This window comes from Dunckerocampus dactyliophorus, chromosome 11 (genome assembly GCF_027744805.1).
Source record: "Dunckerocampus dactyliophorus isolate RoL2022-P2 chromosome 11, RoL_Ddac_1.1, whole genome shotgun sequence".
In the NCBI taxonomy this organism is placed as follows: Eukaryota; Metazoa; Chordata; class Actinopteri; order Syngnathiformes; family Syngnathidae; genus Dunckerocampus; species Dunckerocampus dactyliophorus.
Window position 1 is genome coordinate 2,284,841 of NC_072829.1, and position 144,179 is coordinate 2,429,019.

Sequence of the window (144,179 nt, forward strand, 5' to 3'; positions counted from 1 at the left end):
GAGGATCTTTGACTAGTGTTTTTGCAGGAGGTCTGTCATATAAAGGATCTTTGCCTACTTTTATTGCAGCAGGTGTGTAGAGTGTTGGATGAACATAGAGTGGTGGAGGTGTTGATGTATGTGAGTGTTTGTAAAACTCTAGCACATCACACTGAGAGATGTTCCGAACATTTTGACTTGCTTAATCCTTCATCTTCGACGAGTGGAAGGCGAGTAATGGACGTTTCCGCCAGCATCCGTCCTGCCAGGACCAATAACGGTGCGCCAGTGTGACGTTGATGACAAACGGCGCCTTGATGGCGTTTGGGGTAATTGTCATGTCGCAGTCTTGACAGATGGCCGCCTCGTGGTCACGCTGACTTGACAAGAAATCCAAGGATGACATGTTGGACTGTTCTGATGGACGCTAGCAAGAGCGCGTTGGACAGCGCGTGCGTGTGTGACGTGTCATGTGATTATTTCCAGACAAGCTTGCAGTCAGTGAAGGTGTCCTCGTTCTTCTCCAACATGTTCTCATCTCTCGGCTGAGGAAACTTTTCATTCCCTTTCTTCTCTCACCGTACCGCAGCAATACATCACCAGCGTACGTGTCCTCCTGCACGTTTGGGATTTATGTCCCTGCGGCGTTCCAACGACGTCATAACATCACGTTTCACTCTCCTGCCTAGAAACTTGAAGACGGGGACGACAAGACAGGAGGACAGTGTTGATGATGCGGTTGCCGTGGTGACACAGCCCTGGATACACACCGCAACATCACTTCTCCTTTCCAAAGTCATCATGACGTCATGCAACATCAGTGCAAAACTTGGGAGCCACTACCGCTTTGCAGGAGATTTATATGACGAGCAGAGTGCTCCTGTCATATACACGATCTTTGACGCGTGTCTTTTGTGGGTCTTTACAAACAGCAGAGTGCTCCTATCATGTAGAAGATCTTTGACTGTTTTTACAGTAAGTTTGTCATATAGAGGATCTTTGACTGGCGTTTTTGCAGTACGTCTGTCATATAGAGGATCTTTGACTACCATGATTACAGTAGGTCCTTAAAAACAGCAGAGCTCACCTTTCAGATACAGAGGCTCTTTGACTAGCGCTTTTGCAGTGGGTCTGTCACATAGAGGATCTTTGACTAGCTTTTTTGCAGTGGGTATGTAATATAGAGGATCTTTGACAAGCATTTTTGCAGTATGTCTGTAAGATAGAGGATCTTTGACTAGCGCCTTTGCAGTACATCCGTAAGAACAGCAGAGCGGGGATCTCTTTGACTAACCTTTTTCCAGTCGGTATATCATATAGAGAATCTTTGTCTAGCCTTTTTGCAGTAGGCCTGTCATGCAGAGGATCTTTGACTAGTGTTTTTGCAGTTTGTCGTTGAAAACAGCAAAGCGCTCCTGTCGTATAGAGGATCTTTGACTAGCAGTAGGTCTCTGAGGTCGATCACATAGAGGATCTTTGATTGGCAAGTTGGCCTTGGCTAGTGTCTTTGAAGTCGGCCCTTAAAAACAGCAGGGCAAGAGTAGCATTTTTGCAGTCGGTCTGTCACGTAGAGGATCTTTAACAAGCGTTTTTGCAGTAGGTCCTTCAAAACAGCAGAACACCTGTCACATAAAGGATCTTTGACAAGTGTTTTTGCCTTAGGTGTCATAGATCCTTAAAAAGAGCACTTTGGTCTCAAATAGAGGATCTATTATTAACTTAAGTTTACTGATTATGCTTTACTTTCATAAACTGATGTCTTGCTGTGAAAGTTGAACCTGTGATCACTTAATGGCCGTGGAGATGCTGGAACTTGAACCCAGGACCTCGTACATGCAAAGCACACGCTCTACCACTGAGCTACATCCCCATGTCCACGCTTGCCGTTAATCAAATTTATTTTTCATTCGTAAAAAGAGACTGAGCCGCTAATAATTAATGAATTGAGGTGCATGCATTCCTTCCCATGCCGTAATGTTTTAGTGTGTTGATGTACTGCTGGCGCCGAAAGGGAGCTCTGGGAGTAAGTGGCATTGACATTGACAGCAGATGGCTTCCCTCATCATCCACTGCACATAAACAAGTGGATTGTGCTCGCTGTCAGCCACAAGCACACAAATAAATGCACACTGCTTGTTGCTCCGCGCAGGAGTGCATGGTGGTGATCAAGTGCAAAGTGAATCAGCCTCTTGACAACATGAATGGAAGCTGCCGTCGCTTCTCGTCCCCTTCGCGCACGTTTGTTGCCGCTGTTCTTTGCACAAGCACATAATGTACATACTGCTGTCAGTGTTGTTATTGTGGCTGGCACATTCGATGTACACTACATTCACAGAAGTATTGGAACAACTTCCATCTAAAGGAAGTGAAAAGTGATTAGAATGCGGAATCGGTACACATTTTCACTACTCGACTGTCCTCCATGAATGTATTATTTAATTTAATTTAAGTGTTAAATACTGAAAACACCATTTATTGTCACAAGGACTGATTTGATGTTCTCTTACAAGACAATGCTGCCCTCTGTTGGTGGACATAACATTAATTAGTCATGTTTTAACTAACTTCAACATTTATCAGTTGTACGACAATTTTCAACCTCAATCGGTCGATATTATTCGTTTATTATGTTTATTGTGAGGCTTTTCCTTGAACCAAAGGCAGGGAAACATTTTCACTGGGGGACTGTGTTCACGTCTAAGTCGTCCGACTCACTTCGCTGTGCTTCGTTGGTTTATTGGGAGAGCGGGCTTTTTAAAACTTGTAAAAACTGTCAAAGTTAAAGCAACCTCTTAATGTGTGTAATTAGAAAAGTTAATGTGCCAATGTTTCCGCCTCAAGTGGTTTATTGTGAGGATTTAACGCTGAAACAAGACGGAAGCCAACTGTGGAAACATTTCTAAGGGGGAACTTTTACAGAGGTGCACTGTGCTCACGTCTCAGAGGTCTGATTCACTCGGTTGCGTTTCATTGGTTGATTGGAAGAACGAGCTTTTCGAACCTCTCAGTGTGAGTAAATATTATTTTTTTCATTATAAACGTTATTCTTACCAGGAAATGTCGATTAAGTTATTTACTTTACAAAGAATGCAATCAGTATAATGTGTCAGTGATGACAGGGTTTTTCCTGAGGCCTGAAATACAAAGCAAATATGTCTTTTTTTGTTATCCGGCTGAACCAAGCCAACAAACATGAAAGATGTGGGGTAAGTAATACTACAAAGCTGGATAACAGCGTGATTTGTGCGTCCAACTGTGTGTACGTTTCATGAAATCACTGAAACAAACAAAAAATAGATACTGTACAATACATGACTAGTTTATTTGAATGGTGTAGGTGGCAATTACTTGTTTTATTCTTTCAGTTTCAGTTCATAATCTAAACCTTCGTCTTCTGGAAAATAAAACAAACTAACAGTATCACTCGGACACTGTGAACAGCCAGTGGCAACACAATGTTTGACATCACTACTATTTTGATGAAAAATAAACCAAACAAAGTCAACCAGCTATGTCTAGAACCTTTGTTTACACTGCTTTCGCTGAGGGGTCGACTGCGCTGATGCCACTTGGGAAATGCCCCTTTTCTGCGGCTGGAGTTCGTCATGGCTCCCGCCATGAACAATAAATGTTATTTTTGGCTTTCATAGAAGGAACAATGTAGAACGTAATTACAAACAATATAGAACACATTTAAGCAAAGTTGATCAATCATGTCAGTGGCCCTTTAATCTCTTATCTGTCGAGCATCAGCTAACTTCTTGTTTCTGTTTTGCTTACTACATAGATGTTTAGGATTAGTTGACTGGCGTTTTTTGTTTTTTTTATTCAGAAAGTGATGAAAATGTCCTGGTTTGGAAATGGTTGTTTTTCATGACTTTGACCGGCACTAGCGAAGTCTGCTGCATGGGACGTCATCCCTGAGAGAAGTAGTTTTGCCAGAGAGCAAAGGTATAACATACGCAAGGAGTTAATCCTCTGATGCTACAATTGGGGACGTCAAATGGTTCAAATTCCCATGTTCTTGTGACCTTAGAAGGCACATTTTTCCCCAAAATACTGGTTACATTCCAAAACTCAAGCATTTGACCTCAGGTTCTTGTGTCGTTCTTCCTTTGGAATGTGTGTCGTCTTTGAGTAAACTTGGAGTATAAGTTAAGTATCTCATTGCCAAGGTATGCCAAACAAATGTGTACACACCTCTACCGGTTGAGTATATATCTTTTTTTTTTTAAATGAATGCCGGCTGCTGGGTGCTGCTGCACAGTTTTACCAGCATAATAGAATGCTTTACTTGTTTGACTTTCTCCAGATATCAGCCAAGGTAAGCAGGAAGAACCTGTGCAGCAACTTTACCTAACTCCTGCTGTGATGTCCACTCTACGGCGGAGTACTCATAGTAAGTACAACACTCTCACTTGGAGTGGGACTACCCTGATGAAACATCTTTGCACCCCCCCTCTAATTGCTCTCAACCAGGGCTGTCCAAACATTGTTCCAGCGAGCGGCACAAAGTGAAAAATGAAAGGATGCAACTTTGCCACTTGGAGATATGTTAAGAAGTTATATATAGTTCAAGAAAAAAACTTTCTTCTTAAATAATCTTTGTAAATTTTATTTTCATCATATTACCACAATATTATCGACATTATAACTTTTTTCCCAACATTATTTTACAAAAATTAAAATTTTTAGTTTGGTTTGTTACTCAAATTATGGATTAAAAAAAATAACATATTTTCTTTAATAGTTCAACACTAATGTGACTATTTTTCCTCATAATATTATGAGTTTATTCTTGGAAAATTCTCTGGATATTTTGACAGCTGTTGTTTTCCATTCCTGCTGTTGTTTTTGTCCTCAACTATTTCATCTTTCTTCCTGTAAATGTTCTTTTCTTTGTTCCCATAATATTTAGACTTTGTTCTCGTCACATTATAATTTAAACGTAATTTCCCCAAAATGACAACTTTATCCATTGTTTTGTTTGTCTCTCATATTACGACTTTAAAAAAGAACGTCTTTTTTCTTTAATATTTCGTCTCTACGATACTAAAATGACATAATTTTTCAAGTTCATTCTTGTAAAATTGTGACTTTTTCTCATTAGAATACCCATTTTTTCTTTTATTTTTGCACTTTATTCTTGTAAAATTACAGCGTTTTTTTTTCCCCATTTCTGCTGTTGATTTGTTTTCTCCACCTGTTTCACCTTTCTTGTTAATTTTCTTCATGTTGTGACTTTATTCCCATATTTTGACTTTATTCTGGAAACGTTATCATTTTCACGCAACCTGATTTTCCAAAAATTTCAACTTTATTCAGTGTTTTTGGTAATATTATGACTTATACAAAAAATCATGTTTTTTTCTTTAGTATTTCAACTCTACGCAACGAAAATGACACTGCTTTTTTCTCCTAATATTACGAGTTTATTCTTGGAAAATTCGGACTATTTTTCTCCTTCAGACTATGACTTTGTCTTCCTAATGTTTTGACTTTATTCTTGTAAAATTGCAGCTGTTTTTTTTTCCATTTCTGCTGTTGATTTGTTTTTCTCAACTGTCTCATCTTTCTTCTTGTTAATTTGCTTCTCGTTATTATGACTTTATTCCCATATTTTGACTTTATTCTGGTAACGTTATCATTTTCATGCAACTTTATTCATTGTTTTGTTTTTCGTAATTTTACAACTTATAAAAAAATCATGTTTTTTTTTTCTTTCATATTTCAACTCTACGCAACTAAAATGACACCGTTTATTCTTGGAAAATTCTGCCTTTTTTTTCTCCTTTTGTATTACGTACTATTCTCCTAAATTTACAGCAGTTTTTTCCATTTCTGCTGCTGTTTTTTTTCCCAGCTATTTTGACATTCTGGCTTGATTATTATTATTTATTATACGTGCATACACATTAAAATGGAATACGTCACATATTACAGTTCACAATTCCACATGCCCAAAAAGGAGTAGGAAGAAGCAAGGCTTATTTAATCCAACCCCCCCGTCCGTTTCAATTGCTAATACATTTGTTCACTTCCTGTGTTCAACATACACCCTTTACCAACTCTGAACGCCACAAGAGAATGATCAGGCATTATACTGATGTATTACAATAGGAGTTGAGCTTGTAAGTCAATGTACAGTGTTCGCTCGGTTTTCGCAGGTGATAGGTTCCCAAAACAGCCCGCAATAAGTGAAATCCGCAAAGTACCCAACTTTATTTTTTAACAATGATTATATATGTTTTAAGGCTGTGAAAGCCCTCACCATACACTTGATACACTTTTCTCAGACAGGCATTAACATTTTCTCACATTTCTCTCTTGTTCAAACACCCTCAAAGTTCAAATTTTGTTGGAATTTGAATGATCGACCTACGAGGTTGGACACAAGGAATGATTCAGTGACTTGCGTGTGTTTCACTCATCTGACCGTGCCTGTTCGTCCCGGAGCGTTGGGCTCCAGCGTTTTTGTATCCTTGTTAAAACATATCGCTGCTGTCGTCGTATTTTGCTCATCCTGCGTTCAGTACAGAATTTAATGAAAGAATAAATGTGGAATAGTAGTATGGGCTGCTGCGCTTTGCTGCAGGCCCATAATATATCTCTGCATTAATATTGAATGAATTTTAGGGTTAGGGTTGGGACAAAGACTTCTTGCTTTTTGAGCTCTTGTTCACTTCTTTGAGCAGGGCGGAGCTGGCTTCATACTTCAACACACAAAATGAACAGAAGCTGCATGTACACACACACACACACACACACACGCACCTGACGCAGTGCAAACATTCCAATGAAGCGTGTGCTCTGTGCATTCACACTCGTGCCTGAACGCACACATCATAAGTTAATAAGTACACATTAGTAAACATCACCACAAAAAGGAACTAGAGCACGAAGTAACGCACACGTCATGGTGTGTTTTATTAAGGCATTTGGTTGCTATGACATTAAAGCTCAGTCTCTCTGCAAAGCACATTCAAGAGAAGAAGCCGTGGGCTGTGTGTCGCTTGGTGCACTTGCACGCTTACAACTTACACTTAGTATTTTGAGTGCATAAGTGCGTTCACACTAAGAAGTATGGCAAATGCAATGCACTATCCGATAGTACACCAGGAGTGTCCCAAGTGCGGCATGGGGGCCATTTGCGGCCCGCGGCACATTGTAAAAATGTAATTTGACAAGAAAACGCACAAAAAATTATGAAAATGGCAAAAAAAAAAACCCAGCAGTAATTTTACGAAAATAAAGTCAAAATATTAGGACAAAAAAAGGTGTAGTCCAACGAGAAAAAGTCGTAACTTTATGAGAATAACATTGTAATATTATGAGAAAAAATAATGTCATTTTAGTAGAATACAATTTAAATATTGAAGAAAAATGTATTTTTTTTTGGAAGTTGTAATAATGTGAAAAAAAACACAATTACAAAATTAGACTGCAGAAAAAGTTACGAGAATAAAGACAAAATATGAAGGGAATAAAGTCATAATTGTGTGTCAAGAAAATTTACAAGAGAAAAATTTAATTAGTTGGGAAATGTAAAAAAATACAACAGCAGAAATGGAAAAACAGCTGCAATTTTCCATGTATAAAGTCAAAATATATAGAGCAAAAAAATTGTATTGTAACGAGAATTTTTTTTTACAAGAATAAACTCACGGTATTGTGAGGAAAAGTCATTTTAGTAGCATAGAGTGGAAATGCTGAAGAAAAAACATTTATGGTTCAAATATATTTTTTACAAACAAACAAAATATTTTTTCCTGCAAATTAAGCTGGGGGAAAAAAGTCATAATATTCTGGGAATAAAGTCAAAACATGATGGAGAAAAAGTCACAAAAGGGGGAAAAAAAAACCCCACAACAGCAAAAAAGCGAAAATAAAAAAGGAAAGAGCGAAGCTGATATTAATAATAGTTTTTTTCACCTATGTGACAAAGCTGAGATGCAGTTTTGTCTTGACATATATTTAAATTCTTAGCATATCTACTAGAGCAGTGACCAGTGTAGAATACTACATACCATCGCCACGTCTTTGAATGCATCTTCTCAATGCATTAGTTTTACTTCGTTGAGCCCATTTTTATGCTGGAAAATTCTTCATTTGGGCAAAAAAGGGCAAACTTTGCTTATATATGCATATTTTTTGACTAATACGTACTTTGTATTCAACCAGGAAACAGCATAATATTAATTTACAGTCATCCCTCGTTTATAGCGGTTAACCGGTTTATGACTTTCTAAATACGCTTTTTAACATTATTAGAGCCCTGTAGACATGAAATTAGACCCCTATAGTCACCTTTACAGTCCTATTATTTATTCTTTACAACACATTGCAGCTCTTATGCTGCATGGCATCAAGACAGCCACTAGCTAGAGAGCTAACCAGTTTTTAGTTTTTTTCACCTTTGTGACAAAGCTGAGATGCAGTTTTGTCTTGACATATATTTAAATTCTTAGCATATCTACTAGAGCAGGGCGATATGGACCAAAACACAGATCCCGATATATTTATGCTGAATGTCGATATACGATATATACCCCGATATTTTTTCCACAAAGTGAGTTAAGATAAAGTCAAAGTCAACTATGTGTGCAAAGTTGTTTCATTAAAATTGAAAAAACCTGAAAGAAAAATAGCTGCTAAAATCAAATAGTGCACTCTCTTTTTGAAATAAATATAGAAAAAGTCAAATATAATCTTCTTCCTTCCTCAGCTACTGTCATACCAAAAGCACAACATATGAAGTACAGTGCCTCGTTTAAGAGGAATTTTGTAAATGTCAGCATCTTTTTAGAAAGCAGAACCTCGTAGGAGAGACAAAAGCGAGTAAAAACACCTTAATTATGTTTAGAACTACAAATAAACTTTTTAGTTTAATTTAAAATTGGCCATTACGGCATCAAAATAAAACAATGTTAATATTTTACCTTGGCTAGCGCCCAGACTCACCTCCAGCCTCCACCTTTTATCTTGTAGTTGGGACTACTTGTTTATTTGTCACACGTCGTTCCTCCATCACGCGTTCTGACACACTGACTGGTTAGTGACCGAGTCCCAATGAGGGACAAGTCATTTCATGAAGATTAAGAAACATTTACATTTTAGATCCCGGTGCGGATGCGTGGATCTCCACTATGCAGTGTGCAGCGGTAGCTGACGGCTGCACGGACGGCTTGTGACTGCTTCAGGGGCGGGGTGGACGTCTCAGGAGCAACACAATACGTACGACGCCAGAAAAAGTAGCTAGATTTGTCGCTAGTCGCTTTTGAGAAAATATGTCGCAAAGAGGGTTTGGTATGTCACCAGATTTAGCGATAGATTCGGCAAGTTGGCAACACGGGAACATGTCGCTTCTTTCGTGCTTTCGGGGGCTTCTGCTCCTCCCCTCCACTATCCTCCTTTATGCACACCCAGCATATATACCCAGCCCTCACATCTACATGTTGTTATATGTGAAGCTACATGTAAATATCAAAGTGGCAATGTTGCATCCTTTCATTTTTCACTATGTGGCCCATACTGGAAAAACCCCTAGTATACACTTAAGTATACTTATTGAAGGAAGTATTCCATTTGAGACACAGCCCAACTGCGTGACCAACATTTGCCCCAATGTGCAAAAACCCGCAATAACCCCCAACGACCCCTTGGACTCGACTGGAAAATCAATAGGGTTCTTGCCCTGTCCAGGTAGAGGACGGCACGCACAGCTTTTTACCTTTGAAACATCCAGCATCACGTATGGCTTCAAAATATCAAAAACAACAGGGTTCTTGCTCTGACATACACTGCAGAAACGGCTATACTTGAAAGAAACCCAAATTATATTAAAACGAGACAACTTTTCTCATTTCAAGCAAAAAAATCTGCCAAAGGGGTAAGCAGAATTTGCTTGGCTAGAATTCGTATATCTAAAACATTTTTCTAGTGACTTTTAAGAATGTAATGAGTGGTAAAATAAGCAAGTTGTTCTTAATCATATAGCTAGATTTACCTAAAATGTTCTTATTACAAGGTAAGAAGTAAGCCAAATTTAGCTACAATTAGCTTTTATGAGGCTAGATTGAAGCAAAATGTTTTTACAAATTGTAGATGTAGGCGTATTATTCTTAGATTTTCCTATAGGCAAACAAGCATTCATAGGTATGGACAATATTTGAAGTCTCCAATTACCCTATCATGCATATATTTAAACCCCGGTTGCCTGATTGTGGGGCCAACATGCTATCTCTTCTTGTCGGCATGTTGGTTACTTCTTCACCGCTCTGAGCTTTTCTACAAACCTGAAGCAAATTATATGGACGGAACTTTTTTATTTCAAAAGAAAAAAAGTGTGATTGTATCTCAAATTCACTTAATTTATTGTCATAATCACTATCAGAATTCTTTTTTGGCATGATTAGCATGTAAATTAGCTAGTTTTTACATTTATAAACTACACAAAAAGTTTGATATTTTCTTGAATCAAGTTTAATCATTTACACAGATTTTATGACTAGATTTAATATAATAAATCTTGGTACGCTCTATAAAGTTTGCTGTGCAGCCTTCACATTGGACAGAAATCAGCAAATCTTTCAGAAATGGTTGCTTAAAATGTTTTTTTTTACTTTCTTGAAATGTAGTTTTTGCAGTGTAGGCCAGTAATTTTAGTGACAGGTGGTGAGGAGCATGTGCTAAAGACACTTTCACCTCAGCCATCTTGACGGACATGAATAAAATCTGCAGTAGGCGTGTTGCATAGACGAAGCACACACAGAATCCCAGCATGTTGGAGGACAGTGAGGTAGTTTCACACACTCCTAGAACCATGTCATGAAATAAACAGCTACTTTTCATGATATTTCCACGATTAATGACTGACATGGAAGCTTCCTGTTGGACATTCTCCCCATAAAGTCAACATTGACATTCAATAAAACCAACAGATTGGCGGATGCTTTAAAAAAAAAAAAAAGAACCTCTGCTTTTACTGGACGTGTGACCTTTGTGTGCTTCCTTCTGTGTTTGCCGAGGGCGATGCACCGATGCGGTTTCAGCTCGGCAAACACAGCAAAGGAGCGTTACAAATCCTCTGCTTCTAAGCACGTAACAGCATTTTTTTTTTTGGAACTACTGCATGAAACGTGATAACATATTGAAGTAAACAAAACACTAACCCCAGTAACACGCCTGTCACAAAACCTGCAATCTCGCTTTCTTCCAGTAGGTGGCAGCAGCCCTTGGAATACTACCACCGTAACATGTCCTAATGTCAGTAACTACCCAATACGCTACACGGAGTCATAATCGGTAAATCAGTAAGGACGATTCAAACACAGTGCAATCCAGTCTTTGGCTAACGACTGTGCCAAGGAGCTTGAAAAGCACCTCTTCCATTGTTTGGGAACGCTTGGCCTTCCCGATGAAATACAGTAATCCCTCGTTTATGGCGGTTAACTGGTTCCAGACTCGAGCGTGATAAGTGAATTCCTTATTTTTAAATGGCATATTTTCGTAGTTCGAGCCTAGAAAATCAGTGTAAGACCTTCCAAAATAATTTTTTTAACATTAGAGCCCTCTAGACACGAAATAACACCCCTATAGTCACTTTTACACTCCTGTTACCCACTATAGTAGACATACAAAAATAAGAGAAAATAAGATAAATAGGAATCGTGCTGTTGCTGAGAATGTGGACAGGAAGTGACGTCGGGGTGTTCATCGTTGACTTTTAGCTTGTCGTGTGTCACAGCTGCAACAGTAGCCTGTGCCTGTCGCGAGATCATGCAAACCTGCAATAAAAGCCTATTGCTCCGCCCATCAAGTGTGTCCCACTCATCACAGTAACATTTACTGACACCTAGTGACCAGTGTAGAATACTACATACCATCGCCACGTCTTTGAATGCATCTTCTCAATGCATTAGTTTTACTTCGTTGAGCCCATTTTTATGCTGGAAAATTCTTCATTTGGGCAAAAAAGGGCAAACTTTGCTTATATATGCATATTTTTTGACTAATACGTACTTTGTATTCAACCAGGAAACAGCATAATATTAATTTACAGTCATCCCTTGTTTATAGCGGTTAACCGGTTTATGACTTTCTAAATACGCTTTTTAACATTATTAGAGCCCTGTAGACATGAAATTAGACCCCTATAGTCACCTTTACAGTCCTATTATTTATTCTTTACAACACATTGCAGCTCTTATGCTGCATGGCATCGAGACAGCCACTAGCTAGAGAGCTAACCAGTTAGCCTCAAATTGATTTCTTCTAACCTTAAGAAGCCAAAAATGTACTACTTCCACTTTTCACTCTGTGATGTGGGACATGCCGTGGCTGACTTCACGCAGTGTTAAGGTAATGTCATGTAAGCTAATATCTCAATGTTTTGTGTCATTACTGCCGCCTAGTGAGCAAAATAATACAAGTACATATCACTTGTATTTCCATATGTTTGGACTAATAATAGAACATAGTCTTCAGTCTACCACCTAACATCTATCATTCATTCATTCATTCATTCATTTCTGGAAAACCACGACATTGCAAGGGATGACTGTATTTTTGAACAAACGTGCTGGAGTGAAGCCGCGAAATTCAAAGCGCAAAGTGGCGAGGGATTACTGTATTACTAATGTCAAATGTAACTTTTCATCAAAAGTATTTTTTACTTTGGCCAAGAAATATTTTTGATTGTCTTAAAATAAGTGTTAAACATGGTGACGAGTTCACCAAGGAGGCACTTTCAGTAACTTTTTTTTTTTTTTTACACTGCATGTAAACGTATGGTCAGTGAATCTCAGCATCCACCATCGTAGACGCCATTGGGCTTGGACGTGTGCTCAACGTGATGGACGGCGTCGGCGATGGTGAAGAATATCAATCCGTCGTCCCCGCCCTGTTTTTCCGGGATGTACCCCCCTCGTTGAAGAGCATCCAGGACGGCGGTGTTGCACTGAGCCAGGACCACCGTGACCCCTAGCTCGCCGTAATCTTTGCGGACTTCTTTCAGGGCGTTGACGCCGGTGGTGTCGAGGAACAAGACGGCGCTGCAGTCTAGCACTAAGCCGCGTAAAATGCTTTGCGATTTCTTGTCCAGCATCAAAGTTATGTTGGCAGCGGCTTCGCCGTCTTCTTTGCGTGACGCTTCCTTCGTGGAGTTCTGGACTCCTTCCTTCTCACACTTGACACGGCGGGTCTTCTCCTTCACGGGGTCGAGCCCCGTGCGGCGGTACAAAGATTTCTTGAACAAAGTCTGGTTGGCGTAGTAGATGGGGGCGGGGTATCTAATGACGGCCACTCCCGGGTGAGTGTGGAGGCCGTGGTACGAGGCCAGGACCTCGTAGTGGTCCCGGCTGGGGGTCCGGCCCAGCTCCAGCACCTGCGCCTGCTGGGTTCGGCCCAAGACGCTAAAGGCGGACACGAGAACCCCCACCAGGAGACCCAGCTCCGTGTTGACCAGCGCTGAAGTCGCCATGGTGATGAGCCAGATGGAGGCGTCCACGCGGTTGGCGCGCCACATGCGCGGGACTTCGGCAAACTTTCGTAGAGCGCCACGGAGGTTGACCACAATGATGACGGCTAGCACACATCTAAAGAAGAAGAAAGTAGAGGAAAACATTCAAATGAGAGGTTTATGAATGAATGTTATGTAGCTATACCTAATTCAAGCTGCTGTATGTCACCTAGAGGGCGCTAACTTTCAACCGTACTGCTAGCATGAATGGAAATTGTTCATCGCCTTTCTGAGACCACTTTGGTGTGTGTGGAAGCACTACAGACATGTACGTGAATACCAACCAGCTGTGAGTGACCAGTCATCTTGTTTGGTTTGCCGATCCGCTGTATTTTAAAGATCGGATAACATCGGGCCGATTCGGTTGCCGCATAACATTCGTAACTCTGGGCCACACTCCAAAGCGGTAGGTGCGCCTCAAAGCCGGTTGCCACTCAACTCCCGCCACCCGCAAGAAGAAGAAAAGGCAACACCGTCGTACAGACATGTCCGCGGTGTATCGTGGTGAAGTTAGTTTCACGTTTCACGTTGGACATTGGCTATTCGGCTCCGTAGCTACAGCTGTAGTTCCCCCTCACTGTGCCTGGACTTCTGTGTCATTTTGCAGGGCGCTTGCATGGGAAGTGCTGCTCTAACCGCTGGTTGTTTATAGTAGGGACTGTCAATAAATGACCATTGCATTGAAGAGTTATATATTCTAACTCACACAACAAATTGATCTATAATCATGTCAAATGATTAGTTCTAGCCTAAAAGTATTTTGCATGCCTATTTTTTCCAATATTGGATGGACTTTTATTGGATCTTTTATTGGATTAGGGACCTGACTCACAGAGGTTTGTTACAAAAACCAAACAATATTGTTGGTCATGCCATGTAACAAAAAAGTAAATTCAGAAATACTTGGTTTGCATTATTTTTAATGCTTTGAAGAGCTATTTTCATAACCATATTCAATTCCACAAATTCATGTTTGGAATAAAAGCTTATTATAAAAAAAAAAAAAAATCGGATTGGCAAGACTATAAAAAAAATCGGATTGGATCGGAAGCCAAAAAATGTGGATCGGGACGTCCCTAGAGCGAGTGACACAGCTACACGACTGTCGCAAAATGTCTTTTTTTCAGGTTTTTGTGGCGCCTTTCCCCTCATTGGGGGTCCCAGCAAGACCCCAAAATGGCAGAAACGGCACTTTTCCTTTCAAGTCGCTAACTCAGCCGTTTCTTCAGGTTCGGACCTGTCTCAAAATCAAATTTTTTTCTGGGAGGTCCGGAAGCTGGGGGAACCTCCCACACCCTCACTGGGGGTCCTGGTGGAACCCAAAAATGGCAGAAGAAAAAAAAAATCACTTTTCCAAGGGATCGATTTCCGACCCTTTTTTTTTTTTTAGGCCCGGACCTGTTGCGAAATTGTATATATTTCGGGGCCCATAATGAGGCTCCCATAAAATGCCACTTTTCCAAGTGATCAATATTCTGCCGTTTTTTTAGGTAGGGACTTTCCGTGCTGCATCTATGGCACTTCTCTTCTCCAGGAGCCAGGAGGTTGGGGGGAAGCCTCCCACATTCTCATCAGGGGTCCTAATTATGGCGGCAAAACTGCACTTTTCTGGAATTCTGTAATTGTAATCTCATGTCTTGGATGTAGAAGAACAGGAGTCCAATAAAGTGACTCACTTCTGGAGGGAAAAGAAGAGCGGTGCGATGACCAGCAGCACCAGCAGCAGGACCACGGCGCTGACCAGCCCCGACACCTGCGTCTGGCAACCCGTGGACTCCTTGACCAGCGTTTTGGTCAGGGCGGCGCTGGTGGTGAAGCAGCGGAAGAACGACGGCAGGATGTTGCAGAAGCCGATGGCGTACATCTCCTGGTTGGCATCCACTCGGTAGCCGTGCTTCTTGGCGAACATCTCGGACAGCGACACCGTGATGGCGAATCCCACCAGCGCGACGGAGAAGGCGTCCACCGCCACGTTGGGGATGAGGGACCATGAGGGGAGCTGCGGCGGGAGGAAGCCCGTGGGGATCTCCCCGGCCACGTCGGAACCGTAGTCGGTGTTGAAGTGGCCAAAATGAGACGCCAGCGTCGCGATGATGACAACAAAGAGCTCGAAGGGAATTGGAGCCTGGGAAACACAAAAGAAACAGTAAGTTAAGATCTTTACTGTTTGTGTGTTGGGTACTTGTACTTCCCGGTTGATGGAAAAAGACGCTCACAATGGATGGGCTGTGCCATCATATTCATACCAAACGGTTAAAAGTCACCATAACCCCCAAAATGTATTCCTCAGCCTTCTAGCAGTTGCTTCCAGATCCAAATGTTCCCGGTTTGAGATCAGTTGTGGAGTGACAAACCTGTACAAGGACTTGTTTTTACCTTCAACTTGGCCTTGAAGCGGTAGTTGAGCTCCTTGGCGGGTACCAGCACGAGTAGACACACCAGGCTGGTCAGCAGGTCACACAGGTTGGTCTGGCCCAGGCTGGCAAGCACACTGAACCAGGTCTTGAACAGCGTGAACCAGCCCTGCGCCCTGCGGATCTTCAGTCCTAGGAGGTACTTGACCTGCGAGGTGAGGATGGTCAGGGAGGCTCCGGTGGCAAAGCCGCTCAGGAGGGAGTCGGAGAGGTAGACAGATACGAAGCCCACCTGGAAAATACCCATCAGCACCTGAGAGAGAGAGAGAGAGAGAGAGAGAGAATAAGAGGTAAACAGGAAGTGATGGTTGACAAAGATGTAAAGTGGACTCAGCAGGTGTAGAAGCGCTCGTACCTGATAGACACCTGCGGTGAACGTGACCGTCGCCCCCACAGCTATTGCGTAGCAGCTCTTGTCACACTCCACCACCGCGCTGTTGTTCCCTTGGGCTGCCAGGAGGGCGGCGCTGTTGTTACTGCTCAGGCCCTCGCTGAGGTATCCCGCCACTGCCAGCTCCCTGTCCACCACCTGACCCACAAGCAGGCAAAGCACCCCAAAAATGCCCACGGAGATGTGTCTGGAGGTGCCTAGCAGGGTGTAGATGATGGAGGAGAAGAAGGACGTGTAGAGCCCGTAGATGGGGTCCTGACCAGCCAATAGGGAGTAGGCGATGGACTGGGGGACCAATAAGATTCCCACAATGAGTCCAGACATGACGTCGCCCAGGATCCAGTCTCTCAGCTGGTACTGTGGCAGCCATTTTAAGATGGGAACAAAGCCCAGGATCTTGGCCTTGACCTTCTGCGGAGAGCACGAGCAGTGCTTCTTCAGTCGGCGTGACACCACGGTCTGACAGCTTTGAGGCGCTCCTTTCTCCACTCTTTCCAGGACGAGCGGCTGGTGCTGCCCGCCCTCGGCGTTGCTCTCTGGTGCTGTGGTGCAGCAGTCATCTCTATGAGGCATCATCCAGCTCGTCTCTGCGGTCCACAAAGGTGGTTAACTACTCTTTACACGTGTGTCTGTTAAGAATACAACTTATAACATTCCCTGTACACTTAATAAGCGTTTTATGATACCCACAGTTTGACCCTGGAACAGATGGTTTCTATTTACATGATTTCCTGTGGGATTGTAAATATGTTTACCCTATATAAGACTTACCTAGATAAGAATGCTGTGTAGCTATTTTAACTCACATACTACACAGGTAATGAACACAACTACCGAGGACTTCTGTTTTCAATGTAAATTAATCATCAAAGTAAATAAACAAATGTGTAATAATATCATGAGACAGTTATACACTAATATATCTTCACTGTTACAGGCGGCGAGGGCAACCAGAACTGCGATGTGAAAACGGCTTTGACGCCCATGAACAACACCTTTGCGTAGTTTGTTACAGAGTTACACTGACAACTTGTGGCCTGGCATGCACACTGCTACAACGTGCACGGCGCACAGAAAGGATGGCTTCACAAAATGCACACTGCATAATAAAATCGTGTCTGAAACCTGCCCCGACCTGGTTAGCGCTTGAAGCAACTTGGCACCCAACTGGCTGCTTGTGCAAACTGTACTCGAAGCTTGTAGCGTGAAAGAAAGCCTTGCTTTCATCGGCCGCAGACCCTGAACGGCAGCATGGGGTTTCAAGTCATCATATTACAGGTCAGGTCAGTGGGGGGTGTGGACTTCTTACTGAAGTTTATTCATTCATTCATCTGCTGCTCAAGCATGGGGAATGATAGTCAGGAAAAATAGAATTAGCTTTCAAAAAGATGTTTAATGTGAAAACTTGCTGTGCCTTCTGACATGTTACACAAATACAGCACGTGTTAAATATGTAAAAAGACTGTAATGTAAGAAAAAGCATACAAGTTAGCGATTCTTTTCAGAAAGACATCCGCTGAGAAGCATATGTCACGTGGAGAGTTCTTCCTTTTTATGTAATTTTAAACAAAACCGATTGAATGAAAAAGACACTAACATTCATTACAGGTTTGTTACGTGTGTAGTAATGTTAATGAGATTACTCTTCCGGGCTATATTTAACAGTAAATGCCGTGAAGCGGAGATTCAAAAAAGAACTTTATGTGTACATTGACAGATGAAGTCAGGACGCCGACGTCACAACGAGCCAGCTAACAGCATGAATGAGCGCCTTTGTCAACAACAAGTAGTCAACGTGTCAAACTCTTCAACGTGGAAGCGAACCTTGATTGTCACCGATTGGAACAAAAGTCGGGTTTCTTTTTTCAGTAATTTAGCTTGAAGTCACTGACCTGAGCTCGACTCGTTGGCGACTGCTCACACACGGAGAGAGAACTTACTTTCATTCTGCCTCAACTTCTCGGTACGCGAGCTCACTGCGTGATGACGTAATAGGCGGTGTCACATGAGATGAGTCAAAGATGGACGGCTTGAGGCGAACTGTCACTCTGAGGAAAATACCACTGCCTCGGAACACAAACGTCATCTTGATTCCTTTTACTGGCTCGAGTGTTTATGTGTCTCTCGGTAAAGTGAATTGGGTACTTGTGTCACTCGAGTCACCCGTCACAGAGCGCAGGCGCGAAAACTCGCACAAGCGGAACAAGTTGTGACTCGGGTACTTGATTCACTCGACTCACTTGTCACAGAGCATATGCACGGAAACCTGCGTGAATCAGGTCCTCAATTCATGCTAATCACCCATCACACCCACCCATAAAGTTCCGTCGCCTCCCCCGACTTGTCCCACATTTAATCACTCCCTGACATGTTGCCAGATTTCCTCTTTTAATTTATTTAATTTAGTAAGTGAACGAGTTGGCAGAGACGAGTACGCGTGACCCCCGATTCAGTGTAACATTCGCGAGTGATGAACGACTCTTTCAATACTAGCACACAATCTATGTACTAATGCTCATCTGTCGCTGACACTATTAGAAGAAGGGTAACAATCGAACAGTGTGTTTAGAGAAATACATCTAATATCCTTTTTAATGGCATGTTTCAAACACAAGACGACCAGATTAATGGTTTAGTTTATTTGGAACATTCTTAACATAGTACAACATGTCATATTTGCACAGTTCAACATGTCCGAAAAGGAGTAGGAAGAAGCAGATCTTATTTAATCCCACATCTTCTCCACTTCACAGCAGTTACTGACAGTTTGCTCACTTCCTGTTTTGAACGTGCACCAGGTTGCCCATTTTTAACGGAGGAAGAAAAGGATGTGTAACAATAAAGGTGACAGCAACATTGTGCGTTAATAAATAAGTACATTAGAAAACAAAGCGTATGTTCCATTGAGAGTGACAGTCGTGTCAGTAAAAGACAGGAAGGTATCATAATCCCAGGATTGTATTTGGGCTCAGGCTTATGTGCACATGTGACGCTTTAAAGGCACCTTTGTAATCCTTTATTCTCATCCACCTGCGGACACTGTGAGGAGGACAGAGGGATTACACACGTTGCTGGAGACAATACCGCATCTTTATCAGGTACCCGTGCGGCTTTTTCTTTGGATATTCATTGTAGTTGGTTTATTCTGCGTCAAGAGTCTAACTTTTGTGAGCAAATATGGTTTCTTAGCATAAAATGCCGAATGGCATTGATTGTTTGTCTGTGACTGCTTTGCAGCCATGGTGGACGCAGCCACAGCTGAGCAGTTCCTGGACGCCAACCCGCAGTTCGCCAAGCACTACTACGACGTCAACTTCAGGCCCAAGGTGGTCTCGGACCTGCTAGACAACAACCGCAGGACGGCGGTGGACGTCAGCAAGTATCATGAGCTGAGCATGGTGGAGGAGAGCGAGGTGCTCTTCGACCTGGTGCGGGACATCCAGGACAACCTGCAGATGGAGAAGTCCGTCTTCAACCTGATGAGGCACCTCAGCTTCATGATGAGGGCCGACCGCATGAGCCTCTTCATGTACCGCCAGAGGAACGGCGTGGCCGAGCTGGCCACCAGGTTGCTAATCCCGCTATCTCCACACGGACATTCATCTCTGCTTTGGAAAAACAAACAGAAATAGAAATAATGTTGTTATGACTGCGCCCTCCAGGTTGTTTAACGTGCATAAAGATTCCGTGTTCGACGACTGCTTGGTGCAGCCTGACAGTGAAATCGTCTACCCGCTGGATTTGGGCATCGTTGGTCACGTGGCCTCCAGCAAGAAGATGGTCAACGTGCCCGATGTGTCCCAGGTACGCTAGAACCACAGTAATTATGTTGGAGATATACCTCTTTGACATGTCTCATTTATTTCATACAGTAATCTCTCATTTACCACGGTTAATTGGTTCCAGACCCGACCGTGAATTTCAGCAAAATCGGATTCCTGATTTATAAATGGAATACAGTCAAACTTGTCTATAGCGGCCACTAGAGGGAGTCTGCAAAAGTGGCTGCTATAGACAGGTGGCCTCAATAGACAGGTTCCAGTTTGAATGTTGACCAGTAGAGGAAAAAAAAGAAAAAAAAGGGAAAAAATAATAATAATAATGTTGACCAGTAGAGGGCACTGCGGACTGCTGTTAAAAGTTGTACAGCACTACTAGGCTTGTTATTATCATGGTTCATGGTTTTAATCCTGAACATGCATGAGTCAAACAGTAGCACATCACATAGTACATTTCACAATTTTGCATGTCCAAAAAGGAGTAGGAAGAAGCAAAGCTTATTTAATCCTACCCCTCATCAGTTACACATCAGTTGCAATACATTTATTCACCTCTTGTTCTTCCAAGTGTACTTTGTAGGTCTACATGACAATGTAGTGCAATCATAGCCAAGGTTTTTACTTACTAAAAGGAAGCTAGAGGCTTAATAATAACTGATAACTGATAAAATACTTCAGTTAAGTACAACCGAACTCAGTTTTGCTCCCGCTGCCGCATGCATGCTAGCATATGTTTTTTTTTTATTGTAGCGTCGCTGGGAGCACGTCCTGTTCCCAGCCTACTTTGCGGTAATGTTTTGGTGCAAATGCTCTTAAAGTTACATGTTTGACCAGGAAATAGCAAGCTCAAAAGAAGACGGCTTTTTTATGTGGAACAACTGACAGTTTGTGTGGATCTTGTGAATGATTGTGACTGAGCTAGGACTCAGTAATTAAAGTCTACACACGACGCCTTCATTGATTGAAAAACAAAACTTTTTTGTGCATGAAGCTTCTACTTGAGTTGGTAATTTGGCCGCTATATGCAGGTCAGATATTGACCAAGGGAGACAAAATGGGTGGCTGCTGGCTGCGTTGGACAGGTGACTGCTATACACAGGGTCTATAACATGTACATTTGCTGGGGGGGATTTTTCAGTGGCTGCTATAGGCAGGTGGCCCTTCTATAAAGGTGGCCGCTAAGACAGGTTTGACTGTATTTTGGTAGTTGTAGCTGTTTACGACCTTGTAAATACGCGTTTTAACATTGTTAGAGCCCTCTAGACATGAAATAACACCCCTATATTCACCTTTACACTCCTATTACCCAATAGAGTAGACATAAGATGTAATATAGACTCACACATGTTAGCAGTGGGAGAGTTCCTTGTTTCCTTTTTACTTCCTGTTCTGTACAGTACTTCCTGCAGTGGCTATTGTCTCATCAATGTATTAATCATAATAATAAGTATTATTATTATAAAATAGCGATAGACTATAAATACAACAATCAACAAAAAGTTACTAACCACACAGTTTGCACACATTCACTCTTGTTTGCGTATTTTGCCGAATGGGCCAACCGGCTCTGAGGAACAGAAAAGGTTAAGAAAATAAAATGTAAAATAAAACTAATAATAAAAGTATTCATGCGCTTAACAGAAATTGTAAATTCAACAACTTCAAAAAAGAATACAGGAGAATAATTTCATCTCGGATAATAACTGCCAAACAAAAACTGCAATCTTTGTCCACAGTGTTTAACTTAACAAAAATAGAGCACAAATGACAGAGAAAAAATGTTTTATGTGGTATTTGAAAAGTGTTGGGATAATCAAGAATAATTCATTAAAGAACTGAAATTTTAGATAACTTTAAAAAAGAAATCCAACCGCCAAGCACGCTATTTTTTAGTGTGAGAACTGCCCCTAAAAATTACATAAATCAGGGAAATCAGGTTTGTCAATGCGATTAATTAAAATTGTAAATTATTTGACTCTTGAAGAAAGAGAAGGCTAACAATGTGTCTGCGTGGCATATCTTGACCGACACTGAATTGGTTCGATCTTACATGAATCAACATTTTTTTCTGCATGCAAGCCTCGCCCATAATAATCCATAATAATCCTCTTATCTTGCATGGGTGTCACATTTGAGCTTTCCACTGAATGAATGTAAATGATCTCAATTCAATTCCATCCACGCTCATCGAATGTGAGCCTTCGTGGCCGCCAGAGGGCGACATGACGCTTCCTGCCAGGCCAATCTTCTTATCGCTAATACCGTTTGACATTTGTAAGTGTTTGCTCAGTTTGTTTGGGTTTGGAGTGCATGAAGTAAGCAGGGAGCAGCAGGCCAATCAAGTACAAAGCATTAATGTTCTCATCTTCATCATACATAAAACAAAAAAAAAAAACATGATATGGGAAAAAAAACTTGAGCAATTCCAGTGATGCTTGCTTGTGATTGGTCGGCTTTATGATGCGAAAGCGCCGAGGACGGCCTTCCCGGGGGGGACGAGGCGCCCTATTTCCATCAGTGAGGGCGAGCTGAAGGTGGAGATTATGTTCCAGAGGGATTATGTTTGGATGATTCCCTTCCAGACCTGTTTGCCCCCTCCCCTGCTGTCCTTTCTAAACTTAGCTAGTAACCACATCATTTATACCTCTGGCTGGAGTGGGAATATTTAGGTGTGTGAGTAGTCTGTCCTGAATTGGAGCGATCCCAGATTACAGCCAGAGGTCCCGCTGGAGGCCCTGTTGGCTGACTCGTTTCTCTGGCTGACTCAGCACGAGAAACGCTTGGAAGTGGAAAAGAGTGACAGCGTTTGATGTGATGGGTGAAGTTGGAAGGCTGATTGGTCCATTCTTTCTCCCCCAAACCCCCTTTCCCGCCCCTTCAGAGTCCTCACTTCAGCAAGTTTGTGGACGAGCTGACCGAGTACACCACAAAGAACGTGCTGGCCGTGCCCATCATGAACGGCAAAGACATGGTGGCCGTCATGATGGCCGTCAACAAGATGGACGCACCACACTTCACCGCCAAGGATGAAGAGGTACGCCGCCTTCGGGCCTGCATCAGTCTGTTGTGGTGAAGAGGGAGCTCAGCCGAAAGGTAAAACCTCTCAAAATGAGTTTTTTCCGTAGGGTGGCTGGGCTGTCCAGGAAAATATTGCAGTGTTCTTAGAACAAAGTCGGAATATGAGAAGAAAACGAGAAGAAAAAAGTCACAAATTAAGACAAAAAGCCTTAATGTGAGGGGAAAGAACATTTACAAGCAATAAGTCCCAAAGTTCTAAGAGAAAAAGTAATTTTATGCCGATGGTTTTTTGTCTCGGGCATCTGGTCAGGATGCCTCCCGTACGCCTCCCCGGGGAGGTGTTCAGGGTACATCAGACTGGTAGGAGGCCTCGGGGAAGACCCAGGACACGTTGGAGAGACTATGTCTCTCGACTGGTCAATGGACATTCAGGACTCATAATTCAACAATTTTCCTCCAGACCTTGAACAAGTACCTCAACTTTGCCAACCTGGTCCTGAGAGTTTTTCACCTGAGCTACCTGCACAACTGTGAGACCAGGAGGGGACAGGTGGGCGTGTCTTTTTCCTCCAACCTCCACCTCTCTGTTGGTCCCCTCACACCATGCATGTGTGTGTGTGTGCGTGTGTGTGTGTGTGTGTATCCAGGTGCTGCTGTGGTCGGCCAGCAAGGTGTTTGAGGAGCTGACGGACATCGAGAGGCAGTTCCACAAGGCCCTGTACACCGTGAGAGCCTTCCTCAACTGTGACCGCTACTCCGTGGGCCTGCTTGACATGACCAAAACAAAGGTGATTAGCATTAGCATTAGCATGAGATGCACGCCGCAATTTTGCAATCCTCTTCTTTTTAAATACATAAATGATATTGTGGCATATCAGCACACCAAGTGTACGTGCAGAACAGGTTGCATTCGTTAAGTCTAATTGTACGGGAAAAAAAGAGAAAAAAGGGAAAAAAAGGAAGAAAAAAGTATAATTGTACGGTGTATATTTGAATTGTGTGTCTGTGGGTGCTGCCGTTGTTGCGTGAGGTCAGGCTACTGGATCTCACTAAAGTCGGCGTACATCAATTAGCCTCCAGATTAAGCCTGTCACGATAATCGAACACAAAAAAAAGGATACTGGTGGATAATTATGACGCCCTGCATAAATTGACATGTGTGTTCCATCTGCTCGTCTCTCTGTGCCACACCGCCTGGATGACAAGAGGGTTCACTCTGCATCTGTCTGTGCGCATCGCTTCTGTAGTGGAATGAACGGAGAGAGTGAGCCCTCATCTCATTCGGCCTCTTTGTGGAGGCGGTGCTGCTGGTGAGTGGATACAGAGTGCTAGCAGTCAGCCTCGTGAGGCAGCATACTCTAACATGAATGAAGGCACAGAAGCGATGGATTCTGAGGCGAGTGCCACAGCCGACATTCTGACGACCGACACGGACAGTTTAAAAAAAACACCGATGGGGGCATCGGAGCCTTCGACCTGACAATCAGCGCTTACTGAGGCGTTTGGTCGGCAAATACCGTATAAACAAAATGATGCAAAATGGTGTCGCTTGCTACATTGCAAAAGAAATGCAACCATTCAGTGCGGTTATGTGGCATATATGGAATACAGTGGCGATTGCTCTAAGACTGCAAGGGAAGCTCAGCTCAATCGGAGACGTTACCGATCCCCAGCGACTTTGTCTTTGTTAAAAACGACTAGCGTTGCGTTTGTCCCCCCGTCACGACCACTCACACTCACAGCCGGCCACACAGTAGCCTCGCGCGACAGCTCCAGCTGCTAGCAAGCGGCACGTCATGGCACATAATATGAATGTTGTCGAACGGATTTTCACGAAACCATTTGATAGTTTACCAGATCAAAGGGCTCAAGTCTTACACCCACAACACAATGGGCCAAGGCCATTTGAGCAGTCTAGCTCTGCTGGCCATTAAGGAGGACACTGGTCAAGTCCCTGGAAAAGACGGCTAGTTGGTACGACAAGGTCACAGATCATTTTCTTGAAAAGGAACGGAGGATAGGATTTACATGTAAATAAATAAACACATTTATGATGTAGGCCAGAAAAAAATTAGCTTCCCCTCCTTGAATGACCAGCAGCCTCCACTGATTGATAAAAAAATAAATTAGACATTTTACATACAGGCAATGTCTGTGAGCTTGAGTGCCACCTGGTGGTTCAAATGTGAATTACACCTCATGACAATAATTAATTAAAAAATGGTTAAAAAAAATTTGGCGATAACGTCGATTATCGACGATAATTTTGTAGCACAATTATCGACCAGCAAAATCAGGCCTACTCCAGATTATCGAAACAGCATCCAGTGCATGTTTCCAAGTTAGATGTTGGAACTTCACAGCTGCACTGCTGAGTGACAGCAGGGGGCATCAGCCCCTCAGTTTTGACATTTGTTAGTTCATGGGTGCAATAATGCAAACTGTGTGTGTGTGTGTGTGTGTGTGTGTGTGTGTGTGTAGGAGTTCTTTGACCTCTGGCCCGTCTTGATGGGGGAAGTTCCTCCATACGACGGACCCAAAACCCCTGATGGCAGGGTGAGTCAGAACCTGTAGATCAGGGGTGTCCAAAGTGTGTCCCAGGGGCCATTTGTGGCCTGCAACTTGTTTTTTATTGCCCCATTGCATATATAGGTATTTTTAATGGATTATTAATGAGATATATTGTGTGATATTACACTAACTAGTGTAATATCACTAAATAGTTTAGCATACATTGACCTGCATTGGATTGGTTTTAGCATCTTTAATGCAGAAGATGTCTTAATTTCCATTCAGTATTTTGCATGTATATCAATACATATCAGTTTAAATACCATCCTGCCCTGTTCGTGTGCCAGTGTGTCTATGTCCCCTTTTTGTGTCTTAGTTCCTGTTTTGAGTCTCTTATTTTATATTTAGTTCCTCCTTGCTTTGCCCTGTTCTGTGTTTTCCTGCTTTGCGTTTATCACTCACACCTGTTTCTAATTTCAGTTACACCTCAGTTTAGTTCAGGTGCGTGCTTTGTCCTTTGCTGGCTCACTGTGCTTCGTGCCAGCTAGTTTTGTTTCCCTGCTGCTGCATTGCGACAGTTGTTAAAAACATACTTTTACCTGCACTCGGGTCTCTGTGCCGTTGCCACGCAATGCCAAAGCCAAAATGTAACACTGTCCGGTGCAACTGGCGTTTTCGTCAGTGGTGACTTCCAGCATATGTATGACCCTAGACATGCAGTCATGTGACTCTCTGTGTTGGTCTGTGATTGGCTCTCATATCTTTGTGCGTTTCCAGGAAATTATCTTCTACAAAATCATTGACTACATTCTCCACGGCAAAGAGGACATCAAAGTCATCCCGTGAGACCCACTTGCTCTCTCACACGCACACACACACACTAGACGTCTTGGGATGTAGGAAGAAAGATGACGTAACGGACGAGACAAAAACAAAACATGTTTAGAAGCACACATGATCTTTCTTTTACGGGCCGCCACAAATAAATGAACGTATGGCAAACATTTTGTTGTTGTTTGCGTGCAGGAATCCTCCGGCAGATCATTGGGCTCTGGTCAGCGGCTTGCCAACATACGTAGCAGAAAACGGACTGGTCAGAACATGTTTCCATTCTTTTTTTATTCTTCCTTCTTTCAGTTCCTCCCTCATACTCTTAAAGTCTGTTGCTTATAATATTTCACCTTAATACACATTTTTCACACTAGCATTTAAATACAAATAACATCCATCCATAAAAATATTCAACTGCATTTAAATAATGCATTTTTTTACATTTCCATGTGCAGCGTGTCAAATCTGTTTTTAAAAAACATACAAATATTTATTACTAAAAACATAAATACATTATTAATAATAATCACACGCAATAGAACCACTAGACACTTGTTTGTGTATAATAATATATGGATATACTTGTTTAAAACACTTGACCTTTATTCCTATTTTATTCTTATTTGTACTCTTTATGAACGTGGCTGCTGTGATGACGTTATTATTATTATTATTTTTTTTATGTTTTCCTTTTTTCCAACAGATTTGCAACATAATGAACGCCGCCGAGGATGAATTTTTCGACTTTCAGGTGAGGCCGCTTTCACCTGAACATGCACGTGATCATCGTGCACCGCCTGCGACATCCGCACACTCGCACGACCCCAACCGCTTTTACCATGTCAGTATGTGTGGTGGAACGACGGAACGGGTGGGGAACAGGAGTCAAACAACGTGCTAATATCAGACACTTTGAGAAACGTATGGCGTCTGATAATAAATGATTTACAATTATTTCTTAAAAGTATATATATTTATCCTGAATTTATCATGACTCAAGTCAAGTCTACATCCTGCATTTATTTATAATAAATACATAATAAATAACTCTATTACTTATCATATAAGACATATTTATAACAAATACATCAATAATTATAATAGACGGGTATATTAAATATATTAATATAATATATATAATGAATATACCATATATAAATAATAAATAATACATATGTCTACATTTTTGTCAGTATTTTACTTCTTACTACTTTATTAATTAATTTATCTTTGCTTCCTTTTTTATCTTAATGTAATTTCTTTTTATTTTTGTAATTCTTTTGTTATTATTACATTTATTTTGCTTATGTATGCATGTATGTATTTATTTTAACGCCTTTCCCCAACTATCTATTATTCTTTTTTTCTCCCAATTAAGTTTAAGTAAGTTGTTTAATGGCTGGACAGGACAAAAAAAACAAACACTAAACAACACAGGAAGTGAACAAACTACCAGTATTTGTTGAAGCATTGACAAGGGCTAGGATGAAACAACAACAAAAAGTCATTTTTACTCATTCTTTGAAGACCTCTCTTCTCCTCGTACCAAAGAATCCAATTACCAACACATGTATTGTTACAACCCTACTTAACACACAAATACGTGTGTTTTTATTTGCGTGTGTGCGTGTGTGTACACAGAAAGAACCTCTGGATGAGTCTGGCTGGACCGTGCGGAACGTTCTGTCCATGCCCATCGTCAACAAGAAGGAGGAGATTGTGGGCGTGGCCACATTCTACAACAGGAAAGACGGGAAGCCTTTTGATGAAATGGATGAAACACTGATGGAGGTGCAGTGTGTGTGTGTGTGTGCGTGTGTGCGTGCATGTGCAGAAGGCCACATAAAGAGAATGGAAGAATGCTGGGGACTACTTTGATATTCTTTGCCTTTTACCCATTTATTCCAAACCACCCAGAATAGTTTATGGATTAAAAAATGTACTTTTTTTTATTACTTTGATCAATGTTTGCGTCTACAAAGAAGACTACAGTAGAAGTGTCAGCAAACGGTCAACAGATTTGAACAGTACTTTGAAAATATTGATAATGACAATAAGAACGTGATATCCTTGACAGTGTTTCCCATAGGACTGCAATCTATCTGTGGCAGGGAGGAGACGGCATCGTCATCATCTAATTTGCATGCCATTTTATGAACATTCGGAGAGACAAAGTGAGCAAAAAAACAAAATGAGCAGAAAACCAAATATATTTAGAAATACACTTGAGCTTTCTGACCCCCCCGTGAATGCGTTTAACCCGCTGCTCGCTGAGAAGAGCAATACGTGCGTTCATGTTAGCTTCTCCAAAAGTGTCCAAAAGTGTCCAAAAAGACCAGCATACGTTTTTTTTTAAAAAGGGTCAATAAAAAGCAGTCCACACTTTGGACAGCCTTGATTTCAAGTATGCACAGAGGTTTTTTGGTGTTTCTTCACAGGAACGTCAGCATCTCGTCAAAACAAAATGCTCCCTTTCACCTTTTGAGCTTTAATTTAGGATACCTGATATCGTCATTGCTCAGTCTCGGTGCAAGAATCCTATTTCTCAGTTGCTCGTCATCTTTCCAGCACAAACGTTCCTTTAAGTCCATCTTGTCATCTTCTGACCCCTCCTCCAGTCTCTGACTCAGTTCCTGGGCTGGTCGGTGCTGAACACGGACACCTACGACAAGATGAACAAGCTGGAGAACAGGAAGGACATCTTCCAGGACATGGTGCTCTACCACGTCAAGTGTCGCAAGGATGAAATCCAGAACGTGCTGGTTAGTCAGCACGACATCCCCACCACATGGTCTCATGATGAAGATCAGCTACAGTTTTTGTCTCCATCGAAGCTCCGCCAAGGCTGCACCGCACCAAACGTGCCACGCATCCACTGACCTCAGATCAGATCATCAAGTCAGCTGATTGATGTTTCCCTCCTCAGAACACCCGCGAGAGATGGGGGAAGGAACCGGACGAGTGTGAAGAGGAGGAGCTGGAGGAGATCCTGGTGAGCAACAACACAAACATTTGTAACGCATGTACAAAAAATATGTGATGCATTTATGTACACTTAAATATACACAAACATTTGTACGTGAGGATTTGTTTGTCCTTTCAGTCGGAAGTTCTTCCCAAGACCAAGAAAGTGGAGATCCTGGAGTTTCACTTCTGTGACTTTGAGCACAGCGAGTTGGACCTGGTCAAGTGCGGCATCAAGATGTACTACGAGCTCAAAGTGGTTGACAAGTTTCACATCCCCAGAGAGGTTGCATCATCATTTGTTTACATTTTATTCATCACAAAACTTACAAAAAGATGGCTGCAGGGACAGGGTGTCCACTGCAGAACATGTTTATTTTTTTATTCTTGTAAAAATAAAATAAGCGTGCGTGTGCGTGCGCGTGTGCGTGTGCGTGTGCGTGTGTAGGTCCTGGTGAGGTTCATGTACTCCCTCAGTAAAGGCTACAGGCAGATCACCTACCATAACTGGAGACATGGATTCAACGTTGGACAGACAATGTTTACTCTGCTCATGGTATCTGTTGACTTTCAAATAATAAATTCCTCATTTCATTTTCCTATAGGAAGCGATGCAAATAGAAGTAGTCTGTTCCAGGGTCAAACTGTGGCCATCATTGAAGCGTTATTGGAAGTACAGACAATGTTTTTGGCTACATTTCATTCTTTGCTGTCCTACAAGTGTAAAGAGAGGTTCACCGCTGTGTAACACAACTGTAAATTCCCGTCATTAAGTTCACGAGGTCACCGGGTGTCTTGCGCTCAGACAGGCGACCTGAAGCGTTACTACACGGACCTGGAGTGCATGGCCATGGTGACCGCCGGCTTCTGTCACGACATCGACCACCGAGGCACCAACAACCTCTACCAGATGAAGTGAGTGTCTGCCCTCACGACTGCAAATCTTCACGTGTCCATCATGACCATCACGTGCATGGTCCGGCATGCACACTCCAAAAGCGTTCAGTGGGGCCAGATAAAATGGCTAAGTTGGCAACACTGAAAAATAGCCGCTGAAATAAAAGAGTCCATTCTCTTTTTGAAATAAACATAGAACGAGTAAAATGTGGTCTTCAATCTTAATCAGGCTGCACTCAAGGTAGTCCCTCTGCAGCCGGGTTAGCGCCGATAGCTCGTCCATCTTGTCGGGGAGAGATCTCACGTTCCCCATGATGACAGAATATCCGTAGCTGCGCACTTGCTTAAGCGGTCGGTATGGTACAAAAAACAATAAGAAAGTACAAATAAAGCGCTATTAAACGCGGACCTTTTGAGCTTTAATTTAGGATACCTAATATCCTAAATATCCTAATCCTATTATGATGCCATCTACTGTACAGAGTTGGAATGACAAGCTACAGCCAACGACAGTCCCACTATAATGTCTTTATTTATAAGCGAGGGCCAACAGGTAGCACCAACTCTGTGTGTGGTCGTCCCAAAATCTTCATGTGTGTCTGCGTGTGCGTGTGTGTGTGTGTGTGTTTGCATGTGCACGTGCAGGTCTGGAAATCCTCTGGCAAAACTTCACGGCTCGTCCATCTTGGAAAGGCACCATCTTGAATTTGGCAAGACACTGCTGAGAGATGAGGCATGTTGTAGCACACACACACACACACACACACACACACACACACACACACACACACACACATTCATGTAAAAGTGTTTTTATTACGTACGCGTCCCGCTTTTCAGTCGTTGAACATCTACCAGAATCTGAACCGCCGCCAACACGACATCGTCATCCACCTCATGGACATCGCCATCATCGCCACGGACCTGGCGCTCTACTTCAAGTCAGTAGATGCAACAACTTTCAATGTTCCTTTGTAACGCCGTGTGATTGGTTATGACAGGGGGGGTCCAAAGTGGGGTCCGGGGGCCATTTCCAGACTGCGGCACTTTCTAAAAATAGAATTTAATAAAAAAAAAAAACTAAAAGAAAGAAACTGCAAAAATGGAAACATCTGCATTAATTTTGCAAGAATAAAGTCAAAACATGAAGAGAGAAAAGTAACTGTAAATTTTCAGAGGAAAAATAACTTCATTTTAGTAGCATTAAGTTAAAATATTTTAAAAAAAGGAATTGTTTTTTAAAGTCGTAACAGTATGAGAAACAAAATAATAAAGTTGTAATTTTTAGAAATGTAGGTTGTGGAAAAAGTTAGAATGTTACTAGAATAAGGTCTAAATATTATGGGAATAAATTACGAGAAGAAAACTTACAAGAAGGAAGTTGAGATAGTTGGGGGGGGAAAAAAACAGCAATGGGAAATAAAAACAGCTGTAATTTTACGAGAATAAAGCCAAAATATTATGAGATATATTATATGCAAATATTCTAATGAGAAAAGAAGTTGCAATTTACCACGAACAAACTTGTAATATTATGAGGAAATATAATGTCATAAAGTTGGAAATATTATTATTTAATATTATTATTTAAGTCATAATATTATGAGAAACACATTTTGGGAAAATTACTGTAGGTTGGGCAAAAGGTTATAATATTATCAGAATAAAGTCATAATGTTATGTGGGAAAAATATTGCAAAGACTATTTAAGAAGAAAGTTGAAATATTTGGGGGGCAAAAAACAGCAAAAATGGGGAAAAAACAGCAGAAGAGTGAAGTTGATATTAATAATAGGCTTTTTTCACCTGTGGCCCTCACTGGAAAAACCTTTGGCCCCCCCGGGTTATGATTTATCATTGGCATGAATAGCATTACATAGCATTCGCCACCTTTGGAAATGTTATTTGTGCGGCTCGTAGCACAGCACTATCGCACTTCTTTCCTCTTAAAGGGCCGCACACGCACACCGTTATCACCGCATGATGAATGAATATCATCCTGAGACCGCGCACACGTACACTTGACGTTGCTGTGTGTGTTTGTCGGCAGGAAGAGGACCATGTTCCAGAAGATCGTGGACCAGTCCAAGACCTACGAGAACTGGAACGACTGGACCAAGTACATGATGCTGGAGACCACGCGCAAGGAGATCGTCATGTAAGCAAGCGCGAAACGCACACATCCTGCGTCTTACACGAGTAAGCCGCGTCTTCCTCGCAGGGCGATGATGATGACGGCCTGCGACCTGTCGGCCATCGCCAAGCCCTGGGAGATCCAGAGCAAGGTGTGTGAGATGAACAGCGGGTCGACAGAAGGGGATTCTGATGAGTTGCGAAATGCGGCTGGTTATTTATTTCCCTCCCCGCCTGCAGGTGGCGCTGTCTGTCGCTGCTGAGTTTTGGGAGCAAGGAGACCTGGAGAGGACCGTCCTGGAACAACAACCCATTGTAAGCCTCACATGCATCCTGTTTGCTTTACACCGGGGGTGTCCAAATTGCAGGCAGGGGGGACTTGTTTTGTTTTTTTGGCAACACAATCTAAAAATATAATTTACCAAGAAAAGCTTAAGTGGAGGACTTCAAGTATCTCTGAGGTGGCTCGAGCATCTAGTCTGGATGCCTCCCGGACGCCTCCCTGGTGAGGTGTTCCAGGCATGCCCAGCCGGGACAAGGCCCCGGGGCAGACCTAGGACACGCTGGAGGGATTATGTCTCACAGCTGGCCTGGGAACGCCTTGGTGTCCTCCCGGTGGAGCTGGAGGAGGTGGCCGGGGACCGGTAGGTCTGGACTTCCCTACTGAGACTGCTGCCCCCACGACCTGGACCCGGATAAGCAGAAGACAATTCATTGTAATTGTAAGAATAAAGTCAAGATATTAAGTGAAAAAAGTTGAGAAAAAGTAAGAATAACGTCGTAACATTAAGAGGAAAAATAACGTCATTTATCAGCATAAACCGGAAATATTAAAGAAATGTTAGGAGAAACAAACAAAACGGATGAAGTTGCAATTTTTGGAAAATTTGGTTTCGGAAAAAGTTTCTTTAATCTTACAAGAATACAGTCAATATTACAAGAAAAAGAATGTTGAAATAATAAAGGAAAAAAACATCAGAAATGGAAAAAACTGCTGTAATTTCACAAGAATAAAGTCAAAATATCCAAAGAAAAAGTCCTATTCTAATGAGAAAAAAAGTATTTATTACGTATATATTATATATAACCTATATATTATCAGGAAAAATAACGTTATTTTTGTCGTAATATTATGAGAAACAAACAAAACAAAATAAAGTTGCAATGTTTGGAAAATTAGCTTGTTGGGAAAAAGGTTGTAATATTTTGGGAATAAAGTCATAAAATTCCCAAAAGAAAATTGACCAACATTATTTGTGAAGAAAGTAGTAAAGAAGAATGCAGTAAAAATGGGGAAAAATGGAGCAAAGAGTGAAGTTGATATTCCATTTTTTTTCTTGTTTTTTTCTGTCCTCCAGCCGATGATGGACAGAAACAAAGCAGACGAGCTTCCAAAGCTCCAGTGTGGCTTCATCGACTTTGTCTGCTCGTTCGTTTACAAGGTAAGATCAACGGTTCACTTTGAACCGACTCAAACGCCACTCACTCGGGACGCAAGCGAGCGGCGTAGTCCAATGGCGGGTTCGTGGCGCAGGAGTTCAGCCGTTTCCACGTGGAGATCACGCCCATGCTGGACCGCCTGATGAACAACAGGAAGGAGTGGAACGCTCTGAAGGAGGAGCACGACGCCAAGATGGCCGTCATCGAGGCGGCCAGGAAGGCCAAGGAGGAGGCGGCGGGGAAGGCCGCTGCCGCCAGACAAGGTGGGAGAGGACGTTTCAGCCAAACGGTGTAACTCCTCTGACAACTAAACGTACACTGTGTCTCAATTTGTGCACTTCTGTACTTAAAACTCCTTGGTGAGTGCGCAGTGATGGACACTTACCACAGTATGCTTACTGAAGCGCACTGACGGAAGTATTCCATTTGAGACACAGTGAGGGAGATCTTTCCAGAAGAGAGGACGTCTAATTTGTTTTTTTCTTTCTTCCTGCAGCGAGTGCGGCCCAGTCAAAGACATGTGCTCTCAGCTAGCGTGGCGCCATCTACTGTACCATAAAGATTAGTCTGCCTGTAACTTTACTGTATCGTCAGGATACCACAACTATTCCATATGATTACACTCACTGTATCAATAATACATCCTAAAATAAGGACTAGTGTACCTCTAGTATGCACTAAACATTAGGCTGTGTTCAAAGGATTGGGTCACGTTGTATAGTTGCAGCTTTGTGCACTTTATTTAGTTATTGAAATATACTGTATTTATACCTGCTTACCAAAGAGTAGTAAATGATGCTATTTTCATAATGAAACATCTTTGTTGTATTCTGGCATATTTAAGACTTTAAAGACTACATTCTACGACATGCTACATTCAACAAGCTACATTTAACTAGTTGCTACATTCATCTAGATGCTACATTTAACTAGTTGCTACATTCAACAAGGTGCTACATTTAACTAGATGCTACATTTAACTAGGTGCTACATTTAACTAGATGCTACATTTAGGTGCTACATTTAACTAGGTGCTACATTTAACTAGATGCTACATTTAAGTAGATGCTACATTTAGGTGCTACATTTCACCAGGTGCTACATTTAACTAGATGCGACATTCAACTAGGTGCTAAATTCAACTAGATGCTACATTTCACATCGATGATACATTTAACTAGATGCTACATTCAACAAGGTGCTACATTTAACTTGATGCTACATTCATTTTGATACTACATTCAACTAGATGCTACATTAAACTATGTGCTACAATTGCCAAGGTGCTACATTCAACCATGTGGTACATTCATCTAGGTGCTATGTTCAACTAGATGCTACATTCACCAAGGTGCTACATTCAACTAGATGCTACATTCAACAAGGTGCTGCATTCAGCTAGGTGCTATATTCAACTAGATGCTACATTCAACAAGGTGCTGCATTCAGCTAGGTGCTATATTCAACTAGATGCTACATTAAACTATGTGCTACATTCACAAAGATGCTACATTAAACTAGATGCTACATTAAACTATGTGCTACATTCACAAAGATGCTACATTAAACTAGGTGCTACATTTAACTAGATGCTACATTTAAGTAGATGCTACATTTAGGTGCTACATTTCACCAGGTGCTACATTTAACTAGATGCGACATTCAACTAGGTGCTAAATTCAACTAGATGCTACATTTCACATCGATGATACATTTAACTAGATGCTACATTCAACAAGGTGCTACATTTAACTTGATGCTACATTCATTTTGATACTACATTCAACTAGATGCTACATTAAACTATGTGCTACAATTGCCAAGGTGCTACATTCAACCATGTGGTACATTCATCTAGGTGCTATGTTCAACTAGATGCTACATTCACCAAGGTGCTACATTCAACTAGATGCTACATTCAACAAGGTGCTGCATTCAGCTAGGTGCTATATTCAACTAGATGCTACATTCAACAAGGTGCTGCATTCAGCTAGGTGCTATATTCAACTAGATGCTACATTAAACTATGTGCTACATTCACAAAGATGCTACATTAAACTAGATGCTACATTAAACTATGTGCTACATTCACAAAGATGCTACATTAAACTAGGTGCTACATTCAACTATGTGGTACATTCAACAAGGTGCTATGTTCAACTAGCTGCTACATTCACCAAGGTGCTACATTAAACTAGGTGCTACATGACACAAGATGGTTTTTATGGGTGTGGCCATTATTCACGGTTGGCCCTTCCCCCCGGGGTGTCTTGGAAGCCCCACGAATAGCGAGGATCACTTGACCCAAAAACACACATTAGTGAAAATAAATTTAGGAGAGAGCTGAAAAACGTCAATCACGCCACGCGAGTATCAGTCTGACACGGATCCAACCCTTGATGCTTTGGACCTTACTTCATTGGCTTTAGAGGCGTCTCAACACTGGTCTTACTTCTTCTTTTGCAAGGCGTAGGTGAGAACATAGCTCAACTTGACAGGCTTATTGCCATGAAAGCAGATGTTTGCATCAACAGTTGTTGTTTTGCAGCGTAAAGACACAGTGAAGTAGTATACAGGTGTGGTGTTGCACGTGTGACTCACTAAAATGTGTTCTTACCTGCCGCTGGTATTTTCCTCGGGCGTGTAGTTTACTTTTATTAAAGTGGTTTTGTTGCTGTAAATCCACCATGCAGCCCGCATGCTCAACACAACATGCCCCATTTGCAAAAGTCACTAAGATCTTAACCAATCGTATTTAAAGAAGGAAGAAACGTGGCGTCTCTGGGCTGAGACGCGGCTTGTGTTTTGACAACAACCATAGGGATTAACGCTGCAACTGTCTGCATGTGCATTTGTTTGACCACTCTTGGAACACCACACCCTTCTTACTAAGACTCACGGGAAGGCGCTGGAAGGTTTAGAGTAAAAAGAGGGCACCATGAGGAGGTTTTTCCGAGCGCAGAGGGACGAGGACTACAGCCAGATCCAGTATCTGACTGCCAAGTGCACCCGTTTGGCTCGTGACAAAGGTAAGTGGAACACCTACAATTCCATGCATGCGGCCTATTTTCACACCCTTCATCCAGAAGTGTTGACTTTCATGCCGTCAAAGTGCTGCTGTGCTTGCAGCCCTGTCGGACAGAGAGGTTCTGGTGTCCAGAGAGCGGGAGAAGAAGCTGCAGAATGACTTCCAAACTGCGGCGGCTCAACTTTTCCACCTGGAGAAGACAAACTCAGAGCTCAGGCGGACACAGGAGCACCTGGTCGCCACCATCCATCGGCAGCAGGTGAGGACGGGACATTTATTTGCATAACAAAACCCCGTGCACGTGCACGTTCATGTGCACGTTCATTTTTGCTACATTTTTTCTTTTTTCTACAAAAATAGGGGACTTAGGACAGAACCTTGGGGTACTCCGCATGAAATGTGCATGTAAAGCAGGGGTGTCCAAACTTTTCCCAGTGAGGGCCACGTAGTGAAAAATGAAAGGATGCAACTTTGGATATTTTGTAAAGCAACACATGTAGATATGCTAACAAAAAAAACGCGTCTCAGCTTTGTCACGGAGGTGAGAAAGCTTATTATGAACTCATTCAATACTAAAGACGTTTTTTTAAACCCGAACGCTCGCTCCGTTTTTTTGCGCGAGAGGCAAAAAGAGGTGAAGACGCCAGAGCACAATAGGTGACTATTCAAGCAGTTTTAAGCCATAAAAACGGCCACAAGGTGGCAGCAGTGCATTTAATAAGAGCTCGGCATGGATCTTTTGCATGTGTTAACACGCTCGACAGCAAGGAGGACGTGAGAGAGCGTGGAGGAGCGTAGTGTGCAGACGCTACACCTTACGCATTGTAGGGAAATTTTTACACATTCACACAATTTAGTTAGTATCAAATTTGCTCTTTTTTTCCTCATTTTGCTGGGGGGGGGTTTCCAAATATTTCAACTTCCTTCTTAAATAATCTTTTTGTCAATTTTCTACTCGCAAAATTATGATTTTATTCCCATAACGTTAGAACATTTCCCCCCAACCTCATTTTCCAAAAATGACAACTTAATTTTGTTTTGGTTATCTCTCACAATATTACAACTTTTAAAAAAAAACAAACAAACAAACCAAAAAAAACATGTCTTTTTTTCTTGTAATATTTCAGCTCCTTGCAGTTAAAATTACATTATTTTTCCTCATAATATTCCGAGTTTATTCTCAGAAAATTGCAACTTTTTTCTCATTAAAATCTGAGATTTTAACTCTAAAATTACAGCTGTTTTTTCCATTTTTGCTGTTGTTTTTTTTCTAATTTCTCAAACATTTGCACTTGTTTCTTGTGAATTTCATTTTCATAATTTTGCCTTTATTCCCATAATATTTTTGACTTTATTCTTGTAACATGACAGCTTTTTCCGCAACATAATTTTCCAAAAATTACAACTTTATTTTGTGGTTTGTTTTTCATTTTTTGTCATTTTTAATTTAATATGTAAAGTTTATGTTCCTAAAATACCATTATTTTTTCCTTGTGTTATTAAAATTTTACAAAAGTATATAAAATTATGACTTTTTCTTGTTAAATTACAATTTTTTTCTCTTAATTTTTTGACTTTATTCTTGTAAAATGAGTGCTGATTTTTCAATTTTGTTGTTTTCTTTTCTCTTTCTTGTTAAATTCTATTTTTAGAATGTGCCGTGGGCCAATAAAAAAAAAATGTAAAAAAAACGCCGCACGGCCCAAATTGCCCCCGGGCCGCACGTTGGACACCCCTGGTGTAGAATAACTATGTATTTCAATTATTTACTTACAATTGTGATATTTTATTGATATTTTTAATTCAATTATTCAGATGAATAATAACATAATGGGTTATAATTACATTTTAATAATATAGAAAATTGTAATATTAAAACAATAACAATAATATATTAAAAAAAGAAAAATGATATGGCATTTTTATTATTCTCTTTTTCATACTTGCGATAACAAACACAAAACAAACAAAAAGCAAACACAACAATGTACAGGTACCTACTGTGTGTGTGCTAATCACAGCGGGTGCGTGTGCCAGGAAGTGCAGTGTTCATGCTGAGCTCTTGACAGCAAATATTCACAACATTTTCAGGATAACGTTTGCATTAGCAGAAGAAGCAGCAGCCAGATTAAATAAACATGTCTTTGACACAAACCCAAGTTAGAATTCTTTTATTTTATGATTGGTTCATGATGTATTGTACTCTTCACTTGTTTTCATTGCGGGGGTGCTCTTATAAACATTTGACAGGAATTTGCTTGGCTGACTCAGTCCTTCCTGGCATCAACAAACTTCACGTGTCACGTTGAGGCTTGCCATGAGCTCATTAGGCTGATGTTTGGATCTACCTGACATATATCTGTGCCTTCATAGGAGCTGGTGGAGAGCTTGCAGCGTCGTGCGCTTCTTCTGGTGGAGGAAAGCGAGCGGGACGCGGAGCTGCTGCGTCAGGTGGCTTCGGAGCTCCTGTGCCTTCAGAGCACCGAGGTGCAGCTGCAGGGCCTGGTGGAGGAGCTGCATGTGGAGGCCCGGCGCGCAGGCAAAGCGGATGACGGCCTCGGGGCGGAGCTGGACGCCGAGGCCCACTGCAGAGATGCGCTGACAGAGAGCCTCCTGGCAGAGCTGCAAAGGTGAAAAGGGATGATCCCTGCATGTGATCACGTTCCTCCACGTTCCGTGCAGATGCTCCAACTGGAGGAAAACACAGAAAAATCAACATTAATGCAGCACTCACTGCAAGATGAGAGCAATTAGCACTGGCAGGAAAATAACCCTGAAACGTAACGCTTATTTGAGGCTCAAAACCCAAAGTGTCCTTTTCAAAAATGGAATTATTGTCCTCTGACAGGAAGACGGTGGAGTTAGAAGAGCTTCGGGTCGCCAACAAGATGCTCGTGGAGGAACTGAAGGCTTCACGCGTTGCACATGAAGAGCAGGCGAGTCAGCCACCACAAAAATATAAAAATAACAATCGATGAAAGGCAGGGTTGTTTATTTTGGGCCCATAAAGCCTAAAATGAGCATTGTTTTCACTATTATCGATATTAAGACAGTATTTCTGTATTTTATTAAATGATGCAGGTGTACCTAATGATGTGGCCCTTAGGTTTCTACCATATAATGTAAATACACATACTGTATTACTATACAGTAAGAACTATGGAATGTATCATGTAGGCCAATAATACCTTAAAAAAGCCTATTGTTTCATTAGTACTTTCTATGTAAAGTCAAATAGAAGCAGAATAGTTGTCGCCCGTGTGCTGTATTTCTGGACTAGACAGACAAATGGAACCATAAAATATATTCAGCGTTTCATCTAAAAGATTATTTTTGCCCTATAAAACTTCAAAAGTTCTCATTATCATTCATATAATTGTGGAATTTTGGGATTGTGGGGGCTTGTGCAGGTGTACATACTACTGTCGCTGTTAGATTCTTATCGTATCGATACAAATATTACTATAATATATCATGCATTTAATCTTACACATGATGTGGGCCCAGAATGCCTACAAAAGTGAGCATCATTTTTCATATAAAAGCAGAATCTTTGTAGGGGGGGGGGGGGGGGGGGGGGGGTTGTGCAGGTGTTGCCCGTACATTTCTGGAATATAACCATAAAATATATCCTGCATTTCATGAATACATTATTTTAGACTAATACAACCGAAAATGCTCATTATTATTCATGTATTGGTCAACTTTGGGGATTTGGCGGGAGTGGTGCAGGTGTACCTGAAGTTGAGGCCCTTGGATTTCCATGATATGAATACAAATGTTACTATAAGAAATATGAAATGCATTTAATCCTACAAATTAAGCAAGCCCATAACACCAAAAAAAAAGGAAGCATTATTTTTCATGACTTTCTATATAAAAGTAGAATCTTTGTATTTTTGGGATTGTGCAAGTGTTGCCCATACATTTCTGGGATATACAGACAAATATAACCATAAAATACATCATGCATTTCATCTAAGATATTATTTTTGGCCTTCAACGCCTCAAGGATCTCATTATTATTCATGTAATTGTGGAATTTTGGTATTTTGGAGGGGTTGTGCAGGTGTACTTAATGTTATGGCCCGTAGGTTCTTATCATATAAATGCAAATTCTGTACTACAGTACGGAATATGAAACGTATCACGCATTTAATCATTATGTGGGTCTATAATGCCTAATTACTTACCACAATATTTGTATTTTCCGGGATTGTGCATGTGTTACCCGTGCTTTTCTTACATATACATGCAAATATAATATTGAAAATATCAGACACGTCATGTAAGACATTATTTTTGGTCTACAAAACCTTAAAAAAACGCGATTATTATCTATATAAAGGGATCATTTGGAGTGTACCTAATGTGGCCCTTGGGTTTGTATCATATAGACACAAATATGACTGTAAGAACTTTGATATTTAATGGAACACGTTATTATAGCCTTAAAGGATATACGGACGGTGTAATGCCCCGCAGTGCCGCCTTTGTCCAGCAGAGGTCAGCATTGTCCACACAGTCATCTTGCAGCTGGCAGCGTCTTACGTTGCGTGAGGTTATTTGTCTTTGTCAACATCGAAGCCAATTTCCTCCACAAATGATGAACATTAGGAATCAGGGAAATCGTGAAATTCTTCTCTGTCACGAGTTTTTTCTATTTTGTTGTTGTTTTTTTCAACTAAATTTACACTCGAGTTGGAGGAATCCACCAAAGCAGTTCATCAAAGCGTGACGGCTCCAAAGTCTACACAATCTTTCTTTGTACGCACACACATCCAAGTGCATTAAAAGCCTAATGAGAACACATCGTTCTATTTGATACATGTCACGGCCGGTGCAGGTATTCATGCTAAGTGATGTCTGTGAAGGTGAAGGCTCTGCAGGGGCAGAACGAGAGCGGCGTGAAGAAGCTCCAGGAAACGTTGGAGCAATTGGAGCGGCTGTGTCAGCAACAACGCTACTGGATGGCACACATCAGGAGGTGAGCCGCAAAACACTCGGTTCAAAGTTCATCACCCGCACACGTTCAATGGGGCGATACTGCAAGTTTTGGTATCCATCCGATTCCAAGCGAATACAGGACCAGTTTCTCAGATACCGATACTTTTGACTGAATATTGTTCAAGATCATTCAATGATTTTGTGATTATTATTATTTTTTTTTAGAATGAAACACAGGACAAAGACTTTAGGCATACTATATAATACGATGCTAATGCTTGTTGCATTGACACAATCTTAATTAAAGCTGCAAGCAGCGTTGAACGGGCCTTCGACGCACCGATTATGATCAAGATCACCTGACGTTAACGTTAAAATTCTTGTGGCAAACAAAGTTTGCCCCCTGCCCAAAAGGCATAGGCTGTCATCGTCCGTCTGTCTAGTATTCGTGATTTGATTTGGGATTATTCGGCCACAGCCCCGAGGAGGAGTTTGTCAAAATATGAACCCTGATTATGGCTCATAATGGCCAAGTTTCCTGATTGTTTGTGAACATGGGTTCTTGTGGCTTTTTTGTGGGTCCTGTCATGGCTGATGTCTCCACCAAATCCGGATGGCGCTACTGCCGGAGTTTTGGGGTTGACATACTTCCAAGTTTTGGTCAGTTTTCATGCAAGAAAGAAGCAGTTGGCAATGCTAGCTCTTGTTAGTCACAGTCTTAATTAAAGCTGCAAGCAGCATCGAACGGGTTCTCGACCCCCTCATGCAATTTCGGGTTCAGGTGTTAGCTAGGTGAGTTTTCATGCATGTTAAGGCCCCCCAAAATGTGAGGAAACACACAAAACAATAATGCTCAATGCTCATGCGCTCGCTTCTCGGGCCTGATTAAAAGTGTACTCGCCAGGTTCAAAGACCGCCTGATGGAGGAGAGAGAAGCTCTGCTGCAGCAAGTCCGCACGCTGGAGAGAGAGGCAGGAGACCGGAAGAAGTCACGTGATCGCTGTCGGCAAAAGACCCAACGTCGCCCCCTGCAGGATGCTGGCTCTCATAGGTTAGACAATGGCATGAGTCCATTCATGGAAGCAGGCATCAGCAAACTATGGCCAGTGAAGACTTGTAATCCGGACCAAATGATTTTTTCAAGCCGTTAAAGCGGCACCTCAGATGAGGCGAGGCGTTGATGCAAAGCAGAGTGGGGTTCTTGAACTTGGGTGGCAAAGAGGAACGAAGAAGCAAACTTTAAATGACAAAACTCTGCGGAAAAGTCATATTTTGCCGTTTCTTGTCATGTTTCACCGTGATTTTTTTTTAGTGTTCAGAAACGCAAAACCACAAAGTTTCCAAAGTGCAAACAACTGATTGAATGACAATTTTACAGCTTAAAAATATCGACCTGCTAGTCAGTTTGCCCACCCCTTTGGTAAAGACAGTGAGGGGGCGGCATGGCGCAGTGGCCGTCTCCCAACCTGAAGGTTGCGGGTTTGAACCTCCACGTCGAAGTGCCCTTGGGCAAGACAGTTGCTGCATCATCAGTGGGTAAATGTGCTACACAAGTGAAAGACCATTTTTTCACCAAAGACCGTTGAAATCTGTGCGTCGTCTGTAGAGGCGTGTCCTCGTGGGACGCCGATGAAGAGGCGGAGCTGGACCCTGAGGAGATGACGCCACAGATCACGGACGACGAGGCGCACCGTGTGAAGGAGGTAGGATGCTATGCTATCTCGATGCTAGGTGCCAGATAAAAAACAATACTACAGTCAAACCTCGGTTTTTCAACATGCTGGTTTTCGAATGATTTAGTTTTTGGCGAAAATCTTGCCTCAGTTCTCGAACAAAAATGTGCGTAACAAACTCGTGTTTTACCTCTTGACATGTCCAATCTTGTGGTATTAATGAAGATGTGGACAGATTATTTACATTTTTGGGTGTCTGGAATGGATTCCAGCAATCCAGGGGTTTCCAAAGTGTGGCCCCAGGGGCTGTTTGCAGCCCCAGCTTGTTTTTTATTGGCCCGCAGCACATTGGAGAAATAAAATGAAACCAAAAAAAACCTAGAAAACCACGAGCAAAAAGAAATATGTAAGCTGAAATGTTGATACCAATAACGAATAATAAAACAAAAGGTTTTTTTTTTTTAGACTTTTTACAAAATTCAAAAATACATAAAAATATCAAAGTGCCCCCCCTGCATCTTTTGATTTTCAGTGTGCAGCCCTTGGTGGAAACTGTTTCATGATTGCATGTGGCCTATTATTAGTCAAAATTAATTTAAGAACATTTTACATATCTTTTGCCAAAATGAAGCATTTTCAAGCATAAAAATGGATAAGCAAAGTGAAATACAGCATTCAGAAGACGCATTCAAAGACGTTGTGATGATCTGTAGTATTCTACGCTGGTCACTAGGTGTCAGTAATGTTACATTGATGAGACAATGGCCACCACAAGAAGTACTGTACAGAACAGGAAGTAAAAAAGGAACAACAACAAGGATGCTAACATAACATGTGAGCCTTTTTATATCTTATTTTCTTTTATTATGTCTACTATATTGGGTAATAGGAGTGTGAAAGTGACTGTAGGGGTGTTATTTCATGTCAAGAGGGCTCTGATACTATTAAAATCTGTATTTAGAAGTTCATAAAGAACTATTTTGTGTCTTATATGTCTTATTTTCCCTTATTATGTCTACTATGTTGGGTAATAGGAGTGTAAAGGTGACTATAGGGGTGTTGTTTCATGTCTAGACAGCTCAGATAATGTTAAAACCTGTATTTAGAAGGCCATAAACAGTTTTTTTCTGTCTTACCTGTCTTATTTTGTTTACTATATTAGGTAGTAGAAGATAAAGGTGACTATAAGGGTGTTATTTCATGTCTAGAGGGCTCAGATAATGTTAAAACCCGTATTTAGAAGGCCATAAACAGGTTTTTTGTGTCCTATATTTCTTATTTCCGCTTATTATGTCTACTATATTGGGCAATAGGGGACTATAGGAGTGTTATTTCATGTTTAGAGGGCACTAATAAAGTTAAGAAACTGCATTTAGAAGGTGGTAAACAGATTTTTAATGCTCTACCAAAATATTCCATTTATAAATCAGGAATGTTTTGCGGAAATTGACTTATCATGGCGGGTTTAGAACCGACTTCCAATGGGAAAAATTGCTTTGAATTCTGTATGTTTCGGTTTTGGAACTATTTAGTACCAAAAACTCTCCTCTTTCCTCTTGGAAATTGTCAACTTTTGTCCTTGACGGTCTTCAGCTGGTCTATTTTTGGACAGTGAGGACCCTCGTTCCCGTGTAAGAACCCCAAAAGCCGAGCTGTGTTTTCCTCATTAGGAGAAGATGGCCACCTGGAAGACTTGTAACAATAAGAGAAGGACATTTGACTTGGAAAAACCTTCAAGAAATCATATGAAAACATGGTGGATGGCCTAAAGAGAGGGAAAAGTTTCAAAGACAACAGAGCAATGTCTGGGTTTTTGGTCGTGGGGCTGAAATAGATTTAAAAAAACCAGAGGTAATATTCCACAAGTTGCAGGAACTAGAAGCCTTCTGAGATGCTGCTGTGGGCACTGGAATCGGTCAAATACCTGGCTTGTAAAGTTTTAGTGGATTAGCAGTGATGGTGTGATGCACACGTGGACGTGCTCTGCTGTTTTGTACAGTTGGCGTGGTCAGTGACACAGGTGCGTGGAGGCCGTCTATCATCCGCAGCGGACGCTTGCGCTTTTGGCAGCACGCGGTGATGTAAATCTTTCACAAGGTAAGCCGAAGCGGCCGCCGTCTCTTCCTCCAGGCTCTCCTCACTCGCCAGGATCATCCCCCCCCCCTCGCTAATCTACCGCCTCAGGTCCTGTTGGACCTCATCTTCTGAGCTTTTGCAATGTCCGACCTTATGGTGGAAAGCAGGTTGAAAATATGGGATTGGGGGGGGAATCCAGCTGTTGCTTCACAGCGTTGCCAGATAACTCCAAAGTGTTTTTTTTGTTTTTTGTCTGTCTGCGGCGTATTTTAACAAAGACACAACTCTGACAATCTGTCTCCAACAGGCAGGAGACGCCGCCGTGATGCAAGCAACGCTACTTTTCATGCTTTCACGTTGCCAGTTGCCTTCCAAAACTCCTGAAAGACATTGAGTTCAAACGAAATAAATGAGAACACTGATGCATCACAGCCTATCATAGCAGTCTCCAGTTCAGAGTGACTGTGAGCCACATGACTGATGGGATGCTCAGTAAGTGCTATGATCTTCCGTGAGAAACACCAAAACAGACAGACAATAAATAAATAAATAAATAAATAACATGTTTTTAAAAAATATTTATTTGACACAGTTTCTCATCGAAATTTTGTTATATTATTTGTAATTATTTAATTTTATGGAAAAAATTTAAAAACATTGATTTTAGAATGAAACATTAAAATTTGGAAAAATACACTGCAGATATTGTTTCCTTTTCTTAAAACTAATTTTACTCATTGTATTATTTTTATACATTTTTTAAATTTAATGTAATTTTAATTCATTTATAAATTATTTTTTTCTCCCCCAGTAATTCATATTCTTTGCATAAAGTGTCCCTGGTTGTTTTGAAAAGCACTAATCATTAAAATGTATCATTACTATAATTAATAGGAAGTATCTCCTTGTCCTGAACACATGTTCCTTCATTGTTTTTGTTTAGATAAAATAGTAAAAATTATTTCTATTTGCATGTATCTAATTAGCATTTGGCCAGCATTGTTATAAATCCACACATTTTGTTCCTGATTCAGTTAATTTAGCATTTTTTGGCTATTACTCATAATAATAATCGACATGATCCTCTTTGGTGCCATTTTTGGACATTTTTGTCATGACTGACATCAGATTCACGTAGCGATGAGCAACACTCCCATCTGGTGTTGAATGGCGGTATTGCCGTTAAGTACGAAACTACGATCACCGTGTTTCTTGCTCCGGGTCGCCCCCAATCGACTGTGATGGTAAATGCAACCACTAATACCGAGACAGTCAAGCCAAACACGAACACAGCTCGTCTGTGTGATGACACCATGTTATGAAACATTTATTTGATTTATTTTATTGGTTTATTTGACAGGGACAGTGTACATTAATTAGCATTGCTGGACATGTACCAGAATTAGCCAAAAGGCTATTTTTCATCTGTTGTCCCTGGACAGATTTTAAAATCTGTCTCCCTTAAAAACAGCAGTAAAGGAATTATAAAATGAACAATGCAATTATAAAAAAAAATAAACACAAATTATTTTCATTCGTGGCAAACAACTCTGACTTCAATGTTAGCACCAAAGCTAACGCTAACGCGAGGTGATCTGGGGTCGCGGTGACTTATTAGCATCAACGTAATTTTTAACGCTGTTATTTTAAGGTCAAATGATGTTTCTTTAAGCGTTGAAGAGGAACGTAAATAAAGTTGTGGGCTACTAAATGAGTCTAGGAGGACCTTTCTTGATTATTTTCTTTTAAGGCGAGCTCCTTCCTGGACAAAGAGGAGTCTGGGACGTGACGACACACGGTTCTCAGGGGGTGAAGTACAAATGTAAAACATGGAGATATTCATCAGAGGACGGCTGCCAGTTCCCCTGTGGATTTGTAGTGCAGCCAATGTGGAATTTTTAGTTTACTTTCAGTTTTGGTCTGCAAAGCTCTTGCAAGGAGCTTTCACACACACTGACAGCGACGCCAGAACACCTTCTTTGTTAAGCATGACGTTTGATGGACAACATAACGTCTGCTCTGGAGTGTGCCAATGCCTGCCACTTATTAGCATTTGCTGCTTTTCGGGGCAATGGAGGCTTTTTTTTTGTCCCTCGTGGCCCCGATCCCAAACCATCCTGGTCTGCTTCCAAAGCAGCAGAGATGAGTAATAACAAGGAGCGCAGGCTGGCGATTGCCAACAGCCTCTGTGCTTCATTCCCCTGCACCTCGTACACTGGCTCTGCTCTTTCATGGGATAATTATTCCCACTGAGTGCACATGATTTGTTTTTGTTTTTTGTTTTTTTATGAGAGAGAATCCTGCTGGAGGATCAGGAACTGCTGGAGGGGAAAAACATTAGGATATAAGAGACTTCCAGCCTTGCGTACACATCCTAGGATTTAGAAAACAGACCTTCCATCTACGGCACATGTATTCGGATTCGGATTTTTGGGTACGGAGCCTTTGGTGCGTACCGATTTCACGTTAGGGACAGGAAGTGTACATTCGGCACCGCCGCCTCCACAAGCCCGGGTAGTGCGGCTAAAAGTGGACAAAAAGGCGAGGCATTCGGCGTGGAAGCAGAGATCTAGGTGGACGAAAACAGTGCAGTCCAGTCTTTGAGTCACAGCTAGCAAGAGTCCCACGGAGAATCCAGATCCGAGAGAAGCCCTTCCGTGGTTAAAGTCTCCTGTTTGGGAGCACTTGACCTTATAAGACAAAAGCAGTGTGCCTCCATTGCTGCTCAGTAGAGATGAGGAACGGGCCTACAAGCTTCTTCTTCTTAAGTTTCATGCCAGCATGGTGTTGAGTGACCATGTCACTAGAGTGACCAAACGGGTCCTCCTCCATCGACAGGTCGATCTGCGGGAGGTCTTGGTTGACAACGTCGGACCAACCGGCACTCAGTCGGCCTGGAGAAGGTCTCCAGTCGGATGTTGACGGGTCAAACTCCCTAATGACTCTGGTGTGGTGGTCAGTTGGGCAGCGGAGAAGGTGTCTTGAGCATGGCCACGGAGGATGCTGAGCTGGTTTGTTCTCCTACGGAGCTCCTCACTGTAGATGTGGTCATACCACCGCAACGCCCTCAATGGTTCTGAGGGCACAGGACTGGAAGCCATGGATATAGGAGGCCGTGGTCCTGCAGAGTGGCCAGGACTCTTCTCCATAAAAGAGCACCTGGACATCGGTGCGACAGGCCGTCTCCAGAGTGGTCTCCTGCAGCCAGTCCTCGCCGCACTGTGACACCCCAACTTGTTATCATAAGAAATCATGAAAATAGAAGTCATTTGTTCCAGCAGTAATCATCAAAGTATCCTTCCAACACAACGGCTGGTCTTATCAAGCAAAAGTTTCCAACATGTCAGGCAGCCATAAAATGCAAAGTAATTACTTACATACTGTCTTCAGTAAACATCACTGAGATTTATGTCGGTGATGTCAGCTGTCTCTAGTCGGGGAATAAAAGTACCTTTCATGTGGCTCAAACGATTTCATAACATCCAAACGATGAACCGAGCATAAATTTAAGAGTTCGCGACGGGGTCGAGGTTGCGCACAGTTGCAGGCTGCAGCTCTTTGGCACCTGAACGTCACACCGTATTTGTGTCAAAGTCAACTTCCCTAGCGGACACGCGCTGGAAAACACGAGCAAACGTGTCCTGCAACCATCAATATGTCAGCGGCGGGAGATTGTTTCACATTACGGAACACACTCAGACATGGAAGAACATCACCAAGGTGGCTCGTTAACAAAGTCCAGGAATACACCGCAGTCCGTTTGGTCACCAGTAGCATTTTTTTGCTAAGTACTCTGAAGTTGAATGGTTGAGCAACTCAAAATCGAATCGATATTTTTATGTCAAGTATAGAACAAAAGTCAACCACAAATCCAGAAGCCAAACAGGACAGGACAAGGTTTTTGTATGATTTGGTTTTCAGCAGACTTTTTGGAATCAGCACCAATGGGTGGAGCACCATCTCCGGGTCGGGGATGAGATCCTGCCCCAAGTGGAGGAGTTTAAGTACCTCAGGGAGGGAAGGATCGAAGGGGAGATCGACAGGCGGATGGTTGCGGGCTCTGCATCGGTCTGTTGTGGCGAAGACGGAGCTCAGCCGAAAGGCAAAGCTCTCAGTTTACCGGTCCATCTACGTTCCTACCCTCCCCTGTGGTCATGAGCTTTGGGTAGTGACCGAAAGGACAAGAGCGTGGGTACTAGCAGCCGATATGAGTTTTCTCTGTAGGTTCCTGGGCTCTCACTTAGAGATAAGGTGAGAAGCATCCAGGAGAAACTGAGTAGAACGCATTGAGAGGAGCCAGATGAGGGGGCTGGTCAGAATGCATCCCGGGCGCCTCCCTGGGTGGTGTTCAGGGCACGTCTGATGGGTAGGAAGTCTTGGACTTTGGCAGACCTAGGCCACGTTGGAGAGACTATGTCTCTCAACTGGCCTGGGAACGCCTCGGGATCCACTGGGAGGAGCTGGACGAAGTAGGCAGGGAGAGGGAAGTCAGGGTTTCCCTGCTTAGGCTGCTGCCCCCACGACCCGACCTCGGATAAGCGGAAGAAGATGGATGGATGGATGGATGGATGGAAGGATGGATGGATGGATGGATGGATGGATACTAACAAAAACCCAGGTTTCACTGCATTCTAAAGACTTTATGATGGCCACAGGCTTTAAGACTGACAGATTGTGATGGTTGTTGTGACTCTTGCGACTGGAAAGTGGATGAGCTGTTAGAAACTCTTACAAACTTTTCCTGCTATAAACTTGACTTTTTCCTTTTGGAAGCAGTGATTATTCCAGGCTGTAAAAACGCAGAATGTTTGCTAACCCGGTCACCTGCTGCACTTTTTCTCCCTTTATTCAAAATGTTGCACGCTTGAAAATGTTGCTTCGCTGGAATCCTCAATGAGGAAGCAGTTGTGTTTTATTACAACGTAAATTTAGTGCAAATTGGCACATTTGACTCCAAGTTCCCGTCACGGGCGTATTTTCTGTTTATTGTTTTTGATCGTCCTCACTCTGCGTTTTTTATTCTGCCCTCAGGCGGGGAGTCCTGTCAACAGATATCAAAAACCTCCTTGAGGATTCAAACCTGCAGCCTGGACAAGGTCACCTTCTTCTTCTCTTCTGCTTCTGCAAACCTCACTGCGTAACAAATGACTTTAATGTCAAAATAAAGGCATTCATTCGTCATCTGGAACCTTCCACGAGTCTTCACCATTCCTCTATTAAGTAACAAACCTGCTCACGTAAATCTAGTCAAGTAAAGAATGCGCAGTGAGCGAACTAGCTTGGCTAGCCAACAATGACAGATGTTGCGACAGTAGATGTTTCTGTATTTTTAATTTCACCGGTCAAGCTTCTTAACGAGCGAGTGAGATAAGAACATGTTGGCTAGCTAGTAATATTTTCTGGATATTTATATATATCTCCTGAGCCAGTCCGCTGGCTAGCCAACAAGAAATGCAACTGTAACCTTTACATACATTTGCCTGTCTCAGAGCTAGTTGGCCAGCTAGCTCAAGGCTTGATGTAAATTGTACATTTGTTTGTTTTTCAAAATCGACAACATTTTTTCTGTATTTATTGAGCAAGTGAGCTAGCTAGCGCTAGATTTATCTGTCAAGCGCAACGCTCGAAATAACAATTTATCTAGAACAGCTAGCTAACAAGAAATGTGCTCAATGTAACTTTTTTCCCCCTACAATCAAACAGTTTTTCTATCTATTTTTTGAGCAAGTGAGCTATGGCTAGCTAACAAAAAAATGGAGCTAAATGTAGTACAATAGTCCTGTAAATGCACAAGGCTAGAAACAGCTTTTCTATTTGTCTGACAACAGCTTTATCCATCTATCTATCTACAATATCCAGCAAGTGAGCTAGAGTGCTAGTTAGCTAACAACAATTGTTTTAGTGATTTGTCTATCAAGTAACTAGCTAGCTAGCAAAAGGCTAGAAATAACTTTTTTTGTTATTTGTCTCGATAGCTATATCTATCTAGCCATCGTTCTATCTAGCAAGTGAGCTAGCTGGCTAACAAAAAATGTAAATAAATGTAACGTTTTTACAGATTTATGTATCAACTAACTAGCTAGCTAGCAAAAGGCTTGGAGTAACCTTTTAAATGTGATTAAAATGGCTAGCTAGCGACATAGTTTTCCTATCTAGTACAGTTTGCGAGTATTGAACGAGTCATGATTCACTGAATTGGGACTCATGGGTACTTGTCGCTGTTAACTCGTTCATATACTCACCCCTACTACCGCCTAGCTAAATTAAAAACGGAAATCTGTGCGAGTCAGTAAAAGGAATGGAGTTTCCCCATCACTACTATCTACCGAGATGAAACAGTTCGTGTATTTTTAATTGGATATAGCTATCGAGGAAGCTAGCTCGCTAACGATGAGAGATGCTGTGTTCACTGTAGTGGAAATATGGTCAGTAAATAATACTATTGTGCTGCTAGCATGCTAAACTAGAACGGTTAGTTTTTGTAAGGTATTAAAGGTATTTAGAAGGTTTTCTTTGGGTCACTTTGGGTCCCAGACGTAAACGGGTTGTCCAGATGGAAAGCAGACTCGTCGTCATGTGTGATCCACATGCTGAAAAAAACACAAAAAGGGCCCAGAAGCAACTCACAGATGATGCAAATATTTTGGATGAAACGTCTTCCATGTCGCAATGGGACTCTTGGGAGCTGAAAAGCTTCTGTCCAACAAGCAGAGGTGGAATAGCTTCTATTTTTTATGGATGCAAATTCCATCATATAGGCTGGACAGCGATGTGACAGGAAAATATGAACAAATACTTCACTACTTTTGCTTCTCGCTGCTCTTCTGTAAACACCAGGATTCTTTTTATTCTGTCTGAGCAAAAATACGATGTAAATAATGCCAGGAATGCACCATAATAACAAATATACCAGCTAATGTACACACTAAATACATCAAGTATGCTTTTTAAAAATGAGTACTTTTAAGTTTAAGACCCAATGAAACTATTCTTCTTGCCCCAGAAACAAAAACACTACAGTCCTGACGTCTTATGTCATCTACCGTGAACCAGGAAGTAGCCTGCTAGCATACGCACAAACTAAACTCAATTTAGAATTCCCCCCCTTATGTTGAGGAATTTATTTCCTTTTTTTTCCTATTTGTGTTGTTTAAAGTCCAGATGAAACCATTTCTTTCACTCCAGAAACAAAAATGCTACAGTCCCATCATCTTGGGTCATCTATCGTGAACCAGGAAGTAGCCTGTTAGCATACGTATGAACCGACAAACCCAAATTTAGCATCTTCTCCCTTTTGTTGAGGAATTTATTTCCTATTTTCGCTGTTTAAGTCCCAATGAAACCAATTCTCTTGGTCCAGAAAAAGAAATGGTCCTGTCCCGTCATCTTGGGTCATCGACTACGAACCAGGAAGTAGCCTGCTAGCAAACACAAATGTAGCATTTCCCTCTTTTTGTTGAGGAATTTATTTCCTATTTTTGATAGAAACTCGCCCCAGAAACAACAATGGTACCGTCCCGTCATCGACCATGAACCAGGAAGTTGCCTGCCAGCCTACGTACGAACTAACAAACCCAAATTTAGCATTTTCTCCTTTTGTTGAGGAATTTCATTCCTATTTTCGCTGTTTAAGTACCAATGAAACCATAACACCGCCCCCCCCCCATGCCCCGTCATCTTGGGTCATCGGCCGTGAACCAGGAAGTAGCCTGCTAGCATACTTACAAACTAACAAACACAAATGTAGCATTTCCCTCCTTTTGTTGAGGAATTTATTTCCCCTTTTTTTTTTTGTTTAAGATCAAACAATTTCTCTCGCCCCAGAAAAGGAAAAGGTACCGTCCAGTCGTCTTGGGTTAGCTACCGTGAACCAGCAAGTAGCCTGCTAGCGTACGAAAAAACCAGAAATGCCGCGATTTGATCACTTTTGCGAGAGGAATCTAAATTGACTTTTTGATGTTGACCTCGTGAAGGAAATGTTCTCAATAAAATTGCACGGTCTGGTCGTCTTACGTCGTCCCCCTTGAACCAGGAAGTAGCCTGTTAGCATACGGATGAACAAACACAAATTTTACACTTTTCCTTTTGTTGCGAATTTTTTCCCCCTATTTTTGCCATTTCCGTCACACTGGACCACTTCCTCTCACCCCAGAAGCAAAAATGGTGCCGTCTGGTCATTTTACATCAGCTACCGTGAACCAGGAAGTAGCCTGCTAACAGACAAACGACCGAATAAACACAAAGTTAGCATTTCCCCCTTTTTTTGAGTAAGTCGTTTTACATTTTTGCTGTTCGAGTCACAATGTAACAATTTTTCACACCCCAGAATAAAAATGTTACCATTGTCGTAAATCGGGGGTGTCCAAAGTGCCGCCTGGGGGTCATTTGCGGCTCGCGGCTAATTATTTTCATTTTTTTGTTCAATAGAATTTAGCAAGAAAATCCAGCAGAAAAATAGAAAAATCAGCAGCAATAAAGCCAAAATATGATGAGAAAAGTTGTTAATTTGAGCAGAATAGCATTGAAATATTGTTGAAATATTGTTAAATAACAATGTTGAACTTCTAAAGACAAAAAGACGTTATTTAAAAGTTGTAATGCTATGAGAAACAAACAAAACAAGTAAAGTTGGAATTTTAGGAAAAGTAGGTTGGGGAAAACGTTCGAATATTTCAAAAATAAAGCCAAAATATTGCATGAATAACGTCCTAATTATGAGAGTCAAATATTCAAGAAGAAAGTTGAAATAGCTGGAAAATAAAAATTAAAAAACGCTGGAAAAAACAGCTGTAATTTGATGAGAATGACGTCAAACTATTCCGGGAAAAAGACGTGTTCTAACCAGAAAAAGCTGTGATATTAAGAGAATAAAAGAAAAAAATAACATCATTTTAGTAGGATAAAAGTGGTCGTTGTTGTAAAATGAGGTAACAATATTACGGGAATAAAGTCGTAATTAGGACAAAATGTAAAGAGGAAGTTGCCAGGTGTCCATCATGGTGCCAACGTTGTCGTGCGAGTCCACCCTGAACATGCTGCTGACCCGCGGCGGCGTGCTGTCGGAGCGTGACGCCAGGGGCCCGGACGGCCGCTTGGACGGTGGGGTGCACAGGTGAAATGCGGCGGCGGCAAAGGCGGTTCCAGTCGCTGGGCTAGCAAAAGTCTTGCTATTGTCGTACGAGGGCCAACATCAGCGGCCTGGAGGACAGATGTGTTCCATCCGGACTTGGCGTTCCCGTCTGCCGACTGTTTACACTGGCGCACCCGCGTTCCCCTCGCAAACCGTGACGAGCGTTCACGCCGGCCGTGGACTTGAAAAGATTCATCAGAAGCTTCGTTCAGACCAGCGAGCGTTGGTCTACTTTGTGTCAAACCTGAAATACTCGAGCAGCTTTTCTCCTCTTTGTCTGCTTCCTTTTCACACGCGTCTCAAAGACAGCAAAGGACTCGTCAGGCAGGAATCCTCGGAGCCGTCAAATGTTTTCATGCACTTTTACATTTCTTTCACACCACTTTCTTCTCTTCTTACACCCAAGGAAGCCAATAAGTAAGAGGCCGACGCCCTGCAGGCGCCATCGTGGCCCTAAAAGAACGTCTGCACGTCCTGCACTCCTCGATTCCTCTCACTGGCTTGGCTGTACAACCATGTGATTTCTCACAGCCAATCACAACTTAGACCTTATTATTATTAAATACTCAAATTAAAAATGTTAACTATAAATGATAAGTAACTAATGTGTAGAAAGTTTAAAGTACTTTAACGAGTCAGCAAAATTTGTAAAATATATATAATTGGCAAATAATAAAGTTGAAAAAAATTCAAAAATGAAAATATTATTGAAATTACTTTGACAAGCCACAGCAAAATTAGTTAAAAAAATATATATATATGTATATATATATATATATATATATATATATATATATATATATATATATATATATAGAAATGGCAAAGTATTCTAACTAGTCACAATAAAATAAAAAAATATTTTAAAAATATATAAATGGCAAATTAATTTTTTTATTTGTAATTTCAAATATTTTAACTTGTCACAGCAAAACGTATAAATATATAACTTATAAAATATACTTATACAACTATAAATATATAAATATAAATGGAAAATGAATAAAAAAATGAAAACTGAATATATCCTTTCAATTATTTTAACAAGTCACTGCTAAATTTGTAAAAATAAAAAATAGATGACAAATAATTTATACAAATGTGTCTATAAGTGTTTTAACTAGTAACTGGAAAATAAAAATATATGTGGCAAATAAAAACAATGAATATATATATTTGTATATGTGGGTGTGAATATTAAATTGGAAGTATTTTAACAAGTCACAGCAAAATTTGAAAAAAAAATTACAAATATGCCAACGGTAAAAATGTATATAATTTAGTTTAACAAGTCAAAAAAAAAATGTGATTAAAACATATAGAAATGGCAAATACTTTTGAAAAGTGTATATATAATTTGAAGTATTTGAACAAGTCACAGCAAAATTTGAAAAATTAAAAATAAATGCCAAATAAATGAAAAACATTTTCATATGTACTGTATATATAATTTTACGGATTTTAACAAGTCGCAGCAAAATACGTATAAAACAAGGATAAATGGCTTTAATTCTGAATTTTTTTTCCCTTTCCCTAAAAAGCTTAGTGCTTTTCAAACAGATCAATTACTGTTATATGAATGATGCTTGTTAATGCGTAATGATTATATCAATCTTTTCATTTGTAATCATTTCAAATAAGCTACATTATTGCTGCAATGTATATTAACATTTATTGATATTAATTCAAATTATTTCATTCATATTTTCCTGTTTTATTTTAAAACATGGAATTGTAGACGTGAATGTTTGTTACATTGTACAAAGTCATGATGTCTCTTGATATTGAAATTATTTACTAACATTTATCATTGAAATCATAGCAATTACCATCATTTTCTATCTGTTATTTACTCCCTGTTTTTATTCAAAACATATAAAAAAAATTAAAAGGCAATAGCAGCATTCATTATTAACACATTTTACTCCCGGCGTCACTGAGGTCATCTTGCAGTGTTATACCTAAAGCGACCACTGGAGGCCGCCATTGCACCACAATTAGCCAATCGGAGGAGTCTCACGTCTTCAATGTGTCTTCAATTAGCAGCCCAGTCAACACCTTCCCCTCAATCGGAATGTCAGGGCAGTCTTTGCTTTCTTTCCGCTTTCTCTCCCCTCTAATCACCAAACAGTCAAAAAATTAACTACTTGTTGCATGCACGGAACACATTTTTACTCTTCACTGTCAGTGCCTTGGAGCGTTGTCATGGATCCAATGTGCTGATATTCCAAGTCCATAAGTGATGATCCTAATGCGCAAAAACGGCAGGAATTCGGTGTTTCCAACCGCAATTAGATTTGGATCACAGTGGGAAAGCCCTCAAAGCTGTTAGAATTAAGTTCTACGCTAAAATCGTGACTCGTGCCATTATTTTAAGGGTTATCGCTGTCTTTTTTTTATACAGTATATCTGTAGTGAAAACCACAGCTGCGAGGAGGCAGCACTTAGTTATTTGCCAAAAGAAGCATTTTTCAGCAAGTAAAAGGCCAATTTAGAATAAAAACGCTAACAATAGTGGGCAATATTACCGTTAGCACACACACAACCAAGGCTAACACATCACTAACAGCGGCTAATACATGAAAAAGCACGTGTTGTTGACGGTGATTAATGCGCCGTTGACACAGCTAACACAGGCTGACGGCTAGCAAACACCCAACAAGCAAACGCTAACACTCTGTAAACATTCAGATAACAAGGGAACAACGCGACGCAAGGCTAACAGATGCCGAGACAAAGCAATCGCGGCGCTAACAACAATAAATAGTGATGTGTCGGTCGCGAACGAATTGGCTGGAAGAGACGGCTCTTTGAAATGAACAACAGAGCCCCCTCATGCCGTTGGGAGTCACTTAGCTTTTTCATTCTTTTAGTGAGACGAGTCAAAAGAACTGGCTTTCCAAAAAGAGACGAAATTGCCATCACTATTGAGCTAACTAGTGATGTGTCGGTCGCAACTGAATCGGTTGTAAGAGCCGGCTCTTTGAAATGAACAACAGGAGCCGGTTTGCATCATTGGGAGCCGTTTAGTTTGTTTATTGTCTTTTTTTCTGTTAAAGGCGAATGTCATTGGTCAAGATGTGTGGCGACGTCTCTGTGTCCACACTAAAGGGGGAGGGGCGGGGTTAAGCACACGCTGTGCCGCTCTTAGATCCAATTGTTTTGTGAGAAATTTGCATGAAGAGATTTGACCTATTTTGACTTAATTTGTCTATTGAGGTGGGTCTTTGTTTTTGTAATATTATATTATAATATATTTTGTCGCTGCTCATTGAAGTGTAAATAAACCATTTAAATAATAAACATTTGATATTATGTGGTTTTTACATTAGTAATTCATTTTACGCAATACACATCGTTTGCTAATAAATTCATATAAGACAACAACAACAAAAAAATCTGAGGAGCCACTTGGGAGCTGAGTGAACCGGTTCTCTAAAAAGAGCCGAAATGTCCATCACCACCGCTGACACAGGCTGACGGCTAGCAAACACGCAACAAGCAAAGGCTAACACTCTGTAAACATTCAGATAACGGAGGAACAACGCGACACAAAGCTAACACACGCCGCGACAAAGCAATCGCGGCACTAACAGCCTTCTGAAATGAGCTAACAGATCTTTAGCATCTTGTTCTGGACCGGACGGCTTCAACTTATCAGCTTTTCTTCTAAAACAATAAAAAGTGGAATCCCTCAAGCAAAAAAAACCCAAGAGCAAACAAACTCTGCAGTCATTTCTTTCTTTGCCCATCCTTCATCCAAAGATTCTGCTTTCAATAAAAAGTGAAAAAAAGGGTGTGTGGCACACGCGCTACCGCCGCCACGGCGAGGAATATGTTAGCAATTAAAAGGAATATTAATGCGCGGGTGACTCAGTGTTTGTGAGTCAGTGTTGTCGTGCGCTTGGTGCGCGTTGCCTGGCAGCGCCGCTGCGGGCTTCTGATAATGACTTGATCACATCTAAATCAACTTCTTCATGCAGCCCTTCGAAACACTTTAAGATATACGCTAAGCCAACCTTCTTTTGCCCTTTCTTTGGGGTTTTTGGGGCACTGAAAGCGTTCTACGTATTTATACCAAGTATAGAATAGAATTTATGTTACGATATCTCACGTAACGTTAGCATAAAGAGTCAATCTATGTTATAGAAGCCGTGCTATCTTGTGACACGGCAATATCTATATTTTTATTACTGTATAATAAATGATCACACTGTACATTATATGTACATATATTTTTATTTTTGAAACATTTCAGTGACAATAAGGACTAAAATGGTAAATGACATTACAAAGAAATGATCATACTTTTATATTATTAAATAACACATTCTTTTAGTGATTCATATTTTGATATTTATATTTAGTTTGTTATATGTTATAATCATTTCTATATTTACATTAAATATGTTATATTTTTAACATCTATCTAAAAATTAATTATATAAAATAAAAATAAAATATTAAATATTAGAAATAATCATACTTATTTATAAGTTTGTTTATTTATTGAATATTTTTTAAATATATTTCATTTTTTTTCATTTTTTTTTGTTTTTTCAAAATGAAAGTCGTGTTCGTGATGGGACATAACGTGTTATTATTATGGAATTATTTCATGTATGAATATTTTACAGTACATTACTTTATTGATTTATATTTATTTTTACATTTGTATATTTTATAATAAATCATATATATTTTATGTGTTATATCTACATTTATTTTAGATTTCTCTCAAATAGTTATCTATTTTTTACATGCATCTTCTATGCTAGGGTCACGGGTATGCTAGAGCCTATCCCAGCTGGCTTTGGGTGAGAGGCGGGGCACACCCTGGACTGGTCGCCAGCCAATCACAGGGCACATATAGACAAACAGCCAACAACTTCGTGTATGGACTTGTGTGCAGGACTGAATGCTTGTGCACTGATGGCTGATGCGTGGTTGCCAAGAAGAAGAAGAAGAAGAGAGAAGGGTGACATGGGAACTGAACCATCTGCATCTCCCCTGCTGGTCCTGCAGTAACGTGGTCCGGCTGTCTGGGAATGAAAAAGACGGGTCCAGAGCTGATCCAAAGGCACGGTACCGCTCTTATACAAGCTTGAAGGACAGGCTGGAAAATGAAGGCGGTGTGAGCCAATGCAGATGTAAATGTTCTCTTTTGCTCGTCAATCCCTCCGAAAGCTCACGTTTCCACCTCCTGTTTCCTGCTCGCACCGCATAACAAACCTCAGCCGGCGTTGGCTTCAGAGCTTCACCCCGCAACCGTCACAAACGCTTATTTTGCTTTTTCTGTTTTTTGACAGCTTAGTCCAACCTGGTTGTACAATTTGGAATTCCATTGGAATATTGGCAAAAAACACTCGCCTCTGAAGTGTCGCAAAACTTTGTGAGACGTCAGCAAATCGCCTGAGATGTCAGCTCAGTTAGCATGGAAGGAGTCATTCGGCGTGAGGTTTTTGCTTTTTCTTTGGCTTCTTTGCGACACGGATCCGAAAAAGTGCTAGCCTTACCCGTAGATTTACATGAACTCATTCCCTTCAGTAGACGATGTTGTCTGATCTTTCAAAGCACACAGAATATTGTGTTCTATGGCTGCATAAACATGGAACCTACCAAAAGAAACATTAGACTCTCGTCTTTCATCAGACCTTTTTCCGTTTTTAGTAACCAGCAGTAGAACGTAGGTAAGTTTCAGGAAAATATCGGTTCCCAACTAGAAAAGGGAGAAAAACAGCTTGTTGTGAAACGATACATTTCAAGCATAACTTTCACTTTGCCACAAATATTTTTTGCCTTTGTGACAACTCAAATATCTACACAACTGTACCACAACATAAAAACACAAAAAGGGTTGTTTTACATGAAAACAGCAATTTATTTCCAAATATAACACCATCAGCTATTTACAATTTTCACATTTGGAAGTCAACTGTTTGCGTGCGCGCGTGCGTGCTTTTGTGTGTGCGTGTGCATGTGTTAAAATTTCCCTACTGTGGTGACTTTGTGCACGCTACACTCCTCCATGCTCTCCAACTTCCTCCTTCCTGTCTTCCGTGTTTCCTGCGTCGTCATGAGTTCCCACATGCACTTCTGCCACCTCGTGGCCGCTTTTGTGGCTTAAAATTGCGCTGCGGTGGTGCTGAGTTGCATCATCATCATATTTATTGTTTAATTTATGAAACTGTACTTTTGAAATATCAGAACCACTCAATTAAAACCGTGTTTGCTAATATTAATATTAACTGAATTAATGAAACAAGTATACATTTTTAGATTTATTGTTTAACGTCTAAGATGTTGTTTCTTGATATAAACACTGACTAACACATTCTTACACTTCATGACAAATGAAATTCAAATCTCTCTGCTTCTATCTTAAATAATGTTTAAAAAAACATCCCTAAAAGTTTGAAGAAGATGATTTTAATGTAGTTATTATGGCGGAGCGCTAACCGTAAGCCATAAACCTCTACAGAGCTCTACCCAGCCAAATTCTACATTTAATGTTTGTGTGTTTAACAATAGTGTACTTATTGGGTTTTTGGGGTAAAACATGCAGTAGTCAGCATGTGGATTCAGGTCCAGCGTCATGAATCTGCTCCAACGTTTCCTGGCTGCCTCACCTCCTTCATTTGCAGAAAATTGCCGGGGCAAGTGCTTGGTCCCGGCTGGGAGCGGGCGTCTACGCCAAGCACGTCGCCCCGTGTGTCGCGGCGTTGAGCGCGGCTGACATCCAAACATACTTTCTGCGTCGTATTGCGTACAAGTGGAGATGCTAAGCACTTCCCTGAAAGGAAACAATATTCAGGTGTGTGAGAGAGCATGTGTTCACGTCAAGGTGCTTGGCTGCATGGCTGCGTGTCAAGAGTTGGCGGTTGAGTCCTACACCTCAGACAGGGTTTTTTTTTGGGGGGGGACAGGGTCTGGCTGTGAAAGACGGGGCAAGGTATGCGGGTTTTTGGAGTGTGGGGGCGTAAAGTGTGCTATTATCCACTTTGCAGGTTTTTCCAAGGCATGTTGTAAGAGATCCTTCCATGGGCGTACTGTACTGGATGCACCATTAGGGACCACTTGGTAGCTGCTTTTCTAACAACCAGTTGGTAGCTGCTTTTCTAACACCCTCTTCTAACATGAAAACTTAAAACCAGGGGCGTCCTAACTTCTTCTCCAACTTTGTCACTTGGATATTTTGTAAAGCAACACACGTTCGACTTAAATAATCTTCATGATCTTTTCGTAATATCATGACTTAATTCCTGTAATATTATAACTTTCACCAACCCATCCATCCATCCATCCATCCATCCATCCATCCATCCATCCACCCATCCATCCATCCATCCATCCATCCATCCATCCACCCATCCATCCATCCATCCATCCATCCATCCATCCTTCCATCCATCCATCCATCCATCCATTTTCTGGGTCTCAGTAGGGAAGCCCAGACTTCCCGGTCCCCGGCCACCTCCTCCAGCTCCACCGGGAGGACACCAAGGCGTTCCCAGGCCAGCTGTGAGACATGATCCCTCCAGCGTGTCCTAGGTCTGCCCAGGGGCCTTCTCCCGGCTGGGCATGCCCGGAACACCTCACCAGGGAGGCGTTCAGGAGGCATCCGGACAAGATGGTTCCCCTTAATGTGAAGGAGCAGCGGCTCTACTCTCTCAGGGTGAGTCCAGCCACCCTACAGAGGAAACTCACTTCAGCCGTTTGTATCAGCGATTTCGTTCTTTCGGTCACGAATCAAAGCTCATGACCATAGGTGAGGGTGGGAACATAGATGGGGGGGGGGGTAAATCGAGAGATTTGCCTTCCGGCTCAGCTCTCTGTTCACCACGACGGTCCGGTACAGCGACCTCATTACTGCAAACGCTGCGCCGATCCGCCTTCGACATCACTCTCCAACCTTCCCTCACTTGTGAACAAGACCCCAAAATACTCCTCCACCTGGGGCTGGACCTCATTCCCAACCCGGGGGGTTCAATCCACCCTTTTCCAACTGAGAACCACGGCCTCGGATTTGGAGGTGCTGAGTCTCACCCCAGAAGCTTCACACTCAGATACAAAGTTAACCCCCAACCGCATTTGACAAATTTACACCTTTATTTAGATGTTTTTGTCTCTCTATCTTTTTCTTTATTATTTCAGATTTATGCTCCTAAAATGTACATGATTTTTTTTTTTTGCATGCTGGTGCAACATGTCAATGGTAACCTTGTAACATCTCAACAGAACCAAAAAATGAGTGTATGTCTCCCAGAGTTTATATACTGTACGGTACGATCCCACTTCTGACACCAACATGGTGATCTCTATAGCTTACTGCAGGAAAGTGTGTTCTTACAAGAAAGAGGCAGTAATATCGTAACACCCGTAATCCATCGAGCTAATCACTTCAGCATAAAGTAGCATTTCCACAGCAAAGAAGGTACACTTAGGTACACCATGTCTGTAGTTCTGGTAGTTTCTGACGACGTACCAGAGTGGTCCAGTTTTCATATTTAACCTTGTAAACCCCAATTTTAGTTAGTTAGTTCCTATTAGTTTAAATAATGATGGAACATGTCAACAGTAACCTTGTAACACCTAATCAGAACCAAAAAATGCATGTATGTCTCCCAGTGTTTACATAGCATATAATCCCCTTTCTGACACCAACATGGCAAGCAAGCAGGAAATATGTGCCAGAAAGAGGCAGCAAAATGAACTTTATTTGAGCCCTATTGACACCTAAACTGTAAACATCCACTGCCAGTTTATTATTTGCTTTGGTACACTTTGCACCCGGCAACTTTAGGAGATTTGTTGAATAGGGCCGTCAGTTGGAGCATTTAGGACATATTTCTGTGTATTTTTATGTTTCTTGATCAGAAATCATAACAGAATGTGTGTTCCTATTACAAATGTTGGAAAGGCAGCTGAACAAATGGTGTGCACATCTGCTTATCTGAAGGCGGTGCACGTTGTTTGCACAGTTGCCCCAAGAAACAAAGTGCTTCCAAACAACAGATCATCTCCACTAAGCTTTGGAGGTACACTGCGGTGGTGGTTTGAGGCCAGGCCAGTAAATATCAAATACTCTTTATGCCAAAGTGGATGAAAAATGGATTGGATTGGGTTGAAAGGTGGCGTCGGCCCCTCCCCCCCCCAAAAAAACAAGATGATACGACCTCCGTAAAGAATGTGTCACTCAATCGGGCCATGCAAGCCATGCCTCCTTACGCCAAACCTCGACTAAAAAGCCCAAACGTCTGAATTTACTGCCAGCTGATGGATGAAGTTGTTCTGACGAGGTTGGAACAGCTGGCACGCGGGTGGACGCGTACCGGCAGCAAATCAAATCCAGCGAGCGGATTGTGTGATTGTTCTCTCGCTGGCAAAGGGGACGGAGACATGAACGACGACGTGATGGACTTTTCCAGACGGCTTTGCGCCCAGCAGGAGAAACGAGCTGCGATCGAGTTCCCATCACGAATGGAGGCTGGAGAAATGTTCCCACGGCGTAGAGCACATGTTTCATACGCAAAACATGGGTGCCTGCGTGTCTCATCAACCACGTCTGCTTTCTAACCCGTCATTAGCGTTAGTATGCTGCAGTGGAACCACCAGGGTGGAAAACGTAACAATAACCCTAGAACAGGGGTGTCCAAACGTTTTATATCACTTAAGTTATAAGTTTTGGGATAGGCTCCAGGAGAAGTGGCATAGAAAATGGATGGATGGATGGAAGTTATAAGTACAAAAAGAATATAGTCTTGTAAGTATGCTAGCAGAACATTAATATAAATATAATTCTGCAGCTGCACTTTTTGGGAGGTGTAAAACAGCCTTGATGTGAAAGTAGCAGATTTTTTTGGTTAATTAACGTGTGCCTTTAGTCTGTCATTTACGGTAATTTGGTCACGTGGTGCTAATGGCGGAAGGGAAACACCTGTTGTGTTGTGAATGGGTAAAGCGCAAACGATGAGAGAGGAGAAACTTATTTGTTCGGCGAAAAGTCCAAAAAGCAGCACAATTACGTGGGATTGGATTAATTTGGTGAGTGAGCTTTACATACAAACACTGCTGTGCTGCCTGTGTGTGTTTTTAAGCTTTATGGCTTCATTTATGTTCATTTGTTAGCAAGTGACATGCTGTAATGCTGAAATCATACTAAAATGATGCTTCGCACATATATGCGGTCTATCTACGTGCTAGTTAGAAGAATAAGACTGATTTATGGTCATTTATTTAGAATTGTGCAGATGCTTCGAATCTTGAGCTGGAGAAGCGTCAAATCTCACACAGCACCGTGCGGGTGCGCAACCGGAAGTCCCTAAATTAGTCAGCAGAAGTAAAGCCACAGTGTGTGGGGATGATAAACTGCACATGTGCTGTGGTTTGATAGGAAAACTATAAACTTGCGAAACAGCTATAATTAAGTACGAGTAGAAATACAAGCTATAGTAAACCTAGATAGTTTTTAAGGGGGTCTCCTGTGTAGTCTCGGTGCAATAACAAAATAAATGACCATCTCCCCGCTGAATGTACATCTAGTCACTACTCTTTCCAGGTGCATTTCTGACCTTTAGCTGATGTCGGTGTCTAATTTGCATAATTGGCCATGATGCATGTGCTTATTTATGGACTCTGGGGGAGACCAAAAGTGAGCAAAAAACATGAAAAGCAAAACAACTGTGTTTACAAATACAAATGAACTTTCTACTGTTGCTTCTTTGTGCGTCTGTGTGTTTTTAATGTCACAAGCAAGACGGAGCCCTGTCAGTGCTTGCAGATGAGGGCGACCACAGCAGGACCTGCTGCTCGTTGAGAAGAGCGATACATTCTTTCATGGTAGACTCTATGGTGTCCAAATCTATTTGTGGGGGTCCACATAGCACGATATTGTCATCTTGTCTCTTGTCTCAGGTGGTAAGTAGTCATGTTATGTTTTTATTTTATTCTGTTTATCTATCCATCGCTCTTATCATTACATGTCAATAGTAATAGATTACTATGAATTCTGGAGTGAATATCTTTATCTTTACCTTTTTTTTTTTCAAATATTTCTTTATTTTTTTCCACAGGTCTGTTAGAGGTTTGACAGAAACAAGCTGGTCCGTGGGAACCACTGCTTTAAAGAAAAAACACTTGAGAGTACAGATTTTTTTTTTTTTGGAAGTACAAATATACACCAAATGTACTCCATTACATTAATGCGAGTAAATGAGTTGCTTTCCACCTTGTGCGCGTTTTGCACGTCACAGGGTCAAAGTAGGAGCAGGAAGTTTGGCTGAGGACAACACAGATGGAGACGTTACAACATTCCCACTTTTTAGGAACGTTTTTCGGGGAAGCTTGACCTCAACCGGGGGGGACACACTTTGTGACTCGTGGGCAGCTGGTCAGAATAAAGGATACTTAAGTAAGCAAGTAAACAAACAAACGGCACACGGCATTGGTTGGACAATATTCATTTGAAAGAAGTGTTGCGTTGTATTTGATTTGGAAATAAAGTTGTTAGTGGAGTTGCAAAATAGAGAAAGGGAAACAGTAAACTGGCGTACAGCGTTTGCTATTTACTGGAATTCAGATGATTGTTTGATTGTTCACCTCCCACCCGCCCTCATCGACATGTTTGCCGTCCGACAAAACCATGGTGAGACGTAGAAACCAAAGGTAAACATTAGAGCCGCAACAATCAGTTGATGAATCGTTGGCGTCGACAACTATTTTGGTATTCACTTAATTGTTTTTTGATTTTAAAAATGTAAAACATGCTCACATGTGAATGTTGTTTGATTTCCTTGGTCATCCACGAAAGCAGACCTATTATGTTTGTGTTTTAGGCAAAACAAGATATTCACACGTTAGCATTGACTTTGGAAAACAGCGATTGGCGCTTGATGTTTGCTTCATGATTGGTCTGTCTATTAATCAAAACAACACGCTTCAGATTCATCAACTGAGAAAATAGTCGTTAGTTTGAGCCCATAAAGAATGAGTTTTCTGCAGAACTTTGTCAAATAAAGCCTTGCTGTCCGTCCCCCCCGTCACACAGGCTTGTGCTTCTTTGTAAACAAACCCCCACTCTGCTTTGTTTCAAAGCCTCGTCTTCTCTGAGCTGCCGTGAGGTGGTCCCTTGCCGTGATGACACGTGTATCATTGGAAGCTTGTGAAACTATTATACTTAAGTACAAGTGCAGGTATAACAAGCTAAGAGTGAAAGTAGTTGCTTTAAAGTGGGGGGGGCACGTTTGCAATCAAACAAAAATATGGCAAAAATAGAAAAAACGAACGCAAACAATGACTTTTGTCATATAAAGCTTGTTCTCTGTCCCCTTTTGTCACACGGGCTTGCGATGTTTGTAAACAAACCCCCGCTCTGCTTTGTATTCCCTGAGCTGCTGTGAAGCATCCCCGTGGATTACTGCAATGACACGTACAATGGTGTGAAAGTGTTTGCCCCCTTCCTGATTTATTTTGCAAAAATTTCAAATATTAGTCAACATTAGACAACACAGTTGAGTATATAAATGAACATATATCTGATATTGGCTTTTTTTCAGCCCCCAATATTTGTATCGGCCCCAAAAATCCAATTGTTTTAAATAAGCTTCTTAATGAGTGTTTTTTTATAGCCTTTTTTTATTGCACATGTGGCCTCACGTGGACCACAGTAAACATATGGCTGTGAAAAGACGTTTATATGACATACCTTTACAGCCTTGTCGCTATCGTGGAATAGTGTTTAGAAGACATGTAAACAAGGCATGACTTACTCTCTTGTGCCAACTTTGACGTTGTGGTTCTTCTTTGTCTTGTTTTTTTCCTGTGTACTGGCGGAATAGCATCCTTTTTCAAAATGCGTTCATACCGTACTTTCAAGCCAAATACTTCTTGTAAAGGTGTTCCTTTGAAGCAGTTGTCAGTGAAATGATGTGTCTGTGTCTTGTTCTCTTAAACCCTCCTCTTCTGGAAAAGAAAACTTAAGTGTCACTGCGAGACTGTAAACATCCAGCAGCAACACGTCATTTCGGTATGACTACTATTTTGATGAAAAATGTACTGAACCAAGTCAACCAACTACTTCGAGAAGAGTTTGTTTACTCTGCGACAACTAGTTTGTCACGGCTGGTGCCCTGAACTATAAATGTAATCTTTGTGAATTTTTAATGTTGGCTTTCGACAAATTGAGCAATGTAGAACATAATTACAAACAATATACACTAGGTCCCCAACTTACGAACACCCGACTAGCGAACACTCGCGAATACGAACACAAGCCGACTGGTCTATATTTTATTTTATTTTGCCTTGTAGTCACTCAATCAGTATTTCTACTGCTACTGTACATGCTTGACCAGTAGAGGGCACTGTGACATTGCTAATGGGACCAACAGATACAGTGTAAAGCTAAATGGAAAGCTAAATTGTACAACCCGACAGAGCGTGTGATTAAAGTTTATGAAGAGTTAATAGGCCTGCTTAATTCTACACCACCCACAGAACACTACCTCTTTTAGAAGAGTCTAACCACCACCACCATTTGTACTTTTTTTTTCAATATCTCCTCCAACTCCACCACAACGATGTATGCTCGACCACTCCTCTTCAAAGGTAAATAACATTTATCATTACGTATTATTATATCACTTTTATTATTGTTTTTTTCATTAATTATCCTGGTTTAATATTACTACTGCATCCAAACTCATATTTACATACATACACATATACTGTATATGTATACACGTACATGTAGTACCTATATCATTGGTAATATTACCTTTTCCCCTACTTAAGAACGATTCCACTTAAGAACGGTCGTCTGGAACCAGTTGTGTTCGTAAGTTGGGGACTTAGTGTATTATATAATGTATGTAAGCAAAGTTGATAAATGATCAAGTGCAGGTGTAACAATCTAAGGGTAAATGTAGGTCATTTTCCTGTGGAGTTTCAGTGCAAGTGTTATTTAATGACCTTCATTAATTGAAGCGCAACAAGAAAATGAATCATCACCTCCCTGCAGAATGTCCATACAGGTGGTCATCAAAAGATGGCTTCTCCGTCCCTCTTTGTCATCCAGGCTCGTGCTCCTTCGTAAACAAACCCCCACTCTGCTTTGTATCCCTTCTCGGAGTGTCTGTGACACAGTTCCTGGGATTACTGGAATGACATGTACCTCACTGGAACTCTTTTTTTGATCAAATGGTTCAAAATTGATGGTAGTTTAAAAATGGCAGTGCAAAAATACAAATTTGTAAAAGTTGGCCGTGCCGTGCCGTGCTTGGCCTAAACTGTGCCCCCTAGTGGCTGCAGCTGTGTTTTAAATCGCAAATAAGTTTTTATTCACCAGCAGTCATTCTTCTCACTTTCTTCAACCCTTTTTTTTTGTGTGCATGTTTATTTAAAGCGACCCCTGCGGTTGTGAATCAGTGTTCTGGTATGCCTCGGAAGTTGCTGGAAAAACACAGCGCCGGGAAGGTTTCGCAGCGTTTCCTCTTCACTTTTGAGGAGGGGAAACAGAACGAGGCCGGCAGCATTGACCTGAATGCATTTTCCCCCAGAGTTCCGTCGACTAGCATAGTAACGATCCTGACCAAGTGACGCTTGCTTATTCTGGACCGGCTTCATCCCCGAGTCCAGCTGCCAGACAAACCCGGCGCGAGCTTCCAAAGGAGCAGCACCACCAAGATCAACAAACACGACTAAATACGTTACAGCGAGGTAAAATAAGCACGGCGCGGATGGCGTTGGTGGCGCGGGCGCCCGGGACCAGCCTTGGGACTAAATCCCGGGCTGCCGCCTCGGAAATTGATTAGGCAAGAAAAACAGCAGCATTGTGGGTAAAGCTTTGGCAAGGCGCTTTATCTAAGACGTGGCTTTAAGCTAATAATATGGTAATTAGATCAATATGTTTGTAATGATTGCGAGGAAAGGAGACACCAGCAGGCCCCCGGTGGGTGTGATGGCCAACCCAGATCTTTGTCTTTTGCAAACAGGACATAAAAGGACGCAATCTTCTCAAATTCTGCTCAGCAGAGGATTTATTTTGGGAACGAAACAGAATGAAACATTCTAAAGAAAATAGCCAGTCACTGTTTGCTTTGAGTGGCAAAGCCAACATGCGTTATTATTCTTATTCTTATTCTTCTTATTATTATTATTATAGCTGTGAGTTTTCATATTAACATCAAATCATCTTGCAGTTTGTCATGCCTTAGCTTCCCTCAGGTCATTCACTATTTGGCGTGTTGTCTACTGTAAATGCTCAGATTAACAGCTTTTATTCAATCAAATGCAGTTTCCTATAAGGTAATTAATAGGCGTGCAACGATACACAAAATTCATGGTTTGATATTTTTTTGATACCAAAGATAAATGACCTTACCTTTTATAAAAGTTCATTGGTTCTCGACCCGACCGCGCTAAATGAATGTCAACGTTAATAAATGGAATATTTTTGTAGTTAGAGCATAGAAAACCTTTCTATGACTTTCTAAGTATTTAACAGTTTTTAACATGAAGTAACGCCGCTATAGTCAGCTTTACACACCGATTCTTTGTTTACGCCACATTGCAACTCTTATGCTGCAGGGACTCGAGATGGCTGCTAGCCAGCAAGCTAGCCAGTTAGCCTCAAATTTATTTTGTCTTTAACCCTAAAACCTACCACTTCCACACGGAATGGGAGAACTTGTTTTCACTCTATCATGTGGGACTTCATGCAGTGTTAAGGTAATGTCATGTAAGCTAATATCTCATTGTTTTGTGTCATTACTGCCACCTAGTGACCAGAATACTGCATATCACTTGTATTTTCATATGTTTGACTAATACACCAAAGTCTGCCACCATTTGAAGCATCGTGAGTGGTCAGCTGCCAGCATCCTTAATCGAGCTGTGAATCCAGCTCGGATGAGAGGCGGAACGATCCAGTTGCGATGGATTCAGTGGCATGAGAATACAAAGATGAATGAATGAATGAATGAATAAGAATATTCCCAGGGAGCGCTGAACTTGAACGCTAATTGAATACAGTACGAGCCAGAAAGCATGTTAGCATTTAGCTAAATTCATTCATGCTGAGATGACTTCTGTCTTGTGTCTGCCAGTGGTCATTATCTTCCAAACGCATTTAGCTCTCCGCGGTTTTCATTGAGTCCTTTCCTTTTTTTTAAACGGGCACTTGTTGACCTGTTGTGCCAAAAAATGCCAGCTCGTCTTCCCCCCACATGTCCAAAATAGGGACATGCACATCAATCCCAGCATGTATTTTTGAACGGATAATATCATCCGCAGAGCAAATTATGGCTACAAGACTTTTCGACTCCCAAGAGCCGCCCTCAGAATGTGCATGTTGCTTCTGTAAATAGATTGTAGTGTGAGCGGTTTATGGAGGAGAGCCACGCCGGATCATTTATCAAACATGAGTAAGCAGAAAGATTCTTTCAAAAGCAACGCAGCAGGGATGACTATTTTCATGCATGCTGGTTATTATACGTTAAAGATAGTAGCACAGCTTTTCCTGTCCACGGCAACCCTAGCCCTTGCCCCGCCCTCCAGGAAGAGGGGAGCACTGTTGAGCCGTGGCTCGGGTAACTTAGCAGGTCCGCTTCACCTCTGAACAAATAAATCAAGTCCTGCGTTCTTTGAAGCGGACAGCTTGCCACCAGCAAAGTTAATACCACTCCTCCTGCACGGGCAGAGCCAGCAACCCCCCCACAACAGTATAGCACTGCTTGGTACTTTTGCTACTAAGCACGCTGACTGTTGGCATGATAGAATTTGAGCTATTTTACTCATAAGTTGTTAATTTATCCATTGCATGATGTAGGTACACTATAAAAATAACTTGGCACATTCGGTACTTATTCCTATGCTGCTAGTTGCAAGCATCCTAACTGTTAGCATGGGATCATTTTTGGCTATTTTACTCAAATTGCAAATTTATTCATGGCATGATGTAGGTACTCTATAAAATAACTTGGCACATTCGGTACGTATTCCTATGTTGCTAGTTGCTAGCATGCTTACTGTTAGCATGTGATCATTTTTACCTCCGCCAAGGGGATTATGTTTTTGCCGGCCTTTATCTGTTTCTTTGTTTGTGTCAAAATAACTTGAAAAGTTACTAATGGATTTGGATAAAATTGTTAGGAATTGTCGTAAACGGGATATGGAAGAACTGATTAAACCTTGGGGGTGAGCCGGATCACCATCTGCAGCCAGGAATTTAAAACAACATTCTTGACGTGATGCTGTAATCTCGCGAGAGTGTGCGTGACGCGCGGAATACAGACAAGCGGAACATAGCGCTCGGAAAAAAAAAAGACAAACAATCAACTATTAAAACATCCGCAAAGTATCTCGACACAAAACCAGCAAATTAAACACCTTAGACGCCTAACCAACCCAAACTGGAAGATCTGGAGGAGTACATCGACGGGTGCTTCGAACGTGTAGTTATGGGAAAATCACCGAAGACACCAAACCCCAAACGGAGCCGTCCAGAAGACTCACCTGGAGGAATATCTCCGCCAGGCACTGACATCAAAGACATCCTTGAGTCCATCGACAAGAGGCTGATTTGCCTGGACGGCCGCCTCGCTCTCGTCGAGGTACTTCACAAAGAATTCCAGGCCATCCGTGAATCTCTGGAATTCAGCCAAAACCAGATCGTCTCCTTGGTTACGGAGAACGCCACCCTCCGCGAGTCGGTGAAGTCCCTCACCGACGGAGTTTCACAACTCGTCCAGGAAAACAAGACCATGAAGGAGACGATTCTAGACCTCCAGGCCCGGAGCATGAGGGACAATCTGGTCTTCGCGGGAATTCCCGAAAAATCTGAGGAGGACCCGGAAGAAGCGGTGAGGGCCTTCATGGCGCAACAACTCAAACTCCCAGCGGACGCCATCCAAAACATCACTTTTCACCGCGTTCACCGCTTGGGAGCCAAGAGGCCAGAGAACCGTAGGCCGAGACCCATCGTGGCGAAATTTGAACATTTCAAGCAGAAGGAACAGGTGAAGGGCCGAGGTCGGGAGCTGAAGGGGACGGACTTCAGCGTCAACGATCAATTCCCCCGAGAAATCCTCGACAGGCGCCGACGCCTATTCCCTGTTCGGAGGAAGTTCATCAACGAGGGATGCCGAGCTGTCATCACGGTGGATAAACTCTTCGTTAATGGACAACTTTACCGCGACCGGGAAGTAACACCGTGGCTGTATTGATATGGTAACTAATGATCTATCTCAAACAGGTAACTTTTCTTTCTATCTCGCAGCGCGCACACTTGTAGCGTTTACAATGTTACTGTCTGCTTCCACTTTACCCCTCCCCCCCGTTTTTTTTTCTCTCTCTATCCCACTGTATAAATGCACAGCCTTTCTTCTTTTTTTGTCCTTTTTTTTCTTCTTCTATTTCTTCCTCTTCTATTCCCCCCTCTGTCTCACGTTTTCTCCCCTCCTCATATTGTCACATATCCTCTTGTCTGCCAGCTGTCTCCTTCATCAGCATCTCCTCACAGTGACATCATACACCCTCAAAGTCCAATCCCAACCAAATTCAAGCTATTCACACAAATACACACACGTGCACGCATTCTTCTACACATACACATCATATTCCACTATTGATACGGATATCACAACTACTCACAAGCACGCTCATCTCACTTATGCATAAACCCACATCACGTCCTCACTTTAGTTGTCTTAGTTCATTCAGGATTACTATGTTACACTTTGCCTATGTACAAATTAAGCATACATTATGTACTGTATATACTCCCATTAATTTTACTTCCAGGTACACATACTTTGCATTTGATCTTGTTTACACACACATCACCAAAAGCTAGTGTAGGATGAACTCACTGCAGTTTGTCACTTGGAATGTCAGGGGAGTTGGGTCGATAGAAAAAAGACAAAAAATTTTTAATCATTTGAAGAACACCCAAGCAGACATTGTCTTATTACAAGAGACTCACATGTCCAAGTCAGCTGTCCATACACTTCACTCACCACAGTTCCCACACACATATTTAGCAAGTTACAACTCCAAACAGAGAGGGGTAGCTATTTTAATTAACAGGAGGGTGAATTTTACACTCCACAACACTATTACAGACACAGAAGGGAGATATATAATTATGAACATATCTGTTGATAATGTACATTTCTGCATTGCCAACATATATGGTCCGAATGTTGACGACCCCTCCTTCTTTCATGCCTTCTTTTCTTCTCTCTCTGCACATTTGGATACAAATATGATCTTGGGAGGGGACCTCAACTTAGTATTTAACCCAGAAGTGGACAGGTCTAGCCCAGCTGGGAGACATCGTGAGTCTCAATCAACATCGATACTGAAGAAATACATGAATGATTTTGGTCTTTGTGATGCTTGGCGCTCTTATCACCCTACTCACAGGGAATATACCTATTTCTCACCAGTGCACCACACCTACTCTCGTATTGACTACTTTTTGACAAGCAACTCAGTCATATCAGACATCTCAAACATTCACATACACCCTATCACCATTAGTGACCACGCCCCAGTCTCTCTTTTTCTCACTAACCAAACAATGAGCACTCCTACTAGATGCTGGAGATTAAATACATCATTACTAAAAGACTCAGACTTCCTAAAATACTTTGAAAGAGAGTGGACAATGTTTTTAGACTTCAATGACCAACCCGGTGTTTCGGCTAGTATTCTGTGGGAGGCAGCAAAAGCAGTAATGCGCGGAAAAACCATTTCATATTCATCATATAAGAAAAAGAAAGAGAGATTACTAGAATCAGAGTTGGAGAAAAAAATCCAACTCCTCGAAACCGCTCATGCTGACTCAAAGGATGAGCATATCCTAAGTAACCTAAGGAAACTGAAACTAGACTTAAAAGAAATTACTGACAAGAAAATTCAGTTCCAACTGCAGAGACTACGTTTGGAAAAGTTTGAGCATGGCAATAAACACGGAAAATACTTAGCTAACCAGCTAAAAGTCAATAAAGAAAAAAGCTCTATCTCCTCCATTAGAAACTCAGGAGGTCACATCACTCACCTCCCGGAAGAAATTAATTCTGTCTTTAGGAGCTTTTATAAAAATCTATATACACCTCAGATTAAACCATCTCTCCCAGATATCAAAACATTTCTCAACAACATAGAATTACCAAAATTAAATGACGAACAGGTGACCAACTTAGATGTACCCATTTCATTAATAGAACTCCATAACGCTCTACACCGGTTGCCGAATAATAAAGCACCAGGACCTGACGGTTTCCCTGCCGAGTTTTATAAAACATTCTGGCCATTACTATCTCCAATATTTCTTAGAATGGTTTTGGAAATTAAAGACAGTTCATGCTTGCCTCCATACATGAACTCAGCTACAATCAGTCTCCTGCTGAAACCGGATAAGGACCCAACACTACCTTCCAGTTATCGTCCAATTTCACTGATTAATGCAGATCTTAAAATAATATGCAAAGCGTTAGCTATAAGGCTGGAAAAAGTTACCCCTCATATAATACACCCTGATCAATCAGGATTTATTAAGGGGAGAAACTCAACTAGCAATGTACGCCGTCTAATCAATCTGATTGATTACTCTATCATCCATAATTTAGAAACCACAATTGTCTCATTGGATGCTGAAAAAGCATTTGACAGAGTAAACTGGAAATTTCTCTTTGCAACACTACATAAATTTGGCTTTGGAGACTCATTCAGAACATGGATTAAAATACTATACAACACCCCGAAGGCCTCTGTTCGGACCAACAATCACATCTCTCCAGAATTTACTTTACAAAGAGGTACTAGGCAAGGGTGTCCACTCTCTCCCTCACTATTTGCTATCTTTATCGAACCTCTTGCAGCTGCAATTCGACAACATATAAATATTAAAGGGATCCACACCACAAATGTTCATCATAAGATAAGCCTTTATGCTGATGATGTATTACTCTTCCTGGATAATTCACATTCTTCACTTCACGAATCTATCTCACTCATTAACAATTATAGCACCTTCTCAGATTACTCCATTAACTGGTCTAAATCCACAGTACTGCCCATTAACTTTGGTTTCCAGAGCACCCCCTCTATACCACTGTGTTCAGGGAACATTAAGTATTTGGGTATTAACATTTCCTCCAACCTGTCAGACCTGATCCGCTTGAATTATACTCCACTATTGAAGTCAATAGAAGATGATCTTGCACGTTGGAGAACCTTGCCCATCTCACTTACAGGCAGAGTATCCACCGTGAAAATGATGATTTTACCCAAGGTTAATTATCTATTTTCCATGATCCCCACTAAACCATCTATAATTTGGTTCAAGTCATTAGACTCATATATAAATAAATTTCTTTGGAAAAATAAGCCAGCACGAATAAGTCTCAAAACATTACAAAAATCTAAAGAATATGGGGGCTTAGAACTCCCAAACTTCTCCAACTACTTCCTTGCAAACAGGTTACAGTATATCTTAAAATGGATCAACCCTAACCCATTGGATTATTTATGGCTAGACATAGAACAATCACTTAGCCACGAAATCCCAATTTGTAACCTGCCCTTCATTAGCCAAATCCTCCGAAAAAATAATTGTTTTAAAAGTATAAATATAAGCAACACTCTGACAGCTTGGTGGGAATTTTTAAAAATAACAAAATTCTCGCTCACTCCTTGCCAATACACTCCCGTTTGGAATAATCCTGACATCTTGCTTAAAAAGAAACCATTAAATTTCCCAACATGGCACGAAAAAGGAATAAGTTGTATGAAAAATATAATTATAGGAAACAACTTTATCTCATTTAACGACCTTGTTACACAGTATGGAATAAATCATAACAAATTTCTTGAATACATACAAATTAAATCCATAATTAAAGCAAGTTTCAGGACCATATCATGGGAAAGCAATACCACTATTGACCAATTTTTAAAAATATCTGCCCCTAAAACATTATCTAAATTATATATTCTACTTTCAAAAAATGACAACACAATTGGAGTACCAATCTCCAAATGGAGCTCAGATTTATCTACAAGCTGTGACCCTGAATTTTGGAAGCAAATATGTCTTAATGCTTCCCGGTTAATCAATAATCCCAACCTACAGCTGATTCAGTTTAAAATCCTTCATAGAGTACACTACACAGGACATAGAATGTTTAGAATGGGCTTAACTGACTCTAACATCTGTACACACTGCTCAGACCATAGAATAGATGACTACTTACACTCCATGTGGACCTGTGCTCCCATTAAAAATTTTTGGCACGGAGTGTGTGAGTACCTATCTTTGGCACTTGGGTTCTCCATTCCTACCTCTCCTTTACTATGCCTGCTGGGCGATCTCTCCACAATTGATGTAGAAACAAATCAAACACAGCTTCTCATCACTGCATTAAGCATCGCCAAGAAAACCATTCTCATCAATTGGAAATCAAGGAAGAAACTGAACATAGCTCTTTACAAAAATCTTTTGTTAGATCATATAGCTATGGAGAGAATGTCTGCTGAATCTAAAGAACAAATGTCAGAATTTCAGTCTATATGGGCACCAATAATTAATTCCCTGACCTGACTCTCAGGGGGGTGAGGGCATCTGTCTCTGCCCCTGGGGGTCTCGTTCATCTGGCGTGGGGTGTGGTCCTGGTCGCTGGGTGGGCCTGGTACCTCGGGGGCGGGCGGTGGCGGGCTTGGTGTCCCGGGTCTTCTTTGCTGGGCTGCCTGCCTGGGGGGGCTGGTGGGTGGGGGTGGGGAGGGGTCCGGGTTGGGTGATGGGGCGGGGGCGGGGTCGGGGGGGTCGCCCGGGGGGCGGCGTTGGTTGGCCTCCGGGGTGGTGGGTGGATGGGGTGCTGCATCCTGCTGGTGCCGGGCGCCTACTGCTGCTGGGGGGGCCCGTGTGCGGCTGGTGGCGCTGGCTCTCCCTCGCCTCCTTTGCCTCTGGGGGTGGGGCGGGGACTGCCCTGGGCCCTCCTGCTCGGCTGCCGCGTGGGGCCGTCCGGTGTGGGGTGTGGGGGCCGGCCTCTCCCCCTGGTGGGGGCGCGGGTGCCTGAGCCCAGCTGCCCCCGCGGAGCCATCTCCCCTGGGTGGGAGGGTGGTTTGGGTTGCCCCTTTTTATTTATTTATTTTTATTTTATTTTTTTTTTAAATTATTTTATTTTATTTCGCTGATTTATGTGTGTGGTGTATGTGTGATAGGTGGGAGCTGCCTGTTATCCTCCGGCGCCTGTGGCTGTCCCCCGGGTGACGGGGGGCGCGGAGGTGGGGGTCGCGGATGTGCGGTTTGGGCTCGGGGTGGGGGGTGCGTGGTGCTGGGGTGGGGGGGATCCCTTGCTTTCTCCCCTCAGGGACGGGGCCGCTGTGGCTCGGTGGGTGGGGCGTGTGGGGGCCGTGGGCGGGTTGCGCGGTGGGGCGGGCGGCGTGGTGTCCATCTGCGTGGTGCTTCCCGGGATCGGCGGGAGGATGCTTGCTCCGGGGTGGGGCGGTCGGGGGGTGGCTTTGGCCGGGGGCTTGGGGGTCGGGCTGGCGGGGGGCTGGCGGGCGGTCCCTGCTGCCTGCTGGTGTCAGGCTGGTCCTTGCTTCCGGGCCGGCGGTTGTCTCCCTCCCTCCGGGGTTTCCCCCTTGGCGTGTTGGTGGATGGGCGGGGGGTGGGGCGGTGGCCGGTCTGTGGCGTGGCGGTGGGCGGGGCGGGCGGGGGCATCTGCTTGGGCGCCGGGCGGGGGCCGCTCCTCTCGCGGGCCCGGTCGTGCGGTGCTTGCTTCTCTGTCCCTCCCTGGCGCCTCTGGCCTGCGTGCTTCGTGGGTGCGGCCGTGCTCCGCTCTATGTGGGGTCCGGTGCTCTTGTGGTCGTCGTGGTGTTGCTCCCTTGCCGGCCGTGGTGGTATGCGGGGGGCGCGTGGGCGCGGCTCCCGCTGTCCTGGTGGCGGTCGGATCTGCCTTGGGGGCGTGTGGCTTGTCCGTGGTGTTTGGCGGTTTGGGGGTGGCGCTGTGAACGCTACCTCCGGTGGGGCTCCGGTGTTGGGGGGCACTGGGGGTATCGCCTCTGGGGGGTTGGGTGGGCCGGACTGGGCATCCTGGCGGGCCGGGTAGGGCCTGTGGTGTGTCCTGCGGCACGCCCGAGCCTGGGCTGTGGTGGGCGGCCGGTCGGTCATGTGTCCTTGGTCCCCCCCCTGCTCGGTTTGGGCGGCGTTGGGGTGTGGGGCCCCCGTCCTTCCTGTGCCACTGCACCACCTCACATATATATAGGACATTGGGGGGTGGCCTACGGTCGGGCGTGATTGGGGAGGGGAGCTGCCTTGCGGGGCTCCTTTGCTCCTGCTGTGCCACTGACCTGTTGCCCCCCAATTTTAATCGCAGAGTAGACACTTAGGGTTTGGGGGGGCTGGCCAGGTGAGGGGCCCTCCGAGCGGCAGCTGTCCCCCGATTTTAATTGCATCATTAGCTATCATCCACATACACTCCATATACATGCACACAGATACACCATCCTCTTTTATTTTATTTTATTTATTTATTTTTTTTTTTAATTGCATCATAGACACTATCACACCTTATCACATACACGGGTGGGGCGGGCTGGATTGGGGTGCCTCGTGCACCTCGGCGTCTGCCCGCCAGGGTCGGCGGTGTGGCCGGGGGCCTGGCCGTCGCGGTGGCTCGCCCGGGGCGGCCTGGCCTGTGGGGTGCCCTTGTCTGGTTCGCCTGCCCTTCCCTGGGGTGGCCCTCTGGGGCCTGTTGATGCCGGGGCTTGCGCCGGGGGGGGCGGCTTGCGGTGCCCCCCCTGGACTGACACGTGCCGCGGGCGCCTCTGCGCTCTTGGGGCGGGTTCGGCGGTCTCCGGGGGGCGGTGCTGGTGCTTCGGGTGGCCCGTGTGCTGTCGCGGCGGCCGGTGGTTGCTGCGCTGTGGCGGCTGCTGGGGCGCCGGGCCAGCTGGTGGGTTGGGGCTTGGTCATGCTTGCGGGTACTGTGGGCCTGGGTGGCGGGGTGGGGGTGGGGGGGCGGGTGCCCTGGGGCCGGGCTCGCTGGGGGGGGTCGTGCTCTGCCGGGCGCTTGGGCGTCAGTCGCCGTTGCGCTTTGTGCGCTGCCGGGCCGCTGTCTGTGTCCTCGCCTCCCCCGGTCTGTCTGTGGGCTTGTCGGGGGTGGGGCTCCGGTGCGCGGGTGGTGCGCTGTCGGCTCTGGTGGCATGTGGCTGGTCTGGCTTCTGGTGGTATGTGGGGGCCGTCGGCTGGTCGGCTGCTGGTCTCGCCTTCTCGGCGCTGGTGCTTGGCCTCCCTGCGGCTTGGGGTGTGGTGCTCCCGCTCTCTCTTCGGGGTTTGCTGGCCCGCGGGTCTCGGTTGGCGCTGTGTGGTGGTTCGCCTGGCTGCTCGCCCGTTTTCCCGCCTGCCTGCTCGGTTTCCCGCTCTCCTCCTCGCTGACTCCCCTGTCTGCCTCGCTGGCGGCGTCCTACCGCTGGGGGGGTGTGGCCGGGTGTCTTCCTGCTCCCCGGCGGTCTGCGCTCTCCGCCCCTGGGTTCTGAATCGTATGTCTGGGACCCCGGGGTCCCCGGCTCCGCTGCTCCTTGGGTTACCAACGGGGGATAGGGTGGGGCTTCCGGGTGTCGGGCAGTCGACCACTGTGTGTGTGTGTGTGTGTGTGTGTGTGTGTGTGTGTGTGTGTGTGTGCGCGCTTGAGTAAGTAAGAGTGTGTATGAGCGTGCGCATAGGGGTGTGTTTGTGCGTAGGAGTGTTTATGTGCGTGTGTGTGGGTGCGTAGGAGTGTGTATGTGCGTGCGTGTGTGTATTTTTATTTATTTATTTATTTTAGTTATTTATTTGGGGGGGGCATACAGGGGTTTGCTCCGTGGGGTCAGGTGCTGGGCGATACATCTCTGCCGCCCGTGCCTCCGCCGGGTGGGTGGAGGGTGTGCCTCCTGCATCCCTTGGCGGGGCGGCCCTGTGTCGGGGGTCGGGCGGGGGTTGGCCCGGGGCGGGCCGGGCTCCGCTCCCTGGGGGTGGGGGTGGCGGTGGGGGGGAATTGGCGCTTCCGGCGCGGGCGGGCTTCTTTCCGGCTGTGGAGGCGTCTCTGGGCCTGCCGGTTTGTGGCCCCCGGTACCCGTCTGCCTTTGTGGGGTGTGATCTCTCGCTGGTCTCGGGGGTTGGCAGTCCTCCGGCCCGCTGGCGCCCTGTCCTTGGCTGGGATTACCTCTCTTCGGCCCCTTACTGGTCTTCCCGGGGGGGGGGGGCTCTCTGGGCTGGCTCTTGGGGCACTGATCTTTGTGCTGCCTGCCCCTATGGGCCTGGTGGCCTTCTGGCGGCCGGGGCCCGGCCTTGCTATTTGGGGCGGGGCTCTCTGGGAGGTGGAAGGCGGCCCCTTTCCTTTCATGCACTCTCAGTGACAATCACACGCCCACACATTCCTGCACCTTTATATATATATGAAGTCTTCCTTACATACAGAGATACCTGTACATATGCACACTCACAGTACATACGTACTTCCCCACATTACTCACTGAGTTATCCAGGGTGTTATTATGTTGTTGGTTTTATTACAGCGACGGTGATTTCAGCAGTATGACTATATATATATATGTGTGTATGTGCGGTATATATGTGTATATATATATATATATATATATATATATATATGTATATATATATATATATATGTATATATGTATTTATGTATGTGTATGTATGTATATATGTGTGTATATGTATTTTTTTTTTTTACAATGATGTGCATTACAGTAACTTTGATTCTATTCACTATCATGGATAATCATTTCATTACTACAGTTATGTGTGACTGTTTCAATGCGGTATTATCATGGTGATCACTATCATAATTCATCATTTCATGACTGCTATTGTGTGCGACTGTTTCAATGCAGTATTGTCATTGTGATCACTGTCATAGGTCATCATTTCATGACTGCTATTATGTCTGATTGTCATTGACAGCTTTGTCATTGTGGTTGTTGATATTGATTTGTCCTTTATCCTTGTTCGTCTTTATAGTTGTCACGGACATTTATTTGCTGATGTCGTTCGGTATGTTTCTGTTGTTCTGTCACAATTGTTGTTGTTGCTGCTGTTGTCCTTGTCTCTTGTCTCTCTTTTTTTTGTTTTTGTCCCCTCTCGCCCCCCCCCCCCGTTTCCTTTTCTCTTCTTCTCTGTCCCCTCCTGCTCCGGTCCGGGCGCTCCAAATTTGCTTTATAACAAGCATCAAGGTCGAATAAATTTTGTATGACAGGGGAAGTGTATATCACACTTCTCTCTGGCAGAGTAAATCTGTTGAGCACTTGACGGCATTTAGGTATACAATTCTATCTGCTTTAAAGGCTGGACAGGACAGGGGGAAAAAAAAAAAAAAAAAAAAAAAACAACATTCTTTAACATTGCGAGAGAGGACCATTTTCGGCATTTGTGCATATAACTCCACAAAAAATGGTCATTTGGGAAAAAAAAATACAGGACAAGTTTTCAACAGGTTCCACAAAATACCAAAGACTGATCAAGATGATGGAATAATTCTGAATACTATGATCCAGAATATGACAAAACAGGGGATCTTTGGCATTTTCGTCCTAGGAAGACGACAGACGAAGCTATAAACATGCAACAAACACTATTATATGTAGCCAAGACACTGCGGACTCTGGATTTGTTGTATCTTCAACAGCTATGGAGCTAAATCCAGAATAAAAGCACCATTACGGAAAATGCCATTTTTGTGAGTAACTACTGAACTAATATTGGTATCATTATGAATCCACTTGCTAATGCTATGTTTTCATGGTCAAGGAATGTAAATATGTAGATAAAATACATGTAGGACTAGTATTTATGGTGTAAATCACATTATGGGGGCGAGGGGGGTTTATAATGGCGCTTGGTGCTTTTCTAGTTGCTATTTTAATGATGTCAAAATGCTAATATTCACATGGCCTGATGTCGGGACACTATAGCACTGCCTTGGTACTTTTGCTAACTGTTAGCATGATAGCGTTTTACCCATAAACTGCATGGCATGATGGCGGGTAGGTGTACTGTAAAAATGCCTTGGCACGTTCCGAAGCTCTTTGAAGGAATCCCAATGTGGAGTCGGATTAGGACGATTCCATTTCATTGGTTTTTGGCTCGGCTGCTGGGGTGTGAGCTCAGATTTCAGCAGGACGTCATGAACAGCCCCAAAATGTTTCACGAATATCAGGGCCGCTGCGGTGGGACGGCGAGGAAGTGAAGCCGGGGCGGCGTTGACGTGAGGGTGAAGGTTGCCAGTCGTGGTGCGGAGGATGGGAGGCAGCTGCTTCTTTCAGGGAGTGACACAGCGAAGAGTGACGGGATGGACGCGAACCGGCTTGTGAGGTCTTTGGCGGTGTGGCGGGGGTGCAGCACAAGGCCCACATCGACGCATTTCCTCCTCCACTCGCCCGTACGCCCATTTCCTGTCTGAGAAGGAGGATCACGCCAGCGATAATGACATGTAAAATAATAACATGATGAAGACACTCGGCCTCCGACCCCGGGCGGATTTACGTCCGACTTTAGTGGTGCGTGGAGGGAATCAGTGCCTTTCCTTCATGATGTGTGGGCTCGGAGGGGGGGGAGGAGCGGCTGTGGTCACGACTCAATTTGTCCCATATGAGGACGAGCTGAAGCTGCAGGGATGACTTCACTGTTGTTGTGTGCGCGTGTCTTGGCATCTCAGCTATGCAAAACACCGAGGAATCATTTTTTGAGCTCACGTCACTCATTTGTAACTCATGGATTTATGCAGTCCTCAGTAAAGTAATCCCTCGTTTATCACGGTTAATTGTTTCCAGACCCCATCGTGATCACTGATGTACGATGCTTATTTATAAATGGAATATTTTACTACTGTAGTTGGGGCATAGGAAACCTGTTTACGACCTTCTAAGTTTGGTTTTTGACATTAGAGCCCTCTAGGCATGAAATAACACCCCTATAGTCACCTCCACACTCTTATTACCCAATATAGTGGACACAAAAAAAGACATAAGGCATAGAAAACCTCTTTACACCCTTCTAAATATGCTTTTTAACATTGTCAGACCCTCTAGATATGAACCAACACCCCTGTAGGTACCTTTACACTCCTATTAAGCAATATAGTAAACATAATAAGAGAAAATAAGACATAATAGAGACTCACACATGTTTGGATTGGGAATGGTTCCTCTTCTTTTTTTCTCTTCTGTACTTCCTGTGGTGGCTATTGCCTCATCAGTGCTAATTACTGACACCTTGTGACCAGGGTAGAGTACTACGTATGTCTTTGAACGCGTCTTCTGAATGCCTTATGCAGCCTTTGCATTTGTCTCATTGTGGTTCACATTTCATTGCTTCACTCCGTCACAGTTTTTCAAAAATATATGAATAAGCTAGGCCGGTTTGTGGATGTATATTCTTAGTAAAAAAGATGCATATTTAAGCAAATTGTACTCTTGTACTCTTTTGTTGTCTAAATGAAGCATTTTCAAGCATAAAAAAGCTAAAGTAATATAATCTTTAGCAACGGATGGCCGCGGCCATCTTGTTTACGTGTGTGTTCCACAGCGGAAGAAGATGCGAGCATCTTCATCACATGCACAAGAATGCACATGCGGCACTTCGCAGGGATACGGCGGGAGGCGAATATAACGGCGAGCGTTTTGTGAGGTCTGCCTACTTCTTTTCTCAAGGAGGCATTTTTATGATGCAAATGTATTACTCTTTTGAACTCATATCGTTTTGAGAAGCCAAACTCTTGACTTAAATGACCCAGCAACTAAGCGGAACTGTGTTCCTCGTCACAGAAATCCGACCAGAACTGGACTCGCGGGACCGAGTCCCTGTCGATGCCCTACGCTGCTGATGGGGATGTCATACAACTTCACGTCAAAAACTCCCATGAAGTCAGCCATAGCATGTCCCACATGGGGGGGGGGGGGGAAGGTTCTCCTCCCATCGTGTGTGGAAGTGGTAAGTTTTTGGCTTCTTAAGTTCAGAAGAAATAAATTTGAGGCTAACTCGCGAGCTAGTGGCCGTCTTGAGTCCCTGCAATGTGATGTAAACAATGAATAATAGGAACGTAAAGGTGTTATTTCATAAGCCATAAAGAGGTTTTCTATGCTCTATGAACATATTCCGTTTATTAAGATTGAATCCTATATCGCGGAAATTCATTTATCACGGTTGTGTCTGGAACCAATTGACCGCGATAAACGTGGGACGACTGTAATGGTGATAAATGAGGGGTGACTGTATTTGTATTTTACTTCATTGAGCCATTTTTAGGCTTGAAAAGTCTTCATTTAGGCAAAGAAATGCATAACATTTGCTGTAATGTGTGTTCAACCACAAAGCTTTTATTCATTGATTTTTTCAAAACTGATTGAAGTGAAGCCCTGAAAGCGGACGCTTGAAGCGGCGAGGGGCGACTCTGCCCAAAGACGCGGTCTTCAAAGTGCATTTTTATTTTTTATTTTTTGTCCACTTATGTTCTTGCCATCACTGTACGTAAAAGTGTGAAATGTTTGCTGCTTGAAAGAAGGATCTGGTCCACAAATTGGTGATGACAGGACTGAAATGATCTGTATGGTCTTATGACACACTGGTGATGACCTCACTCACACACATGGACGCCATGACTCCGTGTCCATGTCCCTCACTGTGTGTGTGTGTGTGTGTGTGTGTGTGGTGGTGTAAATAGGATTTAGTGGCTGCCAATGTAAAGAAGCCACCAATGAACCCTCATTGGCTCATACAGTGTGCGTGTGTGTCGCTTTAAAAAGTGATGCAGTTGCAAAGAACAATCTGGCACAGCATCAAGCTGATTTCAAATGAAAATGAAAGCATGCGTACAATCAAGCGTGCTTTTCATCATGTTGTTGAGTGCTTGGGGGGGTTAGGTGTCGGTGGACATTGACCAGCAGGAATGGATGGACATGAATACGGCAGATGAAAAGACGTGTTTCATCGCATGTGTGTGGTCGAAAAGCAAGTGCTGGACTGCATTATCCAAGTCTGCAACACTGCACACAGTTCCGATACATGCAATTGATGGTAAAATAAAAGCCGCCACACCTTTTTTGAAAATGAGTTTTTTGGGTTTTTTTTTAACTTGAAAACAATGTTAATGTATAGTATGACTGGATGTATGTTATATACTGTAGATTCATATATAGCTTATTATGTACGCACATATTGACCACAATTAGTTTGAAAACAATTTCAATTAGCAGAAAAATGTTTGACTGCCCTTTATTTTGATAGGCATGCACCGGAAGCACCTGCCTGGCCTGTTGGCACTTGCGTATATGTGACCGGATAAAAGTACGCGACCCGTCTCGTGTTGGCGTTCACTTTGTTCCTTTCTTTCGTGAGAATGAAAAAGTCCGTAAAATGTTTGTCAACGGACGACAGCTCGTCACAGGCTGAGACCGTCTATGCCAGCTATCTACAGTATGTGTGATCTCATTCCACTTTCTGGCATATGTGTTGGCACGTTTTGCCTCTTTGACGGCAGATAACTACAGTAGTTCCTTTTTGTCCCGTGAATGAACTACAAGTGGCGATCACGTTCATGCTAACTTACTTTTTTAAAGTCTCACTTTTTTGTCACATCTTTCTCTTGTTGTCGTGATGATACTTATGGCTTGTCTTCAAAACATTAGTTGTGTGATGAAGTTGTCCAGCGTTAAGATAGGATGCTATCACAGTGGTCTCCAACAGCTAGCTCGTGTGCTAGCAGTAGCTCACCAGCTGATGTTGAATAGTTTGCCAAAGAATGTTTGCTTCACCTCTTAGTATTTTCCAAGCGTTGTAGTCAAATGTGTCGCCTGTATTTAATGCCAAATGCGCACACTGAGTAGAGATGTGCTTTGTAAATAAATTCCAAAATAACAAAGAAGGCTAGGAGGTAGAGCTAAGGAAAAATCACCATGGGAGGTGGAAAACAGGAATGCTCAGGAAAAGGAGAATGATAGCAGGAAACAGGAAAACGGCTAAAAGAGATGCATCACGCTGAAGCCCCACTGAACTAATTGGAAGCCTAATTAAAAAAAAATATATATAATAATAATAATAAAAAAAAATATATATATATAGACTTATATAGATATATATACACACATATATATATATATATATATATACACACACACACACACAGGTGCGCTCCCCAGCTACCGCTAACGGGAGTAAAGGTGAAGCATTCGGTGCAAACAGGAAGCTGACGTAACAAAATAAAAGCAAAGAACCGTAAATAATGGCAAAAATGGAGAGCAAAAAGGAAAGTGATGACAATCTATTGACTACAGTGTATATATATATATGTATACAATATATACACTACAGTGTATATATATATAGTATACAGTATATATAATATGCAGTAGATGAATGACATAACTGCCATGGTGGAAAATGTAGTTCAGCACATATTTTTAAACGTTTACTTTAACGTTTTCCCCCCCAGTAAGTGTAATGAATCTCTGCACAGCAGCTGCATTTTCATTCAGAAACGTGTTTTAAGACGCAAACAATGTAAAACCGTGTAAACCGTGTGAAGGTTAAAACACGTGCGCCTGCTTGCTGTTTTTGAAAATCATTATAAAGGTCACACACCTTTTCACCTTTTTAAATATAACCTGTCACCACGTCAGTTTATGCTGTTAGCTTTTTGTGTTGGCATCGAGTTACCTGAGGTCACATTGACTTTGACCTTTTGGAGCATGAAAATGTAATCAGTTTCAGGCCTAATTTGACACAAATTCACTCCTGGCCGGGCTAGACGAGAAGCGACGTATGGATAAGCATCCATCCAGGGACAACGACAACTCAACAAGTTTCCCGGGTGGAGTGAATATTCTCCTAAGATGACCACTATTTTCTCAACTTTATTCTTGTACAATTACTGCTATTTTTTCATTTTTGCTGTTTTAAAAATATATATATATATTCTTTTTAAATCATATTTTTAGACTGTTCCACGGGTCAATTTAAAAAAAACAAAACAAAACCAAATGGCCCCCCCGGGCCACACTTTCAACACCCCTGTTTTAGGGTGTTTCTGTTTTCCAGAGCTAAAAACAACAAAACATTTTTTAACAATTTTAAAAGGAGGTTTAAATGAAAACAAGGTCACATGACACGTCCCCCCACCCGCCCCACGGCATAAACTTGTTGCTGTCATTGCTTTCTGCAAGCCATTAAGGACAATTGATTTCCTGACCTGATGCAAATTGATATTTCCTTTTTTCCTAACAAAAAAAAAAAGTTTAAAGCTTTTAAACATGAAGACGATTTGCCTGAGAGCTAATAATTGCGATTTCCATGAGTCGTCCATATGGGAGCACGCTGACGCTTGCAGCACGTCCGTGAACTCTGCACCATAATGACGGTGGGGGGGTGGGGGGAGTAAACCTGTAAGCTTGAATCACTTTTCACTGCAACAAACTAAATGCAATGCTCAGTGCGTTGTGTAAATAAGCAGTTTGCAGGCCAACACACTGACATCATGCACGCTCAATAACGTGCAGCAGCAAAAAAAGTGGGGGGGGCATTGAACCTACTTCCATCATGGTACTAATGGTCTATGGTCTACTCAGTTACAAATTACATTTGTCCAACGGCTAGAATTCTTTTTCAGCAAACATTATGAGAGCCAGATGGTATTGTAAAAAAAAAAAAGACAAAAGAAAATACAAATACTAATCAAATAAATACAAGTAATAAATACATAAAAATAACATTGAAATGAATAAAACAAATTAAAAAGGATATCTATGGAAAGCAGTCTTCTACTGCTTCATTGTGGCGCGTATGCCTCGCTGTTGCCCCCCGCAGAGGGGAGGAAGTGCAGCATGAATGAGCCCTAAATCGGGTTTCATGGTTGAAAACAGCCTTAAGTTAAAAAAATACCAATAATTAAGCCAATTATATGTTTTTGTTTTTTTTAGAGGAAATTAAGCATTTTAAAGCCATAAAAAAGGCCAAATGAAGTCAAATACAATTCTATTTATAAGGCATTCCGAAGATGTGTTCAAAGACGTGACGGCATGTAGTATTCTACACTGGCCACTAGGTGTCAGTAATGTTACATCGGTGAAGCAATAGCAACTGCAGGAAGTGCCGTACAGAAGAGGAAGTACAAAATGAACGAGTAACTTTCCCAATGCTAACATGTGTGAGTTTATATTACGGCTTATTTCTAGGAATGTCCCGATCTTTTTGGTCTTGCCGATCCGGTGCTTTAATAATAATAATAATAATCATAATAAGCTTTTGTTACAAACATGAATTTGTTGAATTGAAATATGGTTATGAAAACAGTTCTTCAGAGCATTAAAAATGATGCAACCAAAGTATTGCTGAATTTCCTTTTTTACTACACAGCATGACCAACAGTATTGGTTGGCTTTTGTAACCAACCTCTGTGGGCCCTAATCCAATAAAAGGCCAGCCAATAAAAGATAAAATTGGGAAAAAATGGGCATGCAAAAGACTTTTAGGGTAGGACTATTCGACATGGTTACGGATCCATTTTTTTTTTAACTAACTCTGTTAGGGTCCTATGAAATTAGTTTTATTTTTTCCCAAATTTCGTTTTTCTGTTTTTTTTTTCACAGAAACGGATGTAGCTTAGCTAACGTTTCTAATGGCACATACAGCATGGCTACAAAACCTTCAACAAACTGTACTGCCCGTGCTTGTGATTAAGGAAGATGGCGTCACTGATGTAATTCCAGTTGCGTTATTGATGTAAGATATTTCTATGACACCCTTATTTTGTTTGCACAATTAGACAAATGTGACATCCAACGTCCAAAGTGAAACTAACTTCACCACGGTACACCGTGGACATGTCTGCGCTGTGGTGGTGCGTTTTCTCCTTCTTGCGGGTGGCAGGAGTCGAGTGGCAACCAGCTTTGAGGTGCATTCGTGCACCTACCATGTTGGAGTTACAAAATTAAAAACGGCAACGTGATCGGTCCGATTTTGTGGTGGAAGCAGATGTTATCTGATCTTCAGAATGCAGCCGATCACGATCCAATCTTCAGGATCGGGATCCCTACTGCTGTCTTTTGTCTTATTTTCTCTTATTATGGCTTATTATTGGGTCATAGGAGTGTAAAGGTGACTGTAGGGGTGTTATTTCATGCCTACAGGGCTATAATAATTGTTAAAAATTGTATTTACAAGGTTGTAAACAGGTTTTCTGTGTCTTTGCTTTTTCCTGTCTACTACAAGTATATTGGGTATAGGAGTGTAAAAGTGACGATAGGGGTGTCTTACTTTGTCTTAATGCTATAGTTGGGATTTTTTTGCCCTGAAGTTGTATGACACCCCATCAGCAGTATACTGCATCAACAGTCACCAACCCCCCGCTTTGTGACTTTCTGTCCTGTTGTATCACTGCGCGCTGTCGTCTGTCCATCGTTGTGTACGTGTCCCAAAGTGGATGAAGCGAGGGACACCCGAGACTCCCACGTCGCAGTGGACAGGTGACAGCACACGGTGATATGACGGGAGAGAAAGTAACGCAGAGGAGGCATTTTTTGATGCAAATGTATTACTTTTTGGGACACACATTTGTTTTGAGAAGCCACACTCTTTACTTAAGTGCCCCCACCAACCGGGAACTAACCAGGACTACCTTCCTCATGACCGAATTCCGACCAGAACTCAGCTCATGGGAGGAAGTGAGCGGTAAGTCCCTGGTGATGCATTACACTGCTGATGGGGATGTCATACAACTTCCTGTCAAAAAATTCCAACTATCCCTTTAAGTCAACTATATTGGGAAATAGGAGCGTAAAAGTGACTATAGGGGTGTTGTTTCTTGTCTAGAGGGCTCTAATGATTTTAAAAGGCGTATTTAGAAGGTGGTAAACAGGTTTTCTATGCTCCAACTGGGAAACTATTCCATTTATAACAAAGGAATCCTACTTTGCAGAAATTCACTTACCACGGTTGGGTCTGGAACCAATTAACCGCGATAAACGAGGGAATACTGTACACACGCTCAAATGCCGTGAAAATCAGTGGACCCGCTAAGGTCCAACGTACAATTTGACATTTGATTGGGATGTGTGCGGAAAATAAAATTGCTAGTAATGTCGCAAGTGTTTTGCTTTTTGTTTGGCTTTTTTATGGTTTATTTTTGCCACTACAGAAGGTTTAGCAATAATGGCTAAGGAAGAAAAATGAACTTTTTCCAAAGTGAGGATGAGGGATGGATCAGTTCGTCATTCAAATAGTTGACTCTTAGAAGCTGTACGTTGAATTGTCTTTTCCAGAAGTATGAATGTCTGTAATTCGCACCACACCAAGCTTGGGTGTCCTGAAAGCTGGTGGTCTTGCTGGTCCGCACCCACGCTGTACAAATTTATTGCCGTCACCTTCGAAAAGTTACGTTTTTAACTCTCATCGTTGTTTTTCTTCCAGCAAATATACGTTGATGAATGTACTTTTTCCTCATTCTTTTCCTGTCCAGACCTTGTTGGTTCCTCCCCCAGCAGAGCCAGGCCTGTTATGTTCTTCCAAGGCTTCTCATCGGGGTCTGCTAATGCAATCAAGCCAAACCTGCTCAGACATAAAATATAATGGACAGGGAGGAGGGAAAGTAAAGAGTTATTGGATTGGGATGAACCGTTTCCTCTTTGCGTTGGTTCCGTTTTGCTTCGATTTATTGGTCTCACAAAGCCCCCGACCTGAGAGCCATGGCTTTGTTTGACGTCCAAGCTGACGTGGTGACAAGTGACCGCACGCTCCAGCTTGGCGTCATCCTCCACCGCACAGCTTTGTCACCCGTGTTGTTGCGTTCACACTAACATACGACTTTCTAATGGGCTCTGCAACCGTGACATGTGGATCCAAACACCAGGAAGCAGCTGCAGGTGAGCGGCTTCCAAGAAATTGAGATTTAATACGCGAAACTAAACAATGAACTTGATGGATTTCCACGGGAGAGCACAGAGCGGCTGGGAACATCAGACAAAAGGAAACGGGCTTGATGAGGACCCGTTAACCTGCAGGCGGGTTAACAACTTCAGTGCTAGTCAGTCAAGTGCCGATCCCACCCCGAGCGCAACAATACTAATTAGGATCTACACCAGGGGTGTCCAAAGGTTTTTCCAGCGAGGGCCACATTGAGAAAAATGAAAGGAGGCAACGTTGCCACTTTGACTTTGTAGATAGTTGCACTGTACATATTTCAAGAAAAAACTGCATCTCAGCGTTGTCACATACTGTAGGTGGAAAAGCCTATTAACTCAGTCGATACCAAAGACGCAGGTATCGGAGGAGGGAGGAAGTGAGAGCGCATGGAAGAGTGATGTGTGTAGAAGGTTATGCATTGTAGGGACATTTTAACGCATACTTCAGTTCCAAATGTGACAAGTAGAAATAGTTCATGGGGTTACATTTGCAAGTAAACAACCCCTTCTTTCTGTTGTGGTATAGTTCGTAGATGTAGATCTTGATGTAGGTGGAGATATTTGAGCTGTCGCAAAAGCAAAAAATATTTGCGTCAAAGTGAAAGTTAGGCTTGAAATGTATCTTTTCACCAAAAGCTGTTTTTCTCCCCTTTCTTGTTGGGAACGGATATTTCCCTGAGACGTACCAATGTTCTACTGCTCATTACTCATCCTCATCCTCCTCTTCCTCTTCCTCTTCCTCCTAATTAGGACTTTCTAACATTTGGACTTTTTCCCCAACCTAATTTTCCAAAAGTTTACTGTTTAAAGTTTAAACTTTTATTTGTTGTTTTCTCAGAATATAATTTGTTTGAATAAGTTGAAAATAAGTATTTTTTCTAAATGTTTTTTCTTTTAATATTCAACTTTATTATACTAATATATTTTTCATGTTAATACACCGTGACTCCCCTTTTTAAATAACTTTTTTGTGTTAGATTACAAATGGCCTCCAGGCTGCACTTTGAACCCCCCCCCCCCAACTAGATGCCCACCTCCTGCATTTCCCCCCAAAAGATGCATGTTTGCGTAATAGTGGACCTTTAATTCTGTTGCTTAAAAAGTGTAATAGCTTCAACCGGTGTCCTTCCCAGACATAATTCCCACCAACCACCAAAACCATTACTTGTGGACTTTCCCCTAATATTCTCTATGCTGATGATGATGATGATGATGGGCCTGGATGGCGTTGGCAAGGATGTTGAATGACATCAGCGTGGCCTTTTAGGAAGTGAGACTGCTTCCAATCTGTGGCCAGAAATGTAATACTGCCACACTGTCAAATAAAAGATATCTAGAAAGGAAGTGGATGCTTATTATTCTTTTTAATGGGCTGTGTCTCATGTGGATGATGACATTTATATTCAGTACAATGTCGAAGGTTGGAAACCGTCTTCAGGATTCATGCAACATTGACTGAAAAACGACAAAAAACTACCCCCCAGCAAAACACAGTCAAAGTGAAAGCAAAACAAGATGTTTGCTTGCATGTGAAACGTAAAGTCAGTCCAGTTCACCCTGTGAAACTCACCTTCTTTCCCGCCTCTTCCGTCGAATCATGTCGTGTTTTGGTCGCCGCTTCTGCTTGGTCTCACCAGAGCGTTCAGCAGGTTCTGCTTTTCATTACGGTGCCTTCTGTCACTGCTCTACTCTTGACTGCTTCCATTTTGTTTCATCATCCTCAAGCAAGAGTCGCTGCTCTTGTTGAACTTTTTTCAGGGGATTTCAGTGTGAGGATTTTATTGACATTTGTGTGACCACACAGCGCTGCTCCAGATGCGATGTTACCTCATGCTAACCAAGCCAGCAGCTGTTGTAGGGACCTACAGTACAGCCCTTCAAGTTGCTGCTTTTGTACCCACAACACTTTTTCGCTTTTATTACTTTGGACTGCACCTGTACCCCTTGGTTTTGGAAAGGGCTCTAACATTTACTATGTAGTCCAATAATGAGCCCAATTGGGTACAATAGTAATAGATTGTACACTGAGGGACACACTTGGACTCGGACTGTACCCTTACTTCTGTCAGTGTGGTTATTTTTATTTGCTGAGGGACACCACAGGTCCTCAACCCAGATTGGTAGTCTTTTCATATCTGTAGAAATGTACTAAATGTAAAGCAGCAGACTCTGCTTCGCTCCCATGTGGTGAAGTTTACCGGTCAATCTACGTTTCTATCCTCGCCTATGGTCATGAGCTTTGGCTAGCGACCCAAGTACAAGACCACGGGCACCGGCGGCCCAAGTTAGTTTTCACTGCAGGGTGCTGGGCTCTCAGGTGAGGTGGCTCGGGCATCCGGTCAGCATACCTCACGGACGCCTCCCAGGGGAGGTGTTCAGGGCACATTCGACCGGTAGGAGGCCTCAAGGAAGAACCAGGACACGTTGGAGAGACTATGTCTCTCAACTGGCCTGGGAACGCCTGGGGATCCACTGGGAGGAGCTGGACGAAGTAGAGGTGAAGTCTGGGCTTCCCTGCTTAGGCTGATTGCTGCCCCCTTGACCTGACCTCAGATAAGCCGGATGGATAGATGGATGGATAGATGGATGGATGGATGGATGGATGGATGGATGGATGGATGGATGGATGGATAAATGTAAAGCAACACAGGACAGGGCCAAACCGATTTATACCCAGATAGGGATACCACCAAAGTTATCCAGGGAGCCGCTCTGTGGCCCTCTTGGTTACTTTATGTAAAGAAATTAGGACATCCCGTTTTACGTTTACGAGTGTAAATGACAAATGTGGCGCCACCTGTTGGTCGTGGTCAAAATGCTTTGGAAGACATGCTAGCATGCATGCAATACAGATATCCTCCCAAGTCTTAGAATCATTCCACCAATGCTGAAAGAAATTTGGACAATTAGTTGCGAGGTCCCGCCCGTGTTCCTGCCAAGACATTTTGCATGAGGGTGGCCATCTTTGTTAACCAGTCGTGGTCTAATTGTATAAACATGTGCTTGTCAGTCCCCTGAAGGTTTGTACCAAATTCCGTGGCAATTCGGCTAAACACCCTAAAATTACAGCGGGTGTTTTTTGTAGTGTACGTTGGGCTGCTTGAGAAACTTCTCACTTGTAACTTCTCACCATCTCACTTGTGAGCGTCAAACTTGGGAGTTTGATAACAGCGCCACCATGTGGTGTATTTGTCAAAAAATAATAGCACAAGCAACCCAGTAGGGGTGCATGTTTTGACAAATTTTCACCCTTTTGTGTGTTGCGGTTTAAGAGTAAAAGAGTTCCACCATGAGGTGTCCTAATTTTTTCCTGATGGAAGCATTTTTCACACTAACAACAGCAGCAACAAACACATGTGGATCATAATAGAAAAGCACAAACAGTAATGACAAGAATCATGAAAAGACCTTTGCTCTAAAGGATTATAGACAACTGAAGCCCTTGACAAAGCATAAACGTTAAAACTCTCATGTCTCTTAAGGACGAATGACACGTCAGCTGCGAGTGTTTCCACAACAGATGAAACATGTTTTGGAATTGAATTCCTTCAATTGAGATTTCCTTGCCAGTGTTTGACACTTAAGGTAATAATTAGGAGAGCCTCGGTGGGGTGGGGGGGTCAGCCTCCCTACTCTCTTGATTTTTTTTTTTTTTTTTGACCTTCATCAAACTGTCTTGGCTTTGGGCCGCCTTCTTGTGATGCAACCCTGCGGCTTTGCAGCACATTTTTGGGTTTGAACCATCTGCTCTCATCTCGCCGGGGTGCAGTTTGGATGAGTAATAAATGACCTTCTCCATCTAGAAGATGTCCTTCAGACTAGGAAAGTTCTGTGCGTGTGTGGGTCTGGGAAAGAAGACTGTGGAGGCTGAGGTTTTGGTGGGTGGAGGACATGGTTGGCGTCCTGACTGACACATCCACCGCTGGTCAGTATCCTCAAATGCATTTAATGATGATGATCTTGAGTTGAAAGCCTTTCTTGCTTGTTTTCTGGTGACACCAGCGTCCAACAACCGTGGTGACACATCTGGTTTTACTTGAGCGTCTCTGACACGAGGAGCATTTCTTTGAAAAGGTGACTAAGTAAGAGGACGCTGATGTAAATACTCCTAAAAAGTCTTCATGTCAGAGGAGTTGTCATCTTGGTCGTGCCAACAACGAAGAACCAAGCGTGGTGTAACGTTTTCTCTGCTATGGTTCTTGGCAGCCGACTGGTCCGAAGGACTCGAAGTCAAAACACTATGGCGCCATGCATTCATAAAACCTAAGACCCAAATGTCTGCATTCAAATGTCTCTTCCAGACATTTGAGTGCAGTCCGTCAGGTCAGCGGGAGCGAAGTAGTCAAGTCTTCTAGTGGTCGAGGCCCCGCAAGCCTCAAAAGTCAGAGGTCCAGAGGCAGCCCCGGTGGTTACCAAATTATATGAGCCCGGGGATGCAAGAGTTGGCCAACTCTCGGACGGGATCTGACACAGTCTCACTTAGATCGGGCAAATAGTGTATGAAGTGAAAAGCTGTGTCCTCGGTGAGGTCAGAGTAAAAGCAAATGTGGGTGTTTTCCATTTGCATGTCAGTTATCCAATTATGTGAAGCCACTTATGGAAGCGCTCCATTTATATGGTATGTTCAATCAAAGACATTTTTAGAAGACTAAGGAGATTTTATTGCTTGTTTTGCTGTCTTTGTTCAAGGCCATGAAGAATGTCAAACAGTCCATCCATAGTTTTTTTTAGTTTTGTTTCCCAAGTTGGGTTTCAATCCTCCAACCATCTCGTTCCCAAGTCGGCTTCCTTGCAGATGCCCACCCCCATGGACTATGCCATTCCAGCTTGGCCCTGAACCAAGCAAATGCATTTGGGACGAGCTAAAATGGAGACTGACAGAAGCAGTCACTTAAAAAAAAATAAAATAAAATAAACGTACATAAAGTATGGAGTAAATTCAGCTTCCCTGTTATAGTAAATTTTAAAACCAGTTGAAAAATTGCAAGAATGTACATTTTACAGTGTTGGGTCTTAAGGAGGTTCTACGTAGAGGTTCAAAATACAAAAAGAAGAAATGGGAGTGAGACAAAAAAAATTAGTAAAGCAATTTATTGCAAGCAAGCATTAAAGTGAAATAGGCGGTTCATCAGCTGATCAAAAGTTTAAGACCATAACGCAAAAGCACCGGACACCCCCTAAAATAGAAATGAAATGTTGAAAGAAGAACTCAGCAATGAGTAGCTCTGCTATTCTTGTTAATCAGCTGAAAAATGGGTTTGGGCGTGCTTGATGCCAGTCTTTCCACGAGGTTGGTGGGAATGTTGCTCCAGGTGGTGAAGACGGCTTCACGGAGGGCATCCACTCTCTAACTGATGTCCATTTTTGTAAACTTCCCTTGCCATCCGTCCCCAAATGTTCTCCATTGGATTTAGATGAGGGGAACACGCAGGGTGATCCAAAAGAGTGAGCTTATTCCTCTTGAAGAAGTCCTTTGTGAAGTGCAGCAAAGCCAGTCATTGCCACACAGACGAGGGCCTTCAGTCTTGAGGGATGCCCCCTGCAACATCTCCAAATAGCCAGCTGCCGTTTGACACCCCTGTGCAACCTGAAGCTCCATTGTTCATTGTTCCACTGCGCCGTGCGGAAAACATCTCAGGTGGGATCTCCTTGTCATGCTGGTAACGTTGGAAGCCATCAGGACCGTCCATCCATCCATTTTCTATGCTGCTTCTCCTCATTAGGGTCGCGGGGGATGTTGGAACCTATCACAGCTGACTTCGGGCGACAGGCGGGGTACGCCCTGGACTGGTGGCCAGCCAATGGCAGGGCACATATAGACAAACAACCATTCACACTCACATTGATACCTATGGACCATTTAGAGTCTCCAATTAACCTAACATGCATGTTTTTGGAATGTGGGCGGAAACCGGAGTACCCGGAGAGAACATGCAAACTCCACACAGAAATGCCCAATGGAGAATCGAACCCAGGTCTTCCCATCAGGACCATCAAGGAAAAATACACCTTTCAATGTCCCATGTTGTGTTTGGTGCGTTCCTGTAAATTCCAAACGGGCAATTTTGCGGCGTTGAAAGGAGACGATGCCTTTGAAGACGTTAGTGGTTCTTAAAACCCTTCTGATGGTTATTGGACTGCACTCGGCACCAGTAACAACCTTCATTTGGGCCGAGGATGATCCCGTGTCTTGACGGACAGCCAATGGGATCCTCCGGCTCAGGGCCGGTGACATTTTTTTTGCGTCTACCACTTGACTTTTTTGTTTCATAACCCTCGGGATGTTTGGAGAATGACAGCTTACAGCTCAACCGTCCCACCGTCTTCAAAGAGAGAAAGCCTTTTCGCCTTTGCCATCCAGAGATGATGACAGTGTGAATACGTGACACTAAATCTCATTCAATCCACATTTTTGCCAACATTTTGCCTTTTAAAGGCTGTGCTCTTCAACTTTTGATCAGCTGATGAAGAGTCTATCACTTGAATCCTTCTTTCTCAAATGTTTTTGTCTCACTCCTATTTCACTTAAATTTTTTTTGTTGTTTCATTTTGAAGCTCTATTTAGAACCTCCTTAAGATCCAACCGTGCAAAATGTACATTCTTGCCATTTTTCAGTTGGTCTTAAAATTTTGATCAGCAGTTTATTATGCAAAAGTGACACATTAACGCTAAAGTGTGTCTTTGAACACCAAATACGATAAAAATCTTTCTTCTCCATCACTTGTTTACTCCACATTTGAAGTTCTCAAAGGAAAAACCTCCTTCCCCATGGACATGACATCTCTTGACGCGCCCTTAGCTAGATGAGCCTGACTCACGTAATAGCTCTGGGGGGGGGGCCTCACCTTTTAAAATAAAGCCTGCAGCTCTGCCACCTGGGAGCTGTAAGTCTGATCATTTACTTTTTAACATTTTATTTATTTCTGTATTTTTAATGTTATATGTGATCTATTACGTTCACACGTGCAGAGTTGCGGTGTAGAAGTAAAAAGTGGGTTGAGTACACGGTCGTGCTTTTGGAGACACACACTTTGTCGGAGCCTAACACAGCTCACGAACATTAAAGCAAAACTGCGTGTTCCCTGTAGAGTTTACTAAAAGCACTTTTAAACTGTCCAAATTCCAGCATCAGGGCCAACACACTATTGCGGGACCTCTGGGACTAAAATTGGTGAAAAATACCATAATATGGGACCTTTAACTGAACTACCCAGCAATGATCCTGCTAGTATTTTAGTGGCAGCAGAGCCGCCTGGTCTCCATGTTTCCCATCGATTTCTCCTTCCAAGCCTTACGCAAAGGAAGAGGGAAAAAAAACAATCTTTTCTTATCCCTTCTGATTTCGGAGTCTCCACCAAAACCACAAATCACCCGGCCGTGCCGCCGCCTCAGACCACCCATCTTCTGCGAGCATCGCACTTGAAAGACGGCATGTTTTTATCAGACACCCACCACCACCACCACCACAGACTCCCAGAGATAAAACTTCAGTCGACCTCAGCCGCTGTAATAATGTGAAGCAAAGTGTTTTTCTTGTAGCCCGAACTCCCTATTAGGTCTCAAAAACAACAGGACCTGAAGGCGGGAGTAAATCATCCCAACGGTGGAATAAAAGTGCCGTCAAAAAGCAAATTGCTGCATTCTTGTTTGAAGCGATTGCTGTGGACGTTTGTCATGCAGCAGGCTCCGTGCCCTCCCCTGTCTTCAGCTCCTGGAAGAGGGATTTTCTGGGGTGGTTGGATGCTGATTTTAGCCAGTGGACGGGAGCCAAAAGTACAAACAGAAAAAAAGAAAGGGAATATATAAGAGAGTGCACCGACATCTTCACAGTACAGAAGAAAAACAAGCAAAGGCTGTGTAGTCTGGGTTGACGACCATCTCCAGCGATTGAATACACAACATTATATAGCGCTATTTACACTGCACCATCCAAAGACAACACAGGAGCTCCAAAGAAGCTAACAAAGGCATGAGAGCTGGAAACTTCATAAAACCCTCCAGAAATATTTGCTTTTCCCATCATATCCAGACTGTCAGGGTTTGAATGAAACGCATCTGCGGCTGGCAGTTGCTGATGATTTATGTGCAAAGTCGGGGATGGAAAATCCATCCCGGTTGGGTTGTGAAACTGTAAATTCAAGGGGGACCTCTAAAAGCCCCTGAGGTTGTACTCTACTTCAGAGTTTGGACCACTGACATGCGCGACTCTACCTGTCGTCACTTGTTAGCACTTGGAAGAATGGTGTCAGATTTTCCGATTTTGCGTACTTTTGTGTTTACATTTTATATTTCGCACTAAAACCTGTTTTTCTGGTCCTCTGGTCAGGATGCCTCCCTGGGGAGGTGTTCAGAGCACGTCCAACCAGCAGGAGGCCTTGGGGAAGACCCAGGACATGTTGGTCTCTCAACTGGCCTGGGAACACCTCTGGATCCCTTGATGAGGAGCTGGACGGAACAGCCGGGACAAGGGAAGTTTAGGCTTTTCATCTCAGGCTGCTGCCCCCTTGATCCGCGACCCGACACCAGATAAGCTGAAGAAGATGGATGGGGATGGTATTACGCTTTGGGCAGTGACAGAAAGGACAAGGTTGTGGGTACAAGCGGCTGAAATGATTTTCCCCTGTAGGGTGGCTGGACTGTCCCGTTTTGAGATGGGGTGAGAAGCACTGTCACCTTGGTAAAACTTGGAGTAGAGGTGCTTCGACCCACAACGAGTGTTTTGAAGACAAGCCATCAGTATTGTAAAGATAACAAGAGCAAGATTGTTAAGTGACACCTTTTTTCTAAAAGTAACTTGTGATGATGATTGATGTATCCCAGGAACGTGATAGCCACTTGCAGCTCCGAGCTAGCGAGGTGCCGCCAGCCAGGCACTTAAACAAAAAAGCCAGGAAGTGAAATGAGATTGAAACGTGAGCAATCACACACGCCGGCATGGATGGGCTTAGCATGTGACAAGCTGTCGTCAATTGACTACACATTTTACGGGCTGTTGTTTATTCTCCCGATAATAAGAAACAAAGTGAAAGTCAACACGAGACGTGTTGCGTATCTGGTCACGTGCCAACGAGGCAGACGAACGATTGCAGTGCATGCTTATCAAAATAAAGCGCAGTGAAACATTTTTATATTTTAAATTGTTTTCAAACTAATTACGGTCAATATGTGCGTAAATAATACGCTAGCATATACTGTATGTATCTACATAGCATATACTGTATATACAGCCATACAATATATTACTTAAACTTCTTTTCAAGTGCAAAAAAACCCACATTTTTAAGATGTGACTGCTTTTTTGTACTGTAGTGGCGCACCGCCATGATCTACTGTACATGTAGCGGAAACCTTGACCTGTGTGAGCCACGTTAAGTTGCCTGTATGTCTGTTGTTGGCTCACTTGCAAGCTGTAGACGGTAAAAGACGTGCAAGATCAACCATGTTGTTGTTCTTAATGTTTCACGGAGTCATCACAATTATGTGGCGCAAAACTGAATGATGGCTTGCATTTCTTTTGCAACGTAGCGAGCGACACCGTCTGTGAGCGCGCACTATTTTGCACTGTTTTCTTTAGGTTTACTTTGCCGACCAAATGCCTCAGTAAGCGTTGACTGTCGGGAAGAAGGCTCCACCATAGTGTTTTGTTTTTTCCCCCCAGTTAGAAAACTTTCCCTGTCGGTGTTCATGTGCTCACCTTGTTCATTCTGTTTAAAACCGAAATATTCCCACACCGGGCTTCACACCATGCCTTCATTCATGTTAGCGTGAGGCTAATTGGATGCCAGCTTGCTGCTAGCATTCTGTGTCCACTCACTAGTGGCCCCGCCTCCACAAAGAGGCTGAGGAGGGTTCGTGCTCCCCGTTCTTTCCGCTATAGAACCAATGCACACAAACAGATGCAAAGCGGAACCCTCTTGTCATCCAGCCTGTGTGGCACAGAGACGAGCAGACACGCAAACACACGCACACACGCACATGCCAATTTATCGAGGGTGGCATAAATATCAACTTGTTGTTTTTGTTTTGTTATCGTTCCATTAATCAATTTATGGATTATCGTGACAGGTCCTGCGTGTAAAGCTTCTCTTTATTGACATAGATTATAAACATTTATATATTTAATTTTAAATTTATTTCAATATATTTATATTAAGTACAAAAATTATTGAAAAAGAATGTATAAATCTAAAAGGCAATCTTTCTTGCTAAATGCATTTTGTCAAGAATTTATTAATTTCATTTTATTTTTAGCTCTTAAGATATTTTTTATTATGTATTATTGACTAATATTTTTTAAATGGATTTAAATATATTTACATTAAGTAGAAAAATAATTGTAAAAAGTTATAAATGCAAAAAACAAAAAGAATTGTTCTTACTAAATGTATCAATTTTCACAGAATTGTTAACTTATTTGTTGTCAACTGCAGTTTAAAATGATTTTGGTAAGTGTTCATTATTTCTAAAGTGATTATTAGCATTACATTTCTTTCGATGCAAGCTTGTTGGTAAAGCAATACAAAGTGAAAATGATGATAGTGAAATGTGTGGTTATCGTACACGAATATGGTTCGGCAGTTACAGGCGGCCCTCTGAGGGGACGTCCAACTGTGATGGGGCCCACGGTGGAAGAGTTTGACGCCCCTGACGTAAACGTTACACCTCAGTCTTCACTATTATTCCAAGCTTTGCTGCCAATTGTTACTTTCTGTCATCAATTTTCCATCATTCTGAAAGTGGGAACTTTCCTCGGCAGGCTGACAGTGATTTTTCCGTCGTCCGATGACAATCTTTAGTCCGCGACGCGGTCTCGGCACGTCCGGAGGCGTCAAACTGTGACATAATGAAAGGTTTCCTCGTGTTCTCTCAAGGTTTGCGCTGAGTGTTCCTGTCAGGATTGTTCTTCTATTCAGCGATGAAACGTCATGTTCACGCACAAAGAATCCATTTGGGCAATTTAGTCGGGGAGATGTCAGGTTCTGAGCGGCTGGGAAAATGTCTCCGCCCTCCACAATGGCGTCTTTGAAAGAAGGTTTTTGAATCAGCAACTTTGAGCGCAAGTGCACGCTCCAATTACGCAGGCAAACCACTCAGCGGTTAGAAAGAAAAGACGTGAAAGTCTTTCAGCAGGTCAGCACTTTGAGGAAACCGCCGCGTTCTTGTCTCAGTGTGAGCATCACGTGAGCGGCAGGTACGCGTTAGCATGGTCAGATAGAAGAAGCTGGCCGCCCTGCGACGTCTGCGGCCTCGGACTCTGTATTGAGCTTCATTAAAGTCGCTGACAGATGAATTGCAACAAAAAAAAGAAGATTTAAGCTGTGAGCTGTCAGTGGAGTGTTTGCTTGCCAGCGTGGGCACGGCCATTTCATTTCCTTTCCGTGCAGGTAAATCCCCTTCCTGTCATGTCTGCGTGTGTTATTACAGGTCAAGTTTTTCATATTTGGGCCTCGGATAAGACGAGGTTGGACTTCTAGGTGCTTATTATGGCTTCTGTATGGTTTTAAATGACATTGGAGGGGATTGTGGGAAGCAAAACTTTATTAAAATATGCCACATATTCCCTTTCAGTGGGTCCCTTCTCCAATAGAGGAAACATTATTATTATTATGAACATTGTTAGGCAATGTTGAACATACTGCATATAGCTGCGTTTATACAGCATTACAGCAGAACGTTGTTACTTTATAGCACAATCAATTTTAGCAAATAATATAATAATAATAAAAATCATTTCAGATAAATGTTTATTTTATTCTATTTTTTATGTTATAAATTAATTTTGGTTTACTAGTTTAATATTTTATTAAAAAATGAAATAATATTTAAAATAAAATATTAAAAATAAAATACAATATGTTATCATTTTTTAAATTGTATTTATTTATTTTTATATTACCTCATTCAATCCCAGCCATTTTCCAAAATTCAACCCCTTCAGTCGCGGCCATTTTAGGCAATTTTGACTAATCTTTCAAGGCACACAGAATATTGTGTTCTATGGTTACATAAACATGGAACCTACCAAAAGAAAGATTAGACCCCCGTCTTTCATCAGGGGAAAAAAGTTTTGTTTCTACCTTTTTCTGTTCTTTAGGAATCAGCAGTAGAACACACGGTAGGTGCGCTTCAGGAAATATCAGTTCCCCACTAGAACGGAGAGAAACTGCTTTTTGTGAAAAGATACATTTCAAGCATAAATGTCACTTTGAGACAGCTCAAATATCTAAACAACTATACCACAACACAAAAAGGGGTTGTTTTAAATCCAAATAACAATTCATTTACAAATATAACCCCATGAACTATTTACAGTTTTCACATTTGGAGCTAAACTGTGTGTGTGCATGCGGTAAAATTTCCCTGCAATGCGTAAACTTCTGCACGCTACACTCCTCCACGCTCTTCCACTTCATCCTTGCTGTCGAATGTGTCTTCACAGGCAAACGATCCATGCTGAGCTCTTATCAAATGCACTTCAGCCACCTTGTGGCCGTTTTTATGGCTTGAAACTGCCGTAAAAGTGCCATCTATTAATGTGCAGTTGCGGCATCACCAAAAGATGTAAACGATGTATAAATACGTTGTTGGGATGGGGCGTTCTATGAATACGTCTTCTGTATTGAATGAGTTAACATTAACGTTCTTATCCGTCACACGGGTGTAAAAAGGAGTCAACCCTGGTTTAATTACAAGACGTCAAAACAACAAACTTAGCTTTACTGACCAAGGTGTAGTAGGAAAGGTGTGAATGTGCCTCACGCAAACATATTTTTTACCAAGTGCCAAAAAAAAACAGGCTTTGCTACACATCTTAAAATAAAGCCTGCACCTCTGCCAACTGGGAGTTGTGGGTTTGATTGTGTTGATTTTCCTCATTCAAACACATTTTTTTATAGTCTTATGTTCCACAAGTGTAAAAAGAAGTTAAGCCTGGTTAATTGTGAGGTGTAACACATACATGTCAATGCTTGCATTAAAGAATATCCATCCATCCATTTTCTATACCGCTTCATCCTCATTAGGGTCGCGGGGGCATGCTGGAGCCTATCCCAGCTGACTTCGGGCGACAGGCGGGGTCACCCTGGACTGGTCGCCAGCCAATCGCAGGCATTAAAGAATATTTGTCCTTAAAATGAGGAAACATAAGGATTTTCCAAGCTAAATATCAGCGGTTTGTAGCGTAGATGTCAGTCTGTTTTGTTTTGTTTTGTTTTGTTTTTTTAATCCACCCATTTTGCGCTCCAAGCTTTGTTTTCGGTGACCACAAATTTCCAGCCAAGCTTCCTTGTGAGACCTAATCAAGTCTTCCTGTTGCGCATGGAATTCAGAGATAGGCTGCGTCGCCTTGCGCTGATTAGGAGTGAAAATAAAAGCAAGAACCCTACACCCACCCGCCCACACACCACACCCCCACCCAACTTCGTGGCTCGCCCGCTTGTCGCGCCTGCGATACGATTCCCAGCTTGCGGCGAACCACATCAGTCACCGGAGGTCACCTCGCACTTCCTCTGCTTTGTAAACCACGGCGGTGACGGACGTCTCCGACCGCTGGGCTGCTTTCTTCTCTCGCTTGTTCAGACCAAGGAAGTCAAAGCGTGCAAAAAGGCGCCCGGCATGAAGAAACAACAGCAGCTGCACACACGCTGCTGCTGCTGCATTTTGTCACGTGAAAAATAAACTGCTTTCAGTGGGTCAGTACATTATTATTCCAGCGTCTGCCATCTTTCCACCGAATAAAGACATCTTCCAAGCTAAGCACCAGACAACTTTCCACTGTGCTGTGATTTTCATGTCCGTTTTTGGACTTTGGCCAGCACGCCACCATAGACTGCATGTTTAACGTATTTTGCAATAAAGTATTTGTTAAATGATCAGAAAAAATATGATATTTTGTTATTTTTATGTAGCATTTATGTAGTTTTTTAATTGTATAAATGTTTTGTTCTTGACTTATGCTGGGGGGGAACATATGTAAAAATATACATTCTAATTTAATAAGTTCCTCCTTTAAGTCGGGGTTCTTAAAGGTTTCAACGTGGGACCCATCCATTTTCAAGCGGTCATTACCTTTAAAAAAAAAAAAAAAAAAAAAAAAATATATATATATATATATATATATATATTCTATTATTTATATATTTACTTAATATAAATGAATAAACCTTTATGTAAATATATACTTTATAATATTAACATATTTTAATATTTATTAATAAAATATAGATTTATGTATTTAAACATATTTAAAAACATGTTATGTATGATAACATTTATTAGTACATGACTCACATTTGTATGTATGTATGTATTGTATTTGTACTTTATTTATCCCACAGCGGGGAAATTTACTTGTTACAGCAGCAAGCAAGCAAGACAAGTAAAGAGAACAGTGTAAAGAAAGCATAGTGTCTACAACATGGTTCAGGTGGTGCAGGTGCAGGGGTTCATTTAAAATTTTTAGTTGTATTTTTATTTTTATTATGTATATATTTATGTATTAATACAAATAATTTTATGTATTTTAAATATTTGAAAAAAATATTTATTTATGCATTACACATTTTGGGGGTCATTTTTAAAATTTAAAAGAATTATTTTTTTGATCATTTATGTTTTAAGTTTTTTTATTTTTTATTTTTATTTTAAGTCAAACCAAGAAACTAAATGTGTGGGTTTTTTTATTTGTCATCTTTTTAATTTTTAATATATTGTTGTAATCTTTTGTAACATTAAAACACATAATTACATGTGCAAAGTGCATTTTAGAGGAATTTATTAAGGCATTTGTTCAAAGGAAATGACAGCGTACATAACTGCATGCATACAAATAATGCATATATTCAAATAAAATATAAAAATAGCATAAAATCAGACATTTCACTTATAATTGTGCAGAGTGACTACTGTAAATACCAAAAAGGAAGATGACAAAATATTGCTCAAGTTTACATACAAAAACATCATTTTGAACTTGTATATGTTTTTAGTGTGTGGTGCCAGCAGTAATATTTGACTGTGCAGCGCGTATGAGTAGTGACAAAGGTTGTATTCCTCCCAGGTATGTTCCATGGCGGCGAGGCGCGTGATGGCGTCATGGCGCGGACAGGTGGCTTGCAGCTGATGGAAACTTTACTCTCGTTCGTCAGTTTCAGCGCCGCTCTGCACCTCCAGCCGCCCACGTCAAGGTAAGTGGCCCCCCCGCCCCCCGAAACGATGCTGAGGTCAATTCCCAGCGGGGGCAACTGGATACGGTAGCCGGGGCAGCAAATGGTGCGACGTGGAGTTCATGGTGCATAGAGTTTCATGTCTTGTTGACAGCCAACTGGGAGCCTGAATGCATCATCTGACACTTTTTTTTTTTTTTTTTTCAGAATGTTGGGTTTAAAAAAAAAAAAAAGGCCTTCATGGCGAGATACAAGCCCACGGTTGCCAATGAACTTCTCCTTCTGGGGAAGAGTTACAACCAGCTGGGAATTGAACCCGAACACCTGCAGCAAAATGAGTAGGATCTTTTCATTGACCAAGAGTTTGAAGACCGGTAGGAAACGTATGACATTCACAGATGTAAGGTGGTCAGATGGTCACATGCAACACTTACCGACTCGCAAATTCGCAGATTGTCAGAATTGTTTACATTTGTATTTTTTCTCCAAAAATAGGGCGTGTGAAATCCGTGATAATCCAGGTAAAAAGTACAGCATACGTGTACACTAATCAGTAATAACATTGTTTGTGGCGCTTTTTTGGTTCCAGACTCTACCGTGATGAGTGAATTTTTGGCAAGTAGGATTCCTTATTCATAAATTTTGGGAGTTAAAGCATTACAAAACCTGTTTATCTGTTTGTTTACAACCTTCTAAATACTTGTAAATTCAGTTTTTGACATTATTAAAGCCCTCTAGACATGAAATAACACCCCTATAGTCACCTTTTTACACTCCAATTACAAACAAAACATATAAGACATAGAAAATCTGTCTTCTAAATACTTGTAAATTTGTATTTTGACATTAGAGCCCTGTAGACATGAAATAACACTCCTATAGTCACCTTTACATACCTATTACCCAATAAAGTAGATCTAATAAAAGAAAATAAAACATATAAGACATAGAAAACCTCTTTATAATCTTCTAAATACTTGCAAATTCAGTTTTTGACATTAGAGCCCTCGAGACATGAAATAACACTCCTATAGTCACCTTTACATTCCTATTACCCAATACAGTAGATCTAATAAAAGAAAATAAAACATATAAGACATAGAAAACCTCTTTACAATCTTCTAAATACTTGCAAATTCAGTTTTTGACATTAGAGCCCTCGAGACATGAAATAACACCCCTATAGTCACTTTTTTACACTGCAATTACCCAATATAGTAGATATAATAAGAGAAAATAAAACATAAGACATAAAAACCTGTTTACAATCTTCTAAATACTTGCAAATTCAGTTTTTGACATTAGAGCCCTCGAGACATGAAATAACACCCCTATAGTCACTTTTTTACACTGCAATTACCCAATATAGTAGATATAATAAGAGAAAATAAAACATAAGACATAAAAACCTGTTTACAATCTTCTAAATACTTGTAAATTTGGTTTTTGACATTATTGGAGGACTCTAGACATGAAATAACACCCCATAGTCACCTGTACACTCCTATTACGTGCTAATTGGCTTAAATATGCATGTTTTCTGACTAATAATGGGCGTATTGAACCAGGAAGCGGGGATGATTTATTAATATATTTCTGAAAAGGCGTAATAGAGCGAAGTGGCGAGGAATGACTGTGGCGCTGTGAGAGCGTTGAGATTTGGCACTTTGTTCTTTGAAAGAACCTATCAAATATAGAAAATCAACAGGGTTTTTTGTGCTACAGGACGTACAATAAAAAGATTCTCTCTCCTCTCCTCCTGTGCCGCCTCCACACGCCAACGTAAAAAAAAAAAGTATATGATCTGAAATAATCTGCCTACAAAACACCCTTAATGCCATCTGACTCTCGCACAGAGAGAGAGAGGAAAAGAGCACACAATAGTGAGTCGTTCACGTGACTCGCGTTATTCCAGCGTGTTTGCACAGGAGGTGGACGTTAGCGGGAAGATTTAGGAGCACCTGCGTGTGTGCGTGCGGCCTGCAGGTATGCGGCGATCCAACTCTGCGGGCCACACGCGTCGCCGACACGCTCCACCACCATGACGGGAGAGCCTAGAAGATACAATACTGGCCATAAATGTAAACGCAGTAGAGTATCAGCATGCTATACTGTGTAGTTACTGACTTTCATTGTGGTTTTAGCCTTTTTAGATGTTCGACGTGTTAAAAAAAACAAAAAAAGGGGAAATGGAAAATATGGCCACTAATGCAAAGCTTAACACCCACATGGGATAAATCCACATTATTGTGTTAATTTCTACAAAGTGTTGCTCGTCAGTGCACAAGCCAATGAGGTCCAATACAAGTGCTGCTGTTACACATGAAACTCTATAGTACAGTGAGATCAGTTTTATTTTGATTGGAAATTCTAATAATTCACTTGTATTTTATTATTTACAAACTTATTTAGTTGGATAAATATTTTTTTTGCCTTTTATACATTTTATTTGACCTAGATATTTTGTTCCTTCTTTTGTGGTTGTAATTTACAACACTGCATCATACTGAGAGATGTTATAAATACACATAAGTATGTTATACAGTATAGTATATATTTGTATTAATATTCATCGAATGTATATATATATATATATATATATATATATATATATATATATATATAATATTTTGAATCCTATAATCTATAACCAAAAAATGAATACAACTCAAATTGTATTGAATATTCCATTTTGTATTATTTTTGATATTTTGCACTTTTGCAGGAAATAAAAACAGGAAAGGCACAATGTCGGAAATTATGTACTTAAAAAATAAATTTAAAAAAGTCGACCAATCACAGCTCTGCGATCCGTGTCGGCGTTGACAATTTTTTATTTTTTTGGGGGAGTGCCCAGCCCTGCCGGAAAGGTTTAAAACCCGGCAGGGTTTGTTCAGACCCTCTTTTTGTGTCGATGGCTACGTCATCACTGAGCGCTCTCAGCACTAAAGGCGGCATAAATGATGGCAAAGTTAATTGAAGCTTCAACGTGGAGGCAATTTACTTTTTCTCTCTTCCACTTGTGGAATGAGGCCTTGCTAATCAACTGGAGAGTCTCTGCCAAAGTGACATGGGCTTGCAAATATTCCCCAAACCAGACAGCTGGAAGCGATTGTGCATTTTCGAGGGGGGAGGTCACGAGGCAACGACAAGCCGTGCACGCTCGCCGCGCGTAATTGTTTTATTCTGAAACAACCTTAGAATGAGAGGGCTTCAGAATGCAATAATGCAAGAATGAAGGAAGGCACTTGTTTTTCCTGGCGAGTACAGGAGACCCTGAAGGCACCAGCGTTAGAGGCTGTGACACGACTGCGTCCGTTTAAAATGTCTTTTCACACCACATTAGTAATCTCATTAGTTGGTGAAACGTGACACCAATGGAGGTCTTCTGAAGACGTGCTACCGTTCCTGTGAACTTTGGCGTTCCACGTCTGTCGCCTGCCGCCCTTCGCCACCGTCACCCCCTGTAAGCTGAGACCTTCGCTTGTGGACGCCAGCAGCTGAGCGGCAGCCGTGAGCTGTCAGGCGGCATTAAGTCTCAGCGTTGGTCGGCGTGGCGTCCAAAACAGACCTTCATTCACGCTCCCACCCTCGGGAGATTTCACTTAGAAAGACCGCCCTCTTCTCCAACCCTGATATGAACCCTGAGAACGCTGCTTGCCCTCAACCCCAGCTGCCCTCCCTGAAATGAATTTAGGGTAATTCCGCTTACATAATGGGGCACTATACCACCACACCAAAAGGCTGTTTTTTTGCCCTTTTTGTCATCAACATAGTGTTATGCCGAGCAGAACCTAATCAAAAATACTTTATGAGGCATAGTGATGGTATTTATGATGAGGTTATTGTTGGATTTTGCACATACGTCATAAAACGATAATGCTATTAGATGTTTGTGTGTGAAATTCTGAAGAAAATGACCTTGCATGCTGTTGTCTGAGAGCAGAGGTTTGTTTTGGACCGGCTCCACATGGCCTGGCTCATGGACAGAGATTAGGGACGAGCCACCCAGAGAGGCAAAGAATGGTTTTAATAAATTTACTCAGCAAATAACCCAAGAAATACTTGTTTTCTTCTTGGGCCAAATGCAATATTTACTTGTTGGAAGCCCTTATGTGACCCATTAAACACCAATCGCTTTAGTAGTTTGTACAGTAGGTGGTTTAAAAACTTGTTTCCGGAGGCGTTTAATTGTGTCGTCCCCTAAGATGTTCACATTCAACCAAACTGCAAACTAGGAAATCTGATTATGGATTGACTGCGGTTATTGGAAAGCTAAACTCATATTTATGAGGCAATCATTGACCCGTGTTTGTGGGTGGTACTCGTGTGGAAATTGGGTTCACTTCTCTTGTCTGTTTTCAGTGTTTACATGCAATTACAAAGTCTTTTGAGCTCTTGTTTTATGGCCGCGACACCTGGGTATTAACCAGTCACCTAAGAGGGACATTGGACTCATCTGGTATAATTAGTGTGAAGAGCTCAGAGTAGAACTGCTGCTCCTTCACATCGAGAGCAGTTGCGGTAGCTTGGGCAGCTCGTCCTGCTATATCCTGGGTGCCTCCCTGTTGAGGTGTTCTGGGCATGCCCATCCGGGAGGAGGAGGCCCCCAGGACAGACCTAGGGTACACTAGGGGATCTTGACTCACAGCTGGCCTGGGAACGCCTTGGTGTCTCCCTGGTGGAACTGGAAAAGACAAAGACCAGGAAGTTTGGGCTTCCCTACTGAGACTGCTGCCCCCATGACTCGGACCTAAGCGGAAGAAAATGGACGGATGGATGGTATAATGTCCCTGAGGAAAATCCTTGGGTACTGATGGGGCGATGGTGTCAAACAATCAGATACTCAAGGAGAAACTAGTGAATGGCAATTAAGAAGCCATGTGGCACGATTTCAGAAAGAATGATCGGACCCAAGGTGTTGGCCTGAGAGGTTGCTAAAGAAGATGGGACATTTCAGAGCACGGTCAATGCGAAAGGGGCATGTTCCCGACCTGATCTATACTGGATATAGCCATGTGAAGGCAGGAATCATCATCATATCTGCGTCAACTTACTTGCTTTATGCATTTTTCAATAAAGGATCAAGGCTGCCAAAAAGATTAGGGCTTAAATACGAGCCAGGTCGTCAACTTGACTGGGAGGTTTGAGTTTGGACCTCGTAGGTTCCAGGTGGAATATTTTGTCCTTCCCAGGAATCTCGAATGCACCGTAAGTGATGACACCGAAATAAAGAGTAGCCTGTCTCCAAGAAGAGTTTCCCACACAGCCAGACATGGACTTCCTGCACACTTCCTGACGTGGCGTTGGCCAGCTGTAATGTAACAAGTCCCTCACACTGTCATGCGTTTCCACAGATTTGAGTGTCAACACGCATCTTGACTGCGGCACTATGAAGACATTTTTCTCTGTAGCTAATTTTTCGCAGCGGCATCCCACATATGCCGGGAAAAATGGCTTTACGAGGGTCGAGGTCTTAGTGAGTTAAATGCAATTAGGCAGTCATCTGTACAAACACGCTCGGGGGAAGAACCACACAGGCGGGAGAGGGGTGGAAAAAAAAAAGAAGAAATGGACTCTGGCTAACGTGAGAGTGGATGGCTTGCCGCACGAGAGACGCTGGCTGACAGTTACACTGTCAAGACTCGTACATTCTTGCTGATTGTCGCCAGATGTGCTGCCTCTGCTTCCTGTCCTGTGATGGCACAGCAACACATACACCACAAATGCATTACACCCGGATAGGTGATTTGGTAATGGTGATGGAAATTAGGATACTTCCTGTCGGGGAGACACATCTGCTCAATGCCCTATTGTGGAACTCGGGGGGGACGGGGTGATTTTTATCAACATGGCATGGTCTTTGGACCTGGTGTGTTATACAGAAGTGGGCTCCAGAGCTCCAAAAACCTGCAACACAACAGATGGACTGTGTCATGAAAGACTGTGTTTGACACTTCCATGAAGGAACACGCCAAAAGCACTGATTGGCTCCGTTAGGGGGCATTCCGATCAACAAGTGAGACACTCCTTCTGATAAAACTGCTGCAACGACAACCCAAAGCAGTGATGTCAGCGCATCGGCTTTTGTTTCCTGCTGCTCGTTTTCTCACCTTTCCAGCTTGCTTGTGTGGGACCCCTCTTCCTCCTCCTGCTTCGTGTCGACACATACGGCACCACACATTTTCACCAATCACGTGCGTCTCTAACAGTAAAAAAAAAAAAAAAAAAAAGACGAGAGAAAAATTACAGCTGGTTCACTCCAAAGAGCCGTTTCCCATCATACTGTACGTTAGAGCATAGAAAGACCTTCTGTTTAAGGCCTTATAAATATGTTTTTTTTTTTAACTTTATTAGAGCCCTCTAGACATGAAATAACACTCCTATAGTCACTTTTACACTTGTATTACTCAATATACACTGTAGTAGATATAATAAGAGAAAATAAGACATAAATAAGACATTACATTGACTCACACATTAGCACTGACAGGATACTTATAGTCTGGCTATAGTCTCAATGTAACATTTCTGACACATAGTGGCCAGTGTAGTAGAATACTACTGCAATGGCGCAGTAAGCATTCACACAGAAGTTGCTGTCAGCCACAACTCACACCAGTCATTAGCACTCTCCATACTGCTAACCATGCTAATGCTCAGCAACCCTACAGTACCTGGCTGACCTCAAGCACATCGCCTCTTAAAGGCGCACACGTCATAGATATTCTACTGCACATGTAACATCTTCTGAATGCCTTATATTTGTATTTTTGTTCATTTAGCCATTTTATGATTGAACATGCTTTATTTGGGCTTATATACAATTTGCTTATATATGCATATGTTTTGAATAATAGGCCATATTCAACTACAAAACAGTAATCATCTATCAATTCAAACGTTTTTGAAAAACCGAGAGAGTGAGGGAGCGAACCACGATGCAGCGATGGACGAGCGTATGTACCTCATGTTCCCGCAGTCTGAATGTTTAGGTCGCGAATATACGACCTATACGTGTTTTGCCGTGCAAGAGTTGGGGAAAGGTACTCGCAGATCTGTCTCATCCAAAAATTATTATTTTAAAAAAACTGTCACTGAAGCGGCCCACTTCAGTGACCCGGCACTCCTGGATCCGACTCCTTACCCACTCGCTCCTAGGAACAGACATCGCAAGTGGCCCACGAACTGCCTTTGCCAAAATTCTTGCTCTTTTTTCTCTTTAATAATAATAATTTAAGAAAATGTTGACTCCTTGAAATTGCCACAAAAGACTCAGACCACGAATTAGGGTTTGCGTCCGTAACCAACTAAACCACATGTGCCGTTGTGTTTTGTGCGTCACTCCCCGGACGCATGGTGTTCACATTACACAAGCATACAAGTCATATTTTGTTGGTAATCTCAGCGACTACATAAAATGATCAGATTTGAACAAAAATATTTGAATTGGGCATCATACCCAGCCTCATGGCCGCCACACACGGGAGGCGACATCGCCTCTACTCCTTTCATTTCCAATGGAACCTGCGCAACAGGGCGGCACACGCTGCCTTACATTTCTAAAAAAAAGAATATAGAACACAAAGAAAAAAGCATTGGCCTGGGAACTTGTTGATGCCGCAGTAAACGTATCAGGTAAGTTTACATTCATTTACACGGAAATTGCAAGATCCGGTACTAGCAAGAGTACTCGATCAACAGCGGACGCTTTTCTTCCTCTGAACTACTTTGATACCCCAAATTCCCTCCACATCTGACAGCCAATCAAAACTGTGGGAGACTCGTACGATTCCCTCTGCTCACGAGTGTTGCTGGTCACAGCCGCTCGTCCTCTCCCATGTGCAGGGTTTGCTATGCATTGGCGATGAGTTTCGCCAATTGCAGTTGTTTGTCGCCTCCCGGGTGTGACGCCCATGAGAGGAATAACAGCAAAAATCTCACATTTTGACAATTTGACAGTATTGTAATTACAGCTCTAATAAATGTAATCAAGTGGCTCAAGAAGGTCACAACATAAATAATAATTTTTGCTGTTAGCAACTGAAAAGCTGAGTGTTTGTTGCTTGATGTTCAGGATAAATGCTTTATACCACCTATCCTCCAGTCCTGTCGCATTCCAAATCACATCTCCACATTTGGTGACCCTCTACGTGAGTAATATGTCGACAACATACCAGCGCCGCTCGATGCTAACGAGGTAGCTAACGACTTCTGGCAAGACATGGAAGCGAGGAATAACACAGGACGTGGCAAAGTATTTGCACGCAGTTGCTGCGCTGGACCTCCACTTTCTGTCATATTGTAGAAATTTTTGTGGTTTTGGAACTGTGACTTCTTGGTATACTGTGGTATACCTTGAGACTATTTTATTTGTCTATTTGAACTCATTCAGTACCAAAGACGTATTTATGCGTTTTTTTAAAACCCGAACGCTTGCCCCCGAAGACGTATTGATATGTCTTTTACGTTTTTTTGAGCGAGTAGCAAAAAGAGGTGATGACACAACTGCACAATAGAAGTCACTGTCAATGCAGCCATAAAAGCCATAAAGAAAAAGCCATAAAAACAGCCACAAGGTGGCAGATGTGCATTTGATAAGAGATCAGCGTGGATCTTTTGCATGAATTTACACCCTCCACAGCAAGGAGGAAGTGAAAGAGCATGGAGGAGTGTTGTGTGCAGAAGTTTACGCATTTTAATGCATGCACTCGCATGCACACAGTTTAGTTCCAAATGTGAAAATTGTAAATAGTTTATGGCGTTATTTGCAAATAAATAGTTATTTCGATGTAAAACAACCATTTTTTGTGTTTAAGTTGTGGTGCAGTTGTTTAGATATTTGAGCTGTCACAAAAGCAAATAATATTTGTGTCCAAGTAAAAGTTATGCTAGAAATGTATCTTTTCACAAAAAGCTGTTTTTCTGCCTTTTTTGTTGGGATGTGATATTTTCCTGACACATACTGTAATGAATTGTGGAAGCGCTGGATGTATACTTAATTAAGGTATTATCAGAATGGAACGATTATATCCTGAACCAATCAGAGGTGGACTGGCTTCACAACGGATTGTGTTGGAATTTAGCTGTTTTCTTGAATGCAAAGTCCAGGTTCCTCCAGCTGGGCTGAACCTACCCAAGGTTTGTTTACATTCCCTTCAATGACTTTAATGTTTCCTGCCATATGTTCGGGCAGGTTTACGATATCTTTTTCCAGCTCTAATTTGCAGAAGGCTGGCTGGCGTTTACTGGCGCGTGATGGAGGCACGGTTCTGAAGAAGGACTGGTTGATGAAATGACATAACAATGCAGCAGCAGCAGTGGTTCTGTGCTACGAGTCTCTACAAAAACATCAGCCACGCGGATATTTGAGCTAAAGCAAATAGCAACGCAACTTTTAAAGCTGCAAATTATGCATGGACAGGAAATATTGAGTGACATCTTGTAAGATTTCTGAGCAAGCGTAAAAACCCCAGCTCCATCTGAGCGTATTAATTGGTTATTTTGAGGGGGGGAAAAAAAAAAAGTAAACGACATGTAACAGCTGCAGCTGGGCCGCGTTATCAAAACAATGAAAGTGCTGCTTCTGATTTTTTTTGTTCAACGGCTTCAGCCAAAAACATAACGTGAACCACACAGGAAAGCGAGGATATGGTCAGTGCTCTGTCGAGGAAAGGTTTCTGGCCGGAGGATTTGGGTTTCCACACAAGCTGTCAAAATGTGGGTCAGGAAAATGCATGGAGGAGTGGAGCTGCTGCAGGACCAGACTCAGGTGACTAACATACAGCACCTGCACGCTACATTGAGAGTGTTCCTGTCACTGAAACATCAAAACTTTGCCCAAATAGAATCTCAGGGCTCGGTTCCGTGAGGCAGTACCAACACTTGTGGCTCAGCCTCCAGATCCTAATCACATTTCCTTACCATATTTCATTTCATGTACTTTCAAGTGTTTTTAAAGTGGTAGAAAACATTCGGCAAGAAAATGCTAAAATTGTTCCTGTTAGGCTGTCAGCTTCTATCAAAGGAAGTCGACTTTTAGACGAGGTTGACGTGTGCTCTTGAAGAACGAGACGACACCAGTGCCAAAACTGTCAATTTATTGCACTGTTTGCGGTCCAACCCAAAGACTGTATAAGAGAATTGGCAAAAGCCTGATGCCTGCATTTGTCTTGGTGATCAACAGGGGGTGGAGGCTGGGGGGTGCCATCAATCTATTATTTTCTATACTGCTCAGAGTCACGGCAGGCGGTCTACACCCTGGACGCATTGCCAGTCAATCACAGTGAAAGTTAGCTTGTGTGAGCCGCCACACACTGTGGGATGACCTGCTAAAAGTATTCACTAGCGAAAATGACCCGTTTACACTCCAGGGTGTGTTGGTAGATGAAATGAAATAAGATGATGCCGAGCACAGATTCACCAACATGTTTAATGGCAATAAAGGAGCCTCAAATCTCGTATCATTCAAGCAGCTAAAACCACTTATAGTTTTTGGAGACATTTTTTTACCAAAAATTGACAAAAAAACCCCTTTCTGTTTGCATGACAAAAAGTCCACATCGCGGCGCTTCAAAAGTGCCAAAGGTTTGCCAGAGACCTCGATGGCGTCACACCAGCTGCTCGAAGCATGCGTCTGAGTATAGTGCACTGTGCTGGGCCACAGCAGGTGGCTCTCTCCTGCTCTATACTCTGGTTCTTCTGGTGGTAGTGAAGTGGTCGTGCTAATGTCATGATATTTGATTGGGACAAATCGCTATATTAAAAAAAAAAGTAGATATAGAAAAGTTATTAATATATCGGTCTTGAGAAGCTGAAAGTTATCCGTATCTGAAGAAAAAAAAAAGATATTGTGCATCTGTAGTTTTAAAGTCACGATTCGCTTCGTTTTCAGTACGGTAAGGTTACCAATAAAAGTTCTTACCGAATAAATACAATTTTGAATGGAATGCTGTATAATAATCAACAAGGTTTCTTAAAAAGAATGCAGGTAAGTACAAACGAACCAGTTTGAAGAGCGTGAATGATTGTTTTATTTGTAGTAAAGTAAACTGACAGTATTGATACACTAGTTCCAGCTTGTTACAACAATTGTCTTACTGACAGTGGAACCTCATTTAGCGTCCGGTGAGGAAAAAACATTCAAGAAATAACTCATGGCAAAACAGGAAGGTGGTGGTGTCTCGCTGCCACATTGTGTCTTTGGGAATCACATCTTCTATGAAGGTAAAAGTAAACTTAAATGTTCATTTGTCCCTTTCTTTCCTCATTTACATGGATTTATATGCATTTTTAATTGTTTTCTGCATGTAAAACTATAATGGTAGCACTAATAAAAACACGTTTGGTGTCTACATTTTTGGCTTTCTGAAAGAGATTAATTGGATTTACATGATTTATGTGAAAAATCTATTCAGTTAGTGTCTGTTTTGGTTAGAGTCTAACCAAGACGCTAACCAAGGTTCTCCTGTATGTACAGACATATTTTTGTGTTATTTCTATCAGTATTTAAGCTTTTTCTCGTTACGTCATTTCTTTGTTATATTTTTACATTGTTGCCAGTTTTATTTTGTGTTTTACTTGTAAAATGCACCGTGGCGGGGGTAATGCACACTACCCGGGCTTGTAGAGGTGCCATGCATGCCCGGAGCTCCACTCCCTCTGTGAATGTGTCGCCTTTTGCGGCCACTTGTGTTCAATTAAGGGCTAAATGAATGCAAAAAACACTTCCTGTCTTTCACTTGTAATGTGTACCACATGGGAATTTGGTCCTGCAAAACAGTACCATTACACACCTACTTCGGATAAAACCTGGGAGGACACAAGTGATGCACACGCATACTGAAGTGTTCATCCATACTTTGAAGACATTGAAGCTTCATGTGCCAGTTGCTCAACATTGCCCCTTGAGGAACAAAGCGGCGATACAAGACAAGACCAGATGAGTTTTCAGGTCTGTTCTTTGTGAAAGCACTAAAGCTGCTCCTCACCATTACATTCAACAAGAAGTTGGACAGATGAAGCTTTGCATGCGGTCTGCTGGTGGGAGTGAGCTCGGTCGCCGCAATCAAGACACGCCACTTGAGAGGAAGTGGTCATCTGCCAGAATTGCGTGACCAGCAACACGGAGCCACTAAAACACGATAAGATCCACATGAATCCCATAATCCCTGGCGGGCCCAAAGCACTTTTAGGCCACCGTGAGGCATACCTACAAGGTTCACATTCCTTCGCTTGGACACGAGGCAGAACACTCTGCGAGTGCTTTTGGCTTTCCCTTCAAACTCTTTGCTGTTTCTGCCATTTCTTTATGACTTGCCAATAGCGAGAAGCCTTAAATCTGTTTGCACTGGCGGTGCTGAAAGAATGTACATGTGTTTCATTTCAACTCAGATAAGACCACAACTTGTCAGTCCGAGGCACAGACGCGTCTCGCCTGGGCTCTGTCGTTGCGGTGTTTTCTTAAGTTTTGGACGTGGCCGGCGTGTGATGATGGAGGAGACGCTTTGAATGTTACGGCGCTTGGCTTGGTGACAGGTCAGCCTAATGCGCACAATAAAACCTTCATTGGCCATTTAGTCATCCGAAATGTACTTTTGAGAGGAGTGGGCGTGGTTACAAGAGTCGATGAGCGTGTAGGACATGTTTCCACCAAGCCTGCGCTGGTCCAACGTATTTGCCAAGGTACAGTTTGGAACAATGTTTGTGTTTCCAGTGTGTGGAGATACGATCTAAGGAGAAAATGACTAGCTCTATCCTTTAAGTACACCAACACTGTGCTGTACAGAGCTTCCTTGCATTTCCTCATTCATTTGCTCCAAAGGATCGACTGGATGGATGGCTGTGGTTGGTACCTAATGAAAGGGTGACAATGTGGGGGCGGCATGGCTGAACTGGTAGAGTGGTTGTCCCAACCTGAAAGTTGCTGGTTCCGTGAAAGTTTCTGTGACCATGTCGAAGTATCCTTGTGCTCTGACTGAACTCCTCTTGTGACATTTCCTTCACTTCAGAACTTCTGCTAATTGTTGAAATACTGTGTCGCTCATGAGTAACTAAGCAAACAGTAGCTCTTTCTTTGGTAGGAGCCAATCACGAGCTATCAGCGCACTCACGACAAGCTTGTCAACCCATTGGAAATTGCAGGAGGTCATTATATGCGACAGTGTAACAATATAAGTCTGATCACAATGTCATCTTACTAAGAACGCTAAACTCATCACACAGCAACTCAAAGGTACACCTGAGAAATATACAAACATTTACCAATACGCTTTAAATTAAAAAATAATAACGCATTGCATATGCAATGCATTCATTGAGGCGCTGCAATGATTTCAGCCTAGCTCTGGGCTTCTATGGCTCCCTCTGGTGGACAGAGGCACCATTGCAGCACCATCCATCCATTTTCTATGCTGCTTGTCCTCCAATGAAATGCTCTGCATTATGGGAAAACTATTAAGTTTTTTTTGTTAAACTCGTATTGGTACATGTTTGTATATTGCATATACATTTTGAGTGATGAGTTGCTGTGTGATGAGTTTAGTGTTTGTAAGATGACAGCGTGAGTCAGACGACCGACTTATTGAGTAATGACCTCCTGCAATTTGCAATGGGTTGACAAGCTTGTGTGTGTTTTTCATAGCTCATGATTGGCTCTGCCTGGTCCTCAGGCACTCATGTGCGCCATGATATGCCATTTTATGACGCGGACACGTGCGGCTTATACACCGGTGTGGCTTACATATGTATAAATCCTCTAAATTTAGTGCGTGCGGCTTATACACCGGGATTTACGGTAATGTAAATTTCTGACCTATTTTGTAGTGTGGAATGTTTGAAAAGGCAACTCAAACAGAGAATGATCTGCAACAACAGGCTTTTTTGCATTTTGCAAATATTCCAGATTCCGCTGGATGTTTTTTTTTCTTTTTTTTTTAAATTTTAAATGAAAACTGTGGCATATGAAAACCATTGCCTGTCTAGAGTTGGGAACCGCATGAAAGGTTGACACTCGGGTGGCATGGCTGAGCTGGTAGAATGGTCGTCCCAACCTGAAGGTTGAAGGTTCCATCCTCAGTCGGTCAGATGGACGCTATAGGCTGGCTGCTGCAATGGGGGCGGAGCTGATCGGCATTATAAAGCAGGTATCTGCATATGCCGATACCGTGCTTTTTCACGGAAATCTCAAGGCATCCAACGTCAACATGGTCCACATAACGACGTGCATATAGAAAAATCCCTGCGTCAGCGGCTAGAGCGGAAGAACCATATAAATGCAGTGCATGCGTATGAGATATAATAATAATAATAATATATAGAGGGCGTAGAAGAGTACGCCAGACCCGCTTGGCACCGGTTTACCTTGCTACAGTGGTCCAAAGCCGTAAAGATTTGTACCATTGTGGTCTAACTTCTGTGGATGGGAAGTTCTCCGATGCTTTTTCACTTCAAGTCATCCAGGGGGACTCCATCGTAGAGATCCGGTTTTGTTAGGGTTCTGTTCCTACTGTGAGTACAGTACTTGTTCCTGTGGTGGAAATAGACTCGTGTGTGCTTTGGATGGCACATTGATCAGGCGCCTTTCTGCTGGGTCCATAAAAGTCTGCCTGAGCATTTATGAGACCACCAAATGTGGCCCGTCAGTGTTCTCCTGTCTTTCATTGACAAAAATCTAACAGACTTCCACCATGTTGGACTCCATGTTTTGAGTCTGCAAGCTCCAAGAACAATTCTGACTCCAGTTTTAGAAGCTTAACTGGTTCCGTCCCAGCCCGGAGTCACCTGATGTACAGCATTACAAGCACTGACAGATGACGGGATGCTCTGGACACGTTCTAACTGGACCTCACATCTCGTCCAGTCCAGATCATATATAAGAGAAACTTGACTTGACTTTTCTCTTTCCAAACCTTTTCCACTGTAAAACGCTGGAAGACCTCACGGGGCTTATTTATGATATGACACCCATGAGAACAATAAACTGCAGCTTCCAACTTGAGATGAACCGCGGTGGATCGCACCATAACCACATTCATACCCAGTCGGCACTGAGTGTCCATCCACACGTAACCTTGCATGAACTGAATGTTTGCCACAAATGCTGGATGCAACTTTGAAGTAAATGCTACCAAATACTTCCATGAATGAATATTGCTGTAATTCCAAAAGTACCTTGGTTTGAAGTTGATGAGCGGGGCTCCTTTGGGGTACAGTAGGGGTTATGCTTATGGACGCCTGTAAATAAACTACAATGAAATGTTGGCATTCACATAAAATAGCTCACCTCTCCTTTCGTTTTGTCAAAGTAGCTTTAGTGAGGCTGCAAGGTGGATACACCTGTGCTTGCACAACCCTGGACTCTCGATGTGTACTCTTTGTACACCACACATTTCTAGAACAAACATACTTACATGATTTTATTTTCTTAATTGTGTTATTTTGTGTCATCATAATCCTTTTTTTTTGGTAATTGGTAATCATTTTGGCAATTACTTTTTCTCATAAAATTGCAATTTCTCAATTTTTTATGATTTTTTTTCTGGTAAAATTGTGTTTTTTTAATATGTAAATTTACAAAAATTTTCCTCCGCCTTTTCTTAAATATAAATGTAATTAAAAAATATATATATATATTCTGTCTTTTCTCTTGTAAAATGACCTCTTCTCGTATAATTGCAACTTAATTCTCACTTTAAGAATTTTGACTTTTTTTGTAAATTTTTGCCACATCTTGACTCCGTTCTTGTAACATGGCAAATAATTGCTACTTTTTCATGTAAAACGTACTTTTTTCACATAACATTCCAGCTTTAAACTTGTAACATTTAATTTAAACTTGAAACAGTAACGTTTCTTATTGTTTGACGTGTCGTTTTAATAGTTCCTGCTTGCAGCCCCGCCCCCGTCTCTGCTGAACAATGGCTGCACACTGCTTTTGTCTTATCTACTTGTCTTTGGCCCTTTACGTATTCCCCAAATGATGGAAGTGTTTTCAAGCTCGGGCTTCTCCTTGGCACTGTCGCTAGCCATGGGGCCCTGAGTCCCGCTCGCAAAGACTGGATTGCATTGGATTTGTTCACTAAGTAGACCTTTATTGTGAACGGTGTGGGATATTAGTAAGCGTCTGCACCAAACCAAAGGTTTCCATATGAAAGCATGAGATTTTCAATGCTACGTGCAGCGCTAGATTGCTACAAGGTGTCCGTGTTTATTTACTACACACAAACAAGATACAGCCTTGTGTTGTTTTTGATTTTTTTATCCAAAGCATCTTTGTGGCACACGATAGCACATGGTGATGAGACGCTGACAAAAAAGGCAGGATGGGATGTCGTGTCTTGCTTGGATTAGGCGTCTAAGCAAGAATAAAGTGCGTGCGTGAGTGGTATTAATAGTCCTTCAAAGGGCGTTTGCGTGAAGGAGAAAACAATGAAGCGTCTTGTGACAGTGACATCCACACACAACACACAACACACAACACACAACACACAACATGAGCTGGAAGCATCAAAGCCAGACTTGCTTCAACATCTGCAGAGAAGACTTCATCCATCAAACCCGCTGGTGCTTTCACCAGCCAGCCGTCAGTCAGAAAGCTCGCCGTCGTCATTTCTAGGAAAAAAAGCTCCGTTAACGTAATTGCGTGGAACAAAGTTGTCCATTTGTACTGTCATTCCCCGCCCAAACAAAGCACCCTACGTGTTGCTGACTCACCGTCCGTGCAGGTTTTATTGAGCGCGACTGCTAAATAACCCACCACGGGGCCAAAGAAGCCGCACGTGTTGTATTCTTTTTACCTTTCACTTCTTTTTACACTTGTGTGACAATCGAGAGTCATCGTCGTTCGCCAACAAAGTCAAATCTCAGCGTTGTCGTTTTATTTAAAGTTCATTCATTCAGTTCAACATTTCCCAGCAGGAAGAGGCTTTGGCAAGATGTGAAGTTTTGGAAGTACTTTACCCCGCATGCATTGCTTCATTGTTTTTTCATGGGTGCAAATGAATGTCAAATTTGTTGAAGTTGTAATATTATTCGGAGGTTTCCAACTTTTTAATTGTGAATTTTTTCTTGTAAAATATGATTTTTTTTCTCTTATTATGACATTTAAAGTTAGCTTTTTAAATTTACTCGGTTTTACATGGCTTTTTAAAGTTCAGATTTATTTTTCTTTTTTCTTGTAAAATGACCTTTTCTCGTAGAAATGCAAGTTTCTTTTCTCAATGTGACAAGTTTTTCTTGTAAAATTCTGACTTATTTCCTCGGAGTGTTCCCACTTATTTGAAATTGTTGATTGTTTTCAAAATGTTAGACGTTTTTTCTTGTAAAATGATGTTTTAGTTTTAGTCATATTCTAACTTATTTCTAGGAATCTGGCTTCTTTCTTGTAAAATGACTTTCTCATAGAAGTACCACTTTCTTGTTAAATTGTGACTTCTCATAATGTTACGCGTTTTTTCTTGTAATATTATGACTTTTTCCTCATATTACGACTTTTTTTAAATTGCAGGATTGTTCGTAGTTTTCTTGTAACGTGACTTTTTCACATAGAAGTACGACTTTCTTTTGTAAAATGTTACGTTTTTTCTCAATGTGATCATTTTTTTCTCTAAAATTCTGACTTATTTCCTCAAATTGTTACAACTTGTTTTAAATTGCTGATTTTTTAGTTGTAATGTGACTTTTTTTTTGTAATTTACTTTTTCCGCGGAAGTACATCGTTGTTTGTTGTCACATTTGGACTTTTCTCATAATGTGACAGTTTTTTTTTTGTAAAATGCTGACATGAATCTTGAATGAAGCAGGTAGCAGGTAGACTTTTTTTCTTGAAGAATTTCTCCTCGTAGAAGTACCACTTTCTTTCGTAAATTTCCGACTTTTCTCATAATGTAGCCATTTTTTAACCATCACCATTGCTAACCATTACTTTTTCCTCATAATATTACGACTTATTTTAAATTGCAGATTTTTTTGAGTAGAAATTAGTTTCTTGTAAAATTGCAGCTTACTTCTCACATTAAGAATTTCTACATTTTTAACGTTTTTTTTTCCTATGATTTTTTTTTTTTCAGAATCTGACTTTTTTTTTCTTGTAACATTGAAAGAAAGTATTTACTTTTTCATGTAAAATGATTTTTTACTTGTAATATTCCAGCTTTGGTCGTGTAAAAATTCTGAAATGGAAAAAAAAAGGTAAAATGAAACAATATAAAATAGTTTCTTTTAACTTAAAAAGAAAGTGGTGTGATGGCGCTATCTGCAGTGGAGAAAGAATCCAGCAGAGGGTGCTGTTTATAAAATAAGTGTGAAAGGCGTATTATGGGGTTTTGAGTATCACAATAAGCATTTTTACGTCTTTTATTATTATTATTATTTTCAATGTTTGCTATTTGCTTGTGTTCTTGGAGTGTAACTCCTGCTCATAGTGAGGATGCGGTGTATTGGTGATAGTTTGACCCTGGAACAGACTATTTCTATTGCTTTTTTTTGACCGCGTGTGATAGAATGATGGAGATATTTTCAGTATCAATTGAAGACAAAATAGTCTTCATCAGTTGAGCTTATGGGATGTCGCTCATAAAAGAGCTTCATGTTCATTAAAGTCGGTTTGCCGCAAACGTCCTCTGGAATAAACGGAGAGACGCTCAGACGACCACAAAAGCACGCTGAGAGGAATTCTGCTACCGAGTAAAAGATGCTTGTCGTCTCCGTGATATTATTTCTTGAGTAAATGTTGGCTCCGTCGCCAGTCTTTACATGCGCTGTCAAACATTTGCGACATTTGTGCTTTTTCCTGCGCTGCAGACAGCATGTCTCCTCAGAGGCGTGAAAGTGATTAAGGTTGAGATTTTTTAGAGAGAGGGCGTTTCCTGCTGACACGTTGAAATAAATGATGTGCTGAGCTGCGGTGCCCCCTCTGTTTTCGCAGCGGCCGGGTTCTGTACAGTAATCCGGAGCCTCTTGATTTATACGCCCGTCCTTGGACGCTCGCCACGTCCCCCGGATTAACACGTCTCTCAAAGCAGATTAACACAGGACTAGCCGGGACAGCATACGGTCCGAGAGGAAACCGCAGCCTGGTTTTCCACATATTTCTGTTGATTCTTCTTTGACGCTTCACAAAGTTGGAAGAAGTTCATGTTGGCTACTGGAAAACACCAAAGCCTGGAATTTTCTGCTTCTGCTTGGATTGCTTTATCATTCCTAAAGTCACATTTACTCTCTACTGGACGGTATATTCCTCAAAAGGCAACACTGTTTCCCACAGGACTGCAAGCTATTTGTGGCAGTGGTGGCTTGCAAGGGAAGGGGGCAGGGAAATTTAGTTTAGATGGAGGGGCCAACAGCAGTGCCCGCTGCTCGTTGAGAAGAGCGATACGTGCTTTTGTGTGAGAGGGTCTTCAGTGGATTTGCTGGTAGACGTTGTTTTGGAAAAGGTGCATCAAGAGGGGTCTGAACACTCGCTACATATGGCGACAACTGATCCCTCCTGCTACGTTTTCTTACTCCCTGACAGTCCAGGTGTGTATAAGGTGTGTTAAGAAGCAGAGTTGGAGCAAGCTACATTCACAGACAGTCCTGTTTTAATGTGAGGACCCACAGGTAGCGGCAAATCCACCGCTGCATTTATTGATGGTCAGCCGCCACAAATAAATGCATGTATGGGAAACAGTGGGCAAAATTCATCCTCATTCATTGAAATTATTCTTTTTTTGTGTGTGTCCATCAGTGGTCTTCAAAGGGTGAACAGTTTTACTTGACTTTGGCTTTATTATACGTGGTTAACGTCTTTTTACACTTGCATGCCAGTTAAGAATGTTACAAGGATATTTAAACCCACACTTCTAAGTAATGCTTTTTTTTTTACCCCCCACTAATTTGCTCAGATTTTTCACAATCTTTCCACTATTTTTTCACCAATTTGCACTATTTTTCACTATTTTTTCCACACATTTTTTTTCTAGTGATATTTATAAAATTTTTGTCACAATTTTTCACATTTTATTTTGACCAGTTTTTCAGTTATTCCACTATTTTTTTCAATATTTTTCCACTATTTTTTTTCAATATTTTTCCACTATTTTTTCCCATTTTTAAAACACTTTTTAAAAACTTTTTTTTTTTACTATTTTGTCACTATTTTCAGCTATTTCACTGTTATTCAAAAATATTTTGACTGTTTTTTAAAAAATGTTTTCAACAAATTTGTCACTGTTTTTTTTTCAATATTTTTGTCACAATTTTTAACTATTTTGCTGTTTTCAAGTCACTGTTTTGCTATTGTCACTGTTTTTCAATATTTTTTATACGATCATTATTTATCCACTATTTTTTTCACTTTTTCTTCAATATTTTCCACTATTTTTTTCTTTTTTTTATCACTATTTCACTACCATTCACTTTTTTTTTTTTTTTTTTTTTTTTTTAACTATTTTTCACATTTGTAAAAATAAACTTGTCACTTTTTTCACCCCAGTTTTTCATATATTTTTGTCAGGATTTTCCACAGTTTTTCACAAATTTTCACCCTTTTTTTAATTTACAATTTTCACTTTTTTTCCACAATTTATTTTCTATTTTTTGGACTATTTTTCCCTACTTTTTCTCCATTATTTGTCACTATTTTTTTTCCTTTATTTGTGATCTCCTATCCTATTTTGGACGTTGGAAGTCAACCAGCATCATGGCGATGTTTGAATCCATCGCTAGCTTATCGGAGAATGCGTTCTTGTCGCCGTGGTTACTTTTCGCTTGGCTTTGTGTCAGCCAATCATCTCCTTACCTGCCCTTGTGTCCTCCTCCCCTTCTCTCTCTGGTCTGCTTATTTACTTTTCTCGGGTCTCTTGAGCTTTCTGTCTTCTTGGGTTCACGTGTGCCGGCTTTATCCGGGGGTGCACCTGCCCCCACAGTTCCCACCGAGCCCCGGCGACAGGCTTCTGATGAAAGGAGAAGACGAAAGCATTTTATGCGTCTAAATGACGAGCATCAATCAGCAGTCACATCGTATGACGATGTTTTGTGTTTTGCGTTGAGGACGATGTGAACTTTCCCACAATGCAGTGAGGAGGAACCGCCCCCGCATGGACTGTTAGAAGATATCAGGTCACCGATGCTTCACTATCACTTGACAAACTCCCTCCAAGCGCCAACCACGGGTCGTGAAATGGCAGCAATTCATTCAAATTACCACACAGAGACGTCACTTTGAATAAAAAGCAAAGTGGAAAAGCAGACGAGGTCCAGCGTGCCGCTGATGCTTGTTGGGTTTCATCTCCTCATCGGGCTCCACTCGCAACCGTTTGTCATCAGATGTCGTTTTTGGATGCTTGCGACGCACGTGCGGTTTCTGTGCCGTTATTAGCGTAAACCGATCCGACGGTTTTCGATGTCGGCAGTGAACTTTAGTGGGAGATTTTCTGCAAAAGCCACAGACGAGACTGATGCCGTTTTCCGCGGACGCCAATGCATCCCATAATAACGTGTGTCAAGCTCTATGATAAACTAGCCAACACAAAACGCTCATGCTAACATGAATAAATACAGAATACGCTCCCTCGCTCTCCTCCCGCCTTCCTGTTTGCATGTTTAGCAGCACCTTTTCATGTGGAAATACCGTATTGCATAATCTTGGAACTGGCTTTTTAGTGATAAAAATGTATAACATGTAATCATGCTTTTCAATAAGTTTAGACAGCAGCATTACTACAACTGGCCAGGTAAAATCACTGCATTTATAATTTCATTTAATGTAATAGAATTTTATTTTGACTAATTATTTATTTTTTAAATGCTATTATTTTATCATTTTAATATATTTTATTTTACTTTTAAATTACATTTTTAGTGTTTGAGTGGCAAGAGTAAGTGCCAAATAATTGCCTTTTTTCAACTTAATGCAGTTTAATTTAATTTGGACAATTTTTTTCTTTTAGACTTGTTTTATTTGACTTTGTCAAAGTGTCCACATTAAGCATCATTTATTACAAGACAATTTCAGTAGCAACAGTAAGAACATTTAATTTATTTTTATTGTGACCAATGGTTTTATTTTGTAATTCTATTTATTTTTGATTAGACTGTTCACGTTAATGGATGGAAAGAGTGAGTCCCAAATAGTTTATTATATTTTTAATTCCATTTTGACAGCTTTTTCTTTCATAATTCTTTTATTTGATTTTGAATTAAAATGTCTACATTAAACATAAATGATTACGAGATCATTTCAGTAGCAAGAGTAAGAGCGCAATAATTGAAAGTGTTTTAATTTAATTTTGACTCATTATTTTAAATTTTATAATTTATTTCATTGTCGATTTAAATTTCTTTCAAACATAGCTTCTTACAAGTTTATTTGAGAGGTGAGAGTAGGTGCCCAGTAAGCCGACATTTACGTATGAACATAAAAAAAAATGCCGGGAGTTGAAAAGTCAATACCAAATTGGACGTGACATGAATGTAAGACTTTTCAATCAGTTTTAGAACACCCTTCAATGGGCTGATGGATAATATTTATTCTGGTAATGAGGTGAATTTGGCGAGTGGAAGGTGCCGCTTGGAAGTCAAGAGGGTGTTTTTTTGACGCCTCAGCAGGTTTTCAAGGAAATCCGTAATTGTCGCTAATAATCCCGCGGCGGTTCCGCTGCTGATGGAAAGGCTGGAACGCTTCGAACCGACCGAGCCAATTCACGGTTTGATGAATTAGCTGGTCTGCTGGTATGAGGGGGTAGGAGCCTTAGGGGGTGCTCTTCCTGTCAAAGTGTGCCAGGCCAGTGAGGTTGAACCTTTGGATACTCTTCACAAAATCAAACCAGCCTTCCAGTTTGGGATCCACCGCGGAATGTGCAGCCTTTTCGCTTGACAAATGATATCAAACAAAGCTGGATTGTTTGTGAAAGGAGCAGAAGATCAAATTGATTGAAAACAACTGCTTTGCTTTGAGGGACCTTTTGATTCTGATCGGGGAAACATCCCAAATAACAATACAGTTTGCATGCTGGCAGAAAAAGACAACATGCTGTGCTAATCAGAACTGATCAGGCATGGTATGCTGCGTAATAACGACATCAATCAACATCAGTCGGAGGATGCAAACCAGGCGGGTGCCAGTCACGCATCTCCAACCCAGACACGCAGCATCCAACCGGGCCCATGTGGTGTTTCTGCAACCCAGTGGTACTCTGAAACTGAAACCAGTCCTCCCGGCCTCATCGGTCAAGTGTCTCGTTGTGACCCACAGCAACACTTTCAGGGGGAAACGCCGTCTTTCCTAGCTGACACGTCTGCGTGTGATGGGGATGGATCACCCGCACAAGCGACTACTAATGACAACGTGAGCCCAGAGGGCAGCGCCGCAGCATCCATCACATCAAATGCTTTGGGAACTTTATGGATTATCTGCCACGCCGGCTCTAATCTCCAGCACATGCGAGGGCGATAGCGGCGGCCGCTACTGTGACTGAGCACGTTTGGCTCGGAGGTCCGCCTCAAGCTCATGCATCACCTTCCGAGGAAACGCCGACGCCTATCGGACGGTGGAAAGCCAGCTCCTCTGCGGGAGTTCCTTTAGCCTTGAGAGTTGACGGCCGTTGGAAGAAACAAGAAAATGTCGCAAACAGATGGGAATTTGTACCAAGATGGGAAAGTGCTTAGCAGCCAGGCCGTTCGAGCGCTAGCAGTCAGTGGAGCGCAGACCTCCTCCAAGGCCAAACGCTTCCAGCATGGTTCAGCACCAAATTGCACACCTTCACGGATAACTAAACTCCAGCCTCATACGTCCTTGAATGCACCATAGTTGCTGTGAGATGCAAAAGTAACTTCTACCCCTTGACTCACAGTTCATCTGTGCAGATTTTGATGCAAGATCAGAGGAAAACATTGTCAACCTATAGCAGGAGGTTTGGAGGGGGAAGAATGATTATTTGAGAGTTTTGGAACATAACCCCTTGAAAAGTAGCACAATGACAAAAAATGACACCAAAAGTGGTCTGATACCTTGATGAGGTTAAATGACGTGGTTGTTGACAACCGCCCTACAAAGTACCTGCAGGAGACCACCCCCTGAGCTTCTCGCATCCTCAGATGGTTGATGTGACTCTAGCATGTCAGAGATGTCCTTTGGCCATGTAGACCATGAGAAGACTCGTACACAAGCAGAGCTGTTGTAAAGTCTATTCTCTGAGCGACAGGAAGCCAGTGCAGAGACCTGAGTACTGGACTAATATGCTCATATTTCCTGCTTCTAGTCAGGACTTGAGCAGCAGCATTCTGGATGTACTGCAGCTGTTTTACTGCTAGTTTAGAGAGCGCGGTGCAAAGGTCGTTACAGTAGTCCAGCCTGCAGGAGACAAGGGCATGGATTAGGCTCTCTAAATCTGGCTTAAGCACGATTGCCTTGATTCTTTAGGTGGTAAAAAGATGATGTTGATTTAGTGTGTCTGTTAAAGTTCAGATCTGAGTCCATTGTTACCCCGAGATGACTTGATGATTAGGTTTTAGAGAACGAGTCTCCAGGTGGCTAATAACACTTGCTCTTTGTTTCTGTGGGCCACAGGCATTATTTCAGTTTTGTCTGAGTCAAGCTGGAGAAACATAACTGGTCTGTCAGTTATGTTATCGTAATGTTGGGTGAGACACACAAGCACCAGACAACAGGCTTTTATTGCAGGTTTGAATAACCTCACAGCAGGCACAATTAGGCTTGTCACGATAATCGATAAATCGATTAACGGACCGGAAAGAAAAAAACAGGCCGATAATTTTGACACCCTGGATAAATCGACATGTGCATGTAAGGAGGGTTCACTCTGCATCTGTCTGTCCGCATTGGTTCTTTAGTGGAATGAACGGAGAGAGCGGCCTCATCTCATTCAGCCTCTTTGTGGAGGCGGGTCTATTGGTGAGTGGATACAGGGTTAGCAGTTAGCCTCGTGAGGCAGCATTCGCTAACATGAATGAAGGCGCAGAAGGTGAATGCCACAGCCGACAGCCCCATATTTGGTTTCAAACAGAATGAACACGGTGAGCACATGAACACCGACGGCCAACACAGTTTTCTCAACTGGGGGGAAAAAAAACTACAGACGTAGACGTAGATGTAGATGTAGACGTAGACGTAGGTGCCTCAGGCAGCAGAGCCGTCATCCCGACAGTCAACGCTTACTGAGGCATTTGGTCGGCAAATCTAAACAAAACGGTGCTAAATGGTGCACGCTGACATACGGTGTCTCTCTCTACATTGCAAAAACATACATACAGGCAACTTCTGTGTCAAACTGTCTCACACAGGTACACTGTACGCCAGGGGCGGCCATTACGTCGATCGCGAGCTACCGGTAGATCGCAAAGGTAGTTTGGGTCGATCGCGTAAACGTCACTTCGTAGTTGTCATGTGACATCAGTCAGCTGACATTAAGCTCCCCTCCTGATTCGTGTTTGCTACCCTGCAGCGTTTCAAGCTACACACGAAGATGCAACTTTCATCTTTATGGTTGTGATGATGGATGAACTAACTCTGCTCTAAGATGTCTATATCTATAACTAAAGTTATCTGTTCACTTGTAGCGGCTAGCTACGTAGAAAAAAGTGTATTGTTGACTGGCTTTGCTTGGGGTCATGAACTCTACTACAGAAATCAGTGTTTTCTACACGTTGGCTTCTTAAACTATTATTTCATGATGTCATTAAAAATGTGCCCATTGGTGAAACCTTTTCAATATGTTGCCTTGACTTGGGCTGCATTGTCTTTTGCATCATCATTTTAAATTCTTGTATATGGCTAATGTTTGCTAGCAAATGCTAACTGGATGTACTACATGAACTGTTTGTCCTAATGAACGCTACGTAGCTAATGTGACTGACATATTACCAGTACTCACTCACTAGTACACAACTATTTAGGAGTTATGTGGAATCTTTACTTCCATATTGAAGTGAATTATGTATGTATGTATGTATGTATGTACTTTATTTATCCCACAGCGGGGAAATTTACTTGTTACAGCAGCAAGCAAGCAAGACAAGTAAAGAGTACAGTGTAAAGAATACATAGTGTCTACAACATGGTTCAGGTGGTGCAGGTGTTGTAGAGCCTGACAGCGGTCGGTATGAAGGACCTGCGGAACCTCTCCTTCTTACACTGTGTTATATACACACACTTATGATAGCAAATACTTTGATGACCCGTCAACTTTGAACATGTGAATGTGAAATACTAATCATGAATATTTACAATAGAATTTCAGAGTTTACTGGGTACATTTTGTATATGTTCTATGTTATAGAAAGAGGTAGATCATTTTGACTTGTTCTTGCATGCTGAGAGTGCGTGCACTCCTGGTATACATGTATAACCTACATAACCTACATAAATACCTACTCATACTTTTTAAAAATAAATATAGTAAATTTATGTACTTTCTATATTTATAGTAGTAGGTAGATCTTTGGGACTAAACAAGTGTGAGCACCCCTGCTGTACACTAGAGGACCATCTAGTGGTTCCAATGTGAATTACACCTCTCTTGACAATGAAAAAATGGTCTCAGAAAATGTTGTCAAAGTCAATTATCAACGATAATTTGTAGCACAATCATCGGCCAGCTAAATTGATCGTGACAGGCATAGGCACAATAATCCCAAACACGGGCTACTGTTGCGCCCGGACCTACACCAAGCTAAAACTCAACCCTGAACCCTCAACCTCACTTCCTGTCCAGCACTGGAACACAGTTACAGCAACACACTCGAGCACGAGTCTAATTTATATCTTATTTTCTCTTATTATAATGTGTACTAAAAATATATTGGGTAATAGGAGTGTAGAAGTGACTAAAGGGGTGTTGTTTCCTGTCTAGAGGGCTCTAATAATGTTAAAAAGCGTATTTAGAAGGTCATAAACAGATTTCCATTTATATATATATATATATATATATATATATAATATTCCATTTATGAATAAGGAATCCTACTTCACTCATCACGGTCGGGTCTGGAACTAATTAACCGTGATAAACTATGCAATGCAACTCACAATAATTATCGGTTTTATTTGATATTTATTTGTTATGTTTTTACATAAATAAATGAAGTAAATAAAATCTGAATCATATGATGATTATATTATCATAATATAAATAATGAAAATATACTTATTTGTGTTATCTGGCTAGAGTCCTCCACATGCTTTTCACCTGATTCAAATAGCCTTGGGTGTTGAGGCATGTGAGTCTGTCCTCGGCTGTGATGTCACTCCTCCCCTCGTTTTTTCCTATACTAACCAACATTTTAGCATGAATAGACACATTTTTTCTGGAAGCCATCTGTTTAGGTTGCATAGATTTTGTCAATTGTTCCTGTCGTTATTCTCTTCTTGACAGAAGTGAACGTGAGGGCAAACTTGTATCACTTCAAGTGATCCTTTTGTCTATAAAGTCTGCATGTTATTCTGTAAATCGTGTCAAATTGTCACATTTTAGTGGTAATCATTTCCCAAGGAATCCACTTGTCCACTTTCAACTTCATGAGAGACAATTAAATGCATTTTTGTGGCATTTTCACAGCATTATGAGGAAAACATGGACGATACAACACATCCACTGTTAGCTCCCTTTATTGCTTTCCCCTCTGGTATTTGGTGGTGTTTGTCTGCTCCGTGATGGGAAAAGAATCCATGTCGTTACAACACAAGCACTGCACTTACGTTTTACAAGTTGTTATTTCAGTGATGCGACTGCACAATGCCATGTAAGTGTTGAAATGTATATGCGAGGGCTTTGAATCGACGAGAGGAATTTGCACACTCACCATTCCCCTCCTTGCTTTGTAATTAGGATGAAAATGTGTTGCGGTTTGTACAGTAAAGCAGGAGCAATCGGGACCAGATGTGTTTAGAAGCAGCCATCCAGACTGAATAGTTTGTTCTGTAAAACAATCACTGCAAAGATGGTCCGTGTGTTACTGTGTTCATCTGTTTATGTATGCACTGCAGTATCACTCCTGGCCACTGGGGGCAGGATTGCACCACACGGGAACTGTGTTGGACATGTGGCTTCCATTGCTCCCAGCTGTCGAGTGCGGACCATCCACTTTAGCATGGACTTCCGAGAAGCGTCTCCGCTGTCTTCACCCACCAGTGAGCGTCTTTAGTGTGCTGGTTGGTGCCGGGCAGACGCCCCACACTAAAAGCAGCTGCTGATGACAGCGGAGAGTCAGTCCAAACAAAGCAGTAAAACACTTCAACTCTCTCTTTTACAGGGTGAAAGTCCTCCCGGATTATTTTTTTCAAACAGCTGTGAAAAGAGTGAAGGAGTCTCAAGGACAGTTTATAACTGAATTCAAACAGGAGTACATACAAGCCACTACAATGCCAGCACTGGAGAGAGTGATTAGCCGCAAGTGAAGGTTTAGCGAAGTGCAATCGATCTTTTAAGAGGATGACTTCTGTCAGAAAGGTGGTGCAGTGGGTGTAAACTTCCCTTTTTTTCATTGTTTGGATATTAAGCACCACCCACTCGAAGTTGGACAGCTAATCGCCCCTCAGACAAAAATGAAAATGGTGGCATGTCTAGATTCTGTCTGTGTGCACAGACAGAAACGACAGGGTGCATCTTTCCCAAGTGAAAGGTCTTCTGAGTGTGTTATGTCTCTGTGGTAGATCAGTACTTTGCCATACTTTCTTAGAGTGGGAAATATTCCATTCCTAACAACATCAAAGGGCCATTCCACTAAATCAGTCATTCGTCTCCCCAGGACATAAAATTGCCTGATAAAGTAACACATTATTTTTTTACTGTGCACATTGGTCTGTACGACGCAGTATTAGGGACACATTGGAAAAAAAAAAAATCAGAGATTTTCAGAATAAAGTCGTAAATTTACGAGAAAGTCGTAAATTTACAAGAATAAAGTCATCAGTTTACGAGAAAAAAGTTGTAAATTTGCAAGAATGGTCAGAAATTAGCGAGAATAAGTCGTAAATTTACGACTTTTTTCTCATAAATTTGTGACAATAAAGTCGTAAATTTGCGAGAATAAATTTGTAAACTTACGCAAAAAGAAGTCTGCAAATTTACACGAAAGTCATAAATTTACAGCTTTATTCTCGTAAATAAAAAAAAAACAAAAAAAACCCAACATAATAGTTCCTTTGCCCAAGGCCAAAGGTCACATAAGCCCCCCCAGATTTTTGGTGGTCCTAATCTCCGTCGTAGGTCTGATTGCACATTTAAGGAATACAATTCAAACCTTGAACACTTGAAAAACGCAGTCCCCGCTTCTCGGTTGCGAGTTTTTGCCTGGCAAAGAGTGACTTGAGCTGCCTTTCATTGCTCATACTTGAGCAGATGTTCCTCGGGCGTCGCTTGAGCCGTAAGCCGGGCTCCATGAAGACGCTACTCGCACTTCAACAGACGTTTGAGACCAATTCAGACAGTTGCTGATGCTGTTCTGTCTACCGTCCTTGGCCCCCAAAAATTAGAATTTGCCGCCGAATAACACCGTCTGATGAAAATGTTTGGACGGAGGCAGACAGAATGGTTAAACGACGGGGTGGGACAGAGCCTTGAGCGACAGAGGTGAGGAAAACCTTGTCTAAGGAAATCTTGGCCATCCACCTCCATTGATTTTGATGAAGATTCCTTTCCCACAGAGCTTATCTGTCCTCCAGGTGCTTCCAGCCTCTGTGAGGCAGACGTAAGGAGAGTATGGATCATGTTCAATGTCCAGAAAACAGCACGGCTTGCAGATAACGGCCCACTGAAAACAGACATTTCAGTAAATCATATTTGAAGTTACGAGATGCCGCATTAAGGACATGATTTTCCTCCGTGTCCACATTTTATTTGGCTTTGGAGACGTGGCGGTCCTGGCCCGAGCGTGTTCTGAAATGTTCGCATTCATATCTCACGAGCCTTTATGATCCTGCAGCAAACAAGGCGGCCATGTGAGCATATTTCTGATGACAGGCGGGGCCCCCCAATATATGTGTTTACACTGCAATGAAACGCTACTGTCCCTGGATTTTTCAAAGCAATAATGGGGAGGGGGGAGCAGCTAAGTCTATCCCTCGCTTGCCGTGCAGAACGTCTCCCTCGGGAGTCGGCGTGTCCGTGTCCTGACCCCGTTGGCGCCTTCAGCCTCGCGCACGTCGTACTCTTGTTCGTGGACTGTTTACTCCCGCTCGTCTTCTGAAGCGTCTTCTCTGCATTCTGCCTCAGCGATGCAGCCAAAGTGCCAGCACCGACCCGTTTGATTCCCAGTGCAGGACATGTGGTTGAAATCTGAGGCCGGCTGCTCTGCCAAGCCACATGCAGGCCCCATAATGGAGAACTGGCGCAGGAGAATAAGCCATTGTTCTTCATGCACGCCGGCGGAGGGAAGCAGGAAAGGAGAGGGGGTGAAAAAAAAGGTTGACTCTTGCTGAACACGGATCCTAGGGTCAAAGGAGAGCCCCGTAATCTTCTTGTAAATCCCACTCGGGGCAGCGAGCTGCCTGGGACTCATTTGCAGGAGGCGATGCTAACATGTTAGCGGAGGGTTGATGTCCTTCTGTCAAGACAGACTCCGTGAAGTAACCGGGAAAAAACACCCTGAGCTCGAACACTTGGGAATTATCAGGAAAGAAACTTCTATTGCACTTCGAAGATGTTTAGTGCTCGTTATTCATTATTCCATTCAACGTTAGCTAGAACTCCTCTCTTATTTTGAAGGCCGGAAGTGTGTTTTGTGTGTTGTGTTGGCAGTTGTCGGTTGATAACAGCACCTTTGGTTTTTTTTAATTCATTTTCTTGTTCATTTTTACACGCAAATAATCTCATAATAAATTAGATTTTAATGTGGAAATTTAAAATAAATTATATTAACAATAATTAGTCTAAATTAAATTAGAAACATTTACATTTCAATTCACTCTTGCCACTATAATAAAAATAAAATAAAATAAATAAATTATACAATTAAATTAATTTTTAAACATTTCAATTTCATTTTAAATGTGGTGTTCTTGCCACTCAAATAATACCATGATAAATTATTTTTAATGTGGAAATTTAAATATTAAATGAAGTGAAATCAATACAAAATGATCAAATAAAATAAAATGTAATCCAATTTTATTTTAAAAATTTCAGTTTCATTTTAAACTTGATAAAATGAATAAATAATAAAATAATTTAGATTTGGCACTTGCCACCAAATTAATATTGAAATACATTATGTGGAAGTGGAAATTTAAATTGAAAATAAAATACAATTATAAAATTGAAAATAAGTCAATTTGAACTTAAATGAAATTAAACAAGAGCTCAATTTAGCAAGCAGCAAATTACTGTAACGGAGTTTTGCTTTTTCTTTGGCTTTTTTATTTTTTATTTTTGCAAAAGTGAATCCAAAAGAAGGAGTGGACCCAATAAGAGTAGAATATTTTGTAGACTACAAGTTGTGGACTTACAGTAGTTACTTGTTGTTTACAGACACCGCGGTTACTCTGTTCACGTTTACCGTAAAGGCTGTAATGATAGCCCCCCCCTCTAGCTGTTAATGCTAATGTTTTTTGACCGGGTGCTGATGAGAGTCCCCAGGCTTTGCTTCTTGCAGACCCCACCCCTGGCAACCAGAGGAATTGAATGGACGCATTAATCGGAGCATGAAAAAGTCATTTTAAAGTGGACGTACACTACCAGTCAAAAGTTTGGAGACACTTTGTCATACAATAACATGATGAAGCGTCTCCAACTTTTGACTTGGCATAAATTGCAATATCAGAGGCTCTTTTCTCGACTCTGAGGCTGCTGGAACGTCACGGACACCTCAAAGGCACCCTTGGAAGACCAGGTGACCCCAGCCAGGGCTAAGGCAACGTGACACAGATGTTCCCCAATTTCTGTGGGGGGGTTCCTGGTTCCACTTTGTGGTCGTTTACTCTCACTGCTCCTCCTCCGCCTCCTCATCTTCATCTTCATTTCTCATCCAGACTGCAGCACGGGTCCCCTGGCAACGTGTTTCCTTGCTGCTCAATTACACTTAACCAGCTCTGATTGGGGTTGAAGGTGAAGTGCAGCGCTAGGAAACGCCGGGGAAGGCGGGGTCAAGTCTGCGAATATATAATGAGGTGGAATAAAGATGTGCATTCAGTCAGTGTCCTCCATAGGAAGCATTTCCTGGAAATGGTTAGCATGTGTGGCTTCACGTCCACATGGATTCTTTTAGGCAACAACGCTAGCCCCTTTCACACTGCCTCGGAAAGCCCCCTTTTTTACGTCTTTTTCCTGTGTCTGTGCAAACGGTACTAACACGGACTTGCCAGTTTCCGACTTTAGAGGTAGCATCAGACGCCCCTTTTAAACCACCTGCAAAAGCTAGCTTTTTTTCTGCGTTGCTTTGAGCAACTAATTGCAAAATGCCGCAAGGCATGCTGGGAGCCGGCATGACTCCTGTTGCTGCGAGTGCTTCCCAGCAGGCCTTGCGGCACGTGTTTTGCAAATGGTGGCTACAGCATTACAGTTAGCGTAGTTGTTTGATTGTCGGCTGTTGCTAACCCAATAAAAAAAAGTAATTTATTAAACTGATAAATACATTTATTATTAATGTATTATACATGCATATTCAATAATAATAAAATATATAAATACATCATATGTGTACATATATATATAATGTATGTGTGTGTGTATAGTATATACAGTTTACTATAAAAACATTTTATTTTTAAATTGCTTTTGCATTTGATTTATTTAACTGCTGAGTTTGTTTTAACTCCTTTTTTTTGTTTTACACTCCTTGCCACGTAGCCCCTATTATTCCCTGCCCCCCCCCCAGTATAATTTAGGGCGTCAAAAAGCAGTTTAATGCACTTTGGCAAACTACCAGAGTCTGACGAACGATGTCTAACTCCGGACAGACGTCGACCACACCTGCGCCCGGCGCTTAACAGCTCGCCGTTATTTAGTCTCGAGTGCGCCCACCCCCCATCGTGAAATTTATGAACATAATGGAGGATAAAATGCCTCAAGTTTTATGGAAAATCTGTGTGTGTGTGTGTGTGTGTGTGTGTGATAAAGTTAGCAGGTAAAATGAATGTTGAGGTTGTTGTTTCTTAGCGTGGGGGACAGAATTTAGGCCAAAGTGCCAACAAGTACGCATCTTTCACAGTAAAACAGACGGAAGACTAATACAGGAATAGTAATGGGTGAACTAAACGCGACATACGGACGTCTCTGCTAGGATGGTACTAGTCTGTTGGAATTATGCTTAACAAGCTACATTGAAATATTGACTAGAACAGCACTCGGAGAGCGGAGACCTCCACCTTCCCCCCCACATTGTGATTTACACCATAAGTATTAGTCCTAGATTTATTTGATCAACATATTTAGAATCCTTGACCGTGAAAACATAGCATTAGCAAGTGGATTCATAATGATATCAATATTAGGGCAGTCGTTATTCACAAAAAAGGCATTTTCCGTAATGGTGGTTTCTTCTGGATGTAGCTCCATAGCTGCTGAAGATACAACACATCCAGGTTCCACAGTGTCCTGGCTTCACATAATAGTGTTTGTTGCAAGTTTATAGCTTCATCTGTTGTCCTCCTATGATGAAAATTCCAAAGGTCCCGTATTGGGATCATAGTATCCGGAATTATTCCCTCCTCTGGATCACTCTTTGATATTTTGTACAACCTGTTGGAAACTTGTCCTGGATGTTTTTCCCAAGTGCTCTGACCATTTTTGCTATTTTTTTTCATATAAAGTTTTCTCGTTACTTTTTTAGTAATCAATCTGCCACAGGCCAATAAAAAACAGCCATGGGCTACAAATGGCCCGAGGGCCGCAATTTGGACACCCTGACTTAAATTAGATAAAAACTCCTCACCTTAACTGGATTCCTCCATGGTGTGTAGCGCCACCGTTCCACGAGCACGTGTAAGAACACACGAGTGCTACGTGAATTTTGTAGATTTCTTTAGCAGCTGCTGACGTAAAAAGTAATCCCTTGTTTATGGCGGTTCATTGGTTACAGACCCGACTGTGATAAGTGCGTTTCCGCAGAGTAGGATTACTTAGCAATGGAATATTTTCACACAGCATAGAAAAGCTGTTTACAACCTTCTAAATACACTTTTTAACATCATTAGAGCCCTCTAGACATGAACTAACTCCCCTATAGTCAGCTTTACACTCATATTACCCAATATAGTAGACATCATAAGACATGTAAGACATAAATAATACATTAATAAGGCATAAGTTCCTCCTTGTTCTTTCTTTTTCTGTACAGTCCTTCCTGCAGTGACTATTGTCACCAGTGTAACATTACTGACACCTAGTGACCAGTGTAAAATACTACATATCAGCACAACACCTTTGAATGCGTCTTCTGAATGACTTATATTTGTATTTTTACATCATTTAGCCATGTTATGCTTGAAAATGCTTCCTTTAGGCAAAAAAAAAAAAATCCTTAAATGTGCATATTTTTTGGACTAATAATAGGCTGTATTCAACCATGAAACAGCGGTGAGTTATTAATTAATAAAGCCGCACTTGTCCAAGTTAATAGATGTGATACACTACCAGTCAAAAGTTTTTGAACACTCCAATTTCTCTGGAGGACAAGCTACATTTTTAAGTGTTAAGATGGTCTGTCTCTCTTCCACTGTTAATTCCCTTTTCTTGCCATTTTTGTAGCACCAAATCACTTTCTCCAGTACAATGCTGTTCAGCTGTTGTTCAGGAGGGTATAGTGCCACAGTGTGTTCCCAACACTTAGGCCTGCCACGATCACAAATTTTGCTGGTGGATAATTGTGCTGTAAGTTATTGTCGATAATCGATAACATGGACATTTGAACCACTCGATGGTACTTAAGTATAGTGTATGTGTGAAGTTGCCTGTTGTGGCACTCACGGGACAGTGAGGGAGAGGTAACTTTATTTTGCAAGCAGAGTAACAACACAGCTCAACCCCACTGAAATCGCGGGAGGTCATACCAATCCTACTCATGGTGTCATAAAAGTACAGTACAGCAAAGTGTGCTGGGAAACAGGAAGTGCTCCCGGCGACGCTACACTATGATAGACACGCACACACGTGTTTAGGGTATGTAGTGTATTGTTAAACTAATGTAGGGGGGGTCATATCTGAGCTGGACCACAGCTGAGTTGTGGCGTGAAATGCAATGTTGCTGATTGTACTTCAACACGTACTCCGCCACTCGGCCGCACAGCTCAGGAACCGTTGCCCGTGACATGCGCATGCACGCCCTCCCAGGCAACTCACACCGTCCGCCAAACACCTCCAACATCTCCCGAAATGCTGGCCCCTCAACTGCACCGAAAGGCTGCACCTCCCCTGCAATGCAGCGAGCAACATCCACCCCGGGCCGCCCTGCTGCACATCCACACTGGAATCGCTTTTATGCCTTCATTGATATTTGCGTTTGCTTGCTAACTTACTCACTGCTAGCACTCAGAACGTAGCCCCCGCCTCCACGTACTGGGACAAAGAGGCTGAATAGCTGACAGGAGGTTCACTCTCTCCGTTCATTCCACTATAGAACCGATGTGCACAGACACATGCGGAGTGAAGCATCTGGTCATCCAGCCTGTGCGGTGCAACGAGCTAGGAAAAGGAAGATGCGTACGTACACTAACGTACCGTATATGCTGCATGTGTGCTGCACACACACGCTTTACTTCCAAATGTGAAAAATGTAAATAGTTCATTTGTCACAAAAGCAAAAAAAAATTGTGTCAAAGTGAAAGTTATGCTTGAAATGTACCTTTTCACAAAAAGCTGCTTTTCTCCATTTTAGTCGGGAACTGATATTTTCCTGAAACTTGCCTGCGTTCTACTGCTGATTACTAAAGAACGGAAAAAGGTAGAAAGAAAGTTTTTGCTGAAGGGGTTGGATTTTGAAAAATGGCTGGGATAGGCTCCAGCATGCCCCCGCGACCCTAAAGAGGAGAAGCGGTATAGAAAATGGATGGATGGGCTGGGATTGTATGAGTTAAGATTTTCTTTATCTTTTGAAATAAAGCTGTCTTCCATGAAGTGGTGCATTTTTACACACGGTCAGTTTGTTTAAAAATGTTATTACTTGAAGGTCAGCCACTTTCTAAAAGGAGATGTAAACTTGTGTTGCAGTGGAAGTTGGAGTTGCGCGTCTTTGCAAAGACACTGAATGACATTACTCTGTCATGTTTTTGTAAATTCTGTTTTTGCTCAAATGTTTGCTTGGCGTGTGAGCCAAAGGAGAGAACCCATTGACTTTGGGGATGTTTTTCTTCATATCCCAGGAAATATCACACGGATTCTGGCAAGCGCTGTCGTTTGCAGTTATCATATTTGCTATTGTTGAAAGTGTGGATCCGATACCGATTGTAATCTGTCTTTTCATTTTCTTTATTTACATTTACCCAATCAGCAGGCTGTCTTTGGTTGTGTTTGGGTTCTTTACTGGCAAGGCGTGCTTGCTATTGTGAGCAAAGAAGACGCGAATAAAAGTATTTATTGGGTTTTATTTGGTCTGGAAGTCCCTTGAGATGGGATTGGATGTTTCAAGGACTATGTGGCCAAGTTTGCACACCATTGTTTGTTTTTGCTGCGCGGAAAGAACATCAGAAAGGTCAGAAATTGTAGCTGTGCAAAGTTTTCAGTCAGTACTGGTCTTGTTTGTGCAGGTCTTGGGTTGTACGTACAGTTGGGAGCATGTGCACCAAGTGAAGAAACAACATAGAAAGTACTTTGCCTTTGCATGAATCACACTCAGGCTTTTGTTTGCACATGCCAATGCCGTGTTCAACTTGGTGTGCCAAGTTATTGTTGGAGGAGGTGGAAACGGCAGAGCAGCAGTCAATCGCAGGAAATGAAGGCCCAATCTTTCAACAGCACAATGCTTGCATGGCTGCTTGTTGCTGTTTCACTGGCCTTCCTATAGCAGTCCAGTATAAAGACTCTTTGACCCCTTAGGGCCGCCATTGTGGATCAAATCGGGTCAGAGTTGGTGTGATACCAGCAGATTTTTTCGTAAAAAAAAGGATTAAAACCGGCTTATTTGCCTGAATTGATTCATTATTTTGAATGGTATTTTTAACATAGGTTATTCTATTTTGCGTTATTCTTATTCTTATCAAGTTCTTTCAGCCACAAAGCAGCCGACACCTGAAAAGCCATGGGTCTTCTGTCTTCCGCTCCGTTCGGGAGGAGATGATGCAACATATCAGATGTGTTGTTGTGGTATGTGAGTTTCACCGGACACACGTCACCGTGGTCAACTTGCTGTTTAGCCTCATTTTCTGTCTTTTTCACATTTTCTTTTCTTTCTTTTTCGTTGTCTTGTCGCAT

General features: G+C 42.1%; 3 protein-coding genes, 2 long non-coding RNA genes and 1 other non-coding gene across 19 annotated transcripts; 4 read left to right on the top strand and 2 right to left on the bottom strand.

Moving 5' to 3' along the window:
• Positions 1-1,777: 1,777 nt before the first annotated feature.
• trnaa-ugc (transfer RNA alanine (anticodon UGC)) lies at positions 1,778-1,849 on the bottom strand. Its single transcript has one exon. It is a non-coding gene; the product is annotated as a tRNA-Ala (tRNA).
• Positions 1,850-2,915: 1,066 nt separating this feature from the next.
• On the top strand, positions 2,916-17,200 carry LOC129189609 (uncharacterized). Its single transcript, XR_008572826.1, has 3 exons — positions 2,916-2,988; positions 4,292-4,378; positions 14,989-17,200. It is a non-coding gene; the product is annotated as an uncharacterized LOC129189609 (long non-coding RNA).
• slc26a2 (solute carrier family 26 member 2) lies at positions 4,110-18,291 on the bottom strand. Of its 2 annotated transcripts, XR_008572819.1 has the most exons (6): positions 18,196-18,291; positions 16,268-16,890; positions 15,875-16,165; positions 15,175-15,623; positions 8,394-13,574; positions 4,110-7,911 (listed from the first exon to the last, which is right to left on the bottom strand). XR_008572819.1 is itself a non-coding variant. In XM_054791454.1 (5 exons), the coding sequence occupies exons 2-5, from the start codon at positions 16,877-16,879 to the stop codon at positions 12,782-12,784; spliced, it is 2,145 nt and encodes a 714-aa protein (XP_054647429.1). In that variant the 5' UTR covers positions 16,880-16,890; positions 18,196-18,291; the 3' UTR covers positions 4,110-12,781. The 2 variants fall into 2 exon arrangements, 1 of the variants encoding a protein (XP_054647429.1); XM_054791454.1 differs by having other exon boundaries at positions 4,110-13,574.
• Positions 18,292-19,248: 957 nt separating this feature from the next.
• pde6a (phosphodiesterase 6A, cGMP-specific, rod, alpha) lies at positions 19,249-36,791 on the top strand. 3 transcript variants are annotated; one of them, XM_054791451.1, is made up of 24 exons: positions 19,249-19,401; positions 19,541-19,871; positions 19,966-20,107; positions 22,964-23,116; positions 23,561-23,650; positions 23,748-23,888; positions 25,582-25,656; positions 26,389-26,453; positions 26,638-26,704; positions 27,146-27,193; positions 28,084-28,233; positions 29,061-29,204; positions 29,369-29,434; positions 29,546-29,692; positions 29,855-29,962; positions 30,212-30,321; positions 30,949-31,047; positions 31,080-31,244; positions 32,353-32,460; positions 32,524-32,587; positions 32,676-32,750; positions 33,794-33,877; positions 33,970-34,138; positions 34,372-36,790. In XM_054791451.1, the coding sequence occupies exons 2-24, from the start codon at positions 19,543-19,545 to the stop codon at positions 34,407-34,409; spliced, it is 2,637 nt and encodes an 878-aa protein (XP_054647426.1). In that variant the 5' UTR covers positions 19,249-19,401; positions 19,541-19,542; the 3' UTR covers positions 34,410-36,790. The 3 variants fall into 3 exon arrangements, with proteins under 3 accessions (XP_054647426.1, XP_054647427.1, XP_054647428.1); XM_054791452.1 differs by having other exon boundaries at positions 30,949-31,036; positions 31,144-31,244; positions 34,372-36,788; XM_054791453.1 differs by lacking the exon at positions 29,855-29,962 and having other exon boundaries at positions 34,372-36,791.
• On the top strand, positions 36,755-59,794 carry LOC129189608 (plectin). 11 transcript variants are annotated; one of them, XM_054791460.1, is made up of 9 exons: positions 36,755-36,904; positions 37,005-37,162; positions 39,277-39,533; positions 39,752-39,839; positions 41,778-41,890; positions 42,755-42,901; positions 43,457-43,553; positions 50,631-50,695; positions 59,642-59,794. In XM_054791460.1, the coding sequence occupies exons 1-8, from the start codon at positions 36,814-36,816 to the stop codon at positions 50,667-50,669; spliced, it is 990 nt and encodes a 329-aa protein (XP_054647435.1). In that variant the 5' UTR covers positions 36,755-36,813; the 3' UTR covers positions 50,670-50,695; positions 59,642-59,794. The 11 variants fall into 11 exon arrangements, 5 of the variants coding, with proteins under 5 accessions (XP_054647435.1, XP_054647431.1, XP_054647434.1 ...); XM_054791456.1 differs by lacking the exon at positions 59,642-59,794 and adding an exon at positions 45,523-45,620 and having other exon boundaries at positions 50,631-55,457; XM_054791459.1 differs by lacking the exon at positions 59,642-59,794 and adding an exon at positions 55,136-55,457.
• A 2,779-nt stretch (positions 59,795-62,573) lies between these two features.
• Positions 62,574-68,096, top strand: LOC129189998 (uncharacterized). The gene is made up of 3 exons (XR_008572913.1): positions 62,574-64,773; positions 65,486-65,646; positions 65,802-68,096. It is a non-coding gene; the product is annotated as an uncharacterized LOC129189998 (long non-coding RNA).
• Positions 68,097-144,179: the final 76,083 nt, after the last annotated feature.

Excerpts from the sequence above, each read along its gene's own strand:
- LOC129189608 (XM_054791456.1), top strand. The coding sequence starts at position 36,814 with ATGAGGAGGTTTTTCCGAGCGCAGAGGGACGAGGACTACAGCCAGATC. Across the intron at positions 39,534-39,751 it reads CTCCTGGCAGAGCTGCAAAG|GAAGACGGTGGAGTTAGAAG; the intron begins GTGAAAAGGGAT and ends GTCCTCTGACAG. Across the intron at positions 39,840-41,777 it reads GCGTTGCACATGAAGAGCAG|GTGAAGGCTCTGCAGGGGCA; the intron begins GCGAGTCAGCCA and ends ATGTCTGTGAAG.
- pde6a (XM_054791451.1), top strand. The coding sequence starts at position 19,543 with ATGGTGGACGCAGCCACAGCTGAGCAGTTCCTGGACGCCAACCCGCAG. Across the intron at positions 19,872-19,965 it reads GTGGCCGAGCTGGCCACCAG|GTTGTTTAACGTGCATAAAG; the intron begins GTTGCTAATCCC and ends TGCGCCCTCCAG. Across the intron at positions 28,234-29,060 it reads TGGATGAAACACTGATGGAG|TCTCTGACTCAGTTCCTGGG; the intron begins GTGCAGTGTGTG and ends CCCCTCCTCCAG.
- slc26a2 (XM_054791454.1), bottom strand. The coding sequence starts at position 16,879 with ATGATGCCTCATAGAGATGACTGCTGCACCACAGCACCAGAGAGCAAC. Across the intron at positions 16,166-16,267 it reads TCACCGCAGGTGTCTATCAG|GTGCTGATGGGTATTTTCCA; the intron begins GTACGAGCGCTT and ends TCTCTCTCTCAG. Across the intron at positions 15,624-15,874 it reads GCTTCAAGGCCAAGTTGAAG|GCTCCAATTCCCTTCGAGCT; the intron begins GTAAAAACAAGT and ends TGTGTTTCCCAG.